Source organism: Megascapheus bottae, chromosome 4 (genome assembly GCF_031878675.1).
Source record: "Megascapheus bottae isolate mThoBot1 chromosome 4, mThoBot2.hap1, whole genome shotgun sequence".
Classification (NCBI taxonomy): Eukaryota; Metazoa; Chordata; class Mammalia; order Rodentia; family Geomyidae; genus Megascapheus; species Megascapheus bottae.
This window is the reverse complement of record NC_143512.1, coordinates 47,854,733-47,998,911: the sequence shown is the minus strand read 5'-3', so window position 1 is coordinate 47,998,911 and position 144,179 is coordinate 47,854,733. Positions and strand designations below refer to the sequence as shown.

The 144,179-nt window shown below is 41.1% G+C and overlaps 1 protein-coding gene across 1 annotated transcript; it reads right to left on the bottom strand.

Annotated features, from left to right (window-relative positions):
- Positions 1-30,118: 30,118 nt before the first annotated feature.
- On the bottom strand, positions 30,119-122,838 carry Sv2c (synaptic vesicle glycoprotein 2C). Its single transcript, XM_090331136.1, has 12 exons — positions 122,198-122,838; positions 95,027-95,207; positions 85,168-85,319; positions 47,512-47,645; positions 46,981-47,070; positions 44,382-44,492; positions 43,900-43,988; positions 42,988-43,152; positions 42,220-42,353; positions 39,720-39,923; positions 39,124-39,283; positions 30,119-30,539 (listed from the first exon to the last, which is right to left on the bottom strand). Exons 1-12 carry the CDS (start codon positions 122,778-122,780, stop codon positions 30,356-30,358), a joined length of 2,187 nt encoding a protein of 728 aa, XP_090187262.1. The 5' UTR covers positions 122,781-122,838; the 3' UTR covers positions 30,119-30,355.
- Between the last annotated feature and the right edge of the window lie 21,341 nt (positions 122,839-144,179).

Genomic DNA, 144,179 nt, shown 5'->3' with positions numbered 1-144,179 from the left:
AGATCTTCTATTTTCTGGCATTCCTTCTAGGCCCATTTCTCAGCATGTCTGGTAATTACAATAGTCCTAGCCCTCCCTATATTAAATAAGGAATCATTCATAGAGACATAGGTTGCTCTGTCAGGAAGTTGGGAAAAGCAATTGTGCAGTTTCCAGCCCATGTGACCCTGTATAAATCCTGTAATTCCTGGAGCTGCTGTCAATCTGTGAAGCCACACCCAGTTAATGGGCCAGGGAAAATGGGAAACAGCAAGGTAGTAAAGTAGGTGAAGCTGCTAAGAGGTTAGGGGGGCGTGTAGCTCAGTGGTAGAACACTTGGGTAGCCTAAGTAACGCCCTGGGAGAGATCCACAGCACTGTAAAATAAAACAAGACAAAATAAGCTCTTGTATCAAGTACCAGGAGAATCATAACAAATGAAACCTGCTTTTGCACAATTGGTCCTAAATTGCGTAAGAAAGTTGCACATTTATCTGCCCCAAGAGGCTTTTAAAATGAAAATGAAACGAAACAAAACAAAACAACTTCTTTTGGTCCTTCTCTTTCCAACTTGAAAACAAAACAAAACCCCCAAAACTTGTCCATGGGTAAAGGGAATATTCTGGACAAACATCCACATTGAAGGTGAGCCAGAAGAACCATTCAGAAAGACTTAGGGCCGGGTACAGAGGGGTTTCTGCCTCAGAGCAGGCCAGGTGCCTTCTCTCCACACTGTGACATTAGAACAGACAGGGTTAAACCTGGTGGGGACTTGGATCAGCATTTCTCTGGCAGCATGTGACAAGCCATAGCACCTTGCAAACTAGAATTCCCTGACCTTCTGCCACACTAGAATTCAGCCATAGGAGCATCTTGTTTTGGTGGAGGGCTTATCAGGAAAAAGAGACCCAGAAGAACAAGATTGACATGAGGCCTGGACAATGTCTGGATTCTGGATTACTTCCGTGTTTTATATACTCCGTCATCAGGCCAGGACACTTAGAAACTCTGCAGCACGAATGGTATGCCTCACTGGAGGGGACTCAGAGGCTGTGATTTCTAAGAAGCCCCTCCTGGCTGAGGGGCAGGGCCACCTTCCTGCCTTGCAGATGGCAGCAGGAAAGGGAGAGTGGGTTCTGAGAGGACTCTGTGGGATGGTCCCAGGAGGGCTGTCAGATCTTCTCTTCCTGTCCCTGACTCTTTCCTGACAGCACTTGGGCATCATAGAAATCAGATGATTAAAACAAATCAAATTCATGAAAAAAAATGACTAAGGCTTCATCTATTTGGGCATAGGGTTGGGGGTGGAATAGAACATTCATTTGGTAGGAAGAGCATCTGTTCTTAGGCACTCAGTGGAGAGGCAGTGAGTGTAATGTTGAAAACTTAGATTACAGTTGTACCCGGTATTCTCTATGGGTGACTGAAATCCCACCATGCTTGGGTTTCCCCACTGAGCCCCCACAGACCCAGCTTGTAAGACTGTAATGAGGATTATATGAAATAAATCCAATATGGCAAATCCTTAGCAAGATGGGAGACACACTATAGACACTCAGTAACAGCAGCAGTTATTGGTGAGAATGAATCCCATTTCTTCCTGCAGTATAAACAGGTAGATGTATTTGTGTTGTCCAGAGAAGCAGACCAGTACACGTGTGTGTGTGTGTGTGTGTGTGTGTGTGTGTGTGTGTGTGTGCGTGTGTGTGTAGAGGGAGAGAGCAAGAGGGAGGGAAAAGTAAAAATTGATCGTGTGATTATGGGTGTTGGAAGATTCTAAATCTTCAAAGTAGATTCGCAGGCTGGAGAACAAGGAAAGTTCAAGCTCAAGAGCAATTCACTGCAGAATTCCTTCTTGCTGGGGTGGTGGTGGCACTGTCAAACTTTTGTTCCATTTAAGCTTTCAACTCATTGGAGAGGGCCTACCCATGATTGATCTACACCCTGTCTACCAGTATTTATTTATTTTTCGGTGCTGGGACTCAAGCCCAGGGCCTTATGCAGGCACAGCTCCACCACCAACCAGCAAAATCCCCACCCTTTATTTTAGAATGTTTACTTACAAATGTTGTTGATTTATCTGATTTTGATGGCACTGGAATTTGAACTTAGGGCCTTGCTCTCACTAGGCAGGTGCTCTAGATGGTATTTTTTTTTTTTTGCTAGTCCTAACAACTGAACTCAGGGCCTGAGCACTGTCTTTGGGCTTTCTCAAGGCTAGAGCTCTACCACTTGAGCCACAGCACCACTTCTGGCTTTTCTATGTATGTGGTACTGAGGAATCAAACCCAGGTCTTCATCATGCTAGGCAAGCACTCTACCACTAGGCCCAACTCCTGGCTTAGATGTTGGTTTTTGAAATAGGGTGTCAGTTTTGCCAAGGCTAGCCTCAGCCTTAACTGATCCTTTCATGTCATAAGTAGCTGGAACAACAGGTTTATACTACCACACCTGTTTAAACCTCCATTTAAGTCCTGGTTCCTGCTAAAAACAACCCCAACAAAAACATCCAGGATAATGTTCAACCATATATCTGAGCACCATGGCCTACCAGGTTGACACAAAATTAACCATTGTGGTAGACTTGACTAGCCCCATTAAATATTTAATAATATACTTACTTTTTTTACTGATTTGAATAATACATATGATTAAATGATTTATGATTGTTTAATTTATATTTAAATGATTATTAAGTGATCATATATAATATTATTTTACACACACACATACACACACACATGCACACACACACACAGCTCACTGGCAGGCTGGCATTGAACTCATGGTTCTTTTGCTTGTCATACCTAATGCTTTACATGCATGCAGCCACCATGCCTGGTAATGAGAAATTAGAGGCTTTGAGAAGTTACACAGTTGCTCAGATAATCACCATATAAAACTGAAAGAAATGAAAAACTAAGATTTAAACACCGGGATTAACCAATACCTAAAACAATACCTGGCTCAGTCTACCAAGGCTCTTTATTGCTTCTCTGCCTCTCTCTTTCGTCTTTCTTTTGAGGTACTAGGATTCAGTCTACCCACACTCTGGACCTCTTGCTGAATATATTTCTATCTCCAAACTCCAAGCTCTTACCTACATCAGGTCCTGGAGGAATGGAACAGAGCAAAAGATTGGTGAAAGAATGTTCGATAGGTGCTGACTTTAGGGAACATTAGCCAAGAGATAGGTGGCATTGGCACCTTGAGCAGTGGTTCTTATTGGGATTTGGGGAGCAGCACATAGAGAAAAGCAAGTGGACAAGGGTAGATGGTGACCTGACCGTAGGTCCCTAGGCTAGTCTACTTTAGGTGATTCTCACATAACTTTGATCTGGGGCCAAAAAAGGATGTGTGTGAGAGGGGGTTGAGAAGTCAGAGAAAGACCCCATTCAAGCTAGAGAGGACTCAAGAGCTAGAGCCTGGAAGGATCTGAAGACTGGTGTTAGGCCAGGGTAATGCTTGCATGGGAGTTTAGATTTCCTTCTAAAGAGCTGCAAATGGGATGGGGATGATGTCAATGATGAACTTATGTAAGGCTCTGGGGTCTATCCCAATGAGAGACAGAGAGAGACAGAGACAGAGAGACAGAATATGAGAGAGATGGTGGGCAGGGGAGCAAGGAGCTTTGAGCTAGGACTCTGCTGCTCAGGGCTGAGAAGACAAACCCTTAGATGTCTCCACACCCTAAAGATCCAGATTTGTAGCAGCTTTTCTCAAACCTAAAAGGTCATTAAATTCCAAGACTTAAGATTAAACAGAGAAGACTCTTTAGATGAACATTTTTCTGCTTTCTACTCCTCACTGCTCCCTGAAGCCCAGAGCTGTGGTCACCAGCCTAGGCCATCTCTGCCCAGCAGTTTTTAATATTATTTTATTTTATTGTCAGGGTAATATACAGAGGGGCTACAGTTACATTCGTCAGGTAGTGGGTGCATTACTCCTCGCACATTGATACCACTTCTCCTGTTTTTGTCTCTGCTTCCCTTCCCCACAACCTCCCAATCATCTTGTTTTCCCCCTTCCCTTCCCTATTTTAAATAAACAAACAAATGTATATACAATATACCAGGTAACGAAGTCAGATACATTAACCACATGCGATTAACCAATAAGGGGGAAAAAAGAGAAAATAGCATAGTACATTAAGAACAGCAATCACAAAGATAAAGCTCTTGTTTGCATAACCTAGAGTTCCTTTAATTTAGCCTCATCCTATATGACCTTATGTGCATAGCTTTTGAGCTATCGTGATCCTCTTCTGCCCAGCCTTCTGTGTCTGAGTATGGTGGTAGCAGCAAGCACTGCTGGCCCTGAGCAGATGGCACAGGTGCACCAGAGATGGTTGGTTCTTCTGCTGAGGGAAACAGATTTCACACAGGGACTGTTGATTTAAGAACTAAAGACAAAGAGGGCTCCATGCCCACAGTGTAACCTTGAGAGCCTAACTGATTTCAACAATGATCTAACTAGTCATATGCATGTCTGAGAAAGGTTTTGGGGAGCAAAGCTGAAACAAAAGTGTGCGAAAGAGAAGTAAGCACTCTCAAGATGTGAGTTTGCAGAGAGAGAATGGAGCCCTGTGGATCTATGAGGACCCATAGGAGTTTTGAGGAATGTCTCACACAGTGGAAAGCCCACGGATTCTAGCGAAGAGAACGGAGCTGAGACAGAGCTGCCCACTGCCTCATGCAGTGATCTGAGCTGAACCGTATGACAGATGTGAGCTGTTTTCCTTGGTTGTTTCCTATCCCAGCTCCCAGAAATACAGTGGTGCAGGCAATGGCTGTGACAGTAGCTCAGCCACTTGCTATGGATTTAAAGACAAGTGTACAAAGGACCACAGAGAAAAAGTCCACCTGCTTTCCTGGGGAGGACTCTGTGAGCTTCTAGGCTAGGGATGGTCTGTGGGAGGGGACTGCTTCAGGAGGATGTCTCTACATAAAGGGGTGCTAAGCAGGGTGGGGGGTGCTAAGAAATCACCCTAAATGTTGTTGAAATCCTAGGCCAGAAGGACTCAGGTTCTTCAGATGCCATGTTGCGAGGGTTTTCCTTTGAGACTTTAACAAAGATCTGCAGAAGGCAGCTAAAAACAAGTAGTACTCTGACAAAGGGGGTGGCGAGCATATGGTTTTAACTAAGATACATCCCACTCCTTTTATGGGGGTGACATGTAATAAAACTGTAATATATATTATGAAATTCTCTGTAGTGATGTGTGACTGTTATAGTGGAGGCATCTGGAAACCCTCTGCGGGCCTAGTCATCAAATAAAACCTGAGCTAGGCAGCCTCGAGTTCACTGCCCCATAAAAACATTTTACATCCTTTAAGGGATGTGTTGTACCCCTTAAAGGGAGCTGTGATTGCTTATTTAGATTTTTTTTTCTTTTTCCTTTCCTTTCCTTCCTTACTCCCATATACCCATGGATTGAACTCAACTCCATGGATCGAGCCATGCCCCCAGTCCTTCTGCTTTTTTAGTCATTTTTAGATAGGATCCTATGCCTTTCCATTATCTGCCCTCAGACTTTGATAATCCCATGTGTACTTTCTGCATAGCTGAGGCAACAGGTTTGGGACTACCACCAAACCAGGCCATTTTGATTTTTACAGTAATTCTATATGCAAGTTTGATTGTCCTCACTCGATGGAAGAGAAAAATCAAAGCTTCTTACTTAACAACAACAAAAAATCAGAGCTAGGACTAAATAAATCTAATTGTATTTATTACAAATTCAGCGATTTTTTTTGTTTGCTGTTGTTCTGTTTTGTTTTTACTGGAGCTTAAACTCTTCTTGCTTAGCAGCTTGGGGACAAAAGCTATCTGAATCATCACACTTCCTTCCCTTTATCATATAGCACACAGTAGTAACTCAAGCATAAGTTGAGTGAGAGAATGAATGAATGAATGAATGACCCAGCCAGGCCATGAAGACCATCCAGGAGTCCAAGAGGAGGACTTAAAAGTTCTGAATAGTACTTATGTTCCTCAAGTTCAGGCTGGCAGCACACACAGACTAAAAGAAACCAAAGGTAGCTCCCAAGAGCTAAGCCGTATTGCTGAGCTCCTGCGCAGGGGTCATCTGTCACTGAGACTTACTTCCTCACAATCTTCAGTGTCCTGTAAGACAGGGGCTAAAGTCCACATCTCCCTTCTCACACCTCCCTCAATCACATGATTCACCTTGAGGCCTCTATATGCAGAGAAAAACTAGGAAAGAGCTTATAAATAGGGCAAACTTTCCACTAGACTTGGGGCCCTTATGTTAGAAGGTTGGGTGCCTTTAGGTAAGCATCAATGAAGACTCCTTGACCATGGAATTTGAAAGTTTAGAAATCATCTATTTCTTCAGGGTGCTCATGCCTTTAATCCTACCTAATTGAGAGACTCCAATTTGAGGATCACTGTTTAAAGCCAGCCCAACCAAACAAATTCAAGAGACTCTTATCTCTGATTAACCAGCAGAAAAGCTGGAAATGGTGGTATGCCTATGTGGTAGAGTGCCATCTGTGAGCAAAAAAGCCAACCAAGAATGAGAAGCCCTGAGTTCAAGCTCTATTGGTTAAAAAAAAAAAAGGTGGGTGGGGTGGAAATCATTTAATGCAGGTCTCTCTCCTTTCATATGTGAGGGGCTGGTGACTTGCCCAAGGTCACTCAGCTGGTAGCAAAGGCAGGTTTGAAACTGTGGGTTTCTGACCCCTGGCTGCTCCCGCCACAAGGGTCGGGGTACTCTTTGCTGTTCTGGAACTTGATTTTGCTTGAGTCTCTTATAAACATCCCCTTTAAAACTGCAGACTCCCTATCACTTTATCAGAAGGAGAATTTCCACACTGCTGACAGCCACATGTGATTATAACAGTGAGCTTGGACCTGTCGGAACCAGTTAGGTCAGAGGAGCCAGCGAGCTCATGGCACCTATGATGGGACTCAATGGTGTGGAAAAGTCAGGAAGGACATATTAGAAGCATCAGGAGGAGCACAGCAACTTCAGAAGTTGCCCTCAGGTGCTTAGGATCCATAACTATCAGTATAGTCAGGAGATGGGATAAAACGCTCAGGAGAGCAGGAGCGGCATTTCCTGGTAGAATAAGGGAAGTTTCCTGGAGGAGGTCCCCAGTTCAGACTTGAAGGAAAAGCCGAAAGAAGAGGAAGACAGAGGGAAGAACTGAGGAATGATGAGAAGAATTGGGAGGGTGGGATACACTTAATATAAATACGGTGACATAGAAGCACAAATGATCTACATGAACATAAATGTGAATGCTATAAATGAATATAAATATAAATGATACACATGGCTATAAATATGAATGATATACTTGAATGTAAATATAAATGATAAAACATCAATATAAATGAGAAGAATGGTTCTCAAAGTAGCCAGCACCTCTTGGGAAAGTAATAGAAATGCGCATTTATGGGCCTCCATCCCAAACCGAGTCTATTAGAATCTCCAGGAATGGGCCCAGCTTTGCATTCAAAACCCCCATGTGATTCCAAGCAGGATTTAAGTTCAAGGCCCATTGGGTTAGCACCTTCCTTCCAGAGGGACCACAGCATCCTTGCTTCCTTGGAGGAGCTTTGGGGTGGCAGGGGTGATGCTGGGAGAGCACAGGGACCTGAATTCTGGTTCTCACCAAAATATCACTTGCAATGGAGTCATTCTGATTTGTCCTGTAGTGCAGTATGGTCACATCTGTCTCTGTGCTGACTAGGTTAATATCAAGTATCAGAGGCCTTACCATGTCTGCCATGACCAAAACCCCACCAGGAGCTGCATCTGGGTTGTTTGAGTCACATTCACTCTCTTCAGTTGGTTTTCCCAACCTTATTGAAAATGGTCATATATAGCTCTCTTCCATGCCCTCCCTATATATCCCTACCTGGCCTGTTGTTTTCTATAACATTAACAAAATAAATTCTAGGTTTTACTGTATATTTCATTTCTTGGCAGTTCTCCTGCCCCAGCAAAATGTGAGGTTCACAAAGGCCGAGACTGTGCGGTTTTTTACTTTATGTTGTAGTCTCCATGCTAGCATAGAACCTTATGCATAGGAAATGGCCTGCTTCATTAATGGATGGATGGATGGATGGATGGATGGACGGATTGGTGGGTGGGTGGATGGGTTGATGATGGATAGATGATGGATGGACGGATGAATGGATAGACGGGCAGCATTCCATCCATTTGCCAGTGGCCTATAAGAGTATCAGCTCTGGGGGTTTTGTCTTGGTGACAGGCTGGGTGACTCCTAGGGGTTTGTGAGGTCCTAAGAGGAAGTTGACAGGATGGAACTCAGAGAAGAGGACATGGAGAGAAGACAGCAGGTGCTGAGAAAAATAGGAGGATCATCAAAAGACAGGATCAACAGAGACAGAGTGTTATAAGTGGGGATGGAGTGAAGATGGGCCATTTTAGGCCAGGTACTGGTGGCACATGCCTATAATTCTAGCTATGTAGGAGGCTGAAATTTGAGGATCAGGGTTCAAAGTCAATCTGGGCAGCAAAGTCTTCTTGAGACTCTTGTCCTCAATTAATTAATAAAAGGCCAGAAGTGGAGCTGTGGATCGAGTGGTAGAGTGTCAACCTTGAGCAAAAAGCTAAGGAACAGTACTCAAGCTCTGAGTTCAAGCCCTAGTACATGTGCACACACACACAGAGTCATCTTAATGGAAGAAAAATCCAGAAAATGACTCAGAAGTTGATGCTGAGATATTAGATATAAGATATGACCTCTGCTGCATGACTCCTCAAGCTGCCCCTACCCCAGGAATGATGTCTTGGTGTCCATGAAGCTTGGTGGTGTGGCTGGTTCGGTCTCACTGACATTTCCAAACCAGCTCCCCATCAACAAGGCTACTGGAGGGATGGGTTTCTAGCCCTTTCAACAAAGGTTCCTGACAGCAAAAGCATGACCACCTGCTTAGCCTCTGTCCAGGATGGGAATACCATGGGAAACGTGTGAGATCCCACTTTAAATGCACTCTTTCTCTTTAGAATGGTGCCAGAAAACAATCCTAGCACGATCTTGTTGCTAAGCCAAGTCAGCAAACATAACCCATGTTTGCTGTTCCACAGTGGGCCTGGAGCGGCTGAGTGGAGCCAGGCTGGGGCGAGGTGAGGTGGAGAATCAGAGGTGGAGCATGTGTAGGGCATCCTTAGAGAGGATCCACAGCTGTGGGCACATAATCACATAAAAGGACAGGCATCAAAATGAACTCCAAGAAAAGGAAACAAGAGGTCTGATGCCATTTTGCTTCCTTTTTCCCCCCACCTTTGGCACTGTTTTTGATTTCTGTACCTTTTGTGTTATATGCAAGTTTATGTTCTGGGGAGGATAAGGAGGAGTCCAGAAATGGTGGGACAGAAAGTGAATGAATGCAACAATGATACTAGACACTAGGTTGAAAACAAACTCAACAACTGGTGAGGAAAAACTGGGAGAAAATGGGAGAAGAGCTGACACTGTTCAAAAAGAAATGTACTCAGTACCTGACGTATGTCAATGTAAACCCCTCTGAACATCATCTTGACAATAACAATTTCAAAAGGAGATGGGGCATATGTATGGTCCCTGTCCTCTTTCTGGGGACTTATTTGTGTACCACAGGACTTGCCACCCTTCATGCCCTCCTTTGGCAGTTGCTGTCCTGAATCCTTCCCTAAGAATGCACCAGAAAAGCATCCCCCATATGAGGATGCATGGCCAATGTTTCTAGAACTGCTAGAACACCTCTAAGTCAGTTTATTTTGCTGCTGCCTGACATTGAGAGTGTTAGAGGTCATGCATTCTTCTTAAGTTAGAAAACATGCTGTTCAGATAACATGATAACCAACTCTTACTTGCTCCATGAATATTGATAAAGTTCCATGAAGCGTTAGGAGCTGGAGTAGATTTTGAGGAAACAGCAGTGATGTCCACTCCTCAAGCTCCAGTCAACAGGAAAGGAGGACATATGTTAAACAAATAATTGTAAACAAAAGGAATGTTCTGAAGGAGTAAATAATGAACAAAGCTAGAGCTTGTTCTAGCCATGGATCCAGGCTGAAAGTCCCACAAAACTTCCTAAATTAGAGTGAGCATTCTAGCTAGGTTGAGATGGTGTGGAAGTATTCTAGACAGACAAAAATACACATGTGTATATCCAAGGTGTGTTTGTGTGTGTGTAGAAGACAGAAAACAACGTTGTTTGGCCAAACTGAAGAGTAGGGGTGGAGTCAGTGAGTGAGATCAATGCATTTTGTAAGGAAATGGAAGCAGCTTTGCTCCCACATCTAAAACTGACATTTAACAGACAGCCACCTCCAACTTTTCATAGTTATTGGTTTTTACCAGTTCATAAGCAAATAAACAACTTAGCAAATTCTGAATGTCTTTTATGTTCAGAGAGTATTTCTTCTCCTTCCTTCCTTCCCTCCACCTCTCACTTTCTTCCCCATCCCTCTTCCCTTTTAATGCTAGAGATCAAACCAAGAGCCTTGCACATTCTAGATAAGCACTATCATGAAACACATCCTAAGTCCTTTCACAGAAGTATTGGCTACACAGTTGGTCACTCTGGCCAACCAGTGTCTCCAAAGTAAATATCTGACCCTAGCAAGGGTCTATAGTCTATAGGCTACTCAGTGACATAGGAAATGGCTTGTTGGACAAGCCTTGTGAAACTGTGGTAGCTGATGCTAACTACACAGAATGGGCAAGCCAATAGGAATGTCTCTCTCTACACCTGCAAACCTACTCGGGAGGCTGACATCTGGAAGATAGCAGTCCAGAGCCAACAGCAGGCAGAAAAATCCACTACAGACTCCATTTCTAAAATAATCATCAAAAAAGCTGACTTGGAGGCATAACTCAAATGGAAGAGTGTCAGCTGAATAAGTAAGACAAGCAAAACAAGACAAGCAAGTACAAAGTCTTGAGAACCACCAACTTCCCCCGCTCCAAGAAAATCCCTTTCTTGGGGTATTTGAATTGCGGATATCCATAGGTCAAGAGTTTATAAGAGCATATCACCATGAAACCTTTCAGTAGGAACTCCTCACAGCCTGTTTCTAGACATCTTCAGATTCTTACACTACAGTTCTGTTTCCTGAGGCCTGGCTGTAAGATTAAGGGTCTTATCTTCCTGTTTCCCCAAGTAAACAAATGTTACTATCTGACCTTTCCACAAGTTGTACAAGACATTGTTATTTCCATTCCCTTTGCTAGTGCTTGGACACAAGGCTATCCAAGTGGAGAAGGGTGGTTAGGAGTGTGGTATTTGTTCTATGACTATGGTATAGGGCTAAAAATGGAAGTCTTTGTAAAGAAGAAGCAGCAGGAAGAGGAGCAGGAAGAGAAGGAGAAGAAAAAATACACTGTGATCCTTTGGGGTTAGAATTCGTGTTCTTAGGGGTTGGATGAAATAATCAGGAGGAAATGCTTTTTCAGTTAAGCTATCATAATGATAATGACTTCCCTTAAGAGGTCAAGTGGCTGCCATTTATTCCGTTAGTGGCAGAACATTGCCCCTGCTCAGACTGGAGACTAATTAACCCAGAAGGGGTGATATGTAGTGGGAAGAAGATGCACTGTGTATCAGAGGTGGAGGAGTGGATTTTCAGAACAGATCTAGGCTCCTGTCTGGAAGCTGGTCCCAGAAAAACTGTCTCCAGTCCAGCCCTTTCCAGCACCAGTGGTGGCTCAGGTCACCTACTTCTTATCGCTTGGATTCAGGACAAATCATGAGTTTTAATGACCTGAAACTTGAGCTGCGGGGGAATTCAGAGGAGCCTGCAATGTTTTCAAATCAAATGAGCACATTAGGGTAAGGAAACACATTTGTGTTCTCTAGCTGGTGGATAATCTTTCCCAAGTGTTTGTACATCAGTGTCAGGAATGGGCGAGGGCTATATGTTTCTTGTGTGTCTAAGTCTGTTCTCTACTGCTATGACAAAATCCTTGAGATCTGCTTTGAAAGGAAATAAAACATTGAGTACCTTAATGAAATAAAGGGGTTACATTATATTTCACACGTGCATGTAATATAGTTTGATCAAAGTCACACCGTATATCACTCTATCTTACCCCGTCCCTTGATTTTAAATTTCATTATGGAAATCAATGGATTTTGGCTCACCTTTCTCAGTCTGGGACGTCCAAGAGCATGGCACTAGTATTTGCTTGGCTTCTGGAGCAAAAGCCACGGCAAAAGAGTAAGCGCACACTTGCAGGAGAGACAAAACCCCCGGGCAGCTTGGCTGTACCCTAACTCTCACTGTAACCAGTCTAGTGCTCCGACATCAAGAACTCCCTCACTCTCACATTCATTCCTCTCGAGGACCCCATCACTCCTCAAAAACCCCACTCATGACCTCCTGACCTGTTACAATGGGCATCACATTCCAGAGTGAGTTCTGCAGGAATAAGCCACATATAAAGCTCAACAATGCAGCAGAAAAGATTCCACTGAGAACTAAGGTGAGTTGGTCAGCAATAAAATGATGGCTTCTGTAGCTGGTGAATAGTGACTCAAAATGGACTCTCCTTTTCCCCAGATTATACTCTAATTTGAAAATGGATTTCTTCAATTATTTGTTTGCTTCGTAGCGGCCGAGCGTTGATTGTGTAACCAGGCACTTGGTTGGTATGCACAGGGGACCAGGAAAGCATGGTCTGCTCCGACGGTCTTGCTGAGGCCGGTGGTTTCCTGTGCTGAGTCTTGGCTTAGGAGATAGCAGTGTGGAAAGAGCTTTGAATCCCTCTGAATTGTTTTCCAGTGCCAACAGCTAGTTCTCTGTGAGCACATGACCAAAGCACCTGACAGGACAACTTAAAGGAGGGAAGTTATATTTTGACTCAAGGCTTCAGAGGCTCAGTCTGTGGTGGTTGACCACAGACTGTTAGGTAGAACGCCTTTGTGTCAAGAGGTGAAGAAACTTCTTAATTTCCTAGCAGGCAGAAGCAGAAAAAGGCAAGAATGGACCAAGGAAAGATATGGCTCCAAAGCCTCTTCTCTCAGGAACATACTCCCTCTAATTAGGCCCCACCTCCCACCACCTTTCAACACCCACCCAGTAATGCCATCAAGTGAATCCAATAAAGGGTTAATTCATTGATTAGATCAAAGCCCTTAGAATCCAACTGCTTCCCGAAAGCTTATCACCTGATAAGCTACATCATCACCATCACCATCACCATCATCTTCAGCAGCAGCAGCAACAGCATTTCTTTGGACTTAAACTTAAGGCCTTGAACTCGTATTAGCTTTTTCTTTCAAGACCGACACTCTACCACTGAGTCACACCTCCACTTCTAGCTGGTTTTTTTTTTCGGCTTTTTTTTATTGTAATTAGTAAAAGGGTTACATGATATTTGCCAGATAGAAGGTGCATTAATTCACATACATTGATACCCTTTCACATGTCTTGGTACCCATTTTGGTTTTTTTTTTCTGGTTAGTTTTTTGGATGTGTTTATTCAGGCTCTGCTTCAAATCTCCATTCTCAGATCTTAGCCTCCTGAGTAGCTAGGATAATAGTGAGACACTGGTATCCAGCCTCATTCTTTACTTTCTAACTTATCTCTTTTTTTTTTTTCAGGAATATAGTGCTTTACCATTTACAGATCTTTTTTTTTTTTTTTTTTTTTTTTTGCCAGTCCTGGGCTTGAGCTCAGGGCCTGAGCACTGTCCTTGGACTTTCTCAAGGCTAGAGCTCTACCACTTGAGCCTCAGCACCACTTCCGGCTTTTTTCTATGTATGTGGTACCGAGGAATCGAACCCGGGTCTTCATGCATGCTAGGCAAGCACTTTAACCACTAGGCCAAACTCCCGGCCCCATTTACAGATCTTACACATACATTCTCATCTGAACCCTCACAACAACCCTGTGAGATAGGCAGCACAGTCTTTTCACTTAACAGTTAAGGAAAGTGAATCTTAAGAGTTACTAACCAATGTGCCCAAGGTTAGAAACTAATTTGTATTAAATACCAGTCTTTGGCATAAAAGTTAAACCCCCTGAACGCCTCTCATTCTTGCCCTACCTACTTCACAGGGATAATGAAGATAAAATGAGTTGAAGGCGAGAAGAAAAACATTTTGAGAGAGGAAAAAAGCACTACAGAATTAAACTCACAAACTATAATTTTCCATGATATATGGCTCATTCCTTTTCCCATCCCATCTTGTGCCTGGACCCACAATTATATTAACTTTGTTTTGTGTTCAACATAGCAGTTAGGTAAGGCAGTCTATCAGTGTGATCATGTTTAAAGTTATATAAGCTGCAATCATGGTAACTGCATTATTAAGCAAACTGAAAACAAGGCTGGTATACAGCTAGAACTCACTAAAGCACAGCAAAGGCATCATATGTGACAGGGCATGATTGCATAGAAGGAAACGTGGTATCAGAATTCACACTGACACACACAGTTCTCTAAGGCAAAGTGGTGGCAAAGAAGAGTTATTTGTTCTGCATTTAAAAAAATAGCAGAAGACTCTTCGAGTCGGCGGCTTTGTAATGGGCCATAGTGACAGCGGCATCGCTGGTGCCGAGACCCTAACGTATCTCTTTTGTGTTGCTTTTCTGTCTTTTCATATTTTCCTTAAAAGGCTTCTTGTCATAGCCGTTCTTGTTATTGTCTCCTCCTCTTCCTCTTCCTCCTCCTCCTCCTCCTCACCTCCTTTGTCTCCCTTCTCCTCTTCCTCCTCCTTTTCTTCTTCTCCCTTTCCTCCCCTTCCTCCTCCTCCTTCTCCTCTTCCTCCTCCTCCTCCTCCTCCTCCTCCTTCTTCTCCTCCTCCTCCTTCTCCTCCTTCTCCTCCTCCTTTTCTTCCTCCTCCTCCTTCTCCTCTTCCTCCTCCTCCTCCTCCTTCTCCTCCTCCTCCTTCTTCCTCCTTCTCCCTTTCCTCCTCCTTCTCCTCCTTTTGAAGTCCCAGGATTTGCTGCATGAGCCATACCTCCAATCTTGCTTTTTGCTATCTACTTTGGACATGGACTCTTAAAAAAATTTTTTTTCTTGGCTGGTTTCAAACTATTGTCTCAGGATTCCAGTTCCTTAGTAGCTAGGGTTGTCAGTGTGGGCCACTGGCACCTGGTTCCTACATTTCCATTCCTACAATACTGATCCAGAATTAGTACAGAGCCACAGGTAAAGGCAAGGACCCACAAGTCTGCCCCTATTGAAGACACTTCACACAAACAACAACAACAAAACAGTCAAGACCACAAAACCTGGCTGTTGCATGCATGGGAATCTCCACAGGAACCTGACCTTATCTGGCCCCAGGAAAGGGTTGAGTTAGGGAAGGAAGGAACTTGTTTCACTTCCCTTAAGAGGGTTCCCTCTTCCCTTCTGTTTCTGCTGTCTCCCTTCCCATCCCTTGGCTGCTTCTAGGCTGGGGCACAAAGCAAGAGTAAAAGAAGCGATGGTAATGGACAGAAAGACCTGAATGAACCTTGTAGCTTTCACATGCGTTTTAGAGGTCAGGAAGCTAAGAAGTTCACCTCCATGAGCAGCAGTCAACAGATATGATCTATGGTACAGGATGGACGCAGCCGCTCCTGTTGATTTTTCTGGACCACAGAGGGCACACACACCAGTAGATACCACAAACCCTTCATTTTGCCTGCCAAGTGTCCTATGGGTGGCCTTATGACATCAAAAGACCAAAGCTCCACTCTCAGCATGAAAAAGCCACCCCTTTCTGAATATGCTTTCCCACAAGGAACCAGGTGCAGCAGCCTCACGCTGCCCTTCCACGCCCCTTTCCCCATGCCTCAGACCAGCCTTTCTTTTCTTTCCCTTTCATTTTTCCCCTTCCTTCATTTCTTCTCTTGCTTCCTTTTCTTTTTCTTTGTGACAAGAGTGGGGCTTGAACTCAGGGCCTAACGTTCCCTTAGCTTTTTCACTCAAGGCTAGTGTTCTATTGCTTGAGCCACAGCTCAACTTCCAGCTTTTTACTGGTAAACTGGAGATAATACTCTCTTGGATTTGTCTAGTTTTGAACTGTGATCCTCAGATCTCAACCTCCTGAGTTGCTAAGATTATAGGTGTGAGCCAGCAGCACCCAGCTTCTCCATACAAAACTCATTTCAGTGACTAGCATAACATGTAGAGGTAAATAGGGCCTCACGAGGTACCCATGGCACAGGCAGGAAATCTCTCTCTCATATCTTTTCTTTTAGCAATTACAGGATCCCAGGAGAAGAAAATCAAGTGCCTAGAGAGTAGGGCAGGGCAAGTGGTCACTTTAGGACATGCAGATTTATGCTTGTTTGATGTATGTACCATTTTAAGCAGTTAAGATAAAGGAGATGACATGCCTCCTTCATTCACCAAATCTGAGCACCAGCACAAGCCAAGGCTCTTTCAATGCCATTCTGCTGTCATGAAGTTGATTTCTGTTGGATGGTGGAAGGGAGAGGAGGCGGGGAGACAACATTCTGAACCATATCTGTTCAAGCCAGTCTCCAAGTGATCTCTGAGGTCATTACTTTGGAACACCTACTGTGCCATGAGGATTTGAAAAAAAATATAGATCTTGCTGAGTATGATAGGCACACTTCTGCAATCTCAGCATCAGAAGGCTGAAACAGAAGGACTGGAAGTTCAAGGGTAACCCAGACTACACAAACATGCCTTGACTCTAAAGACCAATGGCTGAGATGCATGTCAATGGTAGAGTGCTTTCCAAGCATTTTGGACAAAACTGAGTTTGATCTCCAGAAACACACACACACACACACACACACACACACACACACACACACACACACAGTAGCTATTGAAATTAAGATTAAAATTCCATCTTGTTCAATGTGTTTTTCCCCCTTAAAATCAAGACTTTCAAGGATTTTATATAATCAGTCATTTTCTGATCACCTACATTGAATTGCTTAAAATACACACATCTCTGATAAGTATTAACTTATTAAACATACTATGCATAAGGATTTGTGCCTTTCCCGCCCCCCCTTAATCATTGGTGAAAACACTGAGGCACAGAGTAGTTAAGCAACTGGTCCAAGTCACTGAGCCAGGAAATGGACCCAGAACCTTTGGCTCCATCATCCAGGTACTTAATGCTTGCAGCAACATGGCCTGTGTTTGAAATAGGGACACCTGAAGCCTTCATCATCTTGTAGAGAGTCAAATTCCTACAGCAGGGCCTCTGGGTGACACAGGGTGCTAAGCTATATGTGTGTGGGAGAATCGAAGGTGACAAGCAACTCTTGTCATCTAGGAGAGGAGACAGACACATGGGCACTTTGAATGCCAGGAGAATTCATCTCGACAGGTAGGACATCAGCTACCTGAAATATTTGTAAAATTCATTAATTAATGTTGAGACTGGGTTTGCTCTGTAGCACAAGCTGGCTGTGCATTCACAATCCTCCTGTCAGCTTCCTGAGTTCTAGGATCATATACCTGGCCTTGCAAAGCATTCTTGGGAGTGTCAGGACTTCATCTTAACCCTACACCCCAACTGCAGCCCCCCACCAGGAGGGTTTAGCTTCCACAATCACTGTACCTCAATATATTTGAAGCAAAGGGAGGTGCATCCCTGCCTCCTGGGCAGGTTTAAGCCAGGATTGCTGGTCACAGTGGCTGACAGTTGTTGGGGACTTGGTGCCAGGCACCTTTTACATACATTCCTCTCCATCCTTCCAAACCCCAGTGAAATAAGGCTGTCATCATTTTCAGTGTCAAGTTGCAGAAACGAATCCTCTGAAGGAATGTGTTTCACTTCCCTCCGTGCCCACAGAGCTGCCAAGGGGCAGGGGCAGTGTTCAAGTCCACATCTGTCTGACTCCTGAACTCCCAGGAGCGTTTACCAAGAAGCAGATCTAGCTTAAGCCTTAAGTTCCCGCTTTGCACAGATCCCTTCCAAGGTGCTGGGCAGAGCTAACAATGTGTTCACATGTTGGTCCCTAGGCTTCTGAAAAATTCTGAAAATTCTAGAAACATTGCGAAGTAATAATAGATTCTGTTTCTTTCGCTCTGCCTTCCTTTTCTCAGATTATTCCTGGTAATGGCTGACATTTGAAGCATCATCTGAGAGAAATGAGTTGGGAATAGATTCAGCTCAGGTTCAGGGGTATGCTTGGGAGGCCCAGTCTCCTCTGTGACTGTCAAGTGATGGCTAGCTTGCTTACTGGAGGACTAGCTTCCAGGTATATGCTTCTCACTTCCCTATGTCCTAGTTCAAAAGTACAGAGCCTGAATCGCAAATATGAATGTGGCTTGTGCCTGACTCAGAAAGTATGTGAGAAGTGGAAAAGAAACCAGAAAACATTTTTACTTCTTTTTTTTTTTTTGCCAGTCCTGGGGCTTGAACTCAGGGCTTGAACACTGCCCTTTGGCTTTCCTCAAGGCTAAAGCTCTACCACTTGAGCCTTAGCACCACTTCCAGCTTTTTCTATGTATATGGTACCAGGAAATTGAACCTGGGTCTTTGGCAAGGACTCTACCACTAGGCTAAACTCCCAGCCCAGAAAATATTTTTACAAGTACTGGTATGACTAGGACTTGAACTCAAGGCAGGCACTCCATCACTTGAACTATGCCCCCACTTTCAGCTTTTTGATGGTTAATTGAAATCTCACATATTTCTGCCTTTGCTGGCTTTGAACTGTGATCCTCTGATTTTAGCCTCCTGAATAGCTAGCGTGACAGACATGAGCGACCAACATCTAGCAATCAAACTTTTAAAAGAATTAACAATCAAAAGTAATTTTTAGCTGGGTTCTGGTGGCTCACACTCATCTTCCTTGCTACTCAGGAGGCTGATATCTGAAGGATCAAGTTTCCAGGCCATCCCAGGCAGGAAACTGTACTGGAGTCTATGTTCAAAATGGCTAGCAAAAAGCCTGACTGGAGGTGTGGCTTAAGCAGTAGAATATTAGCCTAGCAAGTTCTGAGTTTAAACCTTAGTACTGCCAAAGGAAAGAGTCCAACAAAACAAACCCCTAGTTTTTATCTTTCTATTCTATCTGTAGACAAGGCTGTCAAAAAATGGCTGTCATGTATGGAAAGAGTGTCAAACAATATGCAGAAAGCTATAAAAAAGTAATTATAGGGGCTGGGAATTTGGCCTAGTGGTTAAAGTGCTTGCCTAGCATGCACGAAGACCCGGGTTCGATTCCTCGGTACCACATATCTAGAAAAAAAAAGCCGGAAGTGGTGCTGAGGCTCAAGTGGTAGAGCTCTAGCCTTGAGAAAGTCCAAGGACAGTGCTCAGACCCTGAGCTCAAGGCCAGGACTGGCAAAAAAAAAAAAGTAATTATACAAAATGGCAAGCAGTTAATAAAAGTATATTATTTTCTAGATTGTATTATGGTTTGTGATATTTATAACTTTAAAAATACGTAACTTGTGGGGCTTTCGTTCTACATTCCAAAGAGCTCATTTTGCAGTTATTTTTGTTTATTGTTTGCTATCAGCAGCAGCAGCAGCATCACTGGGGATAGAACCTAGGAACTCATGCATACACAGCAAATCAATGCTCTGCCACTAATCTGACTCCCATCTCCCAGCCTGTGTATTATTTCAAACAAAATAAAAAAAACCCAAACCAACAATTCCTCCCCCTCCTTTACACTTCAAAAAACCCTTCAGATCCCAGGAGTGGATACTATCATCTCATACTCTCTGGGGTGGTGATAATCGACCTCCATCTTTGTAGTTTACCCATCCTCAGCGTGAGCAGAGAAATGGGGCCTTGAGTTGGCCAAAGTCTGAGCTTCCAGACTGTGGGAAGCACTTCCAGTGTCTTCTCAAGAAGGGATCCACAGCCAGGCCCAGCTCTCTCTCAGCTGGTGACAGCAGCCTGCAGTGGGACAGGATAGTCCAATGCTTTCAAAACCCAAAGAAGTGTAGGGCCAGGTTGGAAGTCGAGGAGCCCTTTGAGTTGGATGGCAGTTTTTACTCCAGCCATACCTGAATTTCCTAGGAAATGTCAGTGCAAAGATCCTGTCTCATGTCACCTGAGAGGGGAGGGATTACCTCTCAGCAGGCTCTCGAGCAGAGGAAGCAGAAATAGGCTTGCAGGTGGCAGATGGCTATAGGTGTGCTTAGAGTGGCAGACTCATAGTTGGCGCCTGCTGTTCTGCTGTGACCCCAGGTTATCCAGCCTCTGTGCTCTGGCCCCAGGAAGTTTTGTGACTACAGGGCTGGACCCTCTTTCCCTTGGAAGAACTCATCTCCTTTTGTGGGGTTCACTTCTCCACCTGGTGTCTAGACTGCAAATTGCAGGGCATGATCACGTGTTTGTTTTCCAGAAGACTGAAGAAAAGAGATAGAAGTAGTGGCAGATGACATGGTCTCTTCCAAGCTCAAGGAATGCTCTTCCCCAGGAAGCTCATAGACTTGGAGAAAGTTTCCCCAGGGAAATGCTCATGGGGTGGGGTGGGGGCTTGATGCTTAGAAGGCATGAAGGGTAAGAGTGATCTACCCACCAAATCCAGGATTCAAGAAAATTACTGTATAGACAGATTTTCTATCCTTCCTTTTCTTTTTTCTTTCTTTTTCTGGTGCTGGTATTGGGGCTTGAACTTAGGGCCTCACACTCTTGCTTGGTTCAAGGCTGGTACTCTACCATTTGAGCCAACTTTTCACTTCCCGCTTCCAAATTGGAGATAAAAGTTTCACAGACTTTTCTGCCTGGGTTAGCTTTGAAACATAATCCTCAGATCTCAACCTCCTGAGTAGCTAAGACTACAGGTGTGAGCTACTAGTACCTGGCTCTCCTATAGAATTTTGAAGTGGAGAAAGGCAGAAGGAAACCAACAGACACAGGTCTAAGAACAGTCTCACACAGGCCTCCAAACCTGGTTAGTCTACCCTGGTGTCTGCCCCAGAACTGTGGGCTTCTGGTTTCACAGTGCAGCACCCAAAGCTCTGTTTTATCTCTTTCTTTATCTTCTTCTCTGGATAAACAACTTGTACAAGTGTGAGATTGTATACATAGCCTATGTTACCTTCATATATGGATACAGGCATATTCATTCATTCTCTACATAGTATATAAAACATAAACAATAAAACCAACATTTGGGATAATCACAATCAAACTGACCTGTCCCTGAATTCATACATTGAAATCCTAACAGTAGGATCTCAGACTGTGATTGTGATTGGAGACAGGTTTTATTTTTTTTAAGATGTGAATAAATTACAATGATTTCTGATGAGCAGACACTAGTCTGATATGGAGGAGGTTAGGACCTAGACATAAGCAGAAGGAAGACATATGGTCCTTAAATTTTGATGTGAAGTTATAATACTTAGAATCACTGCCATTGTTTCATATTCCTTTTTTTTGCCTGTCCTGGTGCTTGAGCTTAAGGGCTGAGCACTGTTCCTGGGCTTTCTCAAGGCTAGAGCTCTACCACTTGAGCCAGAGCACCATTTCTGGCTTTTTCTGTGTATGTGGTACTGAGGAATTGAACCTAGGGCTTTGTGCATGCTAGGCAAGCACTCTACCATTAGGCTACACTCCTAGTCCCCTATTTCATATTCTTAAGGGGACAAAAGTCAGCATACAGGACTAGCTGATTTAAAGCAGGGTAACTGGAAATAAAAAAAACAAACCTTTGATCTTCAAGGACAACGCCAATCCACATGTAACAACCTTTCAATTGTCTTACCTCCATTGTTAGGCTAGATACTTGGCTGGGTGCAGTGGTCTGTAGTTGCAGATAATCAGGAAGCTGAGGTAGAAGAATCTAGAAGGTCGAGACCAGTCTGAGTAACATATTAAGATCTTATCTCAAGAAGAAGATGAAGAAGAACAAGTCTTATGTTAAATCCAGTCAAAGTTGTGATATTGTACTACAGCTTTTTCTCATTCATTATTTTTCACAAACCAGTGTTTGAAGAGGCCACTGATAAAATTCAAGATAGAATTTTGTTGCTATTCTCTCTAGGACAAAACAACACAAGCATGTGTTTTGCCACAAATTCCCCCCCCCCACCACATTTTCTTATCAGTGGCCCTGTTAACCAGTGGCTCTGGGTAACAGTTGGCAAATGTTCTCATAAGATCAACATCACATCAGTATCCATACCACAAGCCTGCAGGAGCAATTCAAAGCAGCCTGAGAGGGGGTACAGGTTTTCTCTGTACCCACCAATGGCACAAGGTGGTTATATTTTTGTGTATGTTCCATTTCTGGGGCTTAAAAGGACTGTAAAGCTGTCTCTCAGGTTTCTCACTCAAGGCTGGTGCTCTACCACTTAATTCACAGCTCTACTTCTGGCTTCTGTGAATAGTTTAAATAGACAAGAGAGCCACAGATTTTTCTTCCCTAGGCTGGCTTTGAGCCATGGTCCTCAAATCTCAGCCCCATGAGTAGCTAGGATTACAGGTGTAAGCCACCAGCATGTGATGAAGGTGATTGTTTTTTTGTTTGTTTTTGTTTTTTTTTGCCAGTCCTGGGCTTGAGCTCAGGGCCTGAGCACTGTCCTTGGACTTTCTCAAGGCTAGAGCTCTACCACTTGAGCCTCAACACCACTTCCAGCTTTTTTTTCCCTATGTATGTGGTACCAAGGAATCGAACCCGGGTCTTCATGCATGCTAGGCAAGCACTTTAATCACTAGGCCAAACTCCCGGCCCGGTGATTGTTTTTTTAAGGGTTAGTTTTTGTTGGGAAAGGAACTCAGTCATACACTTTTATTTGAATATAATGGAGCAAAAATGCTCTTTTATTCATCTGATGTACATTAAATATCTTTGCAGCTGTTATATGGGGAATAGTTCTCTGGCAAGTACATGGATACACACGTTCACACTGAGTAGACTGATGCTGTACACAAGCCACTGCACACGAAGCATGCCTTCCACAAGGATACGCATGGCTGTCTCAGGACATCTGTGAAAACACACTTGCTCCAACATTTTGGCAATTAGGAATCAGAGAAGCATACCAGAAAGATGAGTTCACAGCTAGATCAGCTGTACTTAAGATGACAGTTCCAGAAGTCTAAAACAGAATTTAAAAGGGTTCACACATGCAGCACACAGATTGTACAGTACAATAGGGGTAACTGGGACACACACTGCAGAAGGCCATACAGAGCATTAGAAAGTGGAAAGAAAAGAACATAGAGCAAAACATCTGTACCAAGGACATTGCCCAGCTCTCACTGCAAAAGAGAACAAACTATAGGCTCCATAGTTCAAATGAAGTGGACCCCAGGGAAACTCTGCTAGGCCTTTCTTCACCCATCTAGACATTAAACTTGGACTCATGGTCTGCTTAGTGTGTTCCTAGGTCAGGCAAAAGTGACATATCCACATTTTGGAAAGTACAAATCAACAAAGAGCCTCTCTCTCTCTCTCTCTCTCTTTCTCTCTCTCTCTCTCTCCCCCTCTCTTTCCCTCCCTCCCTCTCTCCTTCTTCTCCTTCTCTCTCTCCCTTTCTGAACTGCTTCAGGGCATGGACTCAGTATAAAGAATATGTTAGCATCACAGTGGAAATGAAAGCCACTCTGCCAAGCTCTGTCTAGGCAGGCCTGGTAAATGTCAAAGACGGATGGGATTTCCTTTGTGGACTACTTAGGGGAGACCCTTTGTAACTTCAGACTAGCCTGTTTTTACTTGCACAGCATGAAAAAGCCAACTGACTCCACAATCTCCCAGAAGGAATAACATCCAAAGAACAGCAGTAGATTCTTTTGCACTGCAGGCCCTATTCTGACCCAATATGAAAGCAGAATGATCCCTTTGGGTACTAAGCCAGGTTGAACCTGCTGAACCTTTTCTTCCCTCAGGCCTGTGAGTAGCACTGAGCCACAAGCCCATAGGGCTCAATTCTATATAGCCTGGCCTTGAGACGAAGTTTCTCTCTCTCTCTCTCTCTCTCTCTCTCTCTCTCTCTCTCTCTCTCTCTCTCTCTCTCTCTCTCTCTCTCTCTCTTTCCTTTTTTGGTCTAGCTGAGCTAGACAAGAGCTCTATTGCTGAACTACAGGAGACCAAATATTCTTCAGGGCCTTAGCAGTGATACCCCAGTCAATGCTCACCAACATCCTAGTGGTAAGAGGAGAAGTCTGACTTGAAGCCTTGGTAGATTTCTATGCTTCATACATCCCCTGCCACCTTTCCGATGTCATCATCTAAACATGGTGTCTCCCATGGCACTTGTAGGATGTGAGTTTTATAGACATCTGTAGCTCCAGACACATAATAACAAAACAGGGCAAAATGAGTATGAATATGTATTGTCATATGAACGAGACTGAATAGGTACTTAGTAACTTGATTAAAATATAACTTCCTTATGCTTAATTTTTAATCATGGTCATGGTTCTCAACCAACTCTTCAAATTCCTGGAACTTTAACAATTGACTCGGAAGAAATGGTTTTGAGACTGTTCCAGCTCTGCTCAAGGCTGGCTTGAGATGACGTCAGCCCCCTGAGCTGATGCCAGGTTGGCAGACACTGCTCAGGCAATGCACCCTCCTGCTTGGGAAGATTACTGGTGTGCAGGTTGTTAAACTCTGTCTCAGCTTCTATCAGGGCACAAAGGGTGCATTCTCCTCCAAGTGTAGGCATTCTTGGCTTTAAGGAGAAGGAAAGGGTGGCTTGGTAGGCAGGGAGAAAAGAGCTCTGTGATTTTAGTACTGAAGTGTGAGTGGAAGGCACTGAACCTTCAGCCCAGCAAAGGACCTCTGCAGACATGGACAGGCAGGCACTGTCTACCTCTCCTGGCACAAAGGGTCAGGGGCAGCCCTTGCCTTTCAGGTGCCATAGCTGAGCTGCTAGACTTTTCCTCCAGATTCTTCCAGAGGACAGAGTAGGTGAGGGAAAAGACAAGAGAAGTTCTCAGAGGGTCACGGACAGCCACCCTCTCTTTGTCTTGTCCCTCCCACCGTCCACTCCTGCTGGGTAGGTCTCTGCAGGGTACAGACACTTTCTAACCAGCTCACACTGCCGTTAAACTGAAACTCGAAATTGCCCTAGTCAGTGATTGTCAGGCTCTACCTTCTGGGTGACTTATCTGCTGCAGCTAGAGAAGGGGGAAGCTGCTCTAGGATGTCTGCAGACAATTCTGCACATTCTTCAATATCACAAAGGGAACATCCCAGAGGCAAAGGCTGGGGATGCAGCCAGCTGTCAGTTTCCACAACTGCCTACTAGACTCCCCTTGGGAGAGAAAACCGTGTACTACAAGGGAAACTACTTGTCAGAGCTCTGCTCTCCAGTTTCACACCCTGAGAAGACAGCGTTCAATGAAAGCACTTAAAAATGATTCTCTCTAGAAAGCTGGTGTAATCTTTGTGTTAACTCTTTTCCTTAAATAATTTATTTTTCCTTCCTTCCTGCCTGCCTTCTTTCCTCCCTCCATCCCTCCTTCCTTTCTTCCATTGTGTGTGTGCGTGCGTGTGTGTGTGTGTGTGTGTGTGTGTGTGTGTGTGTGTGTGTACGCCAATACTGAGGCTTGAACTTCAGGCCCTGGCACTGTCTCTTAGCTTTTTCACTCAAGGTTGGTGTTCAACTATTGGAGCCACAACTTCATTTCCAGCTCTTTTGGTGTTTAACTGGAGTTACGTCTCACAGACTTTTCCTGCCTAGGCTGGCTTTGAACTGTGATACTCAGATCTCAGTCTCCTAATTAGCTAAGTGGCCTTTCTTAAGTAATATCTTAGTGCCATTTGCTGCTAAGATCTTTTTTTATTAAAGAATTTATTAACATTGATTTTTACATCATATTGCTAAGATCTTTTGAAGAAACAGTGTATCTGCCATGCATTTCCTCATTTGTCATGCCCTGGTTAATATTCCTTCCCACAAAGGCCAGCCAGTCAAAAGCGCTCTCACCTGCTATCAAGGGCAGTGCCAATTCCTGCATAGTTGTGCACAGTTACTACATGTTGCAGGCCACTACTTGTCTGAAACTTTGAAAAATAACTTTGTGCTTATGGTAGGAGACAAGGGAGGCTTAAGATATAATGTGGTCAACAGGAAATTGCTTTCCCTTTTGTTTCCCCCTATTTTCCTACTCTCATGTAGATCCTGCAGGTTAGTTCTCTGCACAAGGCACACTGCTCACTCCCTGGCACAAAGGAGGTGCTGAGTCAATATTTATCAAGTAATCATAAAAATAACTAGCTGTGTCCTGTCTAGCTTTCCCTTCCATCTAGACCTGTTGACTATAACAAAGACCCTAAATAGAACCATGGACTGTATCTTGGTCACTCAAAATGCTGGCTTGATTGAGTAGTGTCTAGATGCTGAGAAAAATGGAAAGCAGTCGGTTCTGGCAATGACTTGTGTCCAGCTGGTGAGATTGTTGGACAGTCTCCTGGCCTACATCTCGAGCAAAAGAATAGCTCATGGAGGACTGCCAACTGCCCGAAACAAGGAAAGGGATATGCAATATACTTAGGGGAGCCTGACAATTTTCTTTTGTCCATACCACACAGATTACAAGAGAAGCTTTACTTAAAACATATGTTTTTCTCAGCAGGACCAAAAGCTATAAGAATATCATGCAGAATTCTTTCTGTTATTGCAACATGACTGACTGGTGCTTTTGGAGGTTTGGTAACTGGACTAAATTTGGCACAATAAGGGAAACTTCATATACAGCTAATAGGCCTTTGAAAAACAATATGCCAGTTGTTTCCTATGAGTCCAGGAAAAGGCCAAATTCAGACATTCCTAGCTTTATGCAGGTAAGTTGTCTTCCTGAAGAAATAGGTACAACCCTTTCTGTATCATATTCTATTTTGTTTGGCAGAAGAAATCCCAAAGAATTCTCATGGAATGTTCTGGAAACACTCCCAGAATTGAGAGTGTCTCCTTGATGCTTTAGTCTCTTTACTGGAACCTTCCCAGGAAGATCTTGAACTCTTTCTCTGTCACTACTTTTCTTCCCATCTTCCTTACTGCTCTCTTAAGATAGTCTTCAAAACAACAAAGGAGTTTTGGTGAACACCTGAATTCTGATTTGGTGAGATTTATAAATCATGTATTTGCTAATTTAGGTAAAATCACTGGGACACTGTAGGACAAGGGAGTAGGAAATTAAACCACAGTCTTATAGAGGCTACCTCTATGAGGGTATCTTGCCTGGATGAGCAATGAGAGCTGTCCAACTGGCATTGAACCGAGACAGGCTCAGAATCCTGAGAAGTTAAGAGCACAGACAACAAGAGAACTTTACATTGGCTTATTCCAGAAGGGTTTTCCAACTTCTTATTCTTTTTTTTCTTATTTTCTGATTATTCAGTGTTTAAGCTGAACCAATTCAAGATGGGTTTCGCATCAGAAGGTGACAGAGGAAGCAATTTTCAAGATTATCAGCTAGAATCTTGGAGAGCAGATTATCAATCCTTCCTATAGTCAGGGAAACTGAGGAATAGAGATGTTCAATGACTTACATTCTAGCAAGACCAGGGGTATCTGCTACCTCGTGGTGAAATTTGGGCTAGGATTCCTTATTTTCCAGGCCAGTACTCTGGTGTGAGACAAGTCAGGCAGCAAGTGTGAGTGTGAGCTGGAGCCTTAGGACCCAACCTGGGAGAGCAGATAGTACTAACGTCACAATTGGTGCAATGGCTTGCTTGTTTTTCCCAAGTGGATTTCGTAGTCACAACAGAAGTGTGCTTGGATTGATTCCAATGGGTTGTGGGGAAAATGCTGAATTAGGAAAGAAGTTGGAAATATCAGAGCAAGTGGGACTAACTGTTTGGCTTTCATTTTTGCACCAATTCTCCCTTTTCCTTCTACTGTGGATGGATACCATCCACTGGGTACCACCGAGACAGTTCTGTTCCATGTTTGTATCTTAATCTCCAGGTAACCCCAGAATGATCCTGACAGGCTCAGCACATACTTGGCAAACAACTTGAGCCCTCTTCTAGATAATAACACACAGTGTGAGGGTGGCAGAGAAAAGGGAACAAAGATGGGAAAGGTGGTGACCAAGAAGGTTTGTGACCACAGTCTGTCCAGAAGATTAGAAGCGATCCTTCTTGGGCCACCTGAGTGCTTGGATGAAGTGACAGAAGGTAAAGGATGGCTCTTGTGACAGACATACAGAGTGGAGGGTCTCATGAAGGAGAAGATTTTGCTGGTTTAACCCACATGGACCCAATTCAGTGTTCAAATAAAATTGTCAATAACAGTGCCTTGCAGCTGGGGAGATAGATTCTGCATTTAGACCCTATGATAGACAAATAGACATTTCAACACTAAAGAAAAATCTAGTAAGCAAAGCCAGCTATCACAAAAGCCTAGAGATGGGGACACCCATGCAAACATATGCTTCCTTTTTGGATGGGTAGATGGAGTTAATTCAGTACATGCTACATGTAACAACAACAACAAAAAACATGCTAGGGTATTTTTTAAGAAAACAAATCAAAGAGTAGATAGGGAAATGAGCTCACATAGAGAAAAAAAGCAACACAACATGCATGTTTTTGGGTGTTTAAACTCATTGGGAACATGACAGGAGGAAGAGGTGAGGATAAGTTGTTTCTTTGGTGGTGTCTTTTAAAGGAATCATGTGTAGACTTTAGTGATCTTTTCCCGTTGCCTTTGTAGATTTCAGTTTGATTTCTCTGGCTTGGAACATACATATCCCCAGAGACCCAGCCTCTTCCTTGCTACCCCTGCGCCCCTAATCCAAGATGTCCCTTGTATTACTTGAGAGGAAAGGTGGATTAATAGTTTATGTTAGTGCAAGAGCTTTTCACAGAATCTGAGTTCCAGGAAGGAGGGATGGGGGTGGTGAGGCAGATGGGCTTGGCAGGGAGGGAGAGGAGGGGAAGAGGGAGCCCAGGGAACTGCTAGGACAACTCTGAGTATGATGAGGAGGGGAAAGCAAAACACAAGTTTGCCTTTTTTTTTTTTCAGGAGACCTCCAAGACTATGGTCTCCTGACTTGGCCTGTCATAAGAAACAAGGATCGCACTCTAACAAGATATGGGCAGTTTAGAAAGGAATATTGTTGAAATCCAGGATTTGTTCCTGGCTGCTAGTCATGGGCTTTAAATCTACAAGGAGGCTTCAGATTTCAAAGAAGATGTGTAAAATGGACAAGCTGGGGGCAGGGCGGGGACTGGCAGAGATGGATGAGAGAGTCCTGAGGTGAGCAGCTGGCCCTTGGGAGTGTCCTGCTGACCTGTTCCTTCTGCCTGAGCCTAGGCAGAAGCCAGAGGTAAAACAGGCAATTGGACACCTGGAGACACTCCTGTGAGCCAGGCGGTGCCTCAGGGATGGAAGCAGGCTCCGATCCTACTTGGGGCAGAGCAGCCCCAGCTGAGGGATGATGGAGGACTGGCCTCCTGTGGTGATGGGAGCCAGGGAGATGAATGCTATCTCACACCCACAAGACTAGGGGACTGTGTCTCTCAAGAAAGAAGTACAGAAATAAGCATCAATCTGCATTTCCAAATGGCTTTGGAGGTGAATTTCTCCTTCAATGACAATTTAGATATCTATCTACAATCACCAGGGAGGAATAGAAGAATCAAGCAGGTAGGTATAGTTTCTGGAAAGTTCAATTATAGCCTGAGGAAAGGGGGTAAATGGAGGAAAAGATCTCTTTGAGTTGCTGACTTTCAAACATCGAGAGCTGTCTGCCACATTCAATTCACTCCTAGACAGGATGATTTTTTTTCTCTTAGATTTGTCAGAAGTTTATATTTGGGCTTTCTGTCAGAAATCTCACTCCTGTAGCTTGCCCCATTTTTTTCCTGCTAACTGACAGAGGTTTGGTTTTTCCTGTCAGCGGTCAACACTGGGTCTTACTTAAAGAGCCCCACCCAGCCCAGCATATGCTCCCATGGTTTTCTTTGAGAGGCCCTGCTATAAAATCGAGAATTGCTGGGTGTCCTTTTCTAAGTAAACAGGAAATATCACTGTTTGACAAAAAAAAATCCCTTTCCTCAGCACAAATGCAACAATATGCCCGCTTACATTTTCTGTTCCTGTTGTCTTAGAAGTGGGCTCTGTCTGTGAAAGTACTAACATTGACTTTGTAACTTCTCATCTCCAGTACGCAGAATGGCAGGGAAGCCTGGCCGATAAGAACATTTTAGAGATGTTCCTACTGTTCTGGGGGAGATGGCATCATAGTTAGAAACAAATGACAACACATAGGAAAAAATGAAACAACAAAACTAGTACATAGTCACATAAGAAGGGCAAGATAATGTGCATCTACATTTTAAGTCAGAGAGAGAGAGAGAGAGAGAGAGAGAGAGAGAGAGAGAGAGATACAGAGACAGAGAGAGACAGAGAGACAGAGAGAGTTTTTATACGTGAACACCTTTCTATGTATGCAAAAAAAAAAAAAATCCAAAGCCTTGAGCCAGTCAACAGAAATGACTCAGGAGCAGGACCCACACAGAGGAATGGCTTCTGTTCCATCACATCAGAACCTGGGTTCGTGTGTCAGGCAGGCGCAGCCCCACGAGTCCTCCACACACCAGCACAGTAGAGGCCAGCAGGATGGGGATGGCTTTGGTGATGCTGACCAGGGAGCCAAATATTAAGTTTCCCAGGACAGCCGCTGCTTTGCAGAGTGCATTCAAGAAGCCAAAGCCTGTTGCCCTGCAAGGGAAAGAAAGATGGCATCATTCAGGAAGGTCATGGCTCCCCAACATTCCAGTTTTACAGCACATGGCCTATGGAGCTATTTTCAAGAGCATTGCGTTGTATGTCATTGGAGCCTACAATGAGACGCTCATCAGCAAACCTTTAGGTAGAGAGGCTCAGCTGCTATATTGTGCCTTCGGTCTTCTGTTGGGCTTATCTGCTTGAATATTCTTTTTGTCAGTCATGGGACTTCAACTCTGGGTCTGGGCACTGTCCCTGAGCTCTTTAGCTAAAGACTACCACCCTATCCCTTGAGTTTTCTAGTGATTAATTGGAGATAAGAGTCTCAAGGACTTCATAGTGCCTAAGCTGGCTTTGAACCTTGATCCTCAGATCTCAGCCTCCTGAGTAGCTAGGATTATAGGCATGAGCCACCGTGCCCAGCTGATCATTCTTCCTTTATTTTGCTGGTATTGAACTCAGGGCCTTGTACACCCACTTGGTTTTTTTTTTCTGCTCAGGGCTGATTCTCTACTATGTGGGCCACATCTCCACTTCCAGCTTTTTAAGTGTGTGTCTTGGCTAGCTTTGAACAGTGATCCTCAGATCTCAGCTCTCAATTATCTAGGATTATAGAAATGAGCTACTAGCACCAGTTTTTTGGCAAGATATGATCTGACCTTTTGTTCTTGCTGGCCTTGAACTGTGATCCGTCATATTTTTGCCTCCTGAGTAGTTAAAATTACAGCTACCACACCATGCTGCCTTCATCCCATTTCTAGAGGTATTCTTTGGAAAGGACAATGTAAACGTACTGAGTGGTCTCACTGTGGTCTTCTGGGCAGGAAACTAAACTAGGTTCATATCGTGACCTCTCACTAACATCATAGGAAAATATAAATTTCCTTCTGTATCTATGCTAGTCCAGCTTTTGGGCTCTCACTGAGTATGAAAGGCACAGTAAATGCAAGGCAAGTTTCGGATATTTTTTTTTTGCCAGTCCTGGGGCTTGAACTCAGGGTCAGGACACTACCCTTGGGCTTTTCTCAAGGCTAGTGTTCTACCTTTGAGCCACAGCACCACTTCCTGGCCTTTTCTGTGTATGTGGTACTGAGGAATCGAACCCAGGGCTTCATGCATGCTAGGCAAGCACTCTACCATTAAGCCACACTCCCAGTCCCGATACTTTTTTCTTTTAAACCAAAAAAGAAAAGCATCTTATCTGCTGCAACATGAAACATTTTGAATATACCTTCCTTGGATTTGTGAATTAGTAAGTATGGAGTTTTCCTCTGGCAAGTCTTAACAACTATGTGTCATTACTTGGACTGTTCCTGGTGATGTGTCCCTCACAATCTAAGAAATTAATTGTGCTTATTTTCTTCTTCATACCTCACAGGAAAAGGGACTACTGTGTCTCCTTGAGCTTCAGGGACCCAGTTCCTGTATTTATGTAATGCTGATGACTTCATTGGCTAAAATGCACATATTAAAGTGGAGAAAAAAGACTTTTTTTTGGCTAAGACACCAAGGAAACAGAAGTAGTAGGCTCATGAAGGCAGTAGTTTGGAATGAAGATAAAGGAAGTGGAATATTGGATGGAATGGAACACAGGATTTCTTGAGAGGAGAAGAAGCTGATTTTTGTATTCTCCTGTTTGTTTTTCATTATTATTGTTAGAAAATAACTACCAGAAAGATAAGAAGATTTAATATACTGATAAGTGTTTTCAAATAAAACTGTTGGAAACTACATACTCTGTACCAAAGATCATCTCCATGGAGATGGTTCTAGGAGGCTGAAATGCTTGGTTTCTTAAGATCTAAGCAGATGCAGGCTTCCATTTGTCCTAGCTTCCTCTCGTTCTGCACTGATGTGGTTACCAGTACCAGAAGTTCACTGTTAATTTAGGGTTTACTTTTGGTTTTGTGCATTCTCTGGCCTTTGGCAAACATGCAATGACACATGGCCATGATTATAAAACCACTTAGAATGTTTCTCTGCCCTGAAAAATCAATCACCTGTCCTTTACCTACTCATCCCCTCCCCATCCCAGCCCCCCCACACTCTCATCTCCACAGTTGGATTTCATTTACTTAAAATCATACTGTGTAGGCCTTTCAGACAAACATGTTTTACTGTTTACATATATATGTGTATATATGAAATATATGAACACATACATATACTTTATAAATATACATACATACATGCACACAGTCAAATCACTAGTAAATATTCTGAAAGGGACATTCAGGACTCAACAGGGAAAATTCAGGCAGTCCCTGAGAATACATTGTGAGCAGGGCATTGGTAGCTCATGCCTATAGTCCTAGCTACTCAAGAGGCTGAGACCTGAAGATCAAAGTTCAAAGCCAGCTGGGGCAAGGAAGACCATGAGATTCTTATCTCCAATTACACTCATCTGATGGGAGAGGTAAGGGGGAGCCTCAGGACACTGATTTCCCAAATATTTCAAGGGACTTGAAGGGTAGAAACAAGTCAGAGAATCCTCGTAGATTCTCAGAGATGTGCATTTCAAAATGGGTTTAAAATATTAAGGTAAATTACAAAAGCAACACATAGTTTCTGAATTCCTGTTAGCATGCTTCTGAACATAGAACTCATCACAAATCAGGCTTTCTACGAGAGTCCCTGCTGTTTTCTATCACTCATGTACCTGTTTGACCATTCACCCATTTAGCATATACCATTATTTTTGTAGCTGTACTGTTCCCCTTGGGGCTAAGATCAGCAGTGCTGCCATGAACGCAAACACAAAGAATCACCTTGGTTTAAAGGCGCTTGCTGCTAGAGTTTCAGGCAGCATTGTGTGCTCATTCCAGAAAGAGGAGAGAAGGAATGTATTCCACCCAAGCCGTCCCTTTCCTCCTCTTCTCCCTCCTGCTCTCCCTTCCATCCAGTTCCCTCACTTGCGTGCATTTCACAGCTCTTGGTTGTTTTTGCCAAGGGAAGTGTCTCCCTAACCTGAAGCATCTCTTCCCCAGATCTCACTCCATGCCCCTCGTCTAGCCTGGTCCTACCGGCTCCTGGGCACTGGGACTGGCAAGGGAACTTTTTGCTCCATGCTCCATTCTGGAGAGAGTTTTGTGGCCTTGTTGTGGTTCCAGTCCTTGAAGTCACCTTTCTAAGCACCAGTCCAGGGACGCCTGCCATACTCAAGGTGAACTCAAGAATTTCCTGGGGTCTTCTAGAAAAAGTCTTTTGTAATGGGCATTTTAGGAAATTGAGCTGTGGCTTATATAATGGTAGATAGCTAGCCTTGAGCACAAAAGCTCAAGGACAGTATCCAGGCTGTGAGTTCAAGCCCCAGAACCAGAAAAATTAAAAAAGAAAATACAATGTGCATTCTCTTTTGGTCTTGAGCCTTTTTGCTCAAGGTTAGCATATACCACACGAGCCAAAGCCTTTTTGATGAACTTTTGGGCCCAGGCTGACTTTGAATGGAGATCCTCAAATTTCAGCCTCCTGAGCAACTAGGATTACAGATGTGAGCCACTGTGTCCAGCTGTAATTGGCAATTTGGTGGGTTGAGCTACATAATCATCTTTTCTTTTTTTTAAATTGATACCTGACTTGCCTTAAGAGAAAAAGAACTAAATGTATTAATTGAAAATCCTTCCACAATAAGAACTCATTATGTAATCTTGAGTCAGAAAAGATTGAATTCAATTGCTTTCTGAACATTACATTTAGAGAAAATGTGCCTTGCTCCGGTGGCTAGCATCTTCCATAATGAGAGCCAGCCTTGCCACTCTTCTCCCCACCCCCGCCTTGTTAGCTCTCACACAAATGGCAAAGAAATTCCCTATGAGCTGTGAGCTGAGAGAGGACTCAGCCCAAAGCAGCCTTCCATCTCTCTCCTACCCTCACCATCAGGGGGCTTGCTATTGTTCATTCTTGAAATCAAATCCTCACAGACCATGAAGAATGGAAACCGTTGTGTTTTATCACTTAGCAAATAAACCTAGCTAGGAAGTGTGGGCCTGGGCCAGGATACATAATTAGAGGACAAGGAAGCACTGTACCAGGTAGTAACTTGAAATTCATGTGAGGCCAAAGCTCGTGAACACAGCCACAGCAGTGCGTCCTGTCACCAGGTGAGCTGATGCTTCCACCCCGACAGGTGAGCTGATGCTTCCACCCCGCCCCTCTTCTTGTCAGTGCTGGGAGCTGGACTCAGAGCAGGTGCTTTTGATTTTAATTTGCTTTATATTTTTTCCCATCAGAAAGGGTCTTATGCTTTTATTTTATTTTATTTTATTTTTTTATTTTTTGCCAGTCCTGGGCTTGAGCTCAGGGCCTGAGCACTGTCCTTGGGTTTTCTCAAGGCTAGAGCTCTACCACTTGAGCCTCAGCACCACTTCCGACTTTTTCCTATGTATGTGGTTCCGAGGAAGCGAACCCGGGTCTTCATGCATGCTAGGCAAGCACTTTAACCACTAGGCCAAACTCCCGGCCCCGGGTCTTATGCTTTTGCCTTAAAAGTACTTCAGCATAAAAAAATTAAAAAAGAAAAAAGCCACCCCTCTGCATATCACTTTTCAATGGCAATAAAAATTTAAAAAGTATTTCAGCAAAGCAAGAGGTAGTGAATAGAGTGGGTGAATTTGGTCAAGACTCTTTGTACAACCTATACACACTAATAAAGAGTGATAAAGGCACTCCAGTATAAGCAGTATGTTAGAGAAATTATCCCTAAGAAATAGTCTTAGAATGTACAGCAGGTTGATTAGGAATGGACAAGCTGGGACTGGCTATTTTCTCTTTGGCCATCATTCTGGAGATTGGCACCAGAAGGCTTGTTCATGCATGTGGGGAGGGTTGTTCGTTCACCAGTAATACGAGCGGGATCCAGTTGTGCAATGATACAGCACTCTGGGTGCAGACTAGAATCTAGAGCCCCCCCCCCCTCGCAAACCTGCAACTCCTTTTCAGGAGTCCGCAGGGGTTGCCTGATGGCGCCCCAAGCCTGTTGAGCCTGCTGCCTAGATCATATGTCCGTGATGTTGTGTTGCAAGGGTTGGTTTATACTTGTGGACAGTGAAGTCACTTCCGGTAGGTCAAGCTGGATGACTGCTCTATGCCTGTTTGTCTACTAGGCAGGTCTGTTCCCATCACCTAGTAACAAGGCTGTGGGGGGAGGGGGGATGTTCAGCCCCCACCCCCCCTTTTTTTTGTGGGTCATGGGGCTTGAACTCAGCCTGGGCGCTGTCCCTGAGCTCTTCAGCTCAAGGCTATTCCCCTATCCTTGAGCCAAACCTCACTTCCCATTTTCTAGAGGTTAATTGGTGATAAGAGTCTTAGGTCCTTTTGGGTCCCTGGCTGGCTTTGAACCTTGATTCTCAGACCTCAGCCTCCTGAGTAGCTAGGATTACAGGTGTGAGCCACTGCACCCCAATATACTTCTTTTATCCCCCCCCCAAGGACGAAATCTCTCGAGGCTGCCCAGATTAGCTCTGAACTCTTGCACTCAGGCGTTCTGTCCACCTCAGTCTCCCAAGTAACTGAACTGTAGGATGTAATGCCTTGCCTAGCCTCACCTTCCACTTCTAAGTGCCAGAGACAAAGTGAATCTGACACTGGCTGAATGACCAGCTTATAAACATATCTAATGGAGAGATAAAGAAAAGTTAAAATATGAAAATATAAACATACACAATATAGACTCACAACTCTAAATGTAAACATCTAATTGATGATATGTCATAAGGCAAAAATAAAGTAGGGAAAGAGGATGAAATACATAGGTTAGCAGGATAATTGTAAGATTCCTTTGTAACATGATCTCTAAAAAAATTAGTGATATCTTGCTTTATGACCACAGGTGAAGAACATATTCAAGAAAGAATGAAAGAAATTGTATTATAGAGCACCAGATCATGATGGTGGCAAGGAGAATTCTAGATGTAGAAGGAAGGACCTGAGAGGGCCATTTATTTCAAATTCCTCCTTTTCCATCTCAGAGAACAGAGGCGCAGCTGTGGTAAACCTCTCTGTGGACAGACACACGGCTGATCAGCAAGAGAGTGGTGATTATCGGTGGGTTCTAGGGAGGAAAGGAGAGCCCTTCTCTGTCTAAACAGGAGCCGTCCCGAGGGTAACTAATTCTGGGTTGAGGCTTGCTATTAGCAAACCCCATGGTTCTAGGTGACACTGCAAGCTGGCAGGCTTGGAGGGAGCAAGTAGATAGAAATGATTGGGGTTACATTTTCAAATCCTTATGTCTGAAGGACATGCACACAGGAGAAGGGGGGCAGCCAATAGACTGGGAAGGCAAGATTACACTGCCCAAAGAAAGACACCTGGTGGCTTTGCGTCTTCTCAACACTGGAGGCCCCTTTGGGAAGCTGAGGGGATTCCTGTCCAGGTATCAGTTCCTTGCCATATGTAAGCTACATGGAGGTGAGGTGAAGACAACCCTCAGATTGGAAGATACAGTAAGTGTGGACAGTGGAACTGCATCATGGCCACATGGTGGCAGCAGAGAGCCACTGCCTAGATGATGGACAGCAAGCCCCAATCCATATCCCAATGAGCCCAATCATGTGGCCCAGGCCACCATGGCTTCATTTATAACTTTGGAGAAGTTTAGGAGTTTGGCCAAACAAAGAAAAAAGAAGGGAGCTGAAAAATGGACACAGTGAATAGTAACCAAGGTTGGTTCAATCTATCATCACTTCTTTTTTCTTTCTTTTTGCCATACTGAAAATTGAACCCAGTGCCTAATGCTTGCCAGGCAAATGTTCTACCATTTGAGCCATGTCCTCTTTATGCAGCTCTGGCCTGCCTCAAACTTGTAATCCCCCTGTCTCAATCTCCTGGGTGCTAGGATGGCAGGTGTGTGCCACCACCATGGCCACTTTCCTTTAAATCATAGCTCATATCACAAATCCTGCAGTGGATTTCCTTTCACTCCTTGTGAAGACCAAAGTGTCCACTGTGACCCTATCACCTCACACTCTCCACCTTGCTCATTCTGTTCCAGCCTGGCAAACTCCCTGCCCATCTTCCAATGGCCACCTTGGGACTTTTGCACTTGCTGATGCTTTTGCTGTGAAAGAAGCTGCTCAGAAGACCTTCAAAGGGTCCACCTTTCTGTAGGTCACCCTGTGTGCCATTGTAATTCCCTGTCCCTCTGGTATTCTCTGTGACTGTATGCAGCTTTATGGTGGGCTCTATGTCCTCATAACAACCCTGACTACATGGTGCAATATGACTCAGAGCCTGTGTCACAGAAGCCCGCTAAGTTCTGAATGAATATGTTTAGGAAGCAGACACCCAGGATTTGTGAATTTGAAGTGTTTTACAGGGAGATGAACACAGCAAGACTTATAGTGTTCTTATAAACCCAGGAAAAGATGCTCCTAAATGTGACCAGTAAACCAAAATACAGGGTCCACTCGGGAACCCAGCAAATCAAGATTCTCCACGAGAGAAAACCCGTTCTACTCTGCTTTCCAAATGCTGCAGACTAATCCAGCAAGAGGCTTCCACAGGGACAAAGCTTAAGACTTGTGCTTGAAATACAAGGTAGGAAATGGTAAAAGCTCATGTCAAATGGTAAAACAGTGTCAGTTCAGCTGTAACTATTCAACCATAAAGCTCTAGCCCAAAGCCCTTCCTTCTAACACTTTCTCTGATAGGAATCATTAAGTAGTTGTGACTTTACTTTAGGACTGGATGAGTAAATTTCCTCCAGCCATCTTTTCTTTTTCTGTCACAAGAAATTGTATTGGGCTTTCCTCCAATAGACTAGGAGAGTTAAAAGATACATTCTAGAGACTTCTGTTTGTGGTTGTTAATGTCGAGCTCAGGCAGACACCTGCAGGTAAGAGGCAATGACTCTCCTGGAGAGCCCCACACCAGGTGGGTCAGGATAGGTTATTAAATACTAATCTCCAGCCAAGTGCCAATGGTTCACACCTGCAATCCTGGCTACTCCAGAGACTGAAATATGAGGATCATGTTTCAAAGCCAGCTCAGTCAGGAAAGTCTGCAAAACTTACCTTTAACCCCTGAAAAGCCAGAAGTGGAGTTGTAGCTCCAGTGGTAGAGCACTAACCTTGAGCCAAAAAGCATAAGGACAGCTCCGAGTTCAAAAAATGTCCAGCACAAAAATGTTCAAGGGGCCGGGAGTTTAGCCTAGTGGTAGAGTGCTTGCCTAGCAGACACGAAGACCTGGGTTCGATTCCTCGGTACCACATACATAGGAAAAAGCCAGAAATGATGCTGTGACTCAAGTGGTAGAGCTCTAGCCTTGACAAAGCCCAAGGATAGTGCCCAGGCCCTGAGTTCAAGGCCCAGGACTGGCAAAAAAAAATGTCCTGACCGTCACTGAGAGATTACAGCTCCTTCTTATCATTAGCCAACAAATTACCTCATGGAGACAAGTAACGTGCCTTCACTCCCTTATTAATTCTTGCTAGGAATAAAGTTTCCTTTTAGAAGATATGAGTGGAATCTACAGTTCTGTGAGCTGGTGGTGTTTTCTTGGGGAAGCAGCATCTGTGCTCACTTTGTCACAGGTTGTCAGGCTCTTGGAGCACCTCTCTCCGAGAGGCCCATTTCAACATACCTCCGGTCTGTGGGGTACAACTCCACGGTCACCACATCGAGAGAGTTCCAGGCTGAGATAGTCAATCCGTTGTAAAGACAGAGCATGCCTATCATCATAGATTCACTGGTGCCAAACCAGAGGAAGAAGCAGCTGATCCCGGAAAGCACCATAGAGCCACCTGCCAACAACACGGATAGAGGGCTGAGTGTCTTCTCTCAGCAAGCAAGGACTTTTGAGTCGCTGAGATCTCTCCTGAAAACAATCTCAGGGAGAAGCTGCTGACTGGACTCCATAAATCTCAAGTTCAAGTGCATTCACCTGTTTGAAAGGTCAACCCTCTCACTGACTTCTGAAGGCAGCAAGTATGAAATATACAGCACCCATTACTCAGCTACTTGAGTGGAAAAATATACATTAGTTACACATAATTAGTTTTTCAGTTTGTTAACTCATGGCAACTTCTCCAATGAAATGTAATTAGACATTTTCACTACAGTTGTGTCCTAATGAAAGAGGTAAGGGATTTCTCCTCCTGGACTGTGAATCTCTAAGGGGCAGAAAGCCCCCAAAAGAGACAGGCGCTGCTCTCATCCTTCTCAAACCCCAGAACCTACCCAGCATTGTTAAACGCCCGATTCTATCCATCAGGAGAGCAGACACAATGTTTCCTGGCAACACTGCCAATGTGCCCAGGAAGTTGACGAAATAAATCCAGTAGGCACTGTAGTCATCATCAAAGGTAATCTGACATCCTGTCTTGTTGTGAGAAAACGTGCAGTTTTGAAATTCACTGTTGATGAATTTGTATTCCTCGAAATCTGTAGAAACAGCAAAGACGATTCATCAAGCCCTTACCAGGCAGTAGTAACAGATGGGGACTTGTATCAGAAACCCTGTGGAGAAATCCATAAAGCCTTATGATGCTAGAAATTCTTTGAGCACATCAGTGTCTGGGCTGGTTTGACACTGTGTTCTCTCCTGTCCCAAGAATGAGATCTAGCTTAACACCTTATATAAAAGAGGTAGAAGGGTGGGACATCTTTAGTGAATAAGGAATTAAGTGAGAGAGTCCAGTTATTCTCTGACTTCCTGTAGTTGGCCATTATTAATTAGATTACATGCTTGCTCCTTGTTTTAAGTGTGTGTGTGTGTGTGTGTGTGTGTGTGTGTGTGTGTTTGCACCCATGCACATACCAGTACTGAGGCTTGAATTTAGGGCCCCTACTCTTGTTTGGCTTTTTCACTCAAAGTTGGTGCTCTACCACTTGAGCCACATCTTCCCTTTGGGCTTTTGGAAAGTTAATTTGAGACTTTTTCCCTGTGTTAGCTTTGAACTGAGATCTGCAGATCTCAGTTTCCTAAGTAGCTAGAATTGGAGATGTGAGCCATTAGCACTTGACTGCTTTTATCTTTCGGTAATACTTTGTTCCAATTATTATGTTACATAATGGCCATCATTGTAGTACTAATTGGTTACAAACTACAATTATATATATTATGTATATATATATATATAATTATATATATATTTTTCTGTCAGTCATGGGGCTTGAACTTTGTGTGTGGATGCTGTTCCTGAGCTCTTCAGCTCAAGGCTAGTGCTCTATCTCTTGAGCCACAGCGCCACTTTCAATACAGTAAAAACAATATGTTTTAAATGTTAATACATTGGCCTTGTCATTGTCATTTTCTGAGCTTGTCCTTGGGTTCTTGAGGTTGCAATTTCAGGTCTAGGTGGCTTAATCCATGGAGGGACAGGAGTCAGCCTCACTTGAAGGTTGAGAGCATTCAGTGTATTTTTAAAACTGAGTTTGGATCTACCTAAAAAGAATTGTATCTTCTTTGTTGATCTACCAGAATAACAAAATAATAAAATGCTAGTCTTCTGAGGTCACATGGGTTAGAAGATAGTGATAAATGCTACTGTGTACAAAAACAAAGATACCTGGTGGCTTTCCCTTGTAGTGCTAGGTAGTGCCGGCTCACACATCAGAAAGGCAGGGCAAACACTGATCTCCTTGTTAGTGTCAGGCTGTTACTATAGACTCTGTGTGTGTGTGTGTGTGTGTATGTGTGTGTATGCCAGCCCTGGGCATTGAACTTAGGGCCTGGTAGTGTTCCTAAACTTTGTTGCTTAAGACTAGCCCTATACTTGAGTTCTACTGATAGCTTAAAAAATTATGTAGTTTGGGGGATGGGGGGAGAGAAAATGGGAACAAAAACATAAGAAGGGATATCAATGTGTGAGAAGTAATGCACCTTCTATCTGGAGAATATAACTGCAACCCCTCTATACATTGAAATAAAAAATTATTAAATAAAAGAAGAAATTTCTACTAGCATGGTAGAAGTTTGAATGTTTTGTCATATTCCTGCCATTTCAAGCCTGAATTTAAAAATACTACTGATCTAATCTATAGAAATATGGAATTGAGATTATATAATGAATAAAACAAAGTACCTTATAATAAAACAAAAAAATTATATAGTTTGCTGGACAGGAGAGTCTGATGGTCTTTCCTGTCTGGGCTGGCTTTGAATCGTGATCCTCAGATATCAGGCTCCTCAGTAGCAAGGAGGACAGGAGGGAGCCACTGACACCCGCCTAAATTTCTTAATTTTCTTAAGTCCCAACTACTGGGTAAACTATCTGAGATAAGAAGTATCTAATGACCTACATGTGAAACAGCACATACTGGGGTTAAATCGATGCTTCATTCTCTTCCTTTGCTTCTTCAGGGAGTTTCCCAGATGTATATGGAGTGAGATAAAACGTTATATTTAATGTCCCATAAAATAGACATATTTTGTTGACTTAACAGGAACACTACATTCTGAGACTCGGATTATTAAAGCAAAGAAATTATATGTCCAATCTTTGCTTTAAAACTTATTTACAAAGAGATTTATTTTTAACCAACTTTGAATTTGGGTAAGTCAAAACAATACAAGTGTACCTTTGATTCAACCTCATTCAGGAAACTTGTTCATTTACACTTCAGTCTACTTTCTATACAGACCTCTGGCCACACTGTCACATGGTTATCGCATATCTGCCAGAAGAGAAGCCTTTTGCACAGGCCCCAGCCAGAACCCTGCAAAGCCCATACCTACCTGTGTTGTCGAAAATGGTGTTGATAAAGGTGCAGTTCCTGAAGTAGGTGTTGACTGAGGTCACATCCTCAAAGGTACAGGACTTAAACACGGAGTCCTTGAACATTACGGACTTGAATTTCACTCCTAGGAATCTGTTCAACACACACACACACACACACACACACACACACACACACACACACACACACACACATTCATGTCAGTAGAATTCAAGGCTAAGTCAAACAGGTTTACAGACTTTAGACTTTCTTAATCAGAGAAACATTGCCTCTGGACTCTCTAAGCTCTTTGTACCTCATACATCCTCTCCATTGGCTGGATTTCAGGTTTCTTCTCTAAATTAAATAACTGTTTCACATCTTATTCTCCAATATTCTTTACTCTTCAATAACTTATTACTTTTTAAATTTGGAGATATTGGGATTAGAACGTGAGGACTTGCACTTGTTAGATAGGTGTTCTGTCACTCAAGCCATGTCCCCAGCCCTTAAATTGCTTTCATTGCTCTAAGGACTCTACAGTTGTTCACATCCATCAGAGGGCCTGCTCAATAAATGCAAAACAACTCAGTTTCAGAACTTTAACTGAAGTAGCTGATGTGGGTGAGCAGATTTAAAATCCAGTTGGGAACATTGAAATTCAATGTGAAAATGACTAGATGACACTAAAACAAAAGCACAACTGTGGGTTTCAGAGCACTGAGTCTTAGTAAGAAATTGGCTTCATGATTCGGTAGCAACTTAAGTTAGTTTAAAGATTCTAGACCTGCCATTGTCGTATTCCATTCCAGTATGAATCTGATTTTCCATTGTGAAGTTAATACTGAAATTTGCATATTTATCCCTTTGCACATTTCTAGTTAGCAGTGCATATTCATCAGATTGCAGATGTTTAATGACATCAGGGAACCACACAGATAATCCATAGTACCTGCAATGACAAAGAAATGTGAGTTTGTGAAGGTATTCTCACACAGAGGCAGTGAGTACCTCCTACTATTTCAGATGGGTGCTGGATCCCACAGAAGAAATCCCAGTTAGGAATGGATTCTTATAATCATTGAATCGATCATTATGCAGTGATTGCTGTGCCACCTTCCATGCCCAAGATTCATATGCAAAAGTTAAGCTCGAAAGATAGCTGAGAGTTAGCTGGGAAACTTCAATATATAATTCAGAAACACTTTCTTTACAAAGAAAAGGGGTTCATATACACACACATGACACTCCAGATAGATCAATGTGATATATTAAGAAGTGAGTCTTTTAGGAGGAGCCCTCATGAAAAGGTTTAAGAAAATGTCGTTGGTGTGCAGAAGCTAGGTGCCAGTGGCACCTATAATCCTTGCTACTCAGGAGGCTGAGATCTGGAGGAAAAGTTTGAAGCCAACCTGAGCAGAAAAGTTTGTGAGACTATGCCCAAAACAGAACAAAGCTGGGCTAGAATACTCAAGTGACAGACTTTTCAAGTACATTGATTTACCAGCCCAGTTTTTTTTATGACAAGACAAAAATAAAAGAGTTTATCAATAAAACCCATAACTGTCATAGATCTAAAGCAGAAACACTCTCCCCTAGTAGGTTAATAGCATCAGGTAGTCTTAGAAGAAAGCATGACCAGGAGTGAATTTATGACATTTAATAAATTTTATTTGCCAAGAATTTAAATATCACTTACCCAAAGGATAGAGTGAACCACACAATGGTTAGCTTTATTGTATTTTCCCTGACTGGGTAGTTGAAGCATCTCATAAAAGTCAACCAGATCTGTGGAATATTAGAGTTAGTTTTTTTTATGTGGTTTTAGAGATAACCCCTCTCCCCACACCCCACACATTCCACCAAATTATAAAAAGCTGAGATTTTGTTGAGCTCAATTCATTTCAACTTAAAATGCAACTGAGGGCCACAAGGAACCACAAACACTGGAGGTTTTGCTGTTCGGCTTTCTGGAGGCCAGTGGGCTTCAGGATAGGACTTCACTGTCCAAACCCTGGCCCAACACATCTAAAGGGATCTATCTGCTAGGCAGTCTAGGAGACACGTGACTGGGAGGGAGGGGGTAGCATTCATGAGACAGGTACAGTCAATCTGTCCCTTGCCTGACCATTTCTAGGTGCAAGAAGTTGCCATGTGTGTTGGGGTGGAACTCAAACTTACTCCATACAGTTCTGTGCGGATCCGAACAAAACACCTTCTGTACCATGTGCCAGTGTCACTCTCAATTTCAATCAGCTCGTCCATTTGCTTAGGGGTTTTGATTTTGGTCACCTGTGGAGAGAACAGAGCGTGACATGCTGAGATCTTGTCTCTAAGGTTACTTGATTTAGGCTCACAATCTAAACGGGCAAAAACTGAGTCCAGTAAAAATGAGGAATATTTTCAATCACTCCATCCATATATATGAGACAACTGACATCAATCTACAGTGGCAAGCAGCGCTTGAAGGAACCGAGTAAGAATGAGTGACAGGAAGTAGGGAAGTGATGAAATGATGTGAACCTACAATGTTCTTCTCTGAGTTATTACTACAATACCAGGTCAACATGAGCATAGATTAGTTTCTGGAATTAGAATTGTGTTTCTTGGATTAAAGCAACTACACGCAATATATTTGTTGTGGGGAGCATACTTATTGGATGAGTTTAACCTCCTAACCGTTGTTCTTACAGTGCTTTCCCATCTAACTTGTATGCTACAATACCGCATTGCCCTTCTCTCCTTCTCCCCCAGCCCAATGCACAGAGATGACTGGCACACACCCACAGGGGTGGGGGCCAGATGCAAGAGGTGGCTGAGGTTCCCTTGCAAGCTTCCACACTAGTTGTTCCATCACATGCATGAAATAAAGGCTAGCAGTTCAATGTGCAACAACAGCTATGGCTGTGACAGCCTCCTTTTACTACGGGAGAGAGCAGTGCTTCCTATCAAAAGAAACCTGATCAGGGCAAAGGGGAAGCATTGTGAGCAACCTGCCATCCCTGTTAACCATCTGTTACCGGTTTTGGCAAATCTGAGAGTCATGGATAAGTTCAGATATACATATTACCCCTGTCTAGAATTTGAGTAGGTATTTCTAGAGAGTCTGCCAACATCCCAAATGGTAATTTTATTGTGAAATCCATACAGGTTCCGATACTGGACATTCACAGAAGTGGTCATCTTCCAAAATGAGCAAAACATAACAGGGTTCAATCATCGGGTCTGTCTTTTAAAAAAAATCCCATTTTAGGGGCCAGGAATTTGGCTCAGTAGTAGAGTGCTTGCCTAACATGCACGAAGACCAGGGTTTGATTCCTCAATACCACATATATAGGAAAAGCCAGAAGTGGTGCTGTGGCTCAAGTGGTAGAACTCTAGCTTCGAGAAAGCCCAAGGACAGTGCTCAGAGCTCTGAGCTCAAGCCCATGACTGGCAAAAAAAGTTTTATGAATAAAAATGAAATGAACATAGAGGGACCTTCTTAGTCAGGAACCATTTCATAAGGTGGCACATGTTTTTGTTTTGTTTTATTTTCTGTACGAGGGTTTAAATTCAGGGATCCATACTTGCTAGGCAGGATATACATCCTGAGCCAAGCATGGAAAGTGGACTTATTTTTTAGTAGGATCTTGCTGTTTGCCCAGGATTGCATTTCTCCTGTCTCCACTGTAGTTGGTATAGAAGGCATGTGCCACCATGCCTAGCTTTTTTCTGTTTACTATGGGGTCTTTCGGCCCAACACACCTGGAGGATCAGATTGATCCTCTTGATCTTAGTCTTCTTTGTTGTTAGGATTACAGGGTGTGGTGTTTGTTTTGCTTTACACTACTGGCATCTGAACTCAGAACTTCTTACTTGCTAGGCTCCCACTCAGCTGCCTGAGCTACACACCCAGTTAACATTTCCCAACTGTAAGGATATTTAAGTTACTGAAAATTTTAGTTAGATTTCTCCTTATGTTTCAGTGCATGTACTTCCAAAGCTATTTTAGACAAAAACATTTTTAGTCTGTTGTATGACTGTCTATATTAAAAGATTTAAAACCCTCATTCCTTCCCAAAATCCTATTTTTACTTGGTTGACTAGCTTTTCACACAGAGAATAAACTATAACAAGTAAATGGAAGCCCATGCCAGTCAGAGCGAATGATAAAGGCCAGACCAGGACAGCTTAAGTGGCAGGTCTGAGGAATTTTAAGACAAGTATATCTGCCAAAAGGAGTCCTAGGTCATTAGACACGGGGTTGGGCAGGTTGTTGGGTCCAGATTGAAGATTTCCATCTTTATCCTGGAAGTAATGTGAAGTTGGCAGAATGGGAATTTAACAAGCATCTTATATCACGTGTGTCCTTGCGCATGCATGTATGGTATAACAGAGATACATTTTGAATATAAAGTCTCTGATTCCTTTGTACCTGATGTTTATATTAAACCCCATCAAGTCAAAGTCATGCATTTGGATTTTCTTTCTCTGGTTCACCACCTGGCTTCCTTCTTTTTCCAAATGCACTTGAAATATTGACTTGGCCACATAGAAAATATTCATCTTTATAGAAGAATATGATTGAGGGCAGGGAATTTGACCCTTTGCTTGTCTGTGTAAATAAAGTCTTATTGGAATATAGCAACATCTATTAGCTCACATAATGTCTACGACTGGTTTTGCACTGAAATGGCAGAGCTGAGTAGTTGTGACAGAGACTGTAGGGCTTGCAGAGCCGAGAAGATATGCAGTCTGGTAATGGCCAGACAACATGTTTCCTGAGGTGCAGACTCACCGTGAAGACTTTCTCAGGCTGCCCCCGGGCTCTCATGTTGGTGTCATGAATTAACTTCAGAATCATCCAGGCTTCATCGTGTTTTCCAACCTAAGAAATGTACATGCAGGGATGGGCTAGGAGTCAAACATAATGTCCTCCATCATTCCCAGAAAGCATCCTGTTGTCAGATCAGATAGAATGCGATTGTACCACTGTATTTAGATATGTCCCATGGGAAATACACAGGATAGCACCAAACGCATTAGCAGTTCAAAGAATGGGCCTTTAATTAGAAAGAATACCTAAGAATATTTAAGTTCATGGTCTCTTCCTTGAGCAAGTCATTTGTTTTTAAGAAGGAACATAATTGTTTTCTGGCCACAAGGATGCTTTTTCACATGTGGGTTGCTCTATAAGAAGCAAGCCCTGTACTATTCCCTATTTAGGAAGGAATATATATACCTTCCAAAGAGGCAAATTTAAATTAGTAAGGACTCTTTCCATGGTAATATAGGAGGGTTATTGTGTATCTATAATCATCAGCTTTACCTCCAGCAAGAACCGAGGGCTCTCAGGCATGAAGGTGAGGGCCACCACCGAGGAGACGCAAGGCAGCGCGCACACGATGACGAAGACACGCCAGCTGTGAAACTGGTAAGCCGAGCCCATGCTGAAGCTCCACCCTGGAGAAGGATAGCAAGAGTGAGGGAGGGCTCCAGTGAGGAAGCAGCTGGCAAAGCCATGCTAAGGGTCTCAGCACAGATCTACAAGATAACTCATACCATACATCCATAAGGATTGAGCTGATCTGAGCAGTAGCCTCAGCAATAATCACTTCTGGCCCCTATCACAGGGCTGGGGAGAGAGGCTCTCATTAGGAAGGCGCCATAGTCTAAGTACAGAGTGCATGTGCGATTATGGACAGCCCCATCTCAAAAGCCAACATCATATTTTGGAGAATATATTTTCAATAGGTCACCATGCCAGGCCTCTTCTGTTTGCTTTGACAGATCACTCTCTACCATCTTTCACCTTGCTGTGTGCCAGGAGATGGCCCTCTGAGGACTGTCCCACCTGCCCAGTGCCTTGTTGTTGGTCTCAGTAGAGGAAGAGAAAGAATAAGGTGGGAAGGGGCTGGTTGTGACTTCCCTGGCTTCCTTTCCCTTTCCCTTGGCTGGGTCTGGCAGCTCTGGACTCTTCAGACTCCGGCTCCCAGACAACTTTAGCCACCATTTCCTTTGTTGGCTTATTCATTGTGGTTTCTCTTAACAGTCCCTTCATCTTTGTGAATAGTCTCTTATTAAACTCTTTTATAGTACTGGGATTGGAACTCGGGACCTTGTGCTTGCTAAGCACATACTTCCAGCCATTAAACTCTCCTCAATGCCATCACTAGTTTATTACCTAGCACTTGACCCGTACAATTACCAGGAATCAGCAGTTGAAAGATGCTTTTCAGATAGGCTTTCTGAGTTTTGTTTTGTTTTGGGCAAATCTCATCCTCAGTGTGGTTCCCCAGGAGTCTTCTCCATTTGCTATTTCCTTGTCTAGACTTCCCGGCCTGAATACTTGTATGACAGCTGTTTCCTTAACACCTCTAGGGCTTGGTTTAAAGTTATCTCCTCAGAGAGGTCACACACTGAATTCCAACTTATTATTTAGCCCTGTCTTATTGCCTAGACAGAACTTACCATTGTTTTGCTAACATTCATTTATTTGTTTATGGGGGAGCCCTGAATTCTCACCCACCGGTATCTCTCCAGTGACCTAAGAAAGTTCTGGCCCAAATGAGCAGCCCTTAAAATATTTGTTTAATGAACACTGTGTGTGCACACGCAGGTATGTGGCACATAGTGAGAATCTCTGCAGGCTACCACAAGTATTGGGATTCAGGTTTTCTTTGCTTCTTTTCTATTTTCTTTCTTTCTTTTTTTTTGTTCCTGAATCCACACAGGTGAAAAATAACCCTGATTTACTTTTTCGAATTAAAATTCTAACTTAGATACAGAGAACATATTTCTCTTTTTATGAAGGTAGTTCTATGGAATGGACACATTTGTAGCTATGTCACTACTATCATGATCAAAGGACAGTTCTATCAGCTCACAAATTCACCCCTGCTCCCTTTTTGGAGTGATTTCCTCCTCTATCCAGGATCCTTTGCGACTACCAATCTTTTCTCTGTAGTTTTGTTCTATTTTGTTTTCTGATCATCCACATTTTAGACCCTGGAGTTTTATCTTTTACATGATGCCATATTAATGGACTCGGTAGCATAATGAATCAAGTTTTTATAGTTAGAAAACACATTTGAGATTACATTACTGATACACACACAAAGGATGCATTTATCAATAGTTTTTCATTTTTGTTGCTGTGTACTGTCCCATTGTATAGTATATCAGAGTTCATATATCAGTTCCAGAATTTAGGGTGATTATAAAAAGAGCTGCTATAAACATTTCATACAGGTAGATGTGTTCTGTGTAAATATTTTGAAGTAGGTCAATTAGGTCATATGAAAAGTTTTTATTCAGCTTTATAAGCAGCTGTAAAAGTGGAAACTAGAGGAGTGGCTCAAGTAGTAGAGTACCAGCTGTGAGCAATGAAGCTAAGTGAGAAATCTAGATTCAGAATTCAAGTTCCAGTACTAACAAAACAACCCACCAAACAAACTGCCAAACTGTCTCCCACAATGGCTGTACCATCTTGCTCTCCTACATAGTAGTAGTATGTATACACAGTAGCATATGAGAGTCTAGCTGCTGCATTTTCTTCCCTCCAGTCTTTGCCAGCATAAAAAAGAATAGTAGATGACTAGAGGGAGCTCATCATGATTTTCAGTTTATTTCCCCAAGGCCTAATGATATCTTCATTTACCTTTTGTTCATTCTTCCCTACTTTCAACGAGTCACTTTATGCACCAGTTGTAATGTGTCAGACTGATTCCCTCTTCCCTAGATGAGGTGAAGATCCAGAAGAAAGTTCAGATTTGTTAACAGACAGGATAAACATTATAACCCCTGCTAGAGAAGATTAGGATGAAAGCACAGAGGAGGTCAGATGAGGTAGAGCTATCCATTCATGCCAACAAATCTTTCTTCAAGGGTGCTGCTATCCAGTCATTTTCCCTCTAATTTGGGTCTTTCAATGAATAGAACAAGACCCAAGTTTCTAATGTCCAGTTCAGACAGAGCAAAAACCAGTGCTTAAGAAGTAGAGGATAGCCTAGTACTGGTGGCTCATGCCTGTAATGCTAGCTACTCAGGAGGCTGAGATCCAAGGATCACAGTTCAAAGCCAGCCTGGACAGGAATGTCCATGAGATTCTTACCTCCAAATGACTACAAATAAAAGGTAGAAGTAGAGCTATGTGGCTCAAGTGGTAGAGCGCTACCTTTAAGCAAAAGCTTAGGGAGAGCACCTAGGACCTGAGTTCAAGCCCCAGGAAATGGAAAAAAATTAGAAGATATGAGCCAGGAAAGACTAATGGCCATTTCCTATTGTATCACAAGCAGCTGACATGGAGAAAGGAAGGAGAAGGAAGGAATGGAAGGGCATCCTTCTTCTCTAGGACAGGAGCTGTCAAGGTGAAAGACTGTTGGTCCTTCCCCTGGAGCCTGAATGGAACAGAGACAATATAAGCGTCTTATGAAATGCCCTGTAGATGCTTTGCAGAACAAAACACTACTCTCTGAATTGCGAATGGCAAAAGCGTGAAGTGAAATACAATCACTGTCACTGCTCAGTCACAAGCCATGCGGAGTCCTCCTGAGCTCCACTTGAAGATGGCTTCAACCCACGTGTAAGAGCTGCACAAAGTCTACACCACAGTCTTCACACCACTCAAAGTGGAGTGAAGAACAGGAAGGTGAGATTGAGAGAGTCACATTTGATTGTTCTTTTCACTACTTATGTGTCTGTAGGCAAATGGATTGTTTTAAATGAACCCTTGTGGTTGGCACTTGGCCTTTTTTGTCTTAAAAATATGATTCCTATAACGTTGATGGTTCTCATTGTCCTTTGGACTTTGTTCAAATAGTCATTAAACTGTCATGCTATGGGATTTATCTACAGATAATGTAAATTCCATGCAAGGAAAGACTCAATTAGTGTATTACAGAAAGATGTTACAGCCCAGCTCTAATCAGTGTGGCACTAATAAGTGTGAGATGTGTCTTGCATAATAATCAAGGTCATTTTCCAGCCGCTAACTGATGTGCTTGGTAGAAGCCAGCTGCCTCCCTAGTTGCCTGGCTGTTTTTATTTTAAAGGTGCCAAGGCAAAAAGTAGGCAATACACAAATCATATATTTCTCTGCGCTCTGTCTTGGAAGCTCTCCTGCAGTTTGCAAGTATACGTGGATTGCCATTTATGTGATATCAACAGAATGATGTTTGGCAGGAAAGCAGATTTTAGTGTAAGACACCGACCCAGTCTTTTAAAAGAAACTTAGCTAAGGTGTAAATCACTTACATGTTTTTGTCTGTGGTCTTTTTTCATGAGGCCCAAGGCCAACTAACATTCTCTTTAAAGGTGGCTTGAGCCAGACACCAGTGGCTCATGTCTGTAATCCTAGCTACTCAGGAGAGTGAACTATTAGGGCTGCAGTTCAAAAACAGCCCAGGCAGGAAAGTCCATGAGACTCTCATTTCCAATTAAAAACTAAAAAGTTGGAAATGGAACTGTGGCTCAAGTGATAGAGCACTAGCTTTAAGCAAAAATGCTCAGGGCTAGGTCCTGAGGTCTAGCCCTTCAAAAGAAAAAAAGTGTCTTGAAATCTATTTCCTCTCATGAGAAAAGTTTAGAAATGGACCGATGATCCGGTAAGTTTCAGATCTTGGCCTCCTGAGTAGCCTGTATTACAGGCTCAGCTGGCATTTAAGTTTTTTTCAGTTTCAAGGCACTGACGGAAAGCTAAAATCAGAACAATCTCCAGCAACCTTTACTGTTGAGCTTGACTCCCTGCTATTTGCTAATAATCTTAGATTCCTGGGGCAGAGGCCCTTAAGATGCAATGCTGTGAGCAACTGTCACCAGCAGTGATGTTCACAGAACCACAATCAGAACAACAGGCAGGGATCTGCTAGCAGCCCATGGTTGTGCCTATCAAAAGAGAACAACTGCGCATCCCAGGGTGACAGTCCCGATGTTAAATTCCAATTAACGCCTACAGTCATCTGAATCTAAGAGCAGGTTCAAGTAACAAGCTAGCCTTCTTCCTGCTAGTTTGTTCCTTTCTTTTCCCTTTTCATTTCTTTTCCTTCCTTCTATCCTCCTTTTCTTTTTTGCGGCATAGGGGATCAAACCCAGGTATCACATATGTTATGCAAGTACCCTACCCTTGACCCTAGATTCTGTTCTGGGGTTCCGGTTATTGCCCTAATGGGTAGCCGAGAGGAGAAGCATATCATATTAGATTTCTACTTTATGACCTTGACTTGTGGCTTTCACCATGCTTTGGAACAAACAGATTTCCTAGCGACTTTTGAAGCTCACAGATTCATGAATTTGTTTTTCAGTTATGTATTCTGCATTGTCTTCTGAGAGTGCTCTAAATTTTCCCAAAGCAAAAGCTTTGGCCTTTCCACAAACAGTTCTTGGTGCTAGTATGTCTGACTGCTTGAGTGTTGCCTTCCAAATTCCACTGAGAGAAGTAAGTTCAAGTGTTTGAAAGAACCTGACAGAATAAAATGTGTATTTTCATATTTTAGGCAAAGATCCTTTAGAATTTTCTTTTGCAGACTGAAAATGATATATTATCATTATCATAAAGGTTAATCAAAATTTTATCCAAGAATTATAGCATAAACTAATGTAAATTTACACTACAAAATCCAGTAGGATGATCAATTTTTTGGGGGGGGTGGTCATGGGGCTTGAACTCTGGCCTGGGCACTATCTCTGAACTCTACCTTTTGAGCCACAGTGCCATTTCCCATTTTCTAGTGGTTAATTGGAGATAAGAGTCTCCTGGTCTTTAGTGCCTGGGCTGGCTTTGAACTGCAATCCTCAGATCTCAGCCTCCTGAGTAGCTAGGATTACAGATATGAGCCACCTCATATCTGGTCAAATTTTAGCCACCTACTACTAAAGCATAAATGCAGATAATGTTAGTTCATTGATGGAGGTGATCTAAAAGACACACTAACAAGAACACACAAATTAAATCATGCAGGCACTCTAAGGCTGCATTAGGGGACACAGGGTGGCTCTGTTTTCCCTTTTGTTCTTCCTCATCTGAACTCTGACCTGGCTTCAAAAGTCTTAACCCACTGCTAGCCAGGTAGGAATAGGGACTTATACTAGAGCAATGGATGTGTTTTCTAATGGACTAACCTAATACTTCCCCAAATACAAATTAGACTTCCTTTTGGAAAAATAAACACTCCAGAATTGACTAACCATTATTTAACTAAGAGAGACTTCTTACAGCACATATTTAGAGCATTTTTCGTCATTCAGATTGTCTAAGGGGAACCCTTAGGAGCCTAAATGAATTAAATGGTTGGCAGAGATGGAATCACTTAGGCTCATCCCTCATTTATGACCCTGCAGCAGACATTCAAGTGATCTTTCTCCTCCTTCTCTGGCCCCTTTGCCTTTGCTTCAATATGCCAGGCCTCTACCCACAGTTAAATTTCACCTCTGCTCTCTGGAAAGTCTGACTACTTGGGCCATTAATCTTGGCCCTCACATAAGTTCCTGGCTGCTACCGACTGTGGAAATGATTGGTCTGGGTGCGTCCTGGGGAATGGATTTTTAGGGCTATGGCGCCAGAAAAATCAAACCCAGAGTGATTCTGTCTGGTTCTAATGTGGCAGTTTTTCATTCGACATCACCTTCTCCAGCTGCTGCTTATGAGAAATGATCTAATTACTCAGGGGACCCACAGTGACAAACCACTGCATGGCAGGCAGGCTGAGAGGCTTGGGAGGAACAGAGGCACAGCCAGGTTTAGCCTCATTGCTAGTTTCCACACTAGCAGCTTCTCATGTGATCTCCCTTTGTCCTCAGGCCAGCACACCCACGCCGATGAAGGTTTGGAAAAGGACATGAGGCTTCCATATTTCTTGTGGTCTCCAGGCGGGACATAGGTGGAGCTGATTCAAGACATACATCAGATTCTTAGAATATTTACAGCCTACACAGATTGTGCCAGACACTACACACACACACACACACACACACACACACACACACACACACACACACACACGAGTCTTGCTTAGTACATCAATAATCCTGTAGTCCACATTGGAAAAGTGAGCAGATATGGTGCAGGGTATTTGTTAAACTTAGACTAATTTGTGTGTGTGTGTGTGTGTGTGTGTGTGTGTGTGTGTGTGTGTGTGTATGTCCCTGCAATATTTGCAATATGGTTACTCAAAAATCATTTGATTTTTTTAATCAGAAACTTCAAATTTAGCTCAGCACCCTGTAGTTATAGTTGCTAAATCTGGTGCATATATATCTCAGCACACATCTGACAATGTCTGCAGTTTCGATGGTCATGACCTTGGGGAAGAAGAGTTACTAAGGTGTAATAGTACCTCTTAATAGTGCAGTAACTCATAATGGTGTCCATATGTAATAACTCACAATATATAGGTACATAAAACATGTAGTAACTCATAATAGTGGATAAAAGCCAAGAATGTTATGCACAGGAGGCGCACCCCCTGTTCAAATCAGAATTATCCAGCCCAAATGTCAGTAGTGTCCAGACTGCAAATTTTTGCTGTGAACTGGGCACTGTGGCCATTCATTTTACAAGTGGAACTTCTACTCTAAGTTCTTGAAGTTAATCCTTGAGGAAACTTCATTTTCAAATAGAAAGGTGGAAAGTAGGCTTTTAGTAGAAAATATATGTCATTTCTATGAAAATGTGTTTAGTTTGGTTGGTAGTTTTGATTTTAAGTCATAAGTTCTTTTGATAATTTTCTTTCTTCCTTTCTCTCTCTCTACTCCCTTTCTTCCTTCCTTTCTTTCTTCCTTCCTTTTTTCTTTCTCTTTCTCCCATTGCTTCACCTCCTCCTCCCTTCCTCCTTGCCTAACCCCTCTCTTTCCTCCCTCCCTCCTTCCTTCCATCTTTCTCTCCCTCCTTTTCTTTTTAAATCTTCTTTGCCTTTTTGCTATAGTTAGTCAATGGGGACTGTCACTTTTCTTCTAGTTTTAAATGCACTTTGAAGAACAAGTAAAGCTAGCACAGAATAAAGAAGTGTTCTCTTCTCCCACTGGAGTTTTGGTAGAACACAGCATTTCCCACTAATGGCTTTCTCCTGCTTTGCAGTGAGATCTCTGAAAAGCAACTCTTTTCAGATCTTTCATTTTTGGCCTCCAAAGCCCTGTCTGTGTTCCCTTTCCTCCATGACTGCTTCAGTGCTGAAGTTCATGGCCTTTCCAGCACCGACCCATCATATGGAGGGTGGAGGAAGATGAAGGAGATGACTCTGATCGTGATGCAATGCATGCATACATTTTAGCATGAAACGTCCTTGTACAGATGTTTGATGCTAATAATAAAAAATGATTCTATTGTATGGTATTATGGGAAGCAGCCAGGGTCCGAGGCAGGTGCCTCACCTGTAACCCCTGGCTCTTGCTCTAGGCTCAGGCCTTAGAGTCTTCATGCTCATTGCTCTCAGAGCAGGAGGTGGGGGGCTGGCCACCATGACACATTTCACAATGTTCTTCCACCAACAAAGAGAAATCACCACTACAGACATGGTTCAAAACTCTCCTTGACAAAGAGGGGAAAGATTACCCAAGAATCATTCAGATCATTCTCTCTCGTGGTCACAGGACAAGCCATTTTTGAGTAGAAGGATAAGAAACTTGATTAGAGAAGGTATTCTAGTTTGTAATTTTGCTGTGTGGTAGAGAAAGAAGACAATGAGCCTTTGATATTAGAGGATGCGTCCTTAGGTATGGGTGCTATACACATGCTTTGGAAGTATCTGTGAGCTGGATGATAGCTTTAGTTTTGAAGAAACATATTTTCATGTTTGAGGAATTTATAACAGGTCAAGTAATTACTGAAACACCCAAAAAACCCTCAAGAAAGCTATTGAAGATTCTGATATGCTATAGGAATCAAGGGACAAACTACATTTTCAATATACATCTGTTTGAAGATGCTATTTGTTGTGAACTTGCAAGCAAACAGTGACTTGTATCTATCCTGACAGAGCCTGGTACCATGTCAAAACTGAAGGAATTTTTGGTTAACTAGCAAAATTTAACCTGTTCAGCATAATCAATTAATAATTGTTCAGTGCCTGTATTATTACTGGGATCTAGCTATTTGAAATAACTCCATAAACTGAATAGTTGTTTGCAAAGCTTTAACTCCATGTGATACTTTAAAACTGTTCTTAAAAAATTAGCTAGACTCTTAGGGGCTGGGAGTTTGGCCTAGTGGTAGAGTGCTTGCTTAGCATGCATGAAGACCTGGGTTTGATTTCTTGGTACCACATACATAGGAAAAGCTGGAAAAGGTGCTGTGTCTCAAGTGGAAGAGCTCTAGCCTTGAGAAAGCCCAAGGACAGTGCTTAGGCCCTGAGTTCAAGCCCTGACACTGGTAAAAATAAATTAGCTAGAATATATTCCTGTTGCATATGATCATCTACTAGCAGGTTGAAAACTGTATTGGGATAGCTCATGATTTTTGGTTGAAAGTACATCTTTTTTTCTTAATGTCTTTTCTAAGTATTTAATTTTTTGAAGTTGTATCTGTCATCTTCATGGTTCCTGAGATGAAACTCCATGACCAATTTTGCAGGTGAAATTTCCCATGTTTCAGAGGGAAGGGGAAAGAAGACATATTTTACTGGAGTTGACAGTCTGAAAAACCTCTTGAATTCTGTATGACTACTTAGGACATTTAGCTTAGGCTTACCATTCCAAATTTGTACCTAACTATGAAAGAAGACTTCTGATTTGTTTTAGAGCGAAGAAACAGCATTTGATAACAACAACAAACGGCCTGAAAAAATGCAGTGGAGACTGGAAGTCCATTTATTGAATCACTTCCTGTTTCCTGTTGGATATACAGATAGCCATCATTTATTTCTCCCTCTTTTGCAGTTCAGTGTAATCATGGCAGATGTAGGTCAAAGCACTATATGTCTGAGTACACAGCAGGCTCATAAAATCACTGCATGCTCCTCCATTCTCTACCATTTTGTTATGGTGGAAGGAAAACACTGTATGGTCCAGAGAAGGCAGTGTTACAAGGGGGAAGAAACCCAATAAAAAAAGACTGTTGCAAATGCCAACTAGCCAGAGTCCGACATGCTACATTATTAGGTGTGATGAAAATAGGCTTCTGTTATGGGAAGCCATTGAACTCACGGGCTGTTTGTTTAAGCACAGAGCTACTCCAACGGTGGGCTGATCAGCAGGATCAGTAAGACTGTGAAATCAAGTTGGCATTCAGGAAATGGAAAACTGTAACAGTCTTTAGAGTGAACACAAGCAATGAACTCCCTAGAAAACAGTGGGTAATACATATGACTGGAGGGCAGCACAAAGAAGAAGTCAGTAAACTGGGGATCCAGAGAGACATATCACAGAAATGCTACAGAGGTGCAAATTGCATCCCACAGACCACCCTGAGCCTGCACATAACTCGTTCCCATGCTCACTGTGTAAAATGATGTGTCATTTCATAGGAAAAGGAAATACTTTTCTAACCTCAAAAAATATTCCCTTGTATGACTATATCCATCTCTGCAGATGAACAGTTAGGTTGGTTCTACCTTTTAGTTACTGAGAGTTATGTTCTGTGAATAAAGGAGTACAAATCTTTTTAAGTCCTAAAATTTTGAATGCAGGGCCCTCTTGCTTCCTAAGTAGATGTTCTACCAGCTGAACCATGCTCCCAATCCTTTTTGTGTTAGTTTTTAGAGTCTTGTATTTTTTCCTAGGCTGGCTTTGTGCAGTCATCTTTCTACTTCTGCCTCCCAAGTAGCTGGGAATATAGACATGCACTATTACACTTATTCTTTGAAATAGAGTCCTGTTGATTTTTGTATGGGATAGCATTGAACTATGATCATCTTATCTCTGCCTCTAAAATAACTGTAAATACCAGCACTACAGATGTGAGCTACTCCTCCTGGCACCTGTTTTTAGGTTTTCTGAGTCTATAACCAGATATGGAATTGGTGGATCATATAATCCTTCTCTGATTTTTTTTTACCAGACCTGGGGCTTGAACTCAGGGCCTGAGCACTGTCCTTGAGCTTGTTTCTAAAGGCTAGTGGTCTGCCACTTGAGCCACAGCACCACTTCCAGCTTTGTTCTAGGCATGTAGTACTGAGGGATCAAATCCTGGCCTTCGTGCATGCTAGGCAAGCACTCAACCACTAGGCCAAACTCCTGGCCCCTACTTCTCCATTTTTTTTTTTAACCAGTCCCCAGGCTCCAACGCAGGACCTGGGCTCTGTCCTTGGACACTTTTGCTCAAGGCTAGTGCTCTGCCATTTGACCATTTGAGCCACTGGGTCATTTCTGGCTTTTTCTGAGTATGTGTACCGAGGAATTGAACCTAGGGCTTCATGCATGCCAAGTGAGCACTCTACCACAAGGTTACACTCCTGGCCCCTACTTCTCTACTTTTTGAGCCAACTAATTTCTGTCTGTGTTCTCTTCTCTAGCAGTGGGTTGTGGTTAAGGAAGGATTGGAAAGGATTATAATGAGTGCTGTTCAGGACTGTAGCTCACAAGACTGAGGGGCCGGGAAGCTCCCTTCCCTTTCTTGACCTCTCTTAGGTTCTCATGACTTCTCCAAGCTCATCTTTTATTCATCCACATGCACTTATTTTGCTCACAAATAGTCACAATAAACGAGGGTAAACTAATATTTGTGGGACAAGAAAATGCGTGACTTCCAGTCGCTGTGGGCCACACAGTCTCCTCAACTCTCTCAAATGCTCTTCCTACCTGAAGTGGTCAAAGATCCAACTGTCAGCATGCTCCATAGGACACTCAGTTAAGACTTCCTTAGGACAGACACATCCATTTACAATTTGTAGATTAAAAAGAGATAGGATTTAAGAAACCAGTCTTATTGAATCATTGTTTTACATCATCTAGCCTGCAGAAAAACACCAGTTAAAACTACAATGAGCTGCCATTCCATGCCCTGCCCCTTAGTGACCAAGAATAACTCTTGGATATGATGGGTGGAATAGAAGATGGCACAATGTTGGAGAAGAAATGATTTTATGTGCATGTGTTTGCTGTGTGACTTGGTCATTCCCCTGCTGGGTATCCAGGAGAAACAAAACCACAAGCAGAGGTGACCTGTGTACAGGGCTGCAGACATGGCTGAGTAGTAGAATGTCTGCCTAGTGAGTGCAAGACCCTTGGTTCAAACCTAACTAAAAGGATGGTTAAAGATGTTCAGTGTTCAGTGAGCTACCTTACAAAATAACAACAATATTCCCCACAAAAAGAACCCTTGAAAACCCCCTGGAAACATGGGGATGAAAACATGAGAAGGGGTATCAATGTATGAGAAGTAATGCACCTACTATCTGAAGAATATAACTTATACCTTTATACATTACCATTGTTATAGGTAGAATCTAATATGTCTACCTATAGAACATTGAGGCGTGTATGTGTTGCGGTGTACTTATACAGTGGAATACTATTTAAAAACAAATGGAAAGAAATACACATAGATTTTCAAAATGTCTTTCTCATGTACCAAACGTAGATATACTATACATGCTCCTCTGTCTCACACACACACAAACACACACACACCTCCCATATCTTGTACTTATATACTACACTCATCACACAACCACACAGAGTCCACGTAGTCCACCCTACACACCTAGTATGCACACGGCTCTCTGCCCATGTGCCATATGATCACACACTCTGCAAATACATTATGCACATCCACCTCACTATACACACAAACACCATGCATATCGCACATGCACACAGCTCACCAGAGACCACACATTCTTGTTTGTTTGTTTTTTTTTGCCAGTCCTGGGCTTGAGCTCAGGGCCTGAGCACTGTCCTTGGACTTTCTCAAGGCTAGAAATCTACCACTTGAGCCCAAGCACCACTTCTGGCTTTTATATATGTGGTACCAAGGAATCGAACCCGGGTCTTTGTGCATGCTAGGCAAGCACTTTAACCACTAGGCCAAACTCCCAGCCCTAAAGTATCTTTTTTTTTTTGCCAGTCCTGGGCTTGAGCTCAGGGGCTGAGCACTGTCCTTGGACTTTTTCAAAGCTAGAGCTCTACCACTTGAGCCTCAGCACCATTTCTGGCTTTTTTTTTCTATGTATGTGGTACAGAGGAATCGAACCCGGGTCTTCGTGCATGCGAGGCAAGCACTCTACCACTAGGCCAAACTCCTGGCTCGAGACCACACATTCTATATACAGACCTTATATAGCACGCACACACGTTTATGTAAATTACACACATCATCTATACAACATACACTTTACAAACACACACAGCACATCACATACTGTACACACTGCACAGTACACTGCATACACCCCATGTGTGTGATTGGGCTTCAGCAGCAGCAGGTGAAGATGACTGAATGTGACTCTATGGTATTTGGGAAGATTCATAAATAAGCAGGAATTGATTCTTTTGCTTAAATCAATGGCTCTGAAAGGTTGTGGACCCAGAAAAACAGGTGTGGGCTTCTGAAAGTTACAAATGCATGGAGTTTGGCAAATCACCTAAGTAAACAACATGTAGGAATATGTTCAACAGACGTAGGTGAATGAAGATGAAACCTAAAAAGAAAAGATGAAAAGAAATGCTCAGGTTTTCCAGTATCTAATGGTCTTTACCACTGAGGTGAGAAAAGTTCAAATGCAGTTTTAGTGTTTGATAAGTCCCACAGGCTAAAGAAAACTACTGTTTGGTATTTTTATTATGGTCTCTAAAGATAAGTATTGTGACCCTGAAAAGTGGAGGCTGGTTTGAAAAGTCCTGGAAGCCCGTGGGATTCCTGCTGGGAAGTGAGTTTCCTGGAAACTGCTCTCCCCAGGAGTGCAATTTGTACCTAGGCAAATCCAAGTGTGTTTTTAAATAGATCTGGAGCCTTGGGTGGCCTGAATCTTCAGAAATAACAAAGGCAGCGAGCTAAAATGCATCCCTCCTAGGGTGTTCTAACAAACAAACTGTGATGCGCCTCAGTTGACGCTTGAGGGCGACCTGAGCACACAGACACCCAGAGACTCAGGGGCTCCATAAAAGCTCTACCTGGAGGCTTTCGCTTGAGTCTGAAGGGGACGTTCTGAGCAAGTCTGAGTGCTAAACCAATTGTATTCCTGGACTCTGCTGCTCCTCAGGGACAGATAAAGATTGAGCTAAAAACCCAGGCAGGGGCAGACAGGGTACAAGGCAGCCTTGGTGATCCATAGCCCTAAGAACCTTTTATCAGGAGCAAGGGCAACCAATCAGAACAATCAGAACATATACAAGCAGGAACCTTGGCCCTCCATCTCATAAAACAATCGAGGAGGTATTTGGCATTCCACTCCTTCATCAGGCTTCCAATTCTTGAAAAGGAACAGGAAACCCATGTTGACAGGGCATGATAGTATTATTGTCCTTTTCTTCCATATTCTATAGGGACATCAAAGCAAGCCTTCCTGGCCAGGGCTGCAGAACTAATGAAGGAAGAGGTGGGTGGGCTGGATGGATTCCGGTATTTGGTGGGAGGTGGTAGCTGGGATAATGGGTGGAATGAAGTAGTGGTCTGCCAGGAGTCAGTGTTACAGTGACCCTGAGGCATGAGCTCATGCACCCATGGTGGTGGTGGTGGTGGTGGTGGTGGTGGTGTGTGTGTGTGTGTGTGTGTGTGTATTGCTAGGGATGGAACCCAGGGTTTCATGCATGTTAAATAAGCACCCTATTACTGAGCTATATCTCTAGCCCATAGTAAAATGTTTTTGAAATCTGAATCTTGGTTCACACTATGCTGAGGGCCATCTGAGTATTTTCCCATGGAAGGTTTGGACATCAGACATTAACTTAACAGCCTGGGAATGTCCACAGAAAATTGATCAGTTTTAAGGAGATGAAGAACACAACATTACAGAGATGTGAGCATTGTCTGGGCCACACTGACTCTAGCCAGGCCTCCTGTACTGCACACCACACTTTTCTTAGGGAATGAAAGAAACAGGGACTCATTCATGCTGATACCCCACCTCACTGGCTGGCTGCATTGGTAGATGCATTGTATCCCTACTGCCAAGTCTGATGAGGGAAGCAGTTTGAATTTTTTAAAAATATTAGTGAGATTGGGGCCAGGAGTCTGGCCTAGTGGTAGAGTGCTTGCCTAGCATGCATGAAGACCCAGGTTCGATTCCTCAGAACCACATACATAGAAAAAAGCCAGAAGTGGTGCTGAGGATCTAGCCTTGAGAAAATCCAAGGACAGAGCTCAGGCCCTAAGTTTAAGCTTAAACCCAGGATTGGCAAAAAAAAAAAAAAAAAAAAAAAAGTGAGATCATTCTGTGGTAGTATTTGAAAAATAGGAAGAAGGTTGAATTATCTTTCTTTCAACTCATGGGAAAAACTGGCCCTGAATTAAATGCTATATGCAGGTAAAGCTGAAAGACCTGGACTTGGTGATATTGAATATCACCAAGGATATTTTTAAGGACCATTCATTCACGAAGAGGAAATTCTCGTAGTGAGTCCACTAAGAGATCTATGGTGGGAGGAAATGTCAGGGGTGGGACAGGAGCAGAACCATTCAACAAGCCTGTTAAGTTATTAGGGATGCCAGTGGCACTTTCCTAGATTTTACATTTATCTAATCCCAAGAAGTTTTGAGCAGTGTGTCCTCTCTGCTATTCCTAAACTAGCTTTGACATTGATATCATTGCTCTTCATCTGTTGACAGCTAAGGGCAAACTGCCTGGCATAATGGGGTGTGTGTGTGTGTGTCTGTGTGTGTGTGTGTGTGTGTGTGTTGGTACCAGTCCTAGGGCTTGAATTCAGGGCCTCAGTGCTGTCCTTGAGCTTTTGTTCAAGGCTAGCATTCACTTCCGATTCACTTGTGCCATAGCTCCACTTCTGACTTTTTTTGTGGCTGATTTGGAGATAAAACTTTAGTGGCTTTTCCTGCCTGGGCTAGCTTTGAACTGAGATCCTCAGATTTCAGCTTCTGAAGGAGCTAGGATGATAGGCTTGAGTTACCGACACCCAGCAGCAACAAGGATATCTTCAAATAAAACCATTCAGTCATTTTTGAAATTGGATACAAGGGACTACAAACACTAGAGCAATTTTTGAACCTGTCATCAGCCACTTAAATCACCAGCACTTGATCAATAGGAAATACTGCAGGATTCCCATTTGTCCTTGAATTCCAGTCCATCTTCCCTGCAGAACTCTAACAAATATAAATTTCTATGCATGAGTCAAGCTTTTATAATTGAATAAGTGAGCCTTTTATATGTCTTTACAATAAATACATATCTATCTCCAAAATGTATAACAATGCCCTGTGTCTCCTGATGGAGACACAATTAGCTTCCCATAATTAACCAAGTTAGCATATTTTAAACTAAAATGTATTTTATTGAAACGACTTTTTTTTGTGGGTCATGGGACTTAAACTCTGGTCCTGAGCGTTGTCCCTGAGCTTTTCAGCTCAAGGCTATCACTCTACCCTCTGGCCTGGGCATTCGTTGTCCCTGAGCTTTTCAGCTCAAGGCTACTGTCCTACCCTTGAGCCACAGCACCACTTCCAGTTTTCTGGTTATTGAGATAAGAGTCTCTCAGACTTTTTTCAGTGCCTGGGCTGGCTTTGAACCCCGATCCTCAGATCTCAGCCTCCTGAGTAGCTAGACATGAGCCACCATGCCCAGCTATCATTTTTTAAAATAACACTTTGCAGCAGTTTCGAGAGTATAAATCAAAGGAGTCTTCATCATTCTCAGGCTAATGGCTCCTCTTCTGTAGACAAGATGTCCTTTTCATTTGCCATTTATAAAAAGACACAAATAACTAGAAGGAAGAGAAATGCCTTTAGTGACGGTATGGCAGGTAAGTCAAGACTGTCTAGCCAAAAAAGAACTAGGTGCTGCTTTTGATGCTCTAATTTTCTGCTTCCATGCCACTGCAGTGTAGCTAGTGTCATTTGTCCCTGCTTTATTCCAAGCTCCTTATACTAGTACCCACAAGTCAATGCTGACAACATCACTCAAACACAGGATAGGCTGCCCTGGGTGGAATGGGGTACGCCCATTCCATGATGGCTCATGTAGGAAGTGGCTCATGGTCATGGCTGCGTTCCAATAAAACCTGCTCTGTGCATCCTGAAAACAAGTGAATATGCAGTCCTTTACATCCAATACAACCTGTTCCGTGCACCCTGAAAACAAGTGAATATGCAGTCCTTTACATCCAATACAACCTGCTCTGCGCATCCTGAAAACAAGTGAATATGCAGTCCTTTACATCCAATACAACCTGTTCCGTGCACCCTGAAAACAAGTGAATATGCAGTCCTTTACATCCAATACAACCTGCTCTGCGCATCCTGAAAACCAGTGAATATACAGTCCTTTACATCCAATACAACCTGCTCTGTGCATCCTGAAAACAAGGGCAAGAGGTAGTTCTGAAATTCCAGGGAGGGATGGACGCTATTTCCACAGGATGGTCATTTAGCACAAATGTAATTGTCATAGCCAGGCTGAATGACAAAGCACCAATAAACTACAAGGTGCTCAGAGAAGAGAGGTAGGTGTTTATTAGTGCATCTCTGCCAGGATCATTTTAATACAGTATTTTTTGTCAGTCATTGGGCTTGAACTCTGGGCCTGGGTGCTGCCCCTGAGCTCTTCAGCTCAAGGCTACCTCCCTACCCCTTGAGCCATAGTGCCCCTTCTGGTTTTCTAGTGGTTAATTGAAGATTAGAGTCTCACTTTCTTTAGTGCCCAGGCTGGCTTTGAACCACGGTCCTCAGATCTCAGCCTCCTGAGTAGCTACGCTTACAGGTGTGAGCCACCACATGTGGCTTACCACTCTATTTTAAAATTATGCTTTTATTTTGGTGTGAGGAGGGAGTCCTGCAGTTCACACTTGCTAGGCAAATGTGCTATATTACTTGAGCTATATCCCTGTCCTATTGCTGTTTTTAGTTTGTTTCTCAGATTGGGTCTTGTGCATTTGACCCAGAACACCTTTAAACTGGCACTCTATTTCCACCTCCTGAGTAGCTGGAATTACAGCAGAGCATATGGTTAAAATATATTTTTGTTGTTATCAAAAATATGTTAGAGGATTGAGGGTATAATTCAGTGGTAGAGTGCTCACCTAGAATGTACTGGGCCCTGGGTTTAATCTGTAGCAACACACACACACACACACACACACACACACACACACACACACACACAGAAGAGGATAAGGGAGAGTGACAAAGGGAAAAAATTGATTGGGATATACTGAATATATGTATACACATGAAATAATGAAACCCTCATTGAATTACTGACAAATTCTAATATAAACAGTAAAAAGAAACAAAAGAACATATGCAAGAAACAAAAAAATAATATATTAAGTATTTAATTTATTAGCTAGGTTTGGGTATTTGTTGAGCCTATTAAAAGCAAGACAGAATCTCAAACAAAAGAACACAAATTGTGGAGAAGAGAGTGAGAAAAGATTGGGCATCTGTTTACATTGCTTTCCTAAAGGGGTGACCCTTGAAACAATATATAGGAAGAGTTAAAATCATCAACCATTTAGTTTCCACACCCAACTTCTTCACTTAGAGGAAGTGAGTTGGAAAGAGGGCTACAAGACGATCCCATAGACCAATGTTCTGAAAGCCATGGTGACCAGGGGTTAATATCGAGCTACTATCACTGCCAAAAAAAAATCTCCTTACCACAATGTGGCTCCAAATTGAACTGCCATACGAGAGACTGAGCTGTCTTTCACTCAGGAGATTTATCTACACCATGGCTCTGCAGACTTTGATCAGGGCTCACTTAGTACTGCTAAGGCACTGCATGAAAACACAGCATCTCGCCAGCCTGTCAGCATTTTCATAGAAGCAGAGAAAGGGAACAACTACCTCATACTGTCTTACCACATTAAAGAGAAATCTGTTTGACTAGATGTTTTCAGAACCGGAGGAACATTTTTTGCCTATTTTTTGTTTAAGGATATTAATTTAAAAAAATCAGTCATCTTACTAACCAAATATAAATAGCTGCTGGAATTAACATGATTAATCAAAGGCCACGAATCTTAGTAAGATGTTTCTCAAATTGGCTTGAAATTAGTGTTGCAATGATTTTCAAAGCCAAATGTTATTTATAGGCTTCAAGACTGGATCATGCTTTTTTCCCCCCAATTTACTTTCCATAGTCTTATTTTTATCTTATAAATTTTGTGACAATGGGAGAATATAAAATTGATAACTACTTTGTCATTAGCCTAAGGCATTTTTCATTTATGAGAATGTATTGAAAAAAATAATGGAACCTAGAGTAAACAAAAACATAAGACCCACCTAAGACTTTCTGTGAAGGCACACTAGCTGTTGCTTACTTGAAATCAGCTTTGAATCATAATCACCCTAGAAGTTGTCAAGGACAATTCTTGCCTGTGTACCTCCACCTCTGACCCTCAAAGAGATGATTTAGTAATGACATTGCTCATTAAGACAACACCGTTTTCTCTGAGTGATCCAGGTATGGCCACCACATTATTCCATTGCTGGTCATAATACCCACTCTCTTCTCTCAGCACAGGAACTTTGGGCTGATTCTTTTTCCCTCTTTCCTTCTGTTCATTCATTTAAGCATTTCTTGTGTGTAGGGAACGGGGCTGGAAAGATGGCTGCTCTGGAATGATGGGGTTGAATGGTATCCTTTGTAGATTTATCCACAGCAGCTTTATCTCCAGTAACTCAGGCCTCATTTGGAGATATGAAATTAAAGAGGTGACTAAGTTAAAATAAGGCCCATTTGGTACACCCTAACCCAGGAAGGTCAGTGTCTTTCTAAGGAGAAGCAATCAGAACACAGAAAACACAAATAGAGAAACAACTGCATGAGGACATGGCAAGAAGATGGCGGTCTGTAGGTCCAGAAGAACCTTCGGTCATGGAAGGAAATACAGCTACTTTGTTGTGGCAGCCTGTATACCTGGATCAATGCTTTACAGGTGTGTAGGCTATTCATCTTCATGATCACAGATGATTGTTTGGTAAAATGAGTGCAAAAGCCAAAGCACACGGCCATGAATGTGTTCCTCCTTTGAGATTTCTTGCAGTTTGGCAGCATTTTAGAAGCAAGTGGAACATGTATAAAACAACATCATCAGTATCCCTGAACAAAGAACTCCATAGGGTTTAGACAATTAATTTCCTCCCTTCAGTGTGCACTGCATAATCACAAACATCAAATACCTCATCCGGTGGGGAGGGGAAGGCTGACTGAGACCCGCCTTGCATTTCATGCTTTATTAGCTACTTACATACAAAGCATCAGCATGCAGGTTGTCTTTTATTTGCAAGCTTAATCTTAGAAGCTGATGATAATGTCATTGGGGGGACCTTGGGTGGTTTAAATGTTTTCAGTTTTAATGCAGAAAAGCTCACTTCTGGTCATTAATTAAAAAAGAAAAATTCAGCCTTAAATTTGACAACATTCAAGGGGACAGACTGTCTACTTGTCTCCTTAATGGATTCTTAGAACTGACCTACTTCCCAGATGTTGGTAGTTATTGTCTTCTCCTTGACAGTTTCCGTGCTAATGTATGAAGGTCCAGGCATGCCAGCAGTAATAACTCCCAAGCTGAGGTATGCACACTGATAATAAATAAGAGAAAATGAGCTACCCTCCACACATATCCACTTGTATCCCTAGATGTGTGAAAGGGAAGTAGTTTTTGAGTGATAATAACAGCAACTATATAGGAATTAAAGTATATGTCCATTGAAATTAATTTATATGCCCACTTAATTTGTCCATTTAATTAAGAATGTTTACCTTAAAAGTTTAGTATTGTATCTGTTGTATACAGCAAATCATGAGACAATCATTGTCTGGTTTAGCTATTATTCCTTCTCCTCTCGAGCACTGAGTTACATCTCCCCAGCACCAATAATGGTTTGATTGTTTAAATTTTCAAGGCCAATCAGCTTTTTTGGCATCTTAACTAATGGAAAAATTGGGAAGGCTAAACGATTCTAAGTTTCTGTTTTTTAATTTCTGTTCAGTTCTCACTCTGCAAAGGCCATTAAATGTACATCTCAGCAAATAAATCATCTGGAATCATTTCCTCACTAGATAGTTTCAGAGGAAAAGTTGGGATGCCAACATATATATATATATATATATATATATTAGTAGCTTCTATCTCATTCATCTGATTTCTTGTATCTCACAATTATTCCACTAATTTCACTAAAAAAGCCCTCCATGTTTTTTAAACAGAGCTTACATAAGCAAATGATGGTTTTAGGGACTCACACCTATAATCCTATCTATAATCCTAGGAGGCTGAGATCAGAAGGATCACAGTTCCAGATCAGCTGAGAAAAACAAAAAATAAAACCCTCATGAGACTCCATATTAACAGAAAAAAAATCTAGGAAGACCTATCATCCCAGCTAAACATAGGAAGAAAATAGGGGATGGAAATCTATACTGGACTGGACAAAAAAGCAAGACCCTCTCTAAAAAATAACCTGAACAAATAGGGCTGGGGCATAGAGGCAATGGCTCAAGTGGTTGAGCTACTGCTTAGCAAGTATGAAGCCCTGGGTTCAAACCTCAGTACTGAAGAATAAAGGATTTTATTTTTGGTCTAGGATTTGAACCCAGGGTCTCATTTATGTTAAGCAAGCACATTTTTAATCAGTCTTTTTTTTTTTTTGTCAGTCTTGGGCTTGGGCTCAGGGCCTGAGCGCTGTCCTTGGCCTTTCTCAAGGCTAGAGCTCTACCACTTGAGCCTCAGCACCACTTCCAGCTTTTTTCTATGTATGTGGTACCGAGGAATCGAACCCGGGTCTTCGTGCATGCTAGGCAAGCACTCTACCACTAGGCCAAACTCACGGCCCTAATCAACCCATTCTTATGTGGCTGTGTGTGTGTGTGTGTGTGTGTGTGTGTGTGTGTGTGTTTGTTTGTGTGGTATGTGTATATGCATATTGCTATTAGATTTGTGAGGTTACTGACAGTCATTTTTTCTCCATAGAGAAATATAGGCCGAGGTGGCTGATATGTTGGTTGCTTAATGACAGAGTACTCCCAGACCTTATAACATGAAAAATATACAGGAAAAATGAAAATACTCAAACTCATACAATTCTAAAGTCATGAATGAAATAAATGATCACCTTACCTTCCCCCCAACCCGCTCCCCGACACACAGAGGATGGAACAAGAATCCCGGTTTTAGTTTTTACTGCAATGTTTTAGCAGGCCATTTAGTAAATTGTCTTCTTTGATTAATAACATCTTTCTTCCTGGCTCCAATAATTCCATCCTTTGAATATCTTTAGATCAAATGGCCATAAATCATACACTGCCCCAAGCTAGCTACAAATCTACAGATAGCTCACCATTTCGATTAGCAAGCAGACTTAAGAGCTGCCATTAGTGGCAAATGCAGAAACTAGAAGAATCACAGCTGACCAAACAAGCCCAGGCCTTTGAATCTAGTCTACTCACAGATTTACACAGCCTAAAAATCTAAGACCAGGATGTTACTGAATTTATGAACTTGTGAAAAACTGCAGAGCTTGGGTGTGTCTGAGTATTTCTGTAGACTTCAATCAAAGTGGCTTTCTGGTAACCGAATCTGATGTATCTATTTTTAGCTTTCATCCTCCTGGGTTCTTAGGAACAAATGACACGTGACATATATATTTATGTATGTATATTATATATATATATATATGATATGTGACATGTGACTCTGCCTCTGTCATTCTACTATCTTGGGTTTCCTCTGCACTCTGGCTTCTCCAGGATTAGCCTTCTGATTGCCATTCATTTCTCCCTTTTCCTCCCTCTCCTTCCCTCTCCCTATTTCTCTTCCATCCTATTTCCCTCTCTCCCATTTGTTTTCTTTTTGTGCCAGTACTGGGGCTTGAACTTAGGGCCATGGTCCTTTCCCTTTGTATTTCTTTCAAGGCTGGCACTTAAGACACATGTCCACTTCTGGCTTTTTACTGGCTTTTTGTTTTGTTTTGGTTTGAGATAGCTTTGAACCAAGATCCTCAGATCTCAGCCTCCTGAATAGCGAGGCATGAGCCACCAGCACCCAGCTTACTCAGCTTTCATTAGTCCACAATATTTATTGAAGACCTAGGACTTGTGAATAATCAAAGGCTATTTCTTTGCCACATGGAATTTATAAGCAAACAGAAAATACAAATATAGAAAATGCTTGGAATATAGCACAACAAACTGAACATGAAAGATAGATAGGGTGGTTCAGGAGTTAAGCCATATTGGAGACACCAGAGAAAGGCTGATATGTGAGTTGAATCTTAAAGAAATATATAATATTTAAGGCTTCAACTGTCTTCTATCTGTCATCTCTTCATGAATGAGTCTACACATGTTTCCTGTGCTAAGTCTGGGTGGTTCAATATGGTAGCCATTTTATAAGTGGCTCCGGAGCCCTAAAACAGCCACTGTGACTCAGGACTAGCAGGAATGGTTTTGATTTTAATGAAACTAAAAAAAGAATATGGAGAATTCAATTATTCCAAAAATGGTTGGATAGATTTGGGATAACTATAAGCATATTTTGAAATCTAAATATAAACTGTACATTTTCAATGAAAACTTGTATCTGAATTGAGATACATTATAAAAACTACATGTTGGATTTGAAAACCTTGTACTAAAAAAGAACGTAGGATATCTTTTGCAAATATGTTGAAATGATTATATTTTGGATATTAATTGGGTTAAATACATTGTTAGAATTCATTTTTTTCCAGTGTGTGTGTGTGTGTGTGTGTGTGTGTGTGTGTGTGTGTGTGTGTGTGTGTGTGTGTGTGTACTGGTCCTGGGGCTTGAATTTGGGCCTAGGCACTGTCCCTGAGCTTCTTTTGCTCAAGGCTCGTGTTCTACCATGGAGCTATTTCTTGCTAGAGCTAGTGCTCTGCGATTTCCACTTCTTGCTCTTTTGGTAGTTTATTGAAGGTAAGAGTGTCACAGACTTTCCTGTTTGGTATTTGAGATCCTCAAATCTCAGCCTCCTGAGTAGCTAGGATTACAGGTATGAACCATGAGTACCTTGGCCTCTATTTTACTTTTCTTTTTTTGGTGCTGGTTCAGGAGTTTGAACTCAGGACTGGGCACTGTCACTGAGCTCTTTGCTCAAAGCATTCTATACTTCTGACTTTTTGGTAGTTTAGTAGAGATAAACGTCTCAGGGACTCTCCTGCCTTGGCTGGCTTTGAACCATGATCCTCAGATTTCAGCCTCCTGAATATCTAAGATTACAGGAATAAAACACCAGTACCTTGCTCTTTTTTACTTTTAATGTGGTTACTAGAAAATTTTAAATTACATTTGTGCCTCCTATTCTATTCTATTCAATGTGCTAGGCTAGACTACACTTGAAATCAGAAACCAGTCTTGTCTTTTGCTTTGGTACTACGTTTTGTGTATGACAGGAACTCATGGGTATTTGTCAAATGAATGAAACATTCCATATGTGGGTTAGGTCCCAGTCCACAGATACTTCATTTTTGTAGAAACTGCCATAGCAGTCTCTGTGTTAGGCTCCAGGAGACATAATATTAAATAAGACAATGCTCCTGCCCATATGGTATTTACTCTAACTGCAGAGGCTGTGATTGATGTGTATACATTAGTGTATACATCATTGTAAGGGGATAGAGGTACGGGCAGGGAATGGACTCCAAGGACAGTAGTTTGCAATAGTTCTCAAGGAGCAAAGAACTCACCATGGGCATCTGTAAGAATGTCTGAAGAAAGAAAGTTCCAGAAAGAGGGATTTCATTTGCAAATGCACACAGAGGTAATGTTCTTGGTGTGTCTGCAGCAGGGCAAGGCCAGCCAGGCTGCCATATCGCCTGTGGGGGACAGTGGTAGAAAGTGAAGCTTGCCAGGGACCAAATGGGCCAATGCAAGGTTTGAGAGTCTCGTCTGGGAGTGATGAAAAGACACAGGAGGGAGGACATGGCAGGAGGCAGCCATCCTTGTTGAGGATGGCATATAGAGAACAATGGTAGAGTGGAGTCCAGGTGGGGTGCTGTGGCACTGGTCAGTGCTGTCTTATTGTGTACACAGCAGGGAAAGAGAACAAGTTTGTTAGGCAAGATTGTAGCTGTATCCTAAAACGTTCTGAAGCAAAAGTATTCATAATCTAGGTTTCTATACCCAGCTATGTTAATAATCTAGTATACAGTCTGATAAAGACCATGTAAAAACCAAACAGCAAAATGCAAACAAATGAACAAAAAAATTCTGTTTTTTCTTTTCATCATTTCCTTTCTTTTCTTTACTCTTGCAGTACCAGGGTTCAAACATGGGCCCGTGCTTTTTAGTCTAAGCTACAACTCCAGGCCTTGCATGCTACTGTGTTTGCCTCTGTTTAATTTTCTTTTACCATTGATTTTTTTTTTTTTTTTTGCCAGTCCTGGGCTTGATCTCAGGGCCTGAGCACTGTCCTTGGACTTCCTCAAGGCTCTACTACTTAAGCCTCAGCACCACTTCCGGCTTTTTTCTATGTATGTGGGAACCAAGGAATGGAACCTGGTGCTTTGTTGCATGCTAGGCAAGCACTCTACCACTAGGCCAAACTCCCAGCCCTGTTTAATTTTCTTTTTAACAAACTTGCTAGGGATTGTGCTTCCTCAAAAGAAAGGCATAAACCAAAGGTCTAAAGTAATCCAGAAACAGTGACTTAACACAGAAGAGCAATGAAGGGAAGTTCCATGATGATGGAAATGAAGTAAAATTTAGATATATAAGGACTGAGAACTCCAGAAGGAATGATTGTGAAAGCATAGTGGAAAAATAGCTCACCTAATATATTTCATTATGCTTAGAAACTATAGCAGACATGAGGAAGATTTGTGAAATGCATGTAGAAACCTGGGCAAATGAAAAGAGTATAATTATTGACTCTAGCAGAGGCAGAGGCAGAAGCGAAAATTCTATGTGAAAGCAATTGCGTAAAAATACAAATTGAAGCTGCTGATGGATGGTTCATGCCTGTAATCCTAGCTATTCAGGAGGCCAACATATGAGGTTCAACACGAGCAGGGCCAGGAAAGTCTCATGAGTCTATTATTCCCAATTAACAACCAAAGAACTGAAAATTGAGCTGTGGTTCTAATATTCCATTATCTGTGAGCACAAAAACTCAGAAACAGAGTCCCAGGCCCTGAGTTCAAATATAGGATCTGATCTCATGTGCACGTGTGTGTCATGCACACATGCTCGTGTGCGCACATACATGCACACTCGCGCACGCGCGCACGCGCACACACACACACACACACACACACACACACACACACACACACATTTGGCTCCCGAGTCAAGAGAATGTGAATTCTCATTATTTTACATGCCTCACCGCAGTACCATGTTGTAACTGTACACAAACGACAGCTCTATGTGTAAGTACATATAATTTGATCATGCATAACAGGTATGGCGAGGAAGAAACAATAGTCTACCTAACTGAGAAAACACAGAGGGAAACAGCTCCAAGTGGTAAAGTTATTATCCTTAATTTTTATGACTGTGGACATATTTACTTTAATTTTGAAAATTCAGTCACAAAGATCAACTGTATTCTGAAGCTCTGAAGAGACATGTATTAGCCACTGCCCCATAAAGCTAGTCTTGCTCAATAATGAAGGAGCTGTATTAAGTCTTGGGGCATGCTACTGACATGGTATGTGAACATCTGTCACCCCAAAGTCATCTCATGTTATCCTAGGAACGAATAGCTTAGCTGACACAAAGACATTGCATCATTGGAAGGAAACATGAATCTCTGAACCCACCTCTGCAGTAAGTATTTCTAGATTAAAAAGCAGTCTGTGCTGGTAGTGGGACTTGAACTCAGAGTCGTAGACTTTTGCTTGTTTGTTTCACTCAGGTTTGGCACTCTACCAATTGAGACATACCTCCCTCAATTCCAGCCATCTGCTGGTTAACTGAAGATAAGAGTCTCTCAGATTTGTCTGCCTGGGCTGGCTTTGGATCCAATTCTTGGATCTGAGCCTTGAGAGTAGCTAGGATGACAGGCGTCAGCCCTCAGTGTCTGGTTCAGCCTGCCTTATAAAATATACAAATCCTTCAGCTTCATGCAGGATTGATGGAGGGAAGACAGCTCATATCACTGTCTCTTCTCGGCTTTATTCTACCAAGATGCAAGAAGAGGTGTGCTCATTTGTAAGAGATACAATTAAGAAAACAGACAAAATGTGTTTTTAAGCTAAATGGAAAAGAAAAAAATGTAGATACGAAAAATCACAATGTTTGCTACTAGGTCTGTAGCTAAATCAACAGATGTTTTATTAATGTTTCATTAATCAACAGATGTTTTTATATCTTAAGTTATTTTTAACACTAAACAAATGCTGTATGAAATTAATAGCCTGAGATTTTCAATATATGTATTCATGGTATACCTCAATGATGAAATTCTGTGTCCTCAGTTTCAGCTGCACTACCCACATTACAGTATTGCTTGTATTTAATTATATGGATTTGATTTCTTTTTTTTTTTTTGCCGGTCCTGGGTTTCAGCTCAGGGCCTGAGGAGCACTGTCCTTGGACTTTCTCAAGGCTAGAGCTCTACCACTTGAGCCTCTGCGCCACTTCCGGCTTTTTTTTTTTTGTATGTATGTGGTACCAAGGAATCGAACCCGGGTCTTTGTGCATGCTAGGCAAGCACTTTAACCACTAGGCCAAACTCCCAGCCCCTGGATTTGATTTCTTATTACATTTCTTTGTAAATCCAATATTTCTTCATAAATGTATTTAGAATCCTATTGTAAATGCTCCAAGCATAATGGGTTTTCTTTGCTGTTGTTGTTGTTAGCTCTGCTACTGAACACTTAACTAATGCATATTATACCTTAGAAAAACTCATAACAAAACAGCACCCAAACAAAGCTTTGTTCATTTCACTGCTAAGACATTTCATGTATCCTTCCTTCCTTCCTTCCTTCCTTCCTTCCTTCCTTCCTTCCTTCCTTCCTCACTCTCTCCCTCTTCCCTCCTCCCTTTCTCCCTTCCTTTTCTTTCATAATGTCAATACTGGAGCATGAAATCAAAGTCTTTCATTTTCACTTTGTTTTCTTCAATCTAGGGTGACACTATACCACTTGAGCCACACATCTACATCTAGCTTTTTTTTTTTTTTTTTGCTGGCTAATGGATTTGTCTGACTGAGCAGGCTTAGAACTTTCATCTTCAGCTATCAGTCAGCCTCCTGAGTAGCTCAAAATGCAGGTATGAGCCAGCAGTGCCTAGCTGTTATTATTGCATTTTTCATGTCTATTTTCTTACTCTTTTTCTTCTTTCTGCATGGCTAAATCTCCTTTCATTTTGTCTTTTTAAATACTCATAGAAAAACATTATAGAAAAATATTTAGACATGTTTCTCAAAGTCCAAATTAATAGCCACAGCAATTTGAATGTTAGCTAGCTTTAAATGCAAAATGAAACACAAATGCATTGCCTTTAACTATGTTCTTCTATCTTAAGTAATTAAATGTCCCTGCCTTAGGACATGTGGTAAATAATTAGAATGCAGCCTGGCCAGTGTGTGTAGCTGCTCTGGCTTTTTATCTCTCGATTACAGTCACTGCAAGATGAGCACTGTGAAATTGCTCACCCATATCACCTTCCACTATAAATCAGGTAAGCACAGGCCACCCTTTTGATTGGCTATATATACAGCATAAAGGAAGGCTCAGATCCCCAGGAAAATGTGTACAAGAGGGAGAAGGAGACTGAAATGAGCAAATCAATAATCCCTTTCCTGAGGTGAAACTGTGATTTACAAGGCTCTCATAGACTGCCAGGATGCTTTTGTTTTGGGACACTGGCAGTGTGATACTGTAGACAGCCAATGGGAACAGAAGACTGAAATCAACTTGTTATTTGCTGCTAAAATCTCTCCTCCATTGGGAAGCCAGAACAACGTATCAGAATAGAATTTCATTTCTTTGGTACCCTCCAATGTGGAAATCAGTGCACCACACACACAAAGCATTTGATTCTCATTATGTTAAAAGCTCTAAAAATTTTCCATTGGCCATTTGCCAGATCTTTTATATACTACCATTTCAAGCAAACCTTGAATGTCTTGATGAGAGGTTTGATAAAATGGGCATGTTACTTGAAATTTTTCTCTGAACTCAGAGTCATAATTATTTTTGGAAACATGCAGAGACTGGTGTAACAGTGGCTATAAGACTCAGTATGATTTTTGATACATATATTTAATTTTGTAGGAATTAAAGGGTAAATATTACATTACTGAAGGTAGGTACGTCCAAGAATGTAGGTGCTTCTAGATAACTAGTTCCATTATATTTAAATAGCTATTGAATCAAAAGCATAGTATAAAAAATACAGTGAGGGTCATACACATCCTGGCTTATGAGAATGCATAACTCCTTAAAGAAACAATGAAGCAGTTTTAGAAGATTGTATATACAGAGCTTATCCTTCCATATTGTGAATTAATGCAGCTTCATGGCTGTGACAAAAAACAAAAAACAAGCAAACAAAAAAAACTTATTTCATCTTGATAGGTCTGCCTGGGAGAAATGATTCCTTCCCTTGGCGTTTTGTGCACTCTGGAAATCCCCGCCCAGACTATAACCCTGGCAACTGTCATGTCCCCCAATCTGAAGTATTTCCTCATCCTCTGAGGTCACATCCACTTCCGCTGTCCCCCCCCATCTAATGTCTCACTTCCCGCCATAATCTCTCTTTCTTCTGCCTGATTCCATCTAGTGCAGCTGTAGGTCTGTTTTTTCTCTTTCTCTCTCTCAATAAACCTTCGCCTCTTAAACTGCGTGGAGTTTCCTTTCGACAACCCTTACACATCTAGGTACCAGTAGGCCACACCTGTAATCCTAGCTACTCAGGAGGCTGAGATCTGAGGATTGCAGTTCAAAGTCAATTGCTTATCTGGTGTTCAAAATATTTATATTGTGAAATAAATACATCAAGCTAATCAGAAAGTCCAGCATCGGCCAGGAGTTTGGCTGAGTGGTAGAGTGCTTGCCTAGTATGCACAAAGACCTGGGTTCGATTCCTCAGTACCACATACATAGAAAAAAGCTGGAAGTGGTGCTAAAGTGGTAGAGCTCTAGCCTTGGGAAAGTCCAAGGACAGTGCTCAGGCCCTGAGTTCAAGACCCAGGACTGACAAAAAAATGTCCACCATCTTACATATTTATTCAAGCAAACAGACTGTCAGTTAGATGGAAAGAGTAAACTTTGACAATCTTTTTCACAAAATGATGACGTATCTGTGTGTGAGGGCTGGAAGACAAACACTTGACCTGACAGAGATGCTTGGGGGCCTTGGAAATGACTATGACCATGCTATGTTCATAGGTTCCAATTCCCTCCTACTATTCCTACACTGGATAGCGATCAATTTCCCAGCCTTTACAAAGTCCCCAGAATGCTATGGTAGAGTAAAGGGAGTGGTAAACATTTTCTAGTTCCTGGTGTCTGAAGACCCATCAGTTCAAGGGAAGGTCTCTCATTCCTAGTGCAGAACTCATTGCACTACTTCATTTCTGTTCTTTACACATCTTATGTCTAGATAATTTTGCATAAATGAATAATTAAAATGAACTCCAATGAAGACCTTGACATTTTATTTTTCCTTTTTGGCCTCAGGCTGAATTAATTACCCTCCTACTAGCACATTACCAAGTAGTATGCACCATTACTTAGTTCTTTTTTTATCAACATTCCCCACTCTCTTCCCTTCCCACCACCTTCTCCCTAGCTCTTTTAATTTCTTTGTATATTGGAATGTGAATAACTCCTTGTAAAAATAACCTGAGTGTCTTTTCATTTACATATGGCAAGGAGAATTAGTCCTCAACACCTTCTTATTCTCTTCACCCAGTTGTTTTTCATGATACACAGAAGGTATACCTAATAAATGACGTTCATCAAGTAATTTCGATAAGGACTCAGTTCCATTATCAGTAATAGAGACAAAATCTTTGCTGGATAATTTGAACAGGGAAAATATGGCTTTCAACCTATTTCCTAGCAGGCCTCAGTCATCTCATTAACATATAATACCAATCAATGGGAATATTGGGTAAGGAATACAAAATTGGCTTAAACAGCCCATCTCTTTCACCACTACTAGATTAGACAAGAGTATTTTCTTGTTTAAGACATACAGCCACCGCTGGGCATAGATAGCTTATACCTGCAATCCTAACTATTCAAGAGAGTAAGATCTGAGAATTGAGGTTCAAAGCCAGCCCAAACTCCAAGTAACTACCAAAAAGCTAGAAGCTCAAGTAGTTGAGTGCCAGCCTTGAGTGAAAAAGCTAAATAGTAGCACCCAAGCCCCAAGTTCAAACCCCAGTACTGGCATAAAAATAAAGATCTAGTCACCATGAAATCTTCTCTGGTGCATTTTTTTTTTTTTGCGCTTCCCATAATTACCAAAGTTTGAGCTGTATCTTTTTTTTCCTCTCCACCACAAAGGCCCATTGTTTTCTAGTCTCTTGTGTCCTCCTGCTCAACTCCTACTGTACATTCCACCATGAGGGGCTGCATGGAGGAAGAGTCTCTTGAGGGTTTAGCTTTGGAATGAGGAACATGTGGCCAATGCAACAATTAATTCTCAAGTAAAATGTTCTCCAAAGTCATAGAAAGGATCACACAATTCCTGAATGAAATTTGTTTTCTAAACTTGAGGTGCTTCATTGCATCATCAGCTTTTCCCCCATCATAATTTTAACTTTAAATGTTGTCCCACTTAATGACCTCAATCTCTTCCTCTAAGATGCCATTCTAGGTCATTAATTGTGCATTTCAGGGAATGAATCACACAGGTACCCATGTGTGATTTAGTTGTGTGAAATGGCACATTTGCTAAGATCTCCTTAGATTTAGAGGATCTTGAGATCCTTTAAAAGCAATGCAGCTCAAAGCTCAATGTAATCACTAAATTCTACCACAGGACAATAGAGAAATACTAAGGCATTTAGTTCCAGTGTCTCTGCTGGCAGATTATGTAAAAAATAAAGTTTGGCTTAAGTCTTACAAATGGAAGAATATAGCTAGGTGCTGGTAGCCCATGCCTGTAATCCTAGCTACTTGAGAAGCTAAGAATAGGATAACTCAAGGCCAGCCAGGGCAGAAAGGTTTACAAGATCTCTTCTCGACCTATAGCTGGGAGTGGTTGTGTGCCTATCATCTTAAGGTAAGTGGGGGAGCTGAGATTGGAAGGTTCATGATTTCAGAGCAGCTAGGGCAGTAAACTCTGCAAGACTCTCTTCTCAACAGAAAGAGGGTGGGCATGGTAGTGTATGCCTACCATCCCGGCCATAACAAGAAGTTTACAATTATAAGATGGAGATCTAGACATACGTCTGGACAGGAAGTGAGACTGTATCTCAAAAAGGGCTGGAGGCATGGGTGAGCAGCAGAGTTGCGCTCCAGCAAGTGTCCTGAGGTTAAATCTGAATATTTGACTGAAACAACAATATTATGATTGTACAAACAGATCAGTAGCTCTACAAGTTTTTGCCATGAAAATCTGGATAAATTAACAGAGGATGTTTTGAGGACCCCATCATGCACAAGGGAGAAAATCAATAACCAGTTTCTGCAACTTGTATGTTAAAATATGAAGAAAATTTCTTTGCTTTCTTCTCTTTCTCTCTTCTTTCTTTCTCTCTTCTTTCTTTCTCTCTTCTTTCTTTCTCTCTTCTTTCTTTCTTTCTTTCTTTCTTTCTTTCTTTCTTTCTTTCTTTCTTTCTTTCTTTCTTTCTTTCTTTCTTTCTTTCTTTCCAGTACTGGGGCTTGAACATCAGTTCTGGGGCCTCTTTATGCTCAAGGCTAGTGCTCTACCACTTGGGTTGTAGTGCCACTTTCAGCTTTGTCTGAGTAGTTTATTGGAGATAACAAACTCACAGACTTTCCTGCCCAGGCAAGCTTCAAACTATGATCCTCACATTTCAGCCTCTTGAGTAGCTAAGATTATAGGCATGAGCCACTGCACCTGGCTCAGAAGAAATTTTTACTTTTCCCCAAACTGTATCTCTTTCCTGCCAAGTTAGTTCCAGATAGTACATGGCAATGTAAAGGATGATCATAACACCTAAGTGAGACATTTCAGAAAGTGAGGACACATGAGAAGGGGAATCAATGTGTGAGAAGTACCTACTACCTGGTGAATGTAACTGTAACCCCTCTATACATTACCCTGAAAGTGAGGACAATTTTTATGTCTCTCCATGTGGAAGTCAATCAAGAAGCACAGCAGTTAGTTGCCAAGACTTGGTAATGGTGCTAATTGTAGGCCTCGAATAAAGCATCTAATTAGGTTAATGATGAATTCAGCACAGCAAGGGTATTTTCAGAACAGTTCTTTCTAAAGAACCCTCTGACATATACACATATATTCTGTCTGCTTCCAAATATAGAAATGTGCACATAAAGGAGATAGTGAATCCTTATGGATTTCTAGAATCTAGCAAGACCTTATTTCCAAGAAAAAGGTACCGTTAGGTTGGCAGTAGATATCAAACAATGAAAACATTAGATGAAACAAGTAACTCCAATCAAGGGTGCATTCTGGTGACCAGAGAGTCCTTTGTTTTAAGGCCATAGTGAGTGGTATGGTGGACTGATTGAATGCCCTAACGTTCCCAGTAGATGCCTCTCCTCCCAATAATCAATGGATCAAATGATGGGATTTTAAGGAAGTCATGAAGATTAGCTAAGGTCATGAGGGTGGGGCCCTAACCTGATAGCACTGTGGCCTGTTCAGTTTTTCTTCTTCTTTTATGAGAAAGGGAAGAGACAGCTCTCTCCATCTACATGCTATGTCAAGGCATACCAGAAAGGCAGCTGTCTGCAAGCTAAGAAGAGAACCTCACCAGAAATCATTTAAGCCATCTTGCCCTTGACTTCCAGCCTCCAGAACTATGAAAAAGAAATTGTGTTACTTAGGCCTCACAGTCAACAGTCTTTGTTAGACTGGGAACCTGAACAGACTAATATGGGTGGCATATGCAAATTTGGAGCCCAAAGCTGGGCAAAATTCTCTGCATAGTAAGGTGGGCAATGGGCCCTGAAGGATGGATTATCGCTGTGGGGGAGGAGGAAAAAAGATGTCAGGCTGCCTTTGGTAGAAGTAAAAGGTCAAGTACAGATTCACTCTGCAGTGGGCCACACAGCATGTGAGATAAACAAATTAAAAGACCCTCTGTCTCTTATGAAATTTTCAAATTGATCATTAAAAGAAATAAATGATTCTGCAAGCAATTGTTTTTTTTTTTAGTTTGTTTTTTTTTTTTTTTTGTGGGTCATGGGGCTTGAACTCTGGGCCTGGGCATTGTCACTGAGCTCTTCAGCTCAAGGCTACTGCCCTACCCCTGAGCCACAGCCCCACTTCTTATTTTCTAGTGATAAATTGGAGATAAATTGGAGTCTTAGGTTCTTTAGTTCCCAGGATGGCTTTGAACCTCAATTCTCAGATCTCAGCCTCCTATGTAGCTAGGATTACAGGCCTGAGCCACCACACCCAGCAAGCAATTGTTTTTGTTTTAAGGCAAATAATGTAGGCTCAGATCTCTGAAGGCTTGGCCCAGGGCTGTCACTATGTCACCTGGCTGGATAAGCAGAAGGTTGACCACAGCCACTTATGCACACCAGAGAGCCAGCCCTCCTCACAACCATGCTTTGGGAACTTCTCCGCTCTGTCATGTCTGGAGCTCATGTTGAAGAAGCAGAAGATGGGTTCTAATGTCTAAGTTTCCACTATCTCTGTCACTTTGGGAGCTTTTTTCTTTCTTTACTTTTTTCTTTTCCTTCCTCCCCTTCCTTTTCTTTCCTTCCTTCCTTCCTTCCTTCCTTCCTTCCTTCCTTCCTTCCTTCCTTTTCTTTCTTTCTTTCTTTCTTTCTTTCTTTCTTTCTTTCTTTCTTTCTTTTTCTTTCTTTCTTTCTTTCTTTCTTTCCTTCTTTCTCTCTTTCTCCTTCCCTCCCCTCCCCTTCCGTCCCCTCTCCTTCTCTTCCCTTCCCCTCCATTCCCTCTCCTTCCCTTCCTTTCCCTTCCCTTCTCTCCCCTTCCTCTTTTGTGTCAATAGTGGAGCTTGAACTCAGAGGCTAGCTGCTATCTCTTAGCTTTTTTCCTGTCAATGCTGGTTCTCTACTACTGGAGTCACACTCCACTTCTGGCTTTTTTTCTGGTTAGAAGATAACAGTGCCCCATACTTTTCTTCCCAGGCTAGCTCTAAACCTTTAATCCTTAGAACTCAGCCTCTTGAGTAACTTGGATTACAGGTGTGAATCACTGGCTGAGAAATGACAATTTTTCTATGCAACAAGTTCTCCATTTTAAAAAAAGATAATAATTTAAAAAAGAAGTCCAGTATTGCCCTTGGCATTAACTAAGCCTTCTCTTTATTCACAGTGCTAAAATGGCTAGAGATTGGGAACTGGTAAAAGTTTCCAACTTCTCATCTGTATAGGGTCTTGTAAATGCAATCATGTGACTATTAGACCAGAATTGCATGGCAGCATCTCTGAAGTATAGAAGCAGGCTGTTCCCGTGGTGTTAGATTGTCCAGTCAAATCAGCACATGTTCACCAAATAACAAGACTATGTGAAATACAGAACTACTTTTAGATATTTTGCCCATTTTCATGATTTTTCTCAAGGATGGCCTATTAGCAATCCTTGTTCATATACCTTAACGTTTTACTAGTGCTATGTATAACAAACCATCCTTTTTTTAAATACCTGTATGTATATACAATATGTAAAGAATTTCTACTAGCCAATAAGGTGGTGTCCTTTCCCCAAACCTACAGTACAATGTGATATTAAAGGACCTCGGAAGACTTGCAAAAAAAAAATAATAATTTAAAAAAGATAATAACACTACTGCTGTCTCTCAAGATTATTAGAATAGGTGAAAGGATATATAGAAACATTATCTTCCAAAGTATATTGCTTAAAGTGTATTTCTACTTTCAATTTTGAAATAATCATAACTTTATGCAAAGTTGCAAAAAATCTCATGTACATGTAATTAAGTTTCCTTCAATGGCTAATCTTACAGAATTGTAGCACAATTTTGAAAGTAGGAAACTATCATGCAACTATCATGCACAGGTATAAACCTGTATCTGCAGAGGATTTGTTCCATGATCCTTTGTGAATACAAAAACCTGTGAGTGATTATGCCCTAATACTAACTTTCTTAGTATTTGCTCATAGCTGGCAGGTACCCTCCTGAACACTTAAAATCATCTCTAGATTATTTGTAGCACCTAATACAATGCAGACAATATGTAAGTAGTTGTAATATCTTACTATTTAGGGAGATATTAAGAATAATATCTGTAGATGTTAAGTGCAGATGCAATTTTTTCCTGAATGGTTTTGGTCCGTAATTGATCAAGTTCATCAATGTGGAACCCATGGAGACAAAGGGCCAACTGCATACAGTCCTATGTCATTTTATCACATGTGCAGAGTCAGGTAACCACCTCAGAGATCAAGACATAAACAAGCCTACAAGATCTTCCTAGAGTGACCCATTCACTGTGACAGGAATGCCCTCCTCTGACCATCGCATTTATTCTATATCCTTGCCAGCATTTGACGTTTTTCAAAATTATTATTATATATTTTTTTGGTGCTACTGAGGCCTTCCCAACCATTCTGTGAGCTGCCCAATAGCTTTTGTGAAAATCCCTGTCTGGTGAAGTTAACCAGAGCTACTTTCAGTTACTTGCATTCCCAGATTGGCCAACTTAGAGAGGGTGGATTGAAATGAATATGAAATGTCAAAGGGTTCTTAGTAGATTCTCCAGAGGCAGAGTGAGAGAGGGCAGTGTAGATACCACGTCTATCTCCTGATGTCCACTCTAGCCCAGCATATCTTCTCTTTGCTGCTTGTGGGTTAAAGTTCTCCACAATGAGATATAAATGGCCTGGGGTGGCCTTTAAGACAACACTAGACAGAAACACAGGCATATGCATATGCCTCCTTGTGTTGTGTGCCTTCATGAAGACAGGTCCTGGTTAGAATGTGCTAATAATGGTGACATTGCAGGAGAAGCGACCCAGGGTCCTCCATGATGAGCTCTCACACCAGCCGTGCAGTTCTCCAAATCAGATTTCTCTAATGGGATGTAAAATAAATTACTTGGTTTATGCCTCCATTGACTTTTCTTTTCCTTTTAGTCCATCCTAATGTTAGTTCAAGTGAACAAAAGGGGCTAGAGGCATGGCTCAAGTGATAAAGCACCAGTCAGGCAAACATGACATGCAAATGAGTGACAGAGCTCACCTCAGCCTGTGTACATCTCATCTGCATCCTCTGTGGTAGTCTTGGAATAAACTGGAGAGCTCAGTTGCAGTGGTTCCCTGAGATCTGTGAGTTATCCTAGCAACTGATGGAGCTCAAAGTGGAGGCAAGGACTGTGGGAGGACCCACTTCCTTGCTGGGCTCAGCCATTTCAGAGGCCTGGACTTGGAACTGGCACGTGAAGGGGGACAATTGTGTGGATTTGAGTCTTTAATCTGTGGAACAGGGCTTTAAATTCAACCAGATAGTTTTGGAACGGAGTGAAGTTCAAGACATCAGCTCTAGGAGACCTGGTTGGTGTGGAGAAACATTCTCATGCATTTGGGCAACTAGGAGAGTTGTGAGAGTGTACAGTAAAGAATTTTTCTTCTTATATACATATATATATATATACATGAGAAGATCAAATATGTAAAGGACCATGTGACAATGTCTTGCTTTATATAAATCTTTATGCACAAAGAAAATCCTCTCGGTACTATGAAAAGGAGAAACATGGTGAGGACAGAGTTGTCCTTAAGCTAGCATTTGGAAGAGTGAAGGTGGATATAAAAACTAAAGCCAACAGCCCAGATATCTCCTGGCTGGTGCCAGGCCAGCTCCTTACCATAATGTGGGATGATGGCCCAGGCCATGGCAGAAGCATAGATGCCACCGATCATCCAGAACATGCACAGCCAGCTTAGATGCTCGCCACGTTTTTCCCGGGCCAGCACTTCAGCAAAGTAGGAAAAGACTGTGGGAATGGCTCCTCCAATCCTATGAGAGATACAGAAAACACATGAAGTTGGGATCTGGACAGCTTACCAGAGAAGCGAACAGCAATCCAGAGCAAACTACAATGAGACCTTCCTGTCACCTTGCAGCAAATGAAAGAAGGAGGATCTTCCGTCATTTTATCATTTCAATAATCTAGCCTCAGTGTTTACTGTTAGGTGCCCTTCTCCTCCTCCGTGCAAAGACCTCAAATGTACAGTTAGTGAATGTGGTTACAAGGTGCCCTACTCATGTGGTTCAGAGGTTAGCTTGAGAGTCAAATGAGTTTTTACTCAGTCTAGTATGTTATTTCATACAAGTTACAAGAATCTGATAATCATCTGTAATACATTCTTGCAGGTGGATCTGCAAGAATGTGGTTCAAAAGAAAAAACTTTACAAAACCCTGTCTCCAAAATGACCAGCAAAAACTAGGGCTGGAGACCAAGTTCAAGTGGTAGAGCACCAGTTTAACAAGCAAGCTGAGTAAGCATGTGACTTTGATTTCAAACTCCAGTACTGTAGAAAAAATACCTAAAAGAATATGCTAGTACCTAGCAAGTAATTTAATTCATTCATTAAAGGTAATATGTTCTGCCCCTGAGGTGAGAACTTTGAACACAGCTGAGAACACCTATAGGAGACTATCTGCAAACTGTACTCGCTGCTACCCCACCACAGCTGTTTCTGCAGCCCTGTCAGGCTAATGTGTTGACAAGCACACAATCAAAAGAATGACTTCCTAGATAGGCTTTGGGTTTCCATCCCATGGATATCACAGAGCTGAATTAGAGGAAGTACCAAAGACATTGATAAAATCATCCAGATACAACCAAACACACAGCAAGAGAATGGGGCATAATGCTTCCTTCCATGAGAGGTCATTACAAGCGCTGCCGATTGAGCCTTGGAAAGCTGATATGTCCACTGAGTAGCCTCTGGGGAAAGGGTGACCACAGCCACTAAGGTGGAAGGTCACACAGGAAGTCTTCAGGAGCTTCACAGCAATAAGAATTTGTTTCCTATAGTAAGTTCTCACATTGCTATGTATCAGGTTTTTTTTTTCAATAAAGTTGAGTTTTTAACACTCTTCTGTTCCCTGAATCTGCTCCACCCTTGAAGGTGTTGGTGGTGCTTGGAGACAATTTTGGTTGGCATAACTCAGGGTGGCATCACACATGTATGGGCCAGGGAGAAGAAGACTAAACATCCTACAGTGACCAGGATGGTTAAAACAGCGGCCCACACAAAAGAATTCTCTAGTCAAAATATGGAGAGTGATGAGGATGGGAGCCAGGTGTTCATATTTTAAAATCTATAACGCAAAGCCTAAATGATTATCTTTTATATTTTTACAATCCAGTTAACAAGAAAAGCATATTATTCATCATTACATAATAATAACTACAATTGAAATCTGCTCAGGTATATGTTGTGTTGTTCAAGTTAATTGGAGGTGTGAACTCAGGGCCTCATGCTTCCTAGAATGTCACAATACCATTGAGCAATACCACCAATACTATTATTTACTGGTTATTTTAAAGTTAGATTCTTGCTTCCTGTCCTGGCATGTAGGTACACCTATTTTAGGCTCTCCCTCACAAAGTATGTGTCACTGTGTCCAGTTTCCCTTTGTGAAGACAGTGCTTCTTTTGCCTGGGATGGCCTGGTACATCAGTCCTTCCAATCTCAGTTTCCTTTATAGCTTGAGATAACAAAAATAAGCCTATGAATGACCCTAAATGAAAGGATCTCCAGGATATAGAAACAAAAGCCATATAACGAGTGATTGTTGTCCTTAATGTACTGTTATCTCTCATCTCTTTGTCTGTCCCTTGGTTATCTCATATTGTTACATTTTACCTTGTTATCTGATATATTGTATATATGTTTATCTGGTGATGTGAAATAGTATAGGGAAGGGGGGGGAAACAAGATGAGGGGTGGGGACTGGGGGAGGGAAATGGGGACCAAGACATGAGAAAGGTTATCAATGTTTGTGAAGTAACTGGTGAATATAATGTAACCCTTCTATAAATTACAATAAAAATTATATGAAAAAAATAAGCCTATGAACCCAGCTATGGGTGCTATGGGGCTTTCTGAATTTCTCTTCCTGGGCTGGCTACAAACCACTATCTTTCTGTTCTTAGACACCTGAGTAGCTAAGATTACATGCATGAGCCACCAGCAACTGATTCAGGTTAATTTTTGATGGAATGTTAATATGAATGGAGCAATCAAAACAGATGATTTGTAAAGAATTTTTCTTAGTAGCATATATTAAGTCTATTTCATTAGCTGTCAAAATATTGTCAAATCTTAATTTCCTTTGGTAAAAGGAGGTATGGAAGCATTAATCATTGAAGTTTCCTAACATAAAGGAATATTATCCAGATTCAAAAATGATTTAAAAGTAACATTAAATATTTGTATTTGATCTTCCAGAATTAAGGTAATAAGTAATTTTAATCAGAGTAATACTAATTTTAATAAATAACAATATGAAGATTTTAACACCATTTATAAAAGCAAATTTGGATGTTCCTGCTATGCACTCACAAGTACACACACACACACACACACACACACACACAATACCTACTGGAATATGTCTACATGTGACTCACTGTTAGGTATCTGGTAAATGATCACAGTTCATATTTACATATTTTCCTCAATAAAGTGGGGTATTGTCTAAAGAATGAGTCAGCCTCCACGATGAAATTTCCTGTCTGCAGGGAAATGTGAGACATAGTCAAATTAGGTTAGCACACTAGGCCATGGAGGACAGAGCTTACTCAGGAACTTGGTGGGTGCCCTTCACTCTGTACCTGCTATTTGCTGGCTGCTCTGACTTGAATAAAGTTTGATCACAGCCTGAGCCCTCCCGGTTTTGGGAGCTTTGAGAGGTGGAACCTAGTGGGAGGGAAGATGGCAATCAGGGAGCACATCCTCGAAAAGCACACTGGGGGCTGAACACTTTATTATCTTTTTTCACTTCCAGGTGGTCATGATTCAATGCTGAACCACAGGCCTAACCTAAAGCAAGAGAGTCAACTCAGATCTCCAAAACTGTGGGCCCAAATAAACCTTTCCTCTTTTCAAGTTGGTGGTGTCAAGTATTTCATTACAGTAATGGAAAACTGCAACCTGTTCAGGCAAAGAGAAGTTTCAGATTCTGCAATGAAAGAGAGGTAAAAGGCAAAAAAAAGAACATGGCTGGAAGTATGTCGTAATTCTAGGGGAGAAATTATGGAATGTTTGATGAATACTAGTACTGAGGGTGTTTTAATTTTCCTGTAGCATGTAACTAGAATAATTTTTATTTTTGGTTGGTCATGGGGCTTGAACTGTGGGCCTGGGTGCTGTCCCTGAGCTCTAGCTCAAGGCTACCTCCCTATCCTTTGGCCTGGGCATTGTCCCTGAGCTCTTCAGTTCAAGGCTACCACCCTACCCCTTCAGCCACAGCCCCACTTCCCATTTTTCTAGTGATTAACTGAAGATAAGAGTCTCAAGTTTTTTTAGTGCCCCAACTGGCTTTGAATCCTCAGATCTCAGCCTCCTGTATAGCTAGGATTACAGGTGTGAGTCATTGTCCCAGCTATCCAGAATAAATTTATTCTAGCTTATTTACCATGTGATTATCAAACAATCCTCTTCCTCCATCGTTTATTTCCTATCTTCATTGGAAAGTGGGACATTTTACCAGAACACAAGTAGGGAGGAAGTTAGGTAATGACTCTAAATCCACATAGCTGTTTACAGGTTTTAAATACAGAGCCAAGCCCATCAAAAAACTACTTTGGGCAGCTTTTATTAGGACAATTATTATGAGCTTACACAAAGGACAGTGAGTGGTCTGGTCTATATCAGGAATCACAATTATAAATAACTTGCATGAAAAATTTCCTTTATTATTCAGAGTCAACAGAAAGAAGGGAAGACATTGAACTGTCAAGAGAATTACATGGCAATTCAGAATCAATTCATTATGTGTTAATGAATTGATTGGAGCCAGAATTGATTGGAGCAGCCCCAAAGATGAAACTTTTTTTTTTTATCACCATCTGCTTTAGGAGTGCAAATAGGGTATAACAGCCCCTGACAACATTGTGCTGAGCTGAGACAAAAGAGCACAGGCTAATCATCTGAACAGATGGGGTTGGTAGAAAAGCTAAGGGTGCTACATTGATTACAAGGCTCAGTTAAAGAAACAATCAGGAGAAGCTTACTCACTAGGAATGGAACTCACCACTAAATCAAGGATGAGACATTTTCTCTGCCCACCGGCAGTACTAAAGGACCTATGATTTGGGTAGCACTGGTTCTTAATTTCCAGTTACAATAAAAAATATCCCTTAATACAAGAAGCTGTTACTGCCTCCAATATTATATAAAGTGTAAGGAGAACAATTGGTAGAAAACTTCAGTTATTGAAAAATACTGACTTGTCTTTTGTTGTCCCTTGGTTATCTCATATTGTTACAGTATCTTACCTTGTTATCTGGTATATTGCATATACAATTATTTGTTTATTTGAAATACAAAAGGGAAGGGGGGAAAACAACATGAGGGGAGGGAGTAGGGGAGGGAAATGGGGACAAAAACATGAGAAGGGGTATCAATGTGTGTGAAGTAATGCACCTTCTATCTGGTGAATATAATTATAACTCTTCTATTAATTACAATAAAAAATGGTCAAATTAAAAAATATACTGACTTGCAAATGTATTGCTCTGTAAACATAATTTGGCCTTCTCTTCCTCTTTTCCTCCCTCCCTCCCTCCCTCCCTCCCTCCCTCCCTCCCTCCCTCCCTTCCTTCCTTCCTTCCTTCCTTCCTTCCTTCCTTCCTTCCTTCCTCCTTCCCTCTTTTGTGTACTAGGGTTGAGCCCAAGGCCTCAGACACACTAGGCAAGCGCTCTTGTTCTCTTATTTTGCACTTTTATGGATTATCTACCTTCTGTATCACATATATTTATATACTACAGTTTTATTTGCATATGGTAGTTATACAAACGGGCTCCACTGTGATATCTCCAAATATGAATACAATGTGTTTCGATCAAATTTCATCCACCCTACTATTTTCCTCCATTCCTTCTCCCTGTTTTTAAAACAACATCAACAGACTTCATTGTTCGATTTTCACACATGTGCATAAACTACTTCTTCAGGTATATTTACCCTCTCTGCATCTCCTCTACTTTAAAAAATATAATTTTCTTGTTATTGTTAAGGTGTTGTACAAGGGATGCGCATTTCATAAGTCAGGTGATGAGTATATTTCTTTTTTGGACAGTGTAACCCCTTCCTTCGCTTTCCCCCATTTTTCCCACCATCCCTGTCCACAAGCTACAGAGCTCATTTTCCCATTTTGTATACTGAATGTCATAGTTGCATTTGTTCACCCTTTCTCCCTTACTTTCTGTGTCCTTCTTTTGTTCCCCTTAAGAAACCCAAAAGCAAAACAAACTACCACCACCACCACCACCATCAACAACAACAACAAATCCATCCCCTCTACTTTTGTCCTCTTCTCTCCAGTGGTTCTCACCTCAATAGAATATTTTATAATCCTTTCATTCATGGGTATACTCCAGCCCTCCATTTGCAGTTTACTTTTTTTTTTCCCTAAGGAAGTGTCTTGCTAACTTCCAGGCTGGCCTCAAACTCTTAATCCTTCCACCTTCACTTCCTAAGCAACTGGAGCTACAGATGTAGCTCATTTTAATTCCCATTGCTGTTGTGTTATCTTCCTGACCTTCATGCTTACCAATGCCAGGTCCTCAATGACTCTGACATTGCTTGGCATCCAAAGAATTACCATTCCCATAATTAACAGTGACTGGAAACAAATAATTTAATTTGGGGATAGATGAAAATAAATCAGTGGTGCCAGGTCTATTTCCCATCTTTCTAATTTGCTGTAACTAAAGAGGGGAGGGATGTGTCTGCTCTTGGTATAAGATTCACTTAGGAACGTGAAAGACAAGGGAGTAATTGGTGAGGACCTACGCTTCATTCCCACACAACACTGGTGTCCATGGCAAGGAAATCTTTCTTTGCATTGAATAAATACTTGAAATGACCCAGAATGAGACAGCTGGACATTCGTGTTTCATAGAAGACATCCTTATGACTTGGTGACTTAGGAGGAAAATCACAAAGCTGAATGTGGTGGAACATACTTCTAATCCCAGTTTTTGGGAGTCTGAGGCAGGAAGGTCACATGCTTATGACCTTGTCATGTCAAATAGACAAACACAACCTCCAACAAACAAACAAAAAGGAAAGCATATTTGGAGACAATGAAATTCAGGGACATCCCAGCCATTCTTCCAGGCCCCTTTCTATGCAGAAATGGGAAGGTGGTGCAGTGCCAAAGGAGCTTTATTAGTAGAGTAACTGAATGAGATACTGCAAAACCACCAAGAAGACAGCCAAACCTTCACTTCAAGAGGTTTGGATTTTCTTTTTGACTATGGAGTTGCAAGTTAAAAGAATTTAATATACAATGTAACCCCTAATTCTAAATTAGTGGATAGAAGGGATTGGGCTGCATAACCTAGAACTTTTCTATGTGTTAAAATTCCTTGTGAGTGGAACTGAGGTGCCCTCTGGGGTGAGTACCTGCCAGCTACTGAGTCAGTCTCTTGATACTATGTTTTAGAACAGTGGAGTTAAGCAGAATGGAGTCAATACCACATTCCTTGGTTCATTTGCTGACATACCTGAGCTAAAATATCACTAGCCATCTGACTTCCAAAGGCCCTTATGCTGGCTGGTGGACCACAGTGACATTTTGAGTCTCTTGGAATTAAGGTCAGTTTGGAGCCAGTGTCCAGTAAGCTCTGAGAGGCCTGATTCTTTCCTTCCCTTAAGCACCATTATACTGGTTAAAAGGCTGTTGATCCCTTTAGGAAAGGCTGGGAGAATATTAACAGAATACTTTTTTTGGCAGTGTAATGGCATCCTTTTTATGGGGAAGTAACCTCTCTCATTCAAAGGGTTCCGAGTCTGTAAGTGGCTCCGGCTTGAGAACTGACTGAGGGGCCATGCCTTTATGTTTTTGACTCATATATATTAGGTTTGAGTCACTTGATCTGAACTTTTTTTTCTTATACGGACCAAGCAGGAGTTTGATAGGCTTTCTATTTCATTTCCAGGAGCATCACAATAAATCAGTCAGGACCACAGGTTTACAGGCTTAGACCTTCTCACTGCTTTCTTCTACTAACCATACCTACCTTCTTCCAGGCCATTAAATGGTACACATGCTATCTATAGATTCCAAATCCTTGGATCCTATTAACTATTGATTGAAAATATTCCAAAAAGTAGTCTATAATTGCACATTTACAGCCTTTTTGTCATTATCTCCTAGTAAATATGATATGGTCATTATGTACTAACTACAGAGTAGGTAGAGCTCTCTCTAACCTAAAATCTTAGCATTTACATAATATTAGATAATGGAAATAACCAACCTAGAGATGATTTAAAGCATAGGAGAGGATGTATGCACATCACTTGTAAATACTAAGCTATTTGCATAAAGGACGTGAATACCTTTAGACTTTTATCTCCCTGTGATATCCTGGAACCAATGCCCCACAGATACTAAAGGCCAATTATATAAAACACAAGCATTTCCAGCCCTTTGGAATTTACTTGCCAGTGGAAGAGAGAAAGAAGCACATAAGAAGTAAATATCTTCAGGCATGATGGTAAGTGCTACCAAGAGGGCAGGATGGAACTGAAATGCTCTTGGGATGGCAAAGGTGAGGATATATTATATTCATAAATTGCTTTGTTAAATGGCAACTCTGTTGTACATCTACTTAAAGGGAATAATAATTAATAATTTCAGAACTAAAGAGAAATGTCAAAGGCAGAGCGGGGCAAGTACTTCTGGGAAATGTATGGTGTGTTGGAGGTCTGAACACCACAGGCCCATGTAGAAACATATCTGATATCACGAACCCCCTTTCCTTCGACATTTACTCCTCAGTTTAAAAACTGCATCTGATATGGATGGAGGGAGCTGGTTAACCATGTAGAAATAACGTGGTTGTTATTTACGATCTCTAGCTTGAGGATCTTAATTGTTGGGCTTCAGTTGTAATAAAGAATGTTGGAAAAAAAAGAATATTGAAATGAAAACTTCTGGAGCTTAGGTTCTGAGTTTGTAAGTCATAAAGCTGGACTCCATGTAATTAAAGAAAGACATGCTGAAGAACCTTGATCTTTTTTTTTTTTTTTTTTTGCCAGTCCTGGGCTTGAGCTCAGGGCCTGAGCACTGTCCTCAAGGGTAGAACTCTGCCACTTGAGCCTCAGCACCACTTCCGGCTTTTTCTATATATGTGGTACCAAGGAATTGAACCCGGGTCTTCGTGCATGCTAGGCAAGCACTTTAACCACTAGGCCAAATTCCTGGCCCCGAACCTTGATCTTTTGTTTTAAAATTGTCTTCTATTATGTAGATTGTGATGGTCTAGCATCAACAATCACACAAATTAATACCTCCATCTCCCTCTCTTCCTTCCCTCTTTCTCTCTTTCTGTCTTTCTCTCTCCTTCCTGCCTTTCTCCTTCCCTCCCTCCCTCCTTCCTTTCTTTCCTTCCTTCCTTCCTTCCTTCCTTCCTTCCTTCCTTCCTTCCTTCCTTCCTTCCTTCCTCTCTTTCTTAATTTTCTTTTCATTATGTTCTTTTCTGCCTTCCTTTGTCCTCTCTCTTCCTTTCTCTCTCTCCTTCTTTCTCTTTCTCTTCCCCTCTTTTTTCTTTTTTCATGCCAGTATTGGGCCTGGGTTTGAGGCTGGTTCTCTACCACTTGAGCCAAAGCTCTACCACCCATTCCTGGTTAAATGGGGATAAGAGTCTCACTGACTTTCCTGCCTGAGCTAATTTTGTATGTGATTCTCAGATCTCAGCATCCTAAGTACCTAGAATCACAGGTGTGAGCCACCTGCACTCAGATCAATTTTAAAAATATAATGTCTCCCCAAATTCTTAAGCATTAATATTTGAAAATTATTTTCCCCGTTAAAGCAAAATTCCCCATGCTCCAGGAATTAGGCTATTGAGTTTTCTTAAGCTATGGACTCAATAATAAGTGCTCTATCTTTTTAAAGAAAATGGCATCATTGGTTCTCATGTCACTACCCCTGACTAATAGCACAGTAGCTTTTAATTCAACAGAAATCAGGAAGCTACACTAGAAAATATTATTACATCTCAAAAAGCAGGCTTCCTCCTTAGACAAATATACACAGGTAACACAGATCTATAACACCATGGATATTTTGAGACATTGTAATCCTAGACTTAAGACCATACCCACATGCTTTAGACTTTAATGAGTTCATATTAGGTAAAGCACTTTCTAACTTGAGCCTTCAAAAGAAACAAAAATGTATCAATGTTCTCTGCCTTGGAAGCAACATTCTTGTAAAACATCACCAACTTTCTAGCAGTTAATATAGAACACATGAGCCACAAGGCAAGAGGTATGTTTCACTTCTTGCCCAGATTTGATAAAAGAAGAATCAACATTCTAGCTGCTAAGTCTGACAACCCCTCTCCCCCACCCTGCATAGAGTAGATAGGTTAGAAGTTTTTTTTTTTTGCTAATGAGGTCTTCCAGAGCAAAGAACATGTACAATTATGAATAAACACATTACTATAAAATATGAAGAAGAAAACCTTACCCGAATCCAGAAAGTAAGCGACAGAAGAGAAAGAAGCCATAGCCTTGGACAAATGAAGAAAGGAAGGCAAAGAATCCGTTGACAGACATGCAAATCAGAAGAGACTGTTTCCTTCCCACTTTGTCTGCCAGTCCTCCCCAGAAGAATGCCCCCACCATCATCCCGAGGTACACTATGCTGCCTGTAACACACAAAAAATACAAAGAAACACATCAGAAGTTGAGACCAAATGGCACATGTAACAGCAAATGAACAAGGAACAAAATAGACCCTGGTGTTTTGCATGGGGGGACATGCCCCTTTAAAAACCCACCCTTTGTAATTTAATAACCAGCTTTCAAGTTGGAAAGCAAGCTTTTCTGTATACCTTTGGCCTCTTGATCAACTGCAAAGGGTGATGGGAAGTTACGTTATCCACTATTGTGTGCGGACTTTTCCAGTGTAGGGGATGAGAATACAATGGCTAGGAATTCAAAGCCTCTCACAGAGGAATCCTGGAACTTGACTCAACAGATTGAATGGATTGAATTTGGCATGGATGTCCAGTGTAGCACTATACCAATACTAAGATTGAAGACCACATCAAGGACCAGTGGCAAAGGAGGATCCCTCCCCCCCAGACTGCTTTAGGTGACTGCCTGTAGCCGATGACATGCATTTAAGTCAAACGCAAAAGACCCCTCTAGTAGATTTTGTAGGTTCTCTCTCTTGAAATGGTTGGTCCTTCCTTGGGAATTGGGAAAAATGGGCATATGACAATAAGATGAGGCTAGGAGCATGGCCTAGTGATAGACTTGCCTAGCATGCACAAAGATCCAAGTTCAATTTCTTGATACCACATATATAGAAAATGCTGGAAGTGGTGCTGTGGCTCAAGCAGTAGAGCTCTAGCCTAGAGAAAGCCCAAGGACAGTGCTCAGACCTTGAGTTCAAGTCCCAGGATTCACAACAAAAGTGACAAAAGCCATGTTAAGGTAGAGGGTCTCTAGCTCTGCTCATCAGAGAAGACTTGAACTTAGGAGTTTAGGAAGTTTGTCATGATTGGTTTTGATTCCTATGGGAAACAAACAGAAACCAGGAATTAGGTAGACGTTGTTCTTTTCTTGCTGTCACTGTTATGTGACACTTTCTTCTAAAAAGCCCATAAGCCCATAAGCCCAGTCTAAAATCTTTGTGAGGATGAAACAATATTAGGTGTGGCAAATGCTAGCTCTGAGGGATTTGTAAGACTATATCAACTATCTAAAGGGAAACAGCAAAATCAACAATGGGAAATTTGTGGTACCTGAATGAGGCATTCAAGAAGCTGCTTAGCCATCTCCCATCCTTTCTGCCTTTTTCCTTTGCTCCACTGAAGCAACTGTTTTCTTTTTCTTTTTTTCTTTTTTTTTTTTCTTGTGGGTCATGGGTCTTGAATTCTGGGCCTAGGCATTGTCCCTGAGCTCTTCAGTTCAAAAATACCACCCTACCCCTGGGCCTGGGCATTGTCCCTGATCTTTTCAGCTCAAGGCTACCACCCTACCACTTGAGGCTCAGCGCCACTTCCCATTTTCTAGAGGTTAATTGGAGATAACAATCTCACAGTTTTTAGTGCCTGGGCTGGCTTTGAACCTTGATCTTCAGATCTCAGCCTCCTGGGTAGCTAGGATTACAGGCATGAGCCACCACACCTGGCTGAAGCAACAGTTTTCAAAGTTGCAGTCTAAATCCTCTGGTCTTAAAGTAAGAAGGCATAATCCATTGGTTACTTTATTACTTTAGTTTGGGGAATAGCCTATAAGACACTTGCCCCTACTCCCACCCACAGGTCAATTTGCTAACCATAGTTCATGAGTGAACACTAGGCTTAGAAAGGAAACTCAGGTAAGGCCATGAGACCTTCACCTCAACGACTGATTGCTGAGTACACACAGCCACAGTGAATGGTGAGAGTTGATAGCAATTGGAAAATAAGACAAAAGCTGATTTTTAAGTTGCACTGGAGCACTAGGGAGGCAGGTGGCTACCTTTGCTTGGGTTTGCATGGCCTACTTTTCTTTGTACTGTGAGACTGACTATACTCAGATCATCCTTCTCAATAGAGCTTATGCATATCATGAGACCCAATGCATATCCAGATGAGGATTTAAAGAATGGATCAGCAAAGTGCAAGGACAGAATCATCCATGGAAATGCATACACAGCAGCTCTTTTATTGATAGCTGAAGAGGCTCGAATGTCTTACTCATGCCTTTTAGAAGATCAGGGATAGCTAAGCTTCATCACAATAATGTCTATGTTTTTAAAAAAAAGGCCAACAAATCAAAACACTAGCTTCCAAAGATTAGGAGTAGCATATATAGATATTGAAATCTAAGGAAAATAAGGCTTTCTTATAACCTTAGGCCCAAGAACACAGCTCCATTCCCCTTAAATCCTGCTATTCTCCTCCTCCAGAGGAGTAAGCCACAGGATAGCAACACTAACTCTTTCTTTTTTAATTGTATTTTATTGTCAGGGTGATGTATAGAGGGGCTAAAGTTACATTAGTCAGTTAATGGGTACATTACTTCTTGAACATTGATACCCTGTCCCATGTTTTTCTCCCACTTTCCCTTCCCCTAACCCTCCCAATAATCTTTTTTTCTCCTTTTCTTCCTTATTTCAAATAAATGTATATACAATATTTCAGGTACCAAAGTCAGACACAGTAACAACATGAGATATAAGGGGGAAAAAAGAAAAGAAATAATTTCACATAGTACATTAAGAACAACAATCACAAAGATAAATGTCTTGTTTCCATATCCTAGAGTTTATTTAGCTTATATGGCCATATGTACATGACTGTTGAGCTATTGTGATCCTCTGCTAGGAGAATCCTAGACTTCTGCTAATGATTCCAAATGAGGGAAACCATGGAGTCTATGTTTCTTTGAGTCTAGCTTACTTCACTTAATATGATTTTTTTCAAGTCTTCTCATTCCTTACAAGTACGGCAATGCTACTCTTTCTGATGGCAGCCTAGAATGCCATTGTGTATAAATATCACATTTTCTTGATCCATTCATCTACTGAGGGGCATCTGGGTTGGTTCTCTATCTTAGCTATAGTAAATAATGCTGCAACAAACATGCTAGTAGCTTTAGTATATCCTTGTTTATGGGCATTTGGGTAAATGTCCAGGAGTGGGATTGCTGGGTTATAGGGGAGCTCTATGTTTAGTCCTTTTTTTTTTTTTTTTTGCCAGTTGTGGGGCTTGAATTCAGGGCCTGAGCACTGTCCTTGGACTTTTTCTCAAGGCTAGAGCTCTACTACTTGAGCCACAGCACCACTTCCTGCTTTTTTCTGTGTATGTAGTACTGAGGAATCGAACCTAGGTCTTCATGCATGCTAGGCAAGCAGTCTACCTCTAGACCAAACTCCTTTCCTGGCCCTTATACTTAGTCTTTTTTTTTTGCCAGTCCTGGGCTTGAGCTCAGGGCTTACGCACTGTCCTTGGACTTTCTCAAGGCTAGAGCTCTACCACTTAAGCCATAGCACCATTTCTGGAAATGGGGAATTGAACCTGGATCTTCATGAATGCTAGGCAAGCACTCTACCACTAGACCAAACTCCGGGTCCCTATGTTTAGTTTTTTGAGGAATCGCCACACTGCTTTCCAGAGTGGTTGAAAAAGTTTACACTCCCACCAACATTGTTATAGTGTTCCTTTCTGGCCACACCCCTGCCAGTATCTGTTGTTATTAGATTTCTTGATCATGGCCATTCTAAATGGAGTGAGGTGGAATCTCAAAGTTGTTTTGATTTGCATTTCTTTTATGGCCAGAGATGCTGAGAATTTCTTCATGTGTCTACAGGCAATTTTTACTTCCTCTTTAGAGAAGTCTCTCTTTAAGTCTTTGGCCCATCCAAAGACTTTGAATGGTTGTTTCTTTTATTATTCCATATGAATTTTTGGATTGCTTCCTTATCTCATTAAAGAATGACATTGGAACATTGATGGGTATTGTGCTGAATTTGTAGGTAGCCTTTGGCGGGATTGCCATTTTCATAATGTTAATCCTCCCAATCCAGGAATATGGGAAATTTTTCTACTTTCTTAGTTTTGCTTTAATTTCCCTTTTCAGATTTTTTTTTTAAAGTTTTCATCATAGAGGTCCTTACTTCCTTGGTTAAGTTAATTCCTAAGGTTCTTTTTTCTTTCTTCCTTTTTTTTTGTGGGGGGGTGCTATTATAAAAGGAATTGCTTTCCTGATCACAGTGTTGCTCTTCTCATTGTTGGCATACAGGAAAGCACTTGATTTTTGAGGGTTAATGTTATATCCTGCTGTTTTGCCAAAGTTTTGAATTAGCTCAAGTAACTTGGGAGTATAGTCTATAGGGTTCTTTAAATACAGAATCATGCCATTTGCAGACAGAGAGAGTTTTACTTCATCTTTTTCGATTTAGATTCCCTTTACATTTGCTTCTTGGCTTATTGCTCTAGGGAGAAATTCTAATACCATATTGAAGGGAAGTGGAGAGACTGGACATCCTTGTCTCATTCCTGATTTTAGAGGAAATGGCATTAACTTTTCACCACTAAGTATAATGCTAGCTGTAGGTCTGTCATCCACAGACTTTATTATACTGAGGAATGTTCCATGGATTCCTTGTTTCTCCAGAGCTTTCGGCATAAAGGGCTGTTGGAACTTATCAAATGCTTTTTTTTCCTGCATCTATTGAGATGATTATGTCCTTGTTCCTACTGATGTGAGAACTTATACTGACTTGCATATATTCAACTAGCTTTCCATCCCTGCAATGAATCCTGTTTAATTATAATGTATAATTTTTTGATGAGTTGTTGAAGTTGATTGGTCAGTATTTTATTGAGAAGTTTTGTACTGATGTTCATCAAAGAAATGGGCCTTTGATGAGTCAATATTTGGTTTGGGGATAAGGGTTATGCTGGCTTCATAGAGTGAGTTTGGTAGAGAACTTTTGCTTTGTAACACTAACTTTTATGTGACCCACAAGTATTACTCTACTATCTACTAGGACAAGTGTCTGTATTGCTTTATTTAGTTATTTACTTATTTATTTGAGACAGTGTTTCCCTGTGTAGCCAAAGCTGATCCTCCTGCTTCCATCTCCCAACTGCTGAAATTATAAACAGGTACTAGCATGTCCAGCTCCTCTTGCTATATTTCAATGGTAGTAAACAAGAGCACCTGGTTCTATATATACTGACTCCCAGGCACTCTTTCAGGAATATATCACATGTGGGTTCATTTGTCATCACAATCCTGCAAAGTTGGTCTTATTATCCCCTTTCCTGGAGGAAGAAACTGAGGCTTAGTGAGATTATACAAGGTGGTCTGACAGAAAGTTGGCAAAGCAGGGTGATGAAGTGATGCTTCTCTGAATAGAACCTGGGGGCTGTTCCAGCACTGGTGCTCAACAGGAAGGAGACATGCCCACATCTCTGCACACTCCTGGATTTTGCTTTGATCTGGGAGCTAAAAGTTGAAACACCAGTATCACAGGGCACTGTGCTATGAAAAAGCTGTTCTGATTTCCAGGCCATTTCTGTTACTAATTATTTTGAATATTACCACTGTTGTTTCTACTAAGCTTATCTTGGAAATACCTATGACAGGAAGCAGTTGATGGAAAGCAGGCTTTTTAGCTAGATAGGAGACATATTTTGACGTCAATCACGTTTGAAAGAAAGTAATGCTGAGAACTGGGGCAGACATAGTTAATCCAGGACCCATCCACTCCCTAGGCCAAAGCCACCCATAGCCTCTCACATTCCTCTGATGACCCTAGGAATTGGATTTTCAAACTCTTAGAGAACGGAAGTCATAATCTGGAAGAGTAGCTTATCAGAAAGGAAGGCAGAGGGGAATATCCATCCACGCCAGAACCATCATCCATGGCCATCTGAATTTCTATGACCAGGGCAGATGAAAGCTAAGTGTGGTGTAAGTAGTCTGTAAGTCTTCACAGTCTCTTTATGCTCCATCAAATGGTTTCAAGCAGCTCAGATTCCAGAAAGGGACACAAACAGGATACATAACAAAGCGATCCTGAGCTCTCCAGGAGTCATGTGCCCCCATGGAGGAGTGAATGGGAGCAGAGCAGGAGAGGTGGCTGCTAATTCCAATGTGGCCTCTGGAAAGTGTTCACAAAGGGGGCATCTGAGGAAGACCTGAAAATTAGACATTTCTAGATAGTAACTAAATTCCACAGTAATAAACAGGTTTAACACACACACACACACACACACACACACACACACACACACACACACACACAAATGTAATGTCAAATTGTGCTCCCACTACTAGGACTATAATCTAAGGGTAATAATCTTTAGTGACTATGCCCAATTCATATCAGTAATTAGACTGCTCCACTGAGCAAGCTATAGGAAGAATGAAGCCCACCCAACAATTTATTTGAGACAAGCACATCACAGTTAGCATGTTCATTTGTTGATCAGATGATCTAATTAAAGTCAAACCTTTGAAAGTTAGCAAAGGCACAAGGTGAAGAAAACTATTCTGCAGGGATTTGGGGGATTCAAATGTTTTTTCCTGCTTTGTTTGTGTTCACCTTTTCATATTGTCTTCAGTGTACAGTAATGGGGCAACCTGAAGACTCAGAGCAGAGAGATGCTGTGAGTACCCACCAGTCTTCTCCTGATGCCCTTGCTGGGGGGAACTGAAAATGATCTCCATTTCAAATGCCTTGTTTTACAATGTGGGAGGACTAAGGTTGAAATCAGGTCTTTCAGATCCTCAGTTCTCAAAGTGCAATTCTTAAACACAGACCTCCAAAGAATTGAAGACTAAGGTCCACTTGGAACATACTGACAAGATTTGCACTTGAATCTGTGTGTTCACACTTGAGTCTACATTTGTATAATTTCCATGGAAACATACAACCTCTATAATACTGAAAATCTTTTTTTGTTTGTTTGTTTTTGGTTGTGGGACTTGAACTCTGGGCCTGGGCATTGTCCCTGAGCTCTTCATCTCAAAGCTACCACCTACCTCTTGAGCCACAGTGCTACTTCTGGTTTTCTGGTGGTTAATTGGAGATAAGAGTCTTATGGACTTTAGTGCCAGGCCTGGTTTTGAACCATGATCCTTGGATCTCAGCCTCTTGAGTAGCTAGGAAATACAGGCTTGAGCACCATGCCCGGCTCTGAAAATCCTATATATGTCTAACACTTGTGTGAGGGAAGAAAGTTCAGGCTTTAGGGTACTTTTAACTCTAAAGACATTATGTAAACCTTCCTGGATGAGATGGAGAGCTCAAAAGGGTCAAGTAGAAGCTTTTTTAAAAATTATTATATTTAAGTAGTTTAACAAAGGAGTTGCCATTTAACAAAGTAGTTTATAAATACAATTCATCTTTATCAATGTCACTTTCAACATTCTCAATCATACCTTCCTACTCACTCCTTCCCTCACTTTTCTTAAATCTGTAGTATGCATGTTGAAATCTGGACTGCGTCTCCCCCTCTTTCCCTCTTCATTTATCTTTCCCTCTCCCCATGACCCTAACCACTCCTAGGTACTTCCTTCCTGGTGTTCATTTTGCTGAATTTGACTTTGCCATTCTAAGAAATTACAATATTTAAGATCGTTCTTGAATCTAACACAGTTCAGTAAATACATTTGGCATACACTTCCATACCACATAATTAATTCACTTATTAGCTTATGAACTAATGAGAGAAAACATACAGCCTTTGTCTCTTTGGGTCTGATTTATTTCACTGCATTTTTCCAGGTCAATCCATTTCTTTACAAATGGAACATTATTCTTCCTATTGGATGAGTGAAATCCCATTGCATGTATATACACCATATTTTCTTGATCCATTTGTCTACTGAAGGGCATCTTTGCTGATTCCATACCTTGGCTATGGGGACCATTGCTTCAATGAACATGGTTGTGCTGGTGAGTTTACTGTATCCTGGTTCATAATCAATTTTAATAAATGCCCATAAATGGAATTACTGGACCATAGGGTATTTCTGTGTTTAGGTTTTTTTGGGTTCTTTTGAATCGCCATACTGCTTTCCAGAATAGTTGAACAAGTTTACAGTCCTACCAATGGTGTATTAGGTTTCAAACATTTTGGCTACATCCTCACCAGCATCTGTTATTGTTTTCTTGGTAATGGCCATTCTAATTGGGGCGAGGCAGAGTCTTAGTGTTGTTTTGATTTGCATTTCCTTTATGTCTAGATACGTTGAACATTTCTTCATGTGTCTATCGGCCGTTTTTACTTCTCTCTAGCTCATTGGGGTGTTGGTTCTTTGTGGGTTTAATTTTTAAAGCTTTGTGTATTCTGGATATTAGGGCATTCTCTGATGCATAGAAAATATACAGAATTATATAGCAGTATAGCAGCCTTTGATATGTAGCAAAGATAGCAAAATATTCTTCCATTCTGTAGGCTGCCTATTTTTGCCAATCCTGGGACTTGAACTCAGGGTCTGGGCACTGTTCTTGAGCTATCTCAAGGTTAGCACTCTACTACTTGAGCCACAGCATCACTTCCACCTTTTTATATGTATGGGGTACTGAGGAATTGAACCTAGGGCTTTGTGCATGCTAGGCAAGCACTCTACCAATAGGCCAAACTCCCATCCTCTATAGGCTGTTTTTTGTTTTTTTGTTTGTTTGTTTGTTTTGCCAGTCCTGGGCTTAAGCTCACGGCCTGAGCACTGTTCTTGGATTTTTCTCAAGGCTAGGACTCTACCACTTGAGCCTCAGCACCACTCCTGGCTTTTTCTAAGTATGTGGTACCAAGGAATCAAACCCTGGTCTTCGTGCATGCTAGGCAAGCACTCTACCACTAGGCCAAACTCCCAGCCCCAAACTGGTTTGTTTGTTTTTGTTTATTTGTTTGTTTGTTTTTGTAAGCTTGTTAGCTTTGAAATTTTCCATGCAGAATAGTTAGTTTGATGTAGTCCCATTTATCAAGTCTTTCTTTGATTTGCTGTGCTTCTGGATCTTTACTCAGAAAGTATTTAGTTGTGCCAAGGAGTCTTAATGTTTCTCCTACTTCTTCCTGTAAAAGTTCCATGGCTTCAGGTCTTACACTGAGGACATTTTGAATTGATGCAGTACAAGATGACAGATAGGGATCTAGTTTCAGTTTTCTGCATGGGATATTTGGTCCCTCTGCACCCCCTCTGTAAAAGAAGCTGTCTTTTTTCCAGATTATGTTTTTGGTTCCCTTATCAAATATTAGATGTTATAGGTCTATGAGTTTATTTATGGATATTCTGTTCCATTGGTCCTCAGGGCCTGTTTTTGTGTTGATACCAAGGTGTTCTCATTAGTATAGTTCTGTAGTAGATTTTGAAGTTTGATATTGTTATTTAGGAATAACAAAATGTCCCAAATTACAGAATCTGAGTCCTAAAAAGGGCTCCCTGGCCATGGGATATGTCCTTCTTAGGACTAGGGATATGCTTCTGACTCAGTTCCAAGAGAGCAATAAGAAAAGTGGTCTGCCAGGAGAGCCCAAGGTTTCTACTGATTATGACAAATGAGGAAACCAATGAGCCTATGTTACTTTGATTCTGACTTACTTCACTTAATGTGATTTTTTTCTAAGTCTTTCTATTTCCTTACAAATGGGATGATGTTGTTCTTTCTAATGACTGCATAGAATAACACATCTTCCTGATCCAAGGTTTACAATAGAGCAAAACCTAGATACATAAGGCTATATAGGATGACGCTAAATGAAAGGACCTCCAGGATATAGAAACAAAAGCCATATAATGTGTGATTTTTGTCCTTAATGTACTATGTTATTTCTCATCTCTTTTGCTGTCCCTTGGTTATTTCATATTGTTACAGTATCTTACCTTGTCATCTGATATATTGTATATATGTTTATTTGGTTATTTGAAATAGGATAGGGAAGGGGGGAAAACAAGATGAGAGGTGGGGGTGGAGGGAGAGAAATGGGAACCAAAACATGAGAAAGGTTATCAATGTTTGTGAAGTAATGCACCTTCTATCTGGTGAATATAATGTAACCCTTCTATTAATTATAATATAAAAAAAGAAGAGTAGTCTGACGGTGAATCTCAGATTCTTTTCTGAGTATACTGAAGATTTTAATGTAGCCCAGATTTCAGCCCAGAACCTAACTCAACCTACTCTGCTCATATCTCTGAGAAGGCCATTCTTGGCCAGGCCTACCTCTGTCTTCAGAAGATGACAAAAAGGCCTGAAGCATGGCCTCCTCATTAAGGCATTTACTAACAAAGGGGCTGTTTTGTTTTATTTAGTCTTACCCACATTTCCCCTGATAAATATCACATTTCCATTTCTGTCTCACTGCTAAGCTGCCTTTGATTCTCTCTGACAGTCCCTGAAGTAGTCACATTTTCCCTCCAACTTCATTTTAAACCATATTTAAACAAAGCAGAACAATTTTAGAAAATGTCTGACCATGTCTTTTCACCTAGCAACTTTCAGCCAATTGGTTTTTAAAATTTGTTTTAGGCATTTTTTTCTCTGGCTGATACATGACTCTACAATTCATTGTACTCTTTATTTATAAACTTATTTTCAATGGAAACCTTTCTATTCTGATATTCTGAATTCATGGAGAAATAATCTCCATGAGGCAATGATCATATTTACTTCTTTTTAAAAACTGTATTGTTGGGATAATGTCATATTTACTTTTAATGTGAGGATTTGCTTAGGATAAAATAGAAGTTTTATATGAAAGTGCATAAAAATTTTAGTAACTGACATTTCTAGGAATAATATAAGAAATAATATAGTCTGTTATCACAGAATTTAAAAATATTTATTGCACTATTATATTACTGGTTTGAACATTTATGCCTTTAGGGGAAAAACAGGCCCTGAGTTCAAACCCTAGTACAAAGAAGTTTTGAATTCTGTATCTGTATAAGATATAACAATATAAAAACCAAGTTTCATGTTCAGGACTTATTTTTCTATTGTATTATTTCATTAAAAGTGTAAATAAATAAACCAGTATTAAAGTAATGGAAGTTGAGTTGGGGAGAGGGATATAAATCAAATACTGTATTCTTCATCTTCTTCCTGCTACCTCTTAGCATTCAGAACTTTGGATCAGGTGGTAAAGACTTAAGAACCCACACCTTGAAACAGATGACCTAGATCTGGATCCTTGCTCTCCAATCCCTGGCGACGAAGTCCTGGCTAAGTTACTTGAATTCCTTATGCTCCAGTTTTCTCCTCCGTGTAATGGGGCTAATAATAGTCCCTATCTCATAGGGAATAAATGGGCAAAAGAACAGTTAAGATTGGTGAGGTAAAGAGGAAAAGGGAGAAAACAAAAGGGAATAGTAAGGGATAATGGAAGGAAAGGAGAGAGTTCTAGAACTGTGAAGGAAGCAAAATGAGAATTATGGCCTCCCTCACCTCAAGTTCTACAAAGAAAGCACTTGAAACAGCACTGGAAGAAGAATCTAGTTTTTTTCATACATTTTTATTGTAATTAATAGAAGGGTTACATTATATTCACCAGATAGAAGGTGCATGACTTCAGAAACATTGATACCCTTTCTCATGTCGTGGTCCCCATTTCCCTTCCCCAACCCAAATCTAGTTTTTTTTTAAACCTCAAATACATCTCTCTATCTCTATCTCTAGAGACATAGATAGTAATATATATATAATAAACTGGTAATATTAAAAAACAGAAAATTTTGTACACATCTATGACTCTCCTAACAGAGGATTACAATAGCTCAAAACCTAGGTATATAAGATCATATAGGATGAGACTAAATGAAAGAATCTCTAGGATATGGAAAAAAAGAGCTGTATCTTGTAGGATTGTTGTTCTTAATGCACTATGCTATTTCTCTTCTCTTTTGTTGCCCTTTGGTTAATTGTTACAGTATCTGACTTTGTTACCTGGTATATTATATATACATTTATTTATTTATTTGAAATAGGAAAGGGTAGGAGGAAAAAACAAGATGATTAGGAGGGGGTGGGAGGAGGGAAATGGGGACAAAAACCATGAGAAGGGGTATCAAAGTGTGAGAACTAATGCATCTACTACCTGGCGAATGTAACTGTAGCCCCCCTATATATTACCAACAATAAAAATAAAAAAATAAAAAGATGCCTGTACTCATAAACTGCCTTGCTGAATGGCAACTCCTTTGTACAACTACTCAAAGATAATAAAAATACTCAAATCATAAAACAGAAAATTTTATGGTAAGAGGAGACCTTGCAGCCTTATTTGTATTGAATGGGGATCAAAGCTGAGGCAGCGTGGGAGCATCTGTATCTATATCTATGTCTATAGCTCTAGCTCCAGCTATCTATCTATAGAGACTGATATATGCAGACAGAGATATAGATAGAAAGGTACATAGATACATAGATAAATAAATAGATACATAGACACATAGATACATAGACAGATGAACAGACAGATAGATGGATGAAACTATCTAAATACCCGTGGACTTTCCCCAAACCAAAGAAAATAATAACACCAAAGGCATTTGAGCGAAGGAGAGGGAGCCTTCTTCTAGTTTACATTGGAGAGTGTTTACAACAGAGGTCAGTTCACCTTAGCTAGAAAGAACTGTAAATATCAGATGTGTTCTTTACCACATCTCTGACCTTCACATTTGGAAAGCAACATTAAAAAGCATTTGATGCAGGCAGCGATGAAAGTTGTATGCTTATACAGATAGGTGAAGCTGTGCCAAATAACAATGCTATGTGCTACTTAAGTCTGCCTGGACAGTAAACAGCATATGGAAGCCAAAGACACCTTCATAAAATCCAGTGAGTAAACAGGCAGTAGAAGAGTCTCAATAATGCAGCCCAATGAGAGTCGATAAAGAAGCCCACTGGTTCTCTAAAGTGCTTACTCAAGTAGACATGATACAGTATGACCACTGGGTCGGAAGGGGTACTGAGGTTTTTTTCACATGTATGGCTCTGCAGCCCTGCTTCCCCCCAAAAGTAATTCATATTCAAATCATTCACACACACACACACACACACACACACACACACACACACACACACACATTTTAGAAATAAAGAGCATCAAGTCACTTTGAGGTACATTATGGGTATCTCATATCTGTCCCACACCAATGGCATTTTGCTCTGCAAGCATCAACCATTCTACCCTGCATAGGAGGAGATGAAAGCGACCTCTCAGCTGAACCAGACCCTCACTAATCCCAATCACCAATGCAGCAAGCAGAGCCAGTGATCACTGAACTCTGGATTGAGCTCTTGCTATAAGCCAGGATTCTTGTCAGGTATGATGGACAGAGAGGAAGGGGAGACCCATGAACCTGGATGGCTAGGACATGGCCTTTCCTTCCCAGCAGCTCACTGCGCAGAGTGGTTTGGGATATGCTTGTTCAGTAGAATCAGCTTAAAAGCTAAGAAAACTCAAACACAGATTCCCTGGCCACAGCCAGGGATTTGAAGTGTGGAGTCAAGTCTGGAGTGGCTGAGGAGACAATAGTTTTTTTAAAAAAGTGTCCATGCCATTCTAATGTGAAGCTGGGCCTTCGAACCTTCTTTTTCCTGGGAGATTAAAAACATACAAGAAGTAATTACCACAGAATGAGACACATGCTGTAATTAAAGTTAGTACATTATGCTAAAGGGGAGAAAAGGAAGGCGCAGCTTAATTAGTTCTAGGAAGTGCTTAAAGGTTTTACATGAAAAGTATGATTGTGCTAGGATTGGAACCATGAACATGAAGTTGCCTTGTAAAAGGAACTCTCCCAGAAAATGACAAGGGAGGGAAGAAGTCCGTGGTCTTACACAAGTGGTCAGAGCACAGCACACTCTTCAGGTGATTCAGGGTGGACAGAACAAAAAATTTAGGGTCAGAAGAAGAGTGATAAAGGATAGAGCAAGAAAAGAGGTAAGAGACAACTTATCTTTATCCTTTGAGCAACTGAAAAATAGATTGGGCATAATTTGCACTCAAAGACAAGAATGAGGAAGAGCTTGAATGGGAGAGGAGAGAAAGGCCAGGAGACCAAGGCACTTCAGGGAGGCCCCTGAAAAGCCTGCAGCACATTCAAGGAGGCCCTCATCCTCAGGTGCCTGCTCTGCACTTGTACAACCCTGCGAGTGGCTGCTTCCTTGACTGAGTGCCAGGCAGCTTGCTCTCCTCACCCTCTAGCCCTAACTCTGGAAAGATCAACCTAAGGAATATCATTGTGCAGGTAATTTCAGTATCCCAGAAGAAGCACATGTGGAGAAGAGAAAAGGCTAGAGGTATGTTTAGTAGGCCAAGTTCCGGTTCTTGTAAACAAATGGGTGAGACAAGGAAGAGTTGGAGTTGACCCTTAACCTGAGCATTCTGGCTTGGTGCAGATCACCATCAATTAGTAAAAAAAAAGGAGATAGAGAAGAAGACAACCCGCCTCACAGGGTGTTTATCTTTTTGTTGTTGTTGTTGTCAGTCCTGGGGCTTGAACTCAGGGCCTGGGCACTGTCCTTGGACACTTTTTTCTCAAGGCTAGCACTCTACCACTTTAGTCACAGCACCACTTCTGGTTTTTTCTGTGTATATGGTACTGAGGAATTGAACCCAGGGCTTCCTGTATGCTGGTCAAGCACTCTACCACTAGGCCACGCTCCTGGCCCTGGGTGTTTATCATCAATAATGAAAACGCAGAGCATATCATAGAACAGGGATTACATGGAAGCTAAGTGCTCAGTCTCAGTGTCATCCGGAAATACTTCACAGTTCATGGCATGCGTTGATCCTCCATAAAACCAGGAGAAAGGGGAACCTTTTACACCTGGCTGAAAATGTCCATTGGTGTAACTGATACTGTGGAGGACCAAACCAAGAAAACAATCTTGGCTCTATATTAAAGTTTTGGATACTTTGTAGTAAAGGAAAGCCTGGATGGACCAAAAGTCTCATCACTTAAGTCTGGGCATTTCGGGGCACTGGGAACAGAGGACTGTGGCAGGAAGAAAAGGACTGAGAGTGAAGTCGAAAACCAACAGTGTTTTATCATTAATTAGAAAATAATTATCCAACTCCTCCAAGACTACGCTTGCAAAATTACCTGCAAGTTTGTTGTTGATGTTGCTGCTGCTAAGTGTCCAGAGAAAATTCCCCAGCCATTGCAGATGCTCTGATAGAACCTATGATTTCCCCAAATAGGCAAACACCTAAGTTGGGTCTTTAAACATTGAAAACACTTAGAACTAGAAGATGTTGCTCATAATCCATTTCTCCTGGGGAAGCTGGGGTGGCTTCAGGGTAGTGCTTCTTGATACTTGAGATTTATTGTGCTAAGTGATGGAAGTTCACAGAATACCCTCCACTCCAAACTGTCAGTGGTACAATAAGACATTTCAGAGATGATTACCCAGTTCTCAGGAGCTGACCCACAGTGCTGATTCTATTGTTTGGCAGCTGATTATCTTTATTATTATGATTATTAATGATTTATGTCTAGAGTGAGCAGTAAGTCATCTGCTTCTCAGATTAGTGGGGAAATAATGGTTTGGGGAGTAAGAAAGAGGTAGGAATTTTAATCAATACTAATGGTCTGATTAAATAATGATTATGCTAAATATTATTTATATTATATGATAATAATTACTACTACTGTATTATGCCTCAAAAAAGAATGCTGAGTCCATTTTGTTTCTTCCTCTAAAACCTAAGACAAAGCTTTCTCAAAACAACACTACAGGTATATAAGTGAGCCTATTCTGAGGCCACTCAGAGAAGAACCAGGGTATGACAGGTGCTCTCCTTAGCAGGAACCCAGTGTCAACCATCACTTCCAAGGTTCTGGCCATCCAGATATTCCAAAGCAGACTATCTACCAGAACTCCTCTGTGAAACCTCTATTGATGTCAAAGAAGAATTACCTGGCAAATCTCTAATCTACAAATTCCAAACCTACATAATGTATGACATAATCAACATTTAAGTTTCAAGGAATGGGCATATGAGCAATGATCATTATCTGGAATACTTGATTTCTCAAGGCACTTATGAAAGTATTTTATGCTCTGGAATTATGTCCAGATTATGAGGAATGCAGCATCAAGATATAGATATCCTATAAATATAAATTGTAGCTTAATAATTTTATAATTATTAAGTTATAATTTAAAATTATACCTTTTAAATATATAAATTAGAACATGTAAAGATATTAAAATATAAACATACAACCAGTAGATAACCATAAATGTATGCATATTCATAATTTATCTGTTCATCATTTTAATCTCTCTCCCTCACTCTCTTGCTCTTTTGCTCTCATACTCCCATTCACTCTATGAGATCCACCAATTGTAGGCCTGATGGGAACAAGTACAACCACAAAAATTCACTGAGCATCACTTTTCCCAGGATTTGCTGTGTGTTCCCAATAGCTTGTATGGTACACATAACTTCTGTTCTTACACTGCAGTGCAACAAAACTCACTGCCTCTCCAATGCATGAGTTCCCCTTGCCTTGTCTATCTCTCAGGTTTGTCACCTGGGCTTGAGGCCTCAGGGGCCATGACATATTCCTCCCATGCCCCACAACTCATTGTTAAGTTCCAGGGATTTCTTGACATCTTCTCCTCTTCAGTCCTTCTTCCACAGTCAGGTTCCTGTCATCTACTGGCAGGACTATTTCTGCTGTATTATTTAACTGATTCTCCATCTGGGGCTTACTCCTCTCACATCCACTCCACACACATCAGTCTCCAATCTAGACTTCTCTCCTCACCAGCCTCTGCCAACACACCAACCATTCCCACTGATACCTGAACAAATTCACCTAAGGCTCTCCATGAACAGCTGAGTCCAGCCCTCCTTTCCAAGTGCTCCCCTTTAGGTATATTTAGCTTGAACAAAATTGAACTGAAATCTGTCCATCATAATTCAAGATTTTCAAGCATCTGTGCCTTGGCTCAGTCTGTTCTGTCTCCCAGGATCACACCCTGCCTCCTTTCCCATCTCTGCATTTCCAAATTCTACCCACAATTCAAAGCTTGGCTCTAATACTATACTCCTCAGGCCATTCTGTAATTTACTCCTTCCTGAAACAAACGAATCTCTGTATTCTGGCTCCTTCACCATTTAGACTGCAAGTATCTTGTGTACAAAGTTGTATCTGGTTGATCCTTACATTTATTATCACAGAGCAGACAACTGTCTTTCAGGGACTTCTTAAGAATATGGTGGATGAATGGATGGGCAAGTATTTTTGGTGAGTAGTGGTAAATTATGAAAGATGTATCCATAGATACATCTCTCATTCCACTTCCACTTATCTCACAAGTTTGAAGTAGAAAGATAATAATCACCTATATAATCTGCTTCCAAGGTGATCTGCCTTCATTTGCGTATGTGTGCTTATGCCAGACTAAGTCCTATAGCAAGACTTCATCCCTGTGAATACTTTGATCAATACTCTGTTTTCAACCAGCTCTTTGGATACAGTTATATTTTTAATATTTCAGATCCAATTAGATTCTTCAGAGAAAACTAAGCTACACAGCATGAAGATATTTAACTTCACATGGCTAGACAGGGAACACACCAAAAGAGACACATTAAAATTTCATCACCACCATTCTGGCACAAAGAAGTAATTCCCACTGAGCAGAATCGCACTGTGCTCTGACTGCCCACAGTCCACGCTGGGATTTGTAGCTGTAACTGTGGTTTGGTGATACTGAAATCTTCCCACTGTGTATGAGATAGAGTGGCATAAGAAAGCCAATATATCCCCTTAGTGGAGAAAAATGTGCATACCTTCACTGTTGATGTTCACTTTGGAAAAAACTTTCCTCCAAATGACTCATGCATCATCTATTGCACATAGACATTAGTATGTGTTGTTGAATGAAAATATATTTTGTCTGTATCCAGTTGTTTCAATCAAAATATTACTTATAAGTCTCACTAGGACACTTATGTCTTGGAAACACTGACTTCGACCTAAGATGTACAAGTACTAGACCCTGGCTACAAAACAATTTTCTCTAGGGCCGGGAGTTTGGCCTAGTGGTTAAAGTGCTTGCTAGCATGCATGAAGACCCGGGTTCGATTCCTCGGTACCACATACATAGAAAAAAGCCGGAAGTGGTGCTGAGGCTCAAGTGGTAGAGCTCTAGCCTTGAGAAAGTCCAAGGACAGTGCTCAGGCCCTGAGCTCAAGCCCAGGACTGGCAAAAAAAAAAACAAAAAACAACAACAACAACAAAAAAACAATTTTCTCATTACTTTTCTCACCCTAATTTAACAGGTCATCTTGTATTTTATCTGGCAATCCTAACTACCCCTGACCTTGGACTATCTGAGTGCAGAGAGTGAGTGGTAGATGAAAGTTGGAAAATGAAGACGACCAGCTTATGTACTATTTTATGAGCCTATATGCTAACTAGCCATAAACATAATGTGACCTAAGGCCTCCAGCGTCTTCCCCACAGAGCCACACTGTAGGATCACAAGGACCCTTTAGGGTGGCAAGAGATCAAAGGATAAATGCAAGAGACATGCCATGTATAAAGGACTTTAAATGTAAAGGCCTTACATTTATATTTATATGTTTATATTAATTATAAATCCTTAAACCATTTGCTATACCCTACCCGTTACCATAAAACCAATTTAAGTTCATGACTTGACTCACCTCACTGGTGTACAGTTGAGCCTTATTTACAAAGTACTATTTTCAGTCAGAGGAAAAACATAAACAGGAGTATAACGAAAGCCAACTTTCCAATGTCTTAGACTACTCTGCCAGATGCTTGAAATTGGTATCATCTTAACACCCCAAATCTCTGGCATAAATCTCCCCCATGAAGCTCAGCAATTATTCCGTAACTATTTGCTCTTGTGTAACCTGTAACTCTTTAGGAGCAGGTGATTTAGCTATTTCTACCACAGCACCAAGACACCCAGAAAAGAGTTAGATGCAGTTGGAATGGCAGCAACAGAAGCATCACAGAAAAGACATGTATTCTACAAAGTGTGAAAAAGAAATAGCCTGAATAATCAAGAAGCATTTCAATTATGATAAATTTAAAAGTATATGAAACACTTTTCATTTCCATTAAAAAAATCAGCTCAAACAAGAAGAGCTTTGACTCTGGCTGAGGTAAGCTTAATTTTTTCCTAAGACAAACATCTTACTGAGCAAAAATGTACATCAGTGAAATAAAGAGCCTAATAGATTATTTATATGACTAGAAGTGAACTAAAACTTACTTACAAATACTTTAGGGTTGTCCCTCCTCATTTTCAAGTAGCATAATTCATGAACTCTCAAATCCCACCTTCTACTTCCAAGTTTAACAGGAAGTTCAACAGGAAGTGAGTAGCCCAATACAATCATGAGTGGCAAACTGGGGCCTGCAGTACACTGGAATCTTAGCAGGAGCCTCTGGTGCAGCTGCCACTGACAGGAAGTGGGTCCTTTCCGACCCTCACTCTTGTGATATGTCCAGACACAGGGCAGGGAAAGTAGCTCTTACTCATTTTTATCTGTGTAAAGTCATCATCAGTCTACTATTTCCTCAACACAGGAAATCAGCATTTCTATCATGAGGAAGTACTTGGAGAGCACAAACACCTACAAAAGGACTTCCTTCCACTTCTTTTCCTTTCCATTTCCTTTTCTTCTCTTTCTCTCTCCTTCCAGTTTCCCTCTCTTATTTCTCTCATATGTGTTAAAGTTTATGGAGTCTAAGTTTTACCATTTTCACTATTTTTGCAAGTGCTACTGTGGATCAAATCCAGAATCCTAGCCATATCAAGCCCATACTCTACCATTAGGCTACACACCCAGCACTAAACAGCTTAGTATTTCTGACATTCAACATGTTTCATAATGTATCCTTTTCTTCTTGAATGTTACTTTTATCAATAATTTTGAAAACAGAACTAAAATATTTTTCATTTGTTAAAATCTATTTCAATTTCATTAAAAAAGAATGTCAGAAGTAATTCTCCCCCCAAAATCCTTTTACTAAAATTAATTGGAGCATAGTTTTTGTATAATAAACAAAGAACTGGATACATTCAAATGCTAAGGCCCATAACTGAATGTATTGACTCTCTAAAATGTTTTTGGTGAAAGAATGTCAAGATGTTAAGTGAAGAGAGGTCAACTCTCTGCTTATAAGTACATTAACTAGAATCAAAGCAGAGAGATGGAAGAATAATTTAAAGATCTTAACATTGTTCCTGTAACCAAATTCCCATATACTGAATCCTTTGTGAATGGAAAGAACTCACTGTTTCCTCCTCCTTTTCTAGTCAATTAAAGGTCTGGTTTTGAAGTTGAAGGTAAGAAGTATACCCAAGGGTCTCTTAGACTTTTTCCTTCAACAGTCCTAAAAGCCCCAAAGAAATTTCTAAGAATAAGATGAGAATGCCAGCTTGCAAATATGCATGTCAGGAATACTCACTAAAATGATTTGTGAGACTAATTCTTCAGAACGAAAGCAACTGAACAGCTTCCTATACTCTGAAGCATTCTGGAGGATGCTCAGGTTTTGCCAGTGCTCTTACTGTTATTTTTGAGAGAACTGTGATGTTAGAGTTCCCATAGGGCATGATTGCATTTTGATATTCGGAAATCAAGCTACAGGTATGAAGTATCCATATTTAATATGATCTCTTGGTTGGATGATGAACAGTTTAGATTGCCTTATTTAAGCCACAGTCCACAGAAACAAATTCTCTAAATTGACAACACACCAGCAAGTTCTCCAGTGACTTTGGGAGAGTCCAGGCTGAGGGAGGTTTTGTAAGGCAAATATTGCAGCACAATTGGAACCCTCATCCAGGAGGGACTTGGGATGTAGGGATACAGAGATTCAGGATGCAAAAGTGAAAAGAACAGCCTTTGGGTGCAAAGCTGTGCTATGGTGGTCATACCCAATGGCCCTCAGCATCAAGCTCTCCCAGTACCAGAATGCCACTTAGTAGCAAGCTTCTGCTCCCTTCTTGTCCTATGGAAATCATTCTTTTTGCATGGAGGAGTCTTTTCAGGCTATGTGGTTCAACACCAGTGATAGGTGACACCTCTCTGCTGGGGTACTATGGTATCCTTACACTTGGTAGTCACTTGAACCAAAATCTCCATTCTTTTACCTTTATTATTCCAGACAGGGTCCCAGGGCTTTTTATTTTCTGGACTGGTTCTGGCTTAGATGATAGTCCTACTACTTATGCTTCCCATATGGCCGGGATGAGACTTGTGTGCTACCATACCTGACCCCTCTCTCCTCTTAGGAAAATGAATAAGATTAGAAGAAGTAAGACCTAAGGGGATGCCAACAAATTGCTTCATCTTCTTTTGCAATTTGGCAATAATGAATTCAAATAAGATTTTGCTAGTATTGGGGGACAGGATGAGTCAATAGCATTTTAATTCTAATTAGGATTAATGTGACAGCCAAGAGGCTAAACAGAGCCAGAGGATATATCAGTATGAAGACCAAAGCTCAATCAGATGGAAAATGATTTTTTTAATGGAATAAAGTAGAATAGAAAAACTAAAACCTTGCATAACTCTGTGACCAGCTTGGACATGCCATTGTCTTCAGAAACAGGGCAGGGACTTTATCTTCTAACAACACGGACACAGGGCACTGTGTGCTGATCACTGCAGTCTGTTTGCAGACTAGTGCACAGGACAGTCAACTAAAAGAAGGAGGCAGGGGATCTCAGAAATTTGGAATTGGCTATCTCCAGAAAACTAGACATAGGTATTTCCAGATAAAGCAGCTAATACCTAAAGGAATAGGTTCTGATTTCGAACCTCTGTATTGTCAAAAAATAAAAATAAAGACAAAGAAGAAAAAGACTGATGGATAATAAACCCATTCTGTAATAATAACTGGTAAAATTTGGTTATCTATACTATCGGAAGATATATAATATTAATATCAGTTTCCTATGCAATGAAACAAAAATTCAAACATGTAAAAAGTTTTTCCCAAAATGACACCACCAACAACAAAAAGGAAATGGCACAGCTTTAAGAAATATCTTCCTGTATCAATGTATGTGAATTAATGCACCTTCTGTCTGGCAAATATCATGTAACCCTTCTATTAATTACAATAAGAAATATATGAAAAAAGAAATACCTTCCCTGCAGCTCTTGAACAGGCAACTGAATGATTTTAGATACATAGAAAAGGGAGTGTCAACATGATGTATTTAGCAATTTTGCCTTATTAGGATGCCATGTTTCTTCTTTAAAACAAATAACATCCCATATATAAAGATCCCTAAAATCATTTAAAAAAAATAAACCCATTCTGGCTGTGGCACCTTTGGCAATCTTCTTCCCTCCATCCTTCCTTGAAACAGGTAGGCAGAATCCTAAGAAGAGAGCAGTTAGTGCTAAGCAGTATTGAGAAGTGATCTGCCAACATTTGCATCTTTTTCTTTTATATCCCTCCAGTGAGTTCCCATTCAAAACAGCACATTCCTGCTTTTTACGTGCTTTATTTGTGATAGTGTGAACATTCTATAAATACCAGAAGCAGGTTCTACCTTCCATTAGGGTTTTGGAAAGGGGAGAACAATGTTTAAACTCAGTATATAATTACACTATTGAAATTCACAAACAAACCTGGATCTTCTAGGTTCCATCAAAGGGACAAATGACATCAAAGGGATGTCATTTACCAAGAATTGAGGACATACTTTCAGAGGATAACTTAATCAAGAGGACTTGCAAAGAAAATGCTAGGGCACTAAGCCAAACATGGAATTAAGAGCTGTAATGTGTGTGGTATATCTGGATTCATTCAGTAGCTAGCCTAGACCAAAGTGATGAAAACTTCCCAGTCTACCTCTTTTTTTTTTCCTTTGTCAGTTGTGGGACTTGAACTCAGGGCTGGCTTTGAACAATGATCCTCAGATCTCAGCCTCCTGAGCAGCTAGGATTACAACAGGTGTGAGCCACCAGTGCCCAGCCTCCTCTGGTTTTTAAGATGACATGTCTGTCTATATCACCAAGGTACCAAGAGCTAGGCAGCATCATGACCTCTCTAGTAAGAGGAACTTTGAACCTTAATCATCTCAGTCTTCTTATAGTGCCCTACATGTAACAGTCAGTCTATTCATACTGCATTCAAGCCACTGTGGCAGGTCAGTCTACCCATATTCCAGGTAAGATGCTTAAAATGTCATTAGATCATTTAGTCACACAAATTGTATTCTGTCAGAGATGAATTTGAGCCTGCTCTGATGAAAAGGGAAGGAGACTGGCTGGGGGGTCCTCTCACAAGCCCCTCACTAGGTGGGTCTTAAACTCACAAGGGAGTAGGAAGCCAATCTTCCATTGGAAGACATCCAGAAAACTTCTTATTCTGCTCTCATGGGCCAGAACCAGAGTAGGGCTGAGCTTGACATGCCCACATGTCCTTCTTGCCTTAGAACCCACTGTGTCCTCCTCACCAGCCCTAGCAGGAACCAGGTCAGTTGTGGAACCACGGGGCACACCCACCAGTACCCACTCAACAGTGGAGGGAAGATGGCTGATTTACCAAAGAATTCTTCCCTGCTGCCAGGGCCAGTAATACAGACCTGTTGCTATATCCCTCAACATATAGCTTGCTTTCTTTTCTTTTCTTTCTTTCTTTCTTGCTTGCTTGCTTGCTTGCTTGCTTGCTTTCTTACTTTTCTTCCACTCTTTCTTTCTTTCTTTCCTTCCTTCTTTCTTTCATTCATTCATTTTTTCCTTTCCTTCATTGCTTCTTTCATTCATTCATTCTTTCTTTCCTTCTTTCTTTCTTTGTCAGTTGTGGGGCTTGAACTGAGGACCTCGGTGCTCTCTCTGAGCTTTTCTACTCAAAGATAGCACCTTACCACTTTGAGCCACAGCTCCACTTCTGGTTTTCTGGTGGCTGATCGGAGATTAGAGTCTTACTGGCTTTCCTGCCTTGGCTGTTTTATACTACAATCCTCAGATCTCAGACTCCTGAGTAGATAGGATTACAGGTGTGAGCCACCAGTGGCCAGCTCATAGATTTATTCTTTTCTCAGCGCCTGGGCACTGCCCCTTAGCTGACAATCCTTGCTGACTATTTCTGGAACAGTTTCCACATCTAGTGCTTTTCCCCACTGCCTTAGCCAGAACCCTATCCCTAAAGAGCTCTCCTTGCATGAGTTCCTGATTTTGGATACAGATAACTTGCCTCCTAATCTGATAATGGATATCCAAATGTGATTTCTCTACACTAAACTACAACTTCTTAGGACAAAGAAATCTTTTCTCTTCTCATTTTTGTCTTATTAGGCCCTGTGCTAATACTGTCTGTGCACATTGTAAATGTTTAATAAATAGACTTTGGCAATGGAGAATGGATTATCTTAAAGTGACAGCATTTATTTCCCCCAAAGAGCAGCTCAGTAGATAATTAAATATTTACTCTCACTTCTTCCAGCCCAATTAACAGTGTTATCTAACCATCCAGGCCGTCCACCCAGACACATGAGCACATTGTACACCCTCGCTACCTTGAAATCAATCTCCTGGCAAACACAAAAAGAGGATCAATCTCCTCAATAATTAAAATATAAACTGGGTCATATTTTTTATTCCTAGTTTTCCTTGAGGAATGACAAACTATTTTGAAAATCTATATCCACAAAATGCCACCAGGCACGGGTCATGCATCTTTCCTTTTTGCTTTTTGATCCCATTGTTGTGACTTGGTATGGTAATTATATTACAAAGCTATTATCCGATTAAATGAAAATGGCAAAACAATTTAAATGCTTGTCTAAAGAGATTCTGTTAGAATGCAATTATGAGCAAAATTACAATGGCAAAATAATGGAAATGCAAGTATGAAAGGCATGGTTATGAAACCATTAAGAAGCTTCTGTTGGGAGACTCACACCATAGAATGAAGCCACACACTCCTGGGGACACATTTTTAATTCACTAAAGCAGGCAACATTTATTGACAGATGGAAAAGTCTGGGTTTCTATTGCTCTGCTGTTATCTATGCTTCCAAATGCCACCTGTGGGTGTCACATCATCTGGGTGCTGAGCTTGGCAGGTAGACTGATAAGAGGACCCAATGTGCTGTGCTTCTATTCAGCATCCAGGAGATAAAGGCTTGAGGGCAAGTTTTCCCATAATGTTTCTAATGTAGAGCTGGGATCGACTTAGCCTACAATGATTAAATATCTATGTGAATGAATTTCTAACATCTATCTTCAGGAAACAGTCAGCTGATATATTCCTTTAGCAAAATATTGAAAATATGTTGATATCCAGGCTAACATTGATATACTTGCTTACCAAATAAACAGAAACCAAATAGGAACAAAACAGATCTGCTGGGATGATCAGTTTGCTAAATGACCACAGTTTCTCTTCAAAAGCATACTGAGGTCTACATTTTGATGTCTGAGCACACAAAGGAATTAACAAAAATATGCAAATTATGTATCTCTGCACCTGACTCCCACCATGTGTTTTTTCAGCTAACCATAAAAGAATAAATGCCAGAGGAGAACTATACTAAAGGAAGAAGTTATTACAGGGAAAAAAATGACATAACTCTCTTCTGGACTACCTGTTTTATGTTGTTAAAGAGAAAAGTTAGAAAATGACCATCCTAATTATACAGAAAATTTCTTAGTGTCATTATTATTATTATTATCATCATCATCATCATCATCATTTTTGTTGGTCATAGGGCTTGAACTCTTGGCTTGGGTACTGTCTCTGAGCTCTTCAGCTCAAGGCTACAGCCCTACCCCTTGAGCCACAGCACCACTTCTGGTTTTCTGGTCTTTAATTGGAAATGAGAGTCTCATGGACTTTAGTGCCCAGGTTGGCTTTGAACCACATCCTCAGATCTCAGCCTCTGGAGCACTAGGATTACAGGCATGAGACACAGTGCCCAGCTTTAAATGGGGTCTTAATGGTAATATTCTTCTGTGTAAGAATATTATTAGCCTTCTCTCTCCTTAGACAAATTTGGAATGCTAATGACACTTTTTTAAAGAATGAGAATCTTGAACATGTGGCAAATTTAATTTAAAAGGGCAATCTACTGTCTAGATATTTTACAGAGAGGGCATATTATTTTAACACATGTGAGATAGATTTTTCTAATCCTATGATAAGATGAACCTTTTCTAGCTTCAACACAAAAGTATAAACCTTGAGGAAAATATTTTTTAGGTTACCCAGGGCATATTTTATGGATAAAGCTAACTGAAAAAAGTAAGCAGACATTTTCATAGATTGTAGGAAAAAATAAATATCAGCAGAGATTAATTAAATATTAACAGGTTCAAATTACAGCATTATGTAAAAACTGAAATGAAATGAAGTAGCATCAAAGAGACTTAATCTCTGTATTTGGAAAGTTGTCAAATAACTTTCATGAGCAGACAGCATTGGAAGTTAATAAAGGAAAAACCAATGCAAGTCCAGTCCTGCTGTACCAGTGTGCCAGGTGAGCATACTTTGGTTAAGAACAGGCCATACATACAGCAGTAGTCCCATGAGATCATAGTGCCTGGCGATTTTCTAGTCACTGGTGTTTAGAACCATGCCATGGTGTCAGTCCACAACAACCATAAGATAATGTAATCCCCAGGCCACCTCAGTCATTGAGTCCTATGACTTATTAACAATATAAGTTAAAACACATCTGTCCAAATTGCATTCAAGTAAGTGCATAAAAATCAGTTGGATTGATGAATACACAACAATATAGCTATGGTTATATTCAGGTGTCAGTTGCTCAATTGTTTGTCTTTTGTATCTTTCAGATTTTTTTTTCCCACAAAAATAGCAGTTTGGAGGGGCTGGGAGTTTGGCCTAGTGGTTGAGTGCTTGCCTAGCATGCACAAAGACCAGGGTTCGATTCCTTGGTACCACATACATAGAAAAAGAAGCCAGAAATGGTGCTGAGGCTCAAGTGGTAGAGCTCTAGCCTTGAGAAAACCCAAGGACAGTGCTCAGGCCCTGAGCTCAAGGCCCAGGACTGGCAAAACACAAAAACAAAACAAAAAAAACCCCTTAAGTTGGAGAAGTGTAACGCAGTGAACGCAGTCTTTGGTCTCTATGACACCTTGGCTCAATAACTCGGGCATGTCGAAACCATTTTTTCACTAATGCAACTCACCCAGCCATCCGGATCCGGAATTGGGAATGCAGAGGTCTGTCTCCGCGCTGGGTAACACGAAACCCACGACAAACACCTCCACGCCATCCGCCATGAGAGCCATGCCCAGGACAAAGAACAGTGCCCACTGGAACCGGCCGTGGCCGCACTCTTGGATTATCAGCTCGTACTGCTGGGCCAGCTCTTCCTCGTCGGCTCTCCTCTCTGACTCCAGCGCCCGGTGGTCCTTGTACTCACCCCGCTTGGGCTGCACCACTGAAACGATGCTGTCTTTCCCTTGGGTGGTGCTGGGGATCCCCTGGTACTCCCCCTCGTAGATCTCGTCCTCTTCGTCGTGGCCCTCGGTGGCCTCGCTGGAGCCTTCGTCGTCGTGGGCCTCCCCATCGTAGGTGTCTCCAGGGGGATAACAGTCGTCGTCGTCCTCCTCCTCATCCTGGAACCTGCTGTAGGAGCGCTGGGTGTATTCGTCCTGGGCCCGATCCACGGCCTGGTTCACCTTCCTCACCGTCTGCTTCTTCACCTCTCTGGCAATGTCCTTGGCGCCCTTCACCAGGGAAGTCCTATCCTTGTAAGAGTCTTCCATCTTATCTCCACCGTGGCCAGAACTGTTTGCAGAAATGTTCAGCAGCTCAGCCCCTATAATAGGGTGGTCAACTCAGGGCTCGGGCTAGAACTGCAAGACAAGAGCCAGAAGAGAGGTGCATTATTTCTTTCTGTGTCTTTTCTACCATCCATATCTTAGTCCCCTTTTCCTGCCTTACACACAGACACAGGCTGTGCTTTTCCCACTTTCCCACCACCACACCCTGTGTATTCCAGGCCGGTTCTCTGTGCAGTGTGATCAGCTCCTGAAGTAGCTAGGGGGTTTTAATGGTTGTTGTTATTATCATCAGTATTCTTGCTCTGTGTTGAGGACTTGTACAGAAGGCAATGCTACATGGTATTCCCTGAGAATGAAACAAAGCATCTTATACCTTCAGAAGTGCACCCAACACTTACTTCCAGAATGCTACAAGGTTATATTCTGATAGAAAAGCACTAATCTTTATCATAACACACACACACGTACACACACACACACACACATGCGCTCTCCTATTTTGTCCTTACAGCCATGCCACCCAGTCTGTAGTCTTCCATGACTATTGTGTGGTTTTCTCTCCCACTTAGTCCCCCATATCTTGGTTCATTAAATTCAAGTTGACCTTATGGTAATTTATTTTTTTTCAAGTAGATTATTCTTTTTTATTGTCGGGATAATTTATAAAGAGGTTACAGTTATATTCATCAGGTAGTAGGTATATTACTTCTCACACATTGATACCCCTTCTCATGTTTTTTGTCCCTATTTCTCTTCCCCCACCTCTCCCAATCATCTTGTTTCCCCCCTTCCCTTCCCTATTTCAAATAAATAAACATGTATACAATATACCAGGTAACAAAAATCAGCTATGGTAACAACATGAGATTAACCATAAGGCAAAAAAAGAGAAGAGAAAAAACATAGTATATTAAGAACAACAATCACACAAGATAAAGCTCTTACTTCCATATCCGAGAGATCTTTTCATTTCGTTTCACCCTATATGACCTCATGTACCTACGTTTTGAGCTATTGTAATCCTCTGCTAGGAGGGTTCTAGATGTGTACTAATTATTACAAATGAAGGAAACCCTTGAGCCTATGTTCCTTTGTGTCTGGCTTACTTCACTTAATATGATTTTTTCCAAGTCTTTCCATTTCCTTACAAATGGGGCCATGTCGTTCTTTCTGACAGCAGCATAGAATTCCATTGTGTATAAATACCACACTTATGATAATTTATATCTCACTTGTATACCAGGCTGTCTCTTCTTGTGGCTCAAATGAACTAAGATCTACCCTTATACCTAGATAAACTAAAGCTAAAAAGGTCTTTCTCATCCATCATTAATTTTCCAAGTTCCTACGTTTTGGGAACTTTGGAAAATATTGACATATCTAATGGTCACTTGTATTTTTGTTCTTTTCTTACCCAATGTAAAATACAGATGTGTAAAATGATCATCTGAATACCACAAGAAAACAGGAAGCGAACGCACAATGATGACCCAAGCATTTTTTGATCATGAGTATTCAACAAGTATTTTGCAGTCAAATGAAATCAATGGAAGGGTCCTTGTGTTTTATTCTGAGATGAATTTTAGGAAAGGGAAGTACATTAGTCCACTCTTTATGGGTAGAGCAAAATCCTGAAGGTGGGCACTAAATAAAGAAGTTAATGTTGCTCTTAGTTTTGAACCCCAAGATCAGATGGCCTACCTGCTCAGCTTCTGCTGCGGAGCCCAGGGCTGCATCATAGTGTGGCCGAGAAAGAGGAAGGGGAAGGGCTATGTGCCAAAGAGATTATGTAGCAAGACAAGAAGCCAAAGACTAGACAGGGACCTATCTTCTCTTTATACAATAACCCATTCTCACAGGAATAACATTACTCCGTGAGAATATGGGCACTACCCCTATGACCTAATAACTTCCACTAGGTTCACTTCTAGATTTTCCATACCAAGCTGGAGACCAAGCTTCTTACACACAATCCATAGCAAAAAGTGACAAGAGCTAGAAGGATATGGTTTAGAGATCAAAGCATGGGTTTCCTTTATAACCCTAGTTGCCAACTCCTAGAGAAATATTTCCCTAATCATTTACTACATCTCATGAACTCTGCTCTTTCATGCTTGTTATCATGTTTATTCTGACACTAATCACCTTATAATGAACTGACAACTTCCAAGTCAGGGCAGCATGTACTTAATGTGGTTAATGTCAGATTTGAAAAAGGAAGAGAACAATTGGGGGGAAAGGTCCTAGGTACAAACAGGAGAGTTAAAGAGATACACCCAGCTCTCAGTTGTACCTGGTAGATATGGAACAAATGCCTTTAACCACCTACCCATTCTCACCTCTCATCCATCCAGGCTCTCTTCAGAGCGATGATGAAAAAAAAAAACACTAGTTTCTGTGTCTTTTGCTCACCTATCATTGGAAGTGTGAGAAGAAATGGGCCCAATTGATCTATACCTTGAGTATGTAAAAGTTGGCGGTGGAGCTAGTCAAACATTGGCTTTTGAGCAATGACTTAAATATTCCCTGTTTGTTCTCAGTGGAACAAATTCATGTTCCAAAACCTACATGGAAACACCAGTGTCTCTTGAGTTCACAGGTGTCCCAGACACATTTAAACAACCTACATTATAAGACACAAGCAGTGACCTCATCTATGAGTTCCAGCTTTTGCCTCTTAACAAGCTTGGGGCCATTAGTGCCAAGAAAGAAACAGCAGCATTGTGGTAACAACTAAATGACATCAAAAGGCAAATTCAGCACACAATACCTACCCTGGGAAAGCTCATTGGTTTGGAATTAAAGAAAAAAGAGTGACATTTTTCAATAGAATTTTTGTCCAGCAGTGATAATGCTGAGGATTTCCTTTGGGGAAAGGACCAACTAACCATAGGTCATTACAGGTTACCTGGGAACATGGCTGGGAGTCTGGGAGCCACAATGCAGCTCCCACAGGGTTCATGGCTAAGCTCTAAGTCCTGGAGTTCAGCCTACAAAGGAAAGGTCTAAGAAGAATGTCTGTCTACCCTGGCTGGGGGAGCCAGGCAATGTAATGAACCTATTTGCAGAGTTTTGATGCAATTAAAAAGAAAAGCCAAGAAAAAGAAGAAGAAGAAGGAGGAGGAGGAGGAGGAGGAGGAGGAGGAGGAGGAGAAAGAAGAAGGAGAAAAGAAAACACAGCCAGTTGTAAGTCTGCATCATTACTAGTAAATTGAATAGAGCAAGTCACTTTTTCCTGGACCTCAGTTAACAGAATGTTAGCAGAGGAGGAAACAGGGCCCCCTAGGGCTCCTACTTTTCTCCCCTTTACTGCCTGGAAATGACTTCTTTTCTCCTCCTGCTTTGTTCTCATTTTGATTAGTAAATAGTTCATTTTTCAGGGTTCCTGGGGATGGATGCAAAAGCAGCTGCCTTTGTTTACTTCAGCAGCTCCTGAACCTGGCGACAAATCCTGCAGGGCACCGTCCCCTGGGGTGCTCTACTCATTGTTTCCTTTGCTTGGGGCTTCTGGAAGGTAGACACCTGAGCCTCCCTGGAAACCTCCTCTTACCTGTGGCGCAGGGACTAAAAGCTGTGTGAAAAGGGATAGAGAACTAGAGCATACAGGAACCTAGGATTCCAAACTCTGCCTAGGGAGCTGTTGGTTAAAGCATCTCTACATGCTGAAAAGACATCTAGGCAGATTTTTACTGTGCCAGTGTGTGTGTGTGTGTGTGTGTGTGTGTGTGTGTGTGTGTGTGTGAGAGAGAGAGAGAGAGAGAGAGAGAGAGAGAGAGAGAGAGAGAGAGAGAGAGAGAGGGGAACCTTGAGGAAGAAAGCACAAATCTATGTGAGTAAAAGCAGCATAAGAAGTCATAGTAAGCCATCGAAGAATTGGTGCTCTCTCCTCTCTTTGTGAATAAAATTTCTTTTACCCTCCCTGAGAGAAATTACAAAGCACTTTTTGGAGACATTCCTTTCTTCACTGCTTAGTGCCAAAATAAATGCAGACACTGTAGAATTTCAAGCTCAGCAGATGGGTATACTTAGATGTGAGAGACAGTAGGGACTCCCTGGTTTAAAGCCTGCCCTGTGCACTATGGAACATTACACAGCACATAAGAAGAAGGGAAGGAACATGTTTTGGCTCACTGCATTCTTAGTGCCCAAGGTCACTTTGGGTGAACACAGCACACTCCACCTCCCACATACAGGACAGCTATTTTGCACCTGTCCCCAGCAGTGTACTAGCCATTCCCTAGAACTACACAGACAGAAATGAGAGGTCCCCAGCATCATCCTGTTATTCAACAAACAGATAATTGTGAAAAGACCTATATGCTGATATTTTTGGGTGCTAACATTTATGAGATAGAAGAAGCTGGCCAAGCAAAACAGAAACAAATAGTGGTGCCCACTCACCGAGGAGTTCCTTATTAAAGGGCACAGTAAGATGGCAGCTTTGTTTGAAGTGTAAAAAACAAAAAGGACACCACAAACATTGGCTGAGAGCCTTTGTACATATGCCTGCTGGATACACAGAAGTACCAATAATAACACAGATTTCCCATGCTTTCTCTTACCATCTTGGTTCTAGGCTGACGACGCAGCTTAAGTGTTGACCAGATCCCCTAAGAGGAAAGAGTGCACTTTCTCTCATTAGCTTGTAGGTCTTCTCTCGCTCACACTGTCACACGGTTAGCATCACAGCACAAAATATGTGAGCTCTTTCAAGAGTGACAGAAACACAGGAATGGCATTTAATCACAAACAACCATGTCTTCCAAAATTCCATTCCAAGAAATGGTTCCTAGTGTTTATCAGCAATAGAGAACTGGATGAACTTTATGAATATGATTTTTTTTCCAATACCTTGCAAACCACTCGACCCTTTCTCTCCATCTCTGCTGCTTGTTCCTTTCCTGGCCCAGGTCAGAATTATGTGTCACCTGGACATGTACCCACTCAACACCCACAACTCCACCATCCTCCTGGTTCTATATTTGCCCACTAAGGATTTTTTTTGCACATAATCACCAGAGAAATCCTGTCTAAAAGAATGGGGGAAAAAGCTTTATGCCCTTGCTAAAGTCCCTTCAGAGAATTCCTTCCCCAACCCTTCACCCTATGTGGCTGATCTGCCCCCTCTTTTGTCTCTTCTTCCACTATTTCCTTCTCACTTCAACCAGACTTACTGGCTTCTAACATGCTGCCATGTGTACCTCAGGATCTTTGCACTTGCAGTTCCACCTCTCTGGAATGCTCTTCCCCTGGATCATTTCTGGCTTCCTTCCCTCAGTTATTTCTGGTCTCCTTTCAAATGCCACCTACCCCAGAACCCTAGAACACACTAAGACACTGTCCCCTTGCTGTCATTCCCTGGTCCTTTTTGCTGAATTATTAGACTATTTAAGATATGGAGGGAAGCTGCTTCCCTGAAGGACTGGAGTGTCGATAATAAAATGCTAATCCTCTCTCCCCTATTTCTATGGGAAAATTAGAATTGACTCAAGTTACTGTGGCTTGATATGTCTTCTTTAGGTCCCCAAACACTATGTTAGTTCTTGAAAAGAATTTCAAGAACACAGTGCTTCAAATGTTCACAGAGAAATACAGAAGTCAAAACTTCCCTAGAGCGAGTTCTGCCGTGTTGTCATGTCTCTGATTTTTCTGCATCTCCAGTCATCCTCAGATTCTGTTCCTATGCACTTATCATGGCATTTTGTGTTAGGTTTCTGTTCTTTTCTCCTCTTTCGGTCCTCTTTTCCCCAAATGGAAACAGTCCCACTTTATGTCTTGTGACATTATAGAAGTGACTTTATTAATTTCATGTTATTGTTTAATCACGCATATATATCTTTGATATTATTCTTTATTAAAAATTTATTGTCAGGGTTATAGTTACACTCATAAGTTTTACTCAAAATGTACTCATAGTGAGTGCATTACTTATTAAACACTGTTACCCCTTCCAAGGTTTTTCTCCCACTTTCCATCCACCCACTCTCTCCCAAGTTGTAAAGTTCATTTCCAACATACTGTCTTATGAATATCACTGTTACATTGGTCTACCCATTGTCCTTTGTCTCGTCATCTTGTTGTTCCCTTTCTCTTCCCTAATTCAAATAAATAAATGTATATACAATATACCAGGTACCAAAGTCAGATACAGAAACAACATGGGATAAAGCATAAGGCAGTGGATGAAGGGGGAGGAAGAAAAAAGAACAGAGGAAAAAAAATAACTTCACATAGTACATTAAAAACAACCACCACAAAGATAATCCTCTTGTTTCCATATCCTGGAGTTCAATATTGCTCACCCATGTTTTCTAAGTTCATTTAAAACAAACAAACAAACCTTGTTACTTTCACATAACCTGATCTTTAGTGGATTCTACACAATCTGTCAATCATAGGTTAGCCCTGTTTCACTCTCACCCCTGACCAAAATGATTCCTTATGCTCTGGGTAGGCAAACACTTCCCAAAACATAATTTGAAAAATAAATACCTTCAACATTTTCCTACTTTGTTATATAAACTAAATGTGAACGACCTTTACTTGAACTGTGATTTTTTGCATACTTATGTATATTGCAAAGTTTAAAAGGATCAGTAGATATTTCACTGCTTTCAAGAATGAAACATTTTTAAATGATTGATCTTAACAGAATACTCTAAACAGTAAGTCTCCAGAGAAAATTGTCTTATTTAACTGTTCTTCAAACACTTCTTAGATATTTTATGCAGTTCATTAAAAATTATAGTTATGAAAATCTAAACTGTTACTGATTTGCACTTCAGCTTTGCTCTGGGTTATCTATGGTTTTAATTTTATCATATGTAATCCTTTTTGTTTCTATTTTTATTTCTTAATTTTTTGCCAGTCCTGGGCTTTGAACTCAGGGCCTGGGCACTGTCCTTGGGCTTTTCTCAAGGCTAGAGCTCTACCACTTGAGCCACAGTACCATTTCTGGCTTTTTTTCTATGAATGTGGTCCTGAGGAATCAAACCCGGTCTCTGTGCATGCTAGGCAAGCACTCTACCACTAGGCTAAACTCCCCGCCCCCTCTGCCCCTACTTTTTCACTTTTTTTTCTGGTTTATTGGAGACAAAAATCTCTCCAATTTGTCTGCACAGGCTATCTTTGAATCATGATCTTCATATCTCACTCTCACCTGAGTAGCTAACATTATAGGCATAGCCACCAGTGCCTGGTTTGTAATTCTCTTTTATTTATTTATTTATTTTTATTAAAGAATTTACTAACATTGATTTTTACATCATATTACAAATGCATGTTTAACAAACAAGTATTCACGAAGGGAATCTCTATATACAATCACTGGTAGTTAGATTTTAGAACATAATTAATTCTTAATCACTAAGAACAGTATTACATGAAAAGTAATCTGAAAACTATAAGATAGTTTTTGCTTGTTATATCTTAATTATGAATGCAAAAACCTGACTCTTGTGCCAGTCTATTATTCCATGGCAGTGTTTATTATTCCATAGTCAATGAAATATTAATGGGTGTTACTATCCATTAAGCACTTAGAATTCACAAAAGCAATTAGATCTTATCACTCTCAAATTGTTTGAGTTACAGAAAAAATTCTTACATTTTGCAACACCCTGCTATTCTTGACTTAGAATATTTCAAAATGAGACGATTATTTCATTTTTGGATTGCTTATTCATTTTCATAAGAAGCCAAATGTTGGAATTGTGTTTTTCCCACTAAATTGTTGTGTGTTTTTCCCACTAAATTGTTTAGTCATTTCTGAAAGTATTTAATCACTTTCACAAACTACTTGTATAATGCATCACCTGAGCTATTATTGGCTACCTATTATTCTCATCATACAGTAGATAGATTTCTGCTATTCTAGCCACGCAAGATACAAGGACAAGCAACATCCCTGCCTGTGAGGCTTCTGTTCTGCCAAGGTGAGAAAGGCAATAATAGTAAACTAAAATACACATAATTCATTAGCAGGTGCTCTATATAGTAACAGAAAGAGTAAAGCCAGGAGGATTGAGTACTCTCAGCCTAGAATTCTGATGATGGCTACAGAGATTCAAGTAAAAGTTTAAGGAGATGAAAGGCATCCAAGAGGATACACCAAATGAGAATGCTCAAAGCAGAAAGGACAGAACAAATTAGGAATTCCCAAGTCAGGAAGAGGTATGGGGTAAAAGAGGTGGAGTAAGGAAGCCAGTATAGTTGGAACAGAATGAAGGGGAATAGCAGATGAACTCAGAAAGGTAACAGGCCAGATAATGTGAGGCATGCTAGGTAGTGACCTTTTCTTTAGTATGATGCGAAGCCACTGCAGAGACTTGAGCTGGGAAGGACTGTGTTACGACTTCACTTTGAGATTCACTCAGGCTTCCATGACAAGCATGGATTGCAGGGGACCAGGCAGTCATAGACTGATTGGGTAATTTGGTGGCTCAGACAGGGATGTGGAACAGCAGTGGTGTTGTAATAAATCAGATTCTGGTTCTACTTTGATGTCAGAGACATAAGGAAAGGCATAGGAAGGGTATCTTGTCCATCCACTGGGGTGGGTTGGGATACAGAAGCATCTGATATTAGTGGGATACACAGAAGGGACTGGAAGTTCAGTTTGGGACCAATTAAAATATCCATGAAACAGCCAAAGGAAGGCTGAGTACATAGTTAAACTGAAGAGTCAGGAGTTTAGGGCAAAGGTAGATACTTGGGACCCAATAGCACAGAATAGAACTTAAAAGGCATAAGCATGAATAAAATCACCAAAAGAGTAAAATAGAAGAAATGAGATGGGATGAAAACAGGAGAAGAGAGAAGACGAGAGGAAAGAAGGGACTGCAGCACAAATCACAAAGGTTAAGATGGTAGGCGGAAATGATGACTGGGAAGAAGATTGCCAAGTTACCAATGTAGAAGGAAAAGACAAGGTACGTGATTGCAGTGGAAATTGATGAATGAATATCAGGATTATTGTGTTAGTTAGGATGTAGCCAGGAGACTGGAAGGTAATGTAAATAATTCTAAAGTTGACTAGTTATGGTAACCATTTAAGGGAAAAGAATCTTCAGCCTCTGCCTGGGGGAGCAATGGTATGAGCTTAGGAGGAGGAGTCTCTAAGTAAGCTCAAAGAAAGGGCCCACAGAATTGCAGATTTGACTTTGGAAAAGCAAAAGGCTTTCAGCTGATTGGGAGATCCAAGGAGGGACTCTGTGGGTCCCAGACTCTTGTGTAAGGATGCTAGTTGTCTGGTGCTTGTCACTGGGTGGGGGAGGGGGTGAGGGAGGATGGTGCTACATGACCATAAGGTCATTTCCTAGGGCTACCATGCAAATAACCACACATTGTATAGTATAAAATAATAGAAATGTATCCTTGCACAATCTAGAAGCTAGAAGACTAAAGTCACAGTGTCAGCAGGGCCATGTTCCCTTGGAGGCCATAAAGGGAATCTGTCCCATGATCTCATGTTGACCTCTCAACTAACAATACATTGCTTCAATCTATGCCTCATCTTCATAAAAATCACAGTCAAGGATTTAGGGATCACTGTAAGTCTAGTCCAGTCTGGCCTTGTCTGACCTAATTCCATCTACAGTTCCATCCTTATTTCTAAAGAAGGTCAACAGTTCTAGAGGATAACATTCAGTTCATAAGCCAGCTATGCATTTGCTGGCAAACTGTATTGCAATCATTTACTTCAGTAGGAAGAAGAAAGAGTCCCTTTAAGGTGGGGAAAGTTATCTAAGGCGGGTCATTCACTACTGCTGTGAACAGGGAGTCCACAGGATTTCCTTGCCCCAGCCTTCCTCTCATTTCCCTCCAAAGAATCAGACTAAGGGGAAATAGCCACCCATGTTCAAGTGTTTATGGACTTCTTACTGAAATATGAAAGTGGAGTACATAGGAAGGGAGCTGAGTTTTCATTTTAATGTGGCCTGATATTCTTCACATAGGTCCTGGAAGGCCTTGGGGGTATGTTTGCTTCCATTGTTTGTTTAACTCACTTGCAAACGTCAGGTGAAAAGTTGCCAGAGGGGAAGAAAGGATGTGTGGTATCTGTGTGGCACTGTGAATATTTTATAGATGGTTGCACTTACGTGATCACTATTTCCAATCTAACAGCAATTAGTACTGGCCAAGTTGCAAATGTGAGGTGCTGGCCAAGGTGCTGAAATGCCCGTGGGTCAGATAAAAAGCAGCGACAGCATTTGCTCACCTTATTTGATTTTGGAATTGAAACTAAATCTAGGGAGCAATCCTTGGTTCTTTCTTGTTGGCAATTTTTGAGATCATGCCAGCTCTTAAGATATTGTTTTTCAATTCCAAACCTACTATTTTTTTTTAAACTTAGAGCCTTCTGCTTGAGAAGAAGGCTGTCTACTACTTGAACCATTCTCCCAGAACTTTGTAGTTTTTAAAAATAGTTTCTTTTTGCAGATAGGGTCTTACTTATCTAAGGAAGTAGAATACACTAGTAAGAAATTGTTTGAGTAAAAGTAAAACAAATCCAGTGTATACCCTTGAAATTTCAAGTCTTTTTAGAAATTTACAAGGTATAGAAATATCATGAACATTAAGAAAAACACAACCTAAAATAAGAGAGGTGAATTATGGAAACCACACTGAAGCACAAATAAAGATTGAATTTCACCACCACCACCACTGTCTCTAGTTTTACAGCTTCAGACAAGTGATTTAACAGGTGTTGACTAGTTTTCTTCATATATAAAATGTTGGGCTGCGAGTCTGGCCTAGTGGTAGAGTGCTTGCCTAGCATGCATGAAGACCTGGGTTCGATTCCTTGGTACCACATACATAGAAAAAAAGCCAAAAGTGATGCTGAGGCTCAAGTGGTAGAGCTCTAGCCTTGAGAAAATCCAAGGACAGTGCACTCAGGCCCTGAGCTCAAGCCCAGGACTGGCAAATAAAAGAGTGAATTACCTATATAATATATCCCTCCAAAGCTCTCAATGTTGGATTTCTATTCCTTAAATATTGAAAATAACATGCATGATTATCAGTGTTACTAAGCATTATCATGAATTTTGACTATTGAATTTCTGTTACTTTAGAGGAAGTATTAAACTAGGCAGTCTTCCAAGTTTGTTTGTGCCAGTGGAGGGCTTTTTTTTTTTTTTTTTGCCAGTCCTGGGGCTTGAACTCAGGGCCTGGGCACCGTCTTTGGACACTTTGCTCAAGGCTAGCACTCTGCTACTTGAGCCACAGCACTACTTCTGGCTTTTTTTGTGTATGTGGTACCGAGGACTTGAACCCCGGGTTTCATGCATGCTAGGTGAGCACTCTACCACTAGGCTATGCATTCAGCCGTGAAGTTTTTTTCCCCACACATATTTTACAGTCCACTTGTGTGTATGTGTATACATGCATGCACACACATGGGTAATGAGGCTTGAACTCAAGGCTTCACACTCTCATTTAGCTTTTTCAAGCCTAGCACTTCACTGCTTGAGCCACACCTCTACTTCCAGCTTTTAGATGATTAATTAGAGATAAAAATCTCATGGAGTTTTCTTTCCAGGCTGATTTCAAATATTCATCCTCACTTTTCAGCCTTGAGCCATTAGTGTCTGCCTGGTTCCTTTTTAAATTTATTTTTAAGCTGGGCACAGTGGCTCACGCCTGTAATCTTAGCTACCCAGGAGGCTGAGATCTAGGATTGCAGTTCAAACCCAGTCCAGGCACTAAAGTCCATGAGATTCTTATCTCCAATTAACCCCTAGAAAATTGGAAGTGGGCCTGTGGATCAAGGGGTAGGGTTGTAGCCTTGACCCAAAGAGCTCAGCGACAGCACTCAGGCCCAGAGTTCAAGCCCCATGACTGACCAAAACAATTGTTTTTAAGTAGTTGTAAAAGGACTTTCCATTTGATCCAGCAATTCCTTTCTTGGGCATTTACCCAAAAGATTACAACCCAGGATACAGTAAAGCCAGGAGCACAACCAGATTCACTGAAGCACTATTCACCATAGCCTAGCTATGGACTCAGCCCAGATGTTCCTCAGTAAATGAATGAATCAAGAAAATGTATGAAAAAGGAGGATATTCTTAGGAGGACAAACACAATGGCACAATAGCTATGCATATCTGATCATATAAAATAAGAGTTATTGAAATGAACTCCAGAAAATGAAAACAAGAAATATTTTTTTCTTTGTTGCCATCTTTGTTTTCTTTTATTTTTGTCTCATTTGTTTATTTATCTGTCTTTGGGAGGGCAAGAAAAGAAGCACAGAAATGATAGGGACAAAGGATGAAAAAACAGCAGGCATTATACTTACCAGACACTATGTTGCAAAAGAACTATACAATTTGTGGGTGGTGATGGAAGGGAACACTAAGAGAGAGTGAGTACATTTCTTTAAAAAATGTGAAGTAACGTACCTTCTAGCTGGTGAATCTAATGTAACCCGTTAATTACAATAAAAATATATTAAAAATGACCCCTCCCAAAATGTACTCTTTATCTGACTTATATAACTGCAACTTTTCTGTATATCACCCCTACAATAACAATAAAAATGCATAAAATGTGGCATATATACACAATGAATTTTATTCAGCCCTTAGAAAGAATAATATTGTACCATTTTTAAGAAAATGAAAAGATCTGGTAAAAAATTGTGTTAAGTGAAGTAAGTCAGGACCACAGAGACAACAGATGCATGTTTTCCCTTATATGTACTAGCTAAATTTAGCTTATAAATTTATAAATAAATACATTGTGTGATATGCAAGTATACAGAAATGTATTAACTGAAATAATGTAGATTCCAGGAATAACTCAAATAGTATAATTCCTTAGAAAGACAAAGCCAAAGATAAGCAAAATAAAATATCAGAAGTAGGTACTCAAAAGGGGTAGAGTAGAGCCAAGGGGAAAAGAAGTGGACAAATGATGAGGTGAAGAAAGGGGACTGCAGTAAAGAATCCAGTGTATGTCTTACAAAATTAAGAAGAGTGAAAGAAGGAATAAGTAGAGGAAGGATGGATGAAAATGTTAAAAGGGGTAACACTGATCAAGATATATTGTATTCACTGAAATGCACTGAGTTAGTTAATTAAGGAAAACTGACATTTTTACTACAGTGGGTATTCCAAACCATGGATACAGAAGCCTCTGATTAGTAGCCTTTGTTTCATTCATCAATGTTTTATAGGTTATAGCATAAAGATATAGTGTATACTGTGCTGGATCTATAAGTAATACTTAATAGTAATGGGTGCAAATTGTCCTGTTTTCTTTATTTGGGTGGGGGGCAGATCACAGGGCTTGAATTCTGGGCCTGGGCACTGTCCCTGAGCTCTTCAGCTCAAGGCTACCACCCTACCCTCAAGCCACAGCCTCACTTCCCCTTTTCTAGTAATTAATTGGAGATAAGAGTCTCATAGCTTTGTAGTTCCTGGGCTGGCTTTGAACTGCAATCCTCAGATTTCAGCTTCCTGAGTAGCTAGGATTACAGGTGTAAGCCTCGGGCCCAGCTTGTACTGTTTTCTTATTTTGAATTTTCAGCTTTTTATTGAGAGCACACATATAACTGGTTTTTGTATATTAGCTTTAGTGAGGTTTTGTGGGGTTATTTAGGATTTTCCATATAGATGTCTGCATCATCTGTTAGTAAAGGCAGTTACATTTTCCATTCTAAAGTCTTCTCTTGCTTTATTTCACTGACTGTGATTTCTAACACAATCTTGGGTAGGAGTAGGTGAAGCTGAAATTTTTTTTGGTTTCCAATATTGTGAGACAATTATTCAGTTTTTTTCTTTTTTCTTTTTCTTTTTGCCAGTCCTGGGCCTTGTACTCAGGGCCTGAGCCCTTTCCTTTGGCTTTCTCAGTGTTAGAGCTCTACCACTTGAACCACAGAACCACTTCAAGCTTTTTTCTATGTATTTGGTATTGAGGAATCGAACCAGGGTCTTCATGCATGCTAGGCAAGCACTCTACCACTCGGCCAAATTCCTGGCCCATTACTCAATTGTTTTTCTTGGTATCATATAGCTTCATGTTTTCTGTAGTTATCTTTTTATAATAAAGTTTCTCTTTATTCTAAGTCTGCTGACAGTTTAAAAAAATATATGTGGTCTCATTAAAAGATGGGCCAAAGACTTAAAGAGAGTCTTCTTTGAAGAAGAAATAAAAATGGCCTATAGACACATGAAGAAAAGCTCGACATCTCTGGTCATAAAAGAAATGCAAATCAAAACAACTCTAAAATTCCACCTCACTCCAGTTAGAATGGCTAGGGTCAAGAAAACTAATAACAACAGATGCTGGAGGGGATGTGGCCAGGAGGGATCACTACTATACTGTTAGTGGGAGTGCAAACTCATTCAATCACTATGGAAAGCTGTATGGCAGATCCTCAAAAGACTAAACATAGAGCTCCCCTATGACCCAGCAATTCCACTACTTGGCATTTACCCAACTGTCCAGAAACAAGGGCACATTAAATCCACCAGCACAATGATGTTCGTTGCAGCACTATGTACCACAGCAAAGATATGGAACCAACCCAGATGCCCCTCAATTGATGAGTGGCTCAACAAGATGTGATATTTATACACAATGGAATTCTATGCTGCTGTCAGAAAGAATGACAGCACCCCATTTGTAAGGAAATGGAAAGACTTAGAAAAAAATCATATTAAATGAAGTAAGCCAGACTCAAAGGAACACAGGCCCAAGAATCTCCCTCATTTGTCATAATCAGTAGAAACCTTGGGCTCTCTTAGCAGAGATTTACAATAGAACAAAATCTAGAGACATTAGGCCAAATAATATGACACTAAATGTAAGGACCTCCAGGATAAGGAAACAAAAGCCATATAATGAGTGACTGTTGTCCTTAATGTACTATGTTACCTCTCATCTCTTTTTGCCATCCCTTGGTTATCTCATATTGTTACAATATTTCACCTTGTTATCTGATATATTTTATATGTGCTTAATTGGTTATTTGAAATTGGATAAGGAAGGGGGGAAAACAAGATAAGTGGGGGGAGGGTAGGAGGGAAATGGGGACCATGTCATGAGAAAGGGTATCAATGTTTGTGAAGTTCTGCACCTTCTATCTGGTGAATATAATGTAACTCTTCTATTAATCACAATAAAAATATTCTATAAAAATAACAATAAGTGATGTGAAAAATAAAATGGTGGTCCACTTTCAAGGGGCTGCTGACCCTGAGTAAAAAGTTGCAAGATTGACATTAACCATTAAAGTCTCACTTTTGCTTTAAAAAATTATATGTGGCTGCTAATTTTTGTCAAATACTTTTTAGCAATCTATTAGATTGTTATAGTGAATACATTGATTTTCAAATACTAAAACAGTTTTGCATGCCCAGCATACATTTGGCCATGATGATGATCCCTTTTATAAATATGCAGATACAATGTTCTGGATTTTATGGTTGAATTTATAGGCTTCCCTCTGTGTTCATGAGGATGTCCTTCTGTTCTTGTGAAGTCTCTATTTGGTTTTAGTATTAGGGTAATAGTGGCCTCATAAGATGAACTGGAAAACATATCCTCCTTCACCATTTTCTAGACAAGCTTCTATAAGACTGGCATTCTTTTAGCCTTAAATGTTCAGTACAATGGAGCAGAAAAATGATACTTATACTGGCATAATTAGTTATACACATGGTTTCATTTTAACACTTTCATATATACATACAACATATCCTCATTGGACAACCTCCTCTATGACTTCCTCATCACCTCTTCTCTTTTCTAAGCCAGTCTCAATAAGCTTCACTGCTCCATTTTCACGCATAAACATAAAGTATATTGACCATATTAATTCTCTTTAATCATTTCGATTTGCCCCTTCCTCCCACTCACTAATCCCCTTCCTTCCTTTGTCTCTTCCTTTTCTTCCTCCTTTCCTCCCTCCCTCCCTTCCTTCCTTCCTTCCTCCCTCCCTCCCTTCCTTCCTTCCTTCCTTCCTTCCTTCCTTCCTTCCTTCCTTCTTCTTTCCTTCCTTCCTCCCTCCCTTCCTCCCTCTTCTTCTTTCCTTTCTTCCTTCCTTCCTTCCTGTCTTTCTTTTTTCTCCCCCTTCTTTCCTTCTTTCCTCCTTTCCTCCTTTCTTCCTTCCTTTCTTTCTCCCTTCCTTCCTCCTTCCCTCCCTACCTTTCTTCCTTCTTTCTTTCCTTCCTTCCTTCTTTCCTTTGTTCCTTTCTTTCTGTAATAATCATTGTACATCCATCTAAGTCACATAATGAAGGACATTTACAATTTTAAGAATATTTCAGCATTGTACTACTTGAAACATTGTTTAATAACTTTTTCTTAATTTTATATACCCAAATAAAAACCATGATGCTAGTCATTAAACTATGGATGAGCTGAGAGGTAAGTGGATGACATAACAAAATTCCACTTTTACTTGTCCTCTTGCATTTCAGTATTGACAAAAAGATATGAAGAGTGAATCAAGCGTATTAAATAATGAATCAAAGTGGTTGTCATTTCAAAAATACATTAAACAACATACTGAACATTTTAGCAATTTTAATTATGCATCATTTCATACTCCATGGCTTTCTCACACACCACTGTTTGGCTTTGTGGATGGATATTAGAACAGGGAGGGAGTGATCACACATCCTAGGTATTGTAACAAAAAGAACTTGTGTAAATGTCTAATAGAATATTAATGAACCAAACTAATGAAAAACAAAAATCTCGCTCTTCCAAAATGTTAAGGCTGGATGTGAGCTGAGATGACTCGAACCTTGGTTGTCTTACACTGGTAATAATCACAGAGGCACATCAATGAGAGCCTGCCAAAGCCAAGGTTATGTTTACTATTGGGTTAATAATAAAAATGTATTGAACATCTAGCAAGCCTACAAGTAAACATCTAAGCCAAACTGAGTCTCTATAATGCTCTTATATGGTTCCACAGAGCACTCCTAGTCCCTAGCGGATATACATAACTCAGGTGCTTAAGGTAAATAAACATAAAGCCAGTGGTTCAACTTCTATGACCTTGCACAAGTAATAACATGCTCCAGGAGACTCATTCTTTTCTCAAATGCAGATTCCCTCACTACATTGATCAATGATGCCAGGCTCTGTATCAACCTTCTGGCTGTACAAGGGTGGATCTTCAAGAAAGGATCATTCCCAGAACAGGCAGAAGAGTATGCCTGCTGGCAAGGAGAAAGTGCCTCCGCTGTGGGTTAGGACACCTGAATCAGATGTGCGAAGGCATCCTTGGGGAAAAGACTTTTGTGAAACCAGCAAGGATTGGTGCACATTAACTGAGTGAGCTGTGAAGAAGGTGAGGAAAGTGGAAAACCTGCTGATTTTCAGACCTGAGAAAGCTCAAGACAGTTCACTAGTAGGAGGGAGTCACTGGTGATTTTGACCCTAAGAATAAAGTGTCTCAGTATTGACAAATGTCATTCATGTAGGACAATGGATTGAAGAGGGACAAAGGCAAAAAACCAGAGAGTTAACAGGACATGTTACCAAGGAAGCTGTTGAATCATTATGTGAAACGTGATGGAGGCCTGGCCCATGCTCTCTTAAAAACTATGCAGCCCATGCCCTAAAGCACAGCCCGCACTTGCTGGGAGCCTCGAAATGTTGCTTGTCTTCCTTTTTTTCCTCCTTTTTTTTTTTGCCAACCCCAGTAGTTTATGTTTTGTTTTGATTTTTGTTTCTGTAGTATTGGATTTGAACTCCAGGCCTCATGTACTCTATCACTTAAGATATGCCCCCAGAACTTTTGCTTTTAGTCTGGACTTCAGATAGGGTCTCACACTAATTTTGCTGGAGCTGGCCTTGGACTGGGTTCCTCCTATCTCTACCGTAGGCCTCACTAACTGTGTTGAGAAGTATGTGTCATCATACTCAGCCTGTCACATTGTTTTCAAAAGAACTATCCAAATGACCTCCATAGATTAACCAAAAAGATTCCTTCATCTGTCCCGAGTGGAAATATACATTAGATTCTACATCTATATTTTAACAACTGAAATATGAGATTTCTAAAAAAATGTTGATATGCAAATGCAATTTTATTCTCATAAAACTGTTAGTATGTCTTAATGATAATAAACTTTATCACTAATCTTAGCAAAATGTAACTTTTACAAAACATAGACTGCCTTATTCAAGGTTCTACCTCCAACAACTGGAGCAGTGCCCAGCACTTTGTAGACAGGTAATAAAGCCACATAGCAGATGGCTTCACAGAATGGATACAGAAAAACAGTTCATCTCTCTGAAGTAATACAACTGGCCCTCCCTGACGATATCTCCAGCTCAAGGCACTCCTATTCCCTGTACTCTGATTTCAAACTCATCTTTCTAAATGCGCAGTTTTGATCACTGTAACTTCTACTCAACTTGAACTTGTGCACCTTATAAATGAGGATCTTGTCCTCACTCAGTTCCGTCAGCCACGGTCCTTGTCCTGGTCCTCATGCAACTTCTCCCAGACTAACAGTACCCAAGTGCATTCCACCTGTGTACCCACTTACAATACCTTGAGCCTCCCTACGCTTGATCCAGTAAGGCCCTTTAACGTATATTTCTTTTTTTTAACTTTAAAAATTATTTTTTTATTTTATTGTAAGGATGATATACAGAGGGGTTGCAGTTATATAAGTTATGAGTACATTTCTTTTTGAGCAGTATTACCTCCTCCCTCATTTTCTCCTGCTTTCCCTCCCCATGACTCCCCCCACCCCATCAAGTTCATCAGCAGACTAAGATCTAAGGATGGAAGTTTGAAGTCAGCCAGGCAGTAAAGTCCATGAAACTCTTATTCTCTAATTAGCCAGCAGAAAACCAGAAATGGTACTGTGACTCAAAGTGGTAGAGTATTAAAAAAAAAAAAGTTCAGGAATTGCAACCAGGCCCTAAGTTCATACCCTATAACTAACAACAACAATAACAAAACCAATGAAACAGTGATACTCACCTTTAATGTATATTTCAAAGTTACTTTTAAAGGCTTCTTTAGCTAGGTGCTGGTGGATCACACCTATAATCCTAGTTACTTGAGAGGCTGAGAGCTGAGAATTGCAGTTCAAAGCCAGCACAGGCAGGAAAGTCAGTGAGACTCTTATCTCCAAGTAAACACCAGAAAACAGATGTGGAGCTAAGGTTCAAAGTGATAGAGGCCTAGCCTTGAGCAAAAGAGCTCAGGGACAGCACCGTCGCATGAGTTCAAGCCCTATGACCATTACCACCACCACCAATAACAAAAGAGCCTTCTTTACTTTTTATTAGCACATGTTAGTTGCACATAGTAGGGGATGTCATTATGATACCCATACATGTAATTTGTGTTCATCCCTTCTCTTATTCTTTCCAGTTATTCTTCTTTTTCCCCTTTCCCAGTCTACCTTCTAAGGATTTTATGTTCTAAACAGTTCCCTCTCACTTTCATCTTCTCCCATAGCCAAATTCCACATGAGAAAGAACATACAATACTTGTCTTTATGGGATTAGTGTATGTCACCTAACAGATGATCTGCAGCTCCATCCAGCATAATTCTCAGGAAATAATTCATTTACCGTGGATGAGTATGTACTCCATGGTGTAGATGTCCCATATTTTCTTTATCCAGTCCCTTAACAATGGACCTAAATTGATTCCATAATTTGGATTTTAGTACTTAAGTCCATGGTCCTCAAGTGGAGCATTTTTTGGTACACTGCTATTGTGGAGACATGTGGCGATGTTAAAGTTTCTGTTGTAACTGCTGATTGGAAAAACTAGACATTTAGTAGGTACAGGCTGTTAATCATTTCATAATGCACAGAACAGCACTCCCAAACAAAAACTGATCTAGTACCAAGTGTTAGTGGTACTGAAATTGAACCCCTATCCTACAGTAGCCTCCATACCCTCAAGGAATGCTGGATTTTTTTTTTTTTTTTTTTTTTTTTTTACTGAGCTCCCACTCTGTGTGTGACTTGTGTGAGCCTTCCAGCTCAGGACTCCACATTTTTTGGCAATCATAAACTACAATCCACGCTCATTTCATTTTTCCTAAAGAGCATGGCATATCCCTTGCACAAGAGAAGTGATTGAAGTTGAGCTTTCTCTCTTTCTTGTTCTCTTTCTCTTTTCCTCCCCCACCTAGGGTCTTACCATAGTTTAGTTTGGCTTAGAACTTACTATATAGCACAGAAAGGGGGCAAACCTTCAACCCTCTGCTTCAACTTCCCCAGAGCTGGGATTATAGATGTGATTTCAATTGATTGAAATTTCTACTACATTAAAATATGTCAGTTATTTAAGTATATTTTCTCCTGTTCTGTAAAGAAGAGGAGGAATGACATTTTGTATATTTGCTCTTTAATACTTAAAAGATAATCATTAAATCACCTCTCTGTCCTGTTATCTCAGATAAACTGCAGACCTTTTGTTATCTCATAGGAAACAGTATAATCAGGGCAATAACTGGTGCAAAGTGAATTAATTTAAGTTTTGATGCTAGTTTGCATTATACACTATGAAGCATAGCTGTCAAGTAAATTACTAAGATTGACCTCTAATTAAGGCAAAGGTAACTGCATGTTATCCAGGACTGAAAAATAATTCCATGATTTAGCTAAAGCTCTTTCTTTTTCTCTTGTTCCAATATTTGACAAAGCTAAAAACCAAAACCCTGCTAATTTTATGGTTAACTGACATTGTAAATGTTGACGAAGCACTTTACAAATAAAATATTATGGACAATTTGCTGACAGAGATGTACCTTAATGACCTTGAATATATTTTTAAATTTTAAGTAAGAGCCAAATAGTTCATCTGATCACCAATTCCCAGTTACATTGCTCCTGAAGCCTAAGATGGCCTAGGGAATATACATACCAGCACATATCAGTTTGTAGAAGAAGAGTTAAAATTCTGAATGCAAAATTATCTTGGTATAAAGAAGGAAAAGCAGGTCTGATCAGACCCAATCTAAATTCCTCTCACTGTTACTAGAAGGTAAGCTCAAATGCCTTAACTGAATCCAATGGTCTTCAGGCTGAGGCCAAGCTCCATGGCCTGAGAAGCTGATACCACGAGAAGCTAGACATCTTGATTTCCAATGCCGTCAATCAACAAGACAGGAAAAACTGTTATAAAGACAGTTTTTGTGTTGTCATGTGTCAGCTGGACCAAAAACCAGTGGTTAGTCATCCTGCCAGGGAGAGAAAAAACCCTTCCAAGCAGAAAAGAAAAACACAATGAATGTGAAGGTATTTAATTATGTCAGAGTTTCCCAAGTGAAGCTGTCACCATCAATCAGCACCAGTAAGAGGAGAGGAAGGGAGAGGAGGGGAAGGGAGGGGAGGGGAGGGGAGGATATCAAAAGAACAGGAGCTTCAGTACAAGTATTT

Bases quoted from the DNA above. Each gene is read 5' to 3' on its own strand.
- Sv2c (XM_090331136.1), bottom strand. From the start codon at position 122,780: ATGGAAGACTCTTACAAGGATAGGACTTCCCTGGTGAAGGGCGCCAAG. The intron at 42,354-42,987 runs GTCTAGAATCTT...TGTGTTGAACAG, and splicing joins ATGGAATACGACAATGGCAG to ATTCCTAGGAGTGAAATTCA. The intron at 30,540-39,123 runs GTATGTTGAAAT...TTTCCCTTGCAG, and splicing joins TTGTACCCCACAGACCGGAG to GGCAACAGGCTTTGGCTTCT.